Source organism: Polypterus senegalus, chromosome 5 (assembly GCF_016835505.1).
Source record: "Polypterus senegalus isolate Bchr_013 chromosome 5, ASM1683550v1, whole genome shotgun sequence".
Taxonomy (NCBI): domain Eukaryota; kingdom Metazoa; phylum Chordata; class Cladistia; order Polypteriformes; family Polypteridae; genus Polypterus; species Polypterus senegalus.
Window position 1 is genome coordinate 38,837,121 of NC_053158.1, and position 144,179 is coordinate 38,981,299.

Here is a 144,179-nt window from a genome sequence, read left to right on the forward strand (position 1 = left end):
TGTTAAGGTGGGTTTCGGCTGAACGCACGCTAATGGAGATGCCATTGGATAATATGCAGTCTTTCTGCTGCTGCTGCTGGCGAGCTGCGTGTTCTTTTTGTCGCGCAGCACTTTGATCATTCAAAAGCCTGTACTGCAGCTGTCCTTTTGCCACTTCATGTCTCTGCCACTTGCGTTGTGAAGGGGAGGGGGGGTTAGGGCGCTGAACACACGCTAAGAAAAAACAGTAGGATCATCTGCTGGCTTCCTGCTGCTGCTGCTGGCAAGCTGCATGTTCTGCTTGTCACTTGTCATTGTTTTAAGAGCTGGGAGCACATGATGTCTGTCTGTCAAAGGCATTCCAACAACTGCTTGATTAGATGTTCTTGAACTTGTTTTAAATGTGGTCTCACTGCCTTGTGTCACGTGACGTTAAAGTGTCTCTAGCGGGACGTCATATTGTCTTTGCGTGACGTTAAAGTGTCTCTCGCGCGGACGTCAAATTGTCTTCTGAAAAGATCACGTCTCGTCTCCCTAGTCTCCCTCCCAGGATTTTTTTTTTATAATATAGAGATAAGACTCATAATATCTGATTTGTGTAAATATTGGGATTATTATAAGATCATTTAGATAAGAGGCATCTTTTACATGAATAAAATTAAATAGTCTCGTTGCATCCATAATGGCTAACACGGTACAACACGCTACTACTATAAAGCTCATAAGGAAAAGCCATCGATATTTTTGATTGTGTGTGTTTATTTAAGCAGGAGTTTAACAGGCAAGTCCCTGTTTGGAAAGAAGGTTTGGAGAAACAAGCACATGAAGATGACTCATAGGATGATGATGTGTTTTTTTTTTCAAAAGACAGGATATTAGGATGCATGCAAATAAATTGAAGAATATAGGGAGATATCAAATGTAAAAGCAAATTGTAAGATAGTGTAATAATTAGAAGATAAATTGAGTTCAGATAAACCAACCATTGTGTATATGCCTGTATAAAGGTATGAAATTGGTGTTTGGGACCTTATCGTCAACATTTTATTAAGTAGCTTCGCTGAGAAGTAACAAGACTATTGGAAATTATAAGTTGTTTCAGCTGAGGCAACTAGTCTTAAATCTTGCATAATCAGCCACCAAAGCATTCTGTAAAGGACAGCATTTTGAAACAGGGAAACATCAGAAACACCAACATCTTTGACAGGCTAAGCACCTGCAAATGCATGCCAACCAGCCTAACAGGAAAATAACAAGGAAATGTCTTGCACTTTAATAGAACATGTTATCTGGATTAAGAAGATAAAGGCTGCAACAAGCTTGTTATATGGACTTTGATTTGAATTGCTGTGCTGTTTTCTGTCATAACTTCTAGTGTTCGATGTGCCTGGTTTTTCTACAAAATAAACATAAGTTAGGTCACTAATCCTGCCTTGTTGTTTACTGACACTAGTAATCACCAGGGGGTCAGAGGTTGTATAGGATGAGGTTTTAAGATACTTATCCAGGTTCCGTAGGATCCTAACCCAGGTCATACTGTAAATGTTAACAGATTCAGTAATATAACAAGCTGTGTTCATTCAGGTTAAATCCTTTCAGATGTAGTAAGCTGGTAGCAGAGAGTGTTCAACAGTCCTGGCAGGAGCAAATTCTGGACTTTGTCAGGCTATTTAGTGTTAAGGTAGCCCCTATTAGGAACGATTCAGCCCTTGCAGTGGGGAAACAGTAAGTTTGGTTCGAGCCATTGCTAAGGTATTCAGAGATTTAGCACTGGCAATGGAGGAAAACTGGGAACACCTGAGAACAGAACTCAGCAGTGCATGGCCTGCCATGGTTAAGGTACTCAGAGGTTCAGTGTTAAATCCTTCTTGGTTTGAAAACTAAGAACAGATCTCAGCAGCATGCAGCATGGTTATCCAACAAAAAAAATCAATACTCATAAATAACTTCAAAAAGCACAAATGATCCCTATTCCTGAGCTGTCTCCTTCAGTATAAATAGTATGAAATAGGGTTGAGGAGTGGTGATGTCAGGGTGGTTCCACCTCTGGGAGCTCCTTCCATAAAGACCAGAAGAACATGTAAAGAGACAGAACATAATTACAGTGGAACCTTGGGTCACAAACGTCTCTGAACACGTACAAATCAGGTTACGACCAAAAAGTTCTCCAAACTTTTGCACCTGTTCACGACCGCACACTCTGGTGACGAACAAACCAGTTCCCCTTCTGGTTCATATGCGTGAAGATTTCCGCACGTGTTCAGTCTCTCCTTGTACTGTACATTGTTCTTGGTGCATCACGCAGAGGGACTGTCCCTCAAAACTGTAACCTCCTCTCAACCCAGCTTCTTCCTGTAGTATAGCGGGTCCACAGCTCCCGTCAAAAAGGCCAGTTTTAATAAACAATCACCATACTCACGGCTTAGTGACGGGGTGTGGGGGTGTGTGACCGAAGCGGTTCCTGAGGAGTTCATAATGTGGCCGTTTCTCACCTAAGTGCACAGGTGAGAAGCAGTCCGCATCTGTAATTGTTCCCAGGAGCTGCTGAGTGCCACCACTACCACGTCCTCTTCATAAATAGAAGCACGAGTCGGCTAAAGTTAAAAAGAAGAGAACAGGAAAGAATGGGAGGTTGCAGGAGAAGGCAGGAAGCAGGAGGAGAAAGCCGGTGCAGGAGAAAGAGAGAGAGAGAGAGAGAGCGAGCAAGCGAGCGCGAGAGAGAGAGAGAGAGAGCGCAGTGAGCCTCGGTGTTTGTCTCAGTGTTATTCAATGTTTTTACATTTAGTTTACTATTACACTGTGCATTATATGGTATAATTAACTATCTTTAATCTTTAAAGAAAATATATTTACATACAGTTGGTCTGGAATGGATTAATTGTATTTACATCTATACTAATAAAAGGCAAAGCCCTCACTGACTGACTGACTCACTGACTCATCACTAATTCTCCAACTTCCTGTGTAGGTAGAAGGCTGAAATTTGGCAGGCTGATTCCTTACAGCTTACTTACAAAAGTTGGGCAGGTTTCATTTTGAAATTCTACGCATAATGGTCATAACTGGAAGCTATTTTTCTCCATATACTGTAATGGAGTTGAGCTGGATGGCCGTGGGGGGCGGAGTTTCGTGTGACATCATCACGCCTCCCACGTAATCACGTGAACTGACTATCAACGCAGTACATAGAAAACCAGGAAGAGCTCAAAAAAGCTCTGAAGAAAACATGCATTATATAATTGAGAAGGCAGCGAAACAATAAGAAGCGAGTGAATGACATATACAACCATATTCATGAGTGCTGCTACTTCGGAAACAAAGCACGGTGTAAACCTAAAGTTTAAATTAAGTTCATAGACAGGCTGCCGCTGGCGTTTGTAATTTAGTGCCTGCCCATATAAGGCCGTCCGTCAGCGGCAATCCAATAGAAACACTGCTGCTAAATATTCACGGGTGAAGGACTGTGCTTATGCAGAGGAAGATAAGATGGTCAGGGTGGTGTTTGGCACAAACTCAGCGAAACTGCGAGAGAAACTTTTAAGTCCCGGGTCTTAGCTAACATTAAATACAGCCGTGGACATCACACGAGATGGCACCAGCACAGCTGGGAACCTTCGATGCATGTACACCGAGCGGCTCACGTGAACTGACGCAGTGCACAGACAAAAAGTAACAGTTCCAAAGAGTGCTGAACAAAAACCGATTTACACAATTGAGAAGGGAGCAAAAAAATATGAAGTGTCTGATACATACAAGCATATTCATAAGTGCAGCTACTGCGGAAACAAAGCACACGGTGGAAAAAGTCAATGTCCCGCTAAAGGAAGACAGTGTAAAAAAAAAAACCCGTGCATGCAGTGTGTCATATCTCAGATAAAGAAGAAGACGAGCTGTTTATTGATGCAGTAAGAAATGTATCGATGAATGAAACCTCTTATTTTTACAACGATTGACAAACACGGAATGTAACTTGAACACAACAAATCGTACAAATACGACCCTGATTGAAAGAAATAATGATAATCAAATCCTTGATGACAGCACCACTCAATAACACTCAGAAAACAATTACTGTATATTGACAATCATGTTACATTTTTTTTTAAATGTTCCCTTTTCTTTTTCATAACTTCTTTAACACACTACTTCTCCGCTGCGAATATATATATATATATATATATATATATATATACCCGATGTACATACTCTTAAATAGACAAGCCACACGCTGGCTAATTGTAGAGCTTCGCCTCTAGCGGCGACATCCGAGGTTTGATTCCTGAGAACGGATGCACTGAGTATGCACACGCGCTTCCCGATTCATTTTACCCTCGCATCTCCTTGGTTTGGGACGTATGAAAAAATATGCGGTTAACGCAGAATCATGTTACGTTATTTTTAAAATGTTTCCTTTTCTTAGCACAAGCACAGCTGAGAAGCTTCGATGCATATACTCCATAATACATTAAAAAAAATAACGCATTTAATCACACTTTCAATTCCAAGCAAAGGGAAACTTTTGTCAATGCATGATTTCCTGGTACATCGATTACACTGATGCACACATCACAGCTACAAAAGAGTCGGAATAAAGCGCGTTCCTACGACTGATCAGAGGAAAATTTCATTTCAAAAGACTACCCGACGGAAGCCTTGATAAAAGCGTGGTTTTGTTAACACTGAAAAGCAAGCAAAATTAGACGCATTACAGAAAGCGGACTTTGTGGCTCTTACTGGGGATCATTGGACTTCTGTGACCGTTAGTAATTCTAATTACATCTAATTACAAAATGTTCAATGATCACACTGTTTTAGCCTAATGTACAAAATAATTTTGGCTAAGGTTACTCAGAGTTTAAAGATGAAGCTGATCAAATTACCTTTTATGTTTCTGCCTTATTTTATTAAGAAGAAAAACTGCACTTTATGTTGAAATTTTGGTTATTATTATTTAAAAACAATACCATTCTGAAAATGTACTTAAACTACTTAAACTACCACTTTATTTTTAAGTCTGCCCAATTTTAGCCAGGGATGATATTTTTGTTTCTGTTTTGAATTCAAATGCAGTTTAAAAGCATTTTTTTTTCAGAAATTAAAAGAGCTTGAGTTTACAATATTCATGTCCATGTCTATTATTTGATTCTGTCGCCCACTAAAACCCTTTTAAATAAAAAAAAAACCATTTGCGATTTGGGGCAAATTTTCATGTGTGATTACATACGATTAATCAAGATTAATTATTACACAGCCTCTAATTAATTGGATTAATTTTTTTAATCGAGTCCCACCCCTAATATATATATGTAGATATATATATGTAGAGGGCGGCACGGTGGCGCAGTGGTAGCGCTGCTGCCTCGCAGTTAGGAGACCCAGGTTCGCTTCCCGGGTCCTCCCTGCGTGGAGTTTGCATGTTCTCCCCGTGTCTGCATGGGTTTCCTCCGGTGCTCGGTTTCCTCCCACAATCCAAAGACATGCAGGTTAGGTGGATTGGCGATTCTAAATTGGCCCTAGTGTGTGCTTGGTGTGTGGGTGTGTTTGTGTGTGTCCTGCGGTGGGTTGGCACCCTGCCCAGGATTGGTTCCTGCCTTGTGCCCTGTGTTGGCTGGGATTGGCTCCAGCAGACCCCCGTGACCCTGTATTCGGATTCAGCGGGTTAGAAAATGGATGGATGGATGGATATATATTTATATGTATATGTATATATATATATGTATGTGTATATATATATGTGTATATATATATATATATATATATATATATATATATATAGTACAGGCCAAAAGTTTGGACACACCTCCTCATTCAATGTGTTTTCTATATTTTCATGACTGAAGGCATCAAAACTATGAATGAACACATGTGGAGTACTTTTGTACTTAACAAAAAAAGGTGAAATAACTGAAAACATGTTTTATATTCTAGTTTCTTCAAAATAGCCACCCTTTGCTCTGATTTCTGCTTTGCACACTCTTGGCATTCTCTCGATGAGCTTCAACAGGTAGTCACCTGAAATGGTTTTCACTTCACAGGTGTGCCTTATCAGGGTTATTTAGTGAAATTTCTTGCTTTATCAATGGGGTTGGGACCAGCAGTTGTGTTGTGCAGAAGTCAGGTTAGTTGGACAATCATTTATTTTTCAACAGGACAATGACCCCAAACACACCTCCAGGCTGTGTAAGGGCTATTTGACCAAGAAGGAGAGTGATGGAGTGCTGTAAATGGTCATGAAAATAAAGAAAACACATTGAATGAGGAGGTGTGTCCAAACTTTTGGCCTGTACTATATATGTATATATATATATATATATATAACTGTGTATATTTATGTGTATATATATATATATATATATATATATATATATATATATATATATATATATATATATATATATATGATGTATATATATGTGTGTGTGTGTATATATATATATATATATGTCAGCAACACTCATGACAATGACAAAACAATTACATTGTCAATCATGTTACGTTATTATTAAAATGTTTCCTTTTCTTTTTACTTCTCCGCTGCCAAGTGCGGGTATTTTGATATATATATATATATACTGTATATATATATATATATATATATATATATATATATATAGATAGATAGATAGATATGACAACAACACTCATATCAATCACAAAACAATTACATTAACAATCATCTTACGTTATTTTTAAAATGTTTCCTTTTCTTTTTCATTACTTCTTTAACACACTACTTCTCCGCTGCAAAGCGCGGGTATTCTGCTAGTACAATCCTATGGGGGAAATTACTTCCACTGTATAACATCACAAAAAACAACATATTAACTCAAAATTAACAAAAAAAGCAACACAAATATGCAATACACATAATTTCAACCCTACACAATCCACTCTTTAACTACACTTAACCATTCACTTCTGGCACCACATGCATCTACTGTGGAGAATGAAATGGTGGTCAGAGGAGAGTCATCACCTGAAACATTCATTGGCATGTCAACTGGGTGTTGTGGGAATTCTAAGTTAATTGCTGATAAAATTATTTTTTTGCTAGTTAAACGAGTCTTTCTTGCATGCATGGAAAGTCAGATCCAAGCACATCAAGATAATCAGGTACCCCAAAGGCATGTATCAATATCTTATACTGCAGATAAAGATTGTCATAATTCAACATTTATTTAGGGAAAATAAGCTGCTTGATTAAACAGTTTAGAGGCCGTGCTATTTCACCTAAAGCAAGAAAGCATAAGTTACAGTATCAGCATCTGCAGCTTGGTCGGGACAAGGGCAATTAATCTGAGGCAACATTTATTGATTTAGGTGCAGTAAAGAACTGTATTGATTCGGTTTGTGCTGAAAAAACTGGTTTGAGAGTTGGTTTGCTTCAAAACACTACACAAGTATATTTACTTGATGGTAGACAGAGCAGACTCTAAAATGACTAAACCGGTGTGTGTTAAAGCACAGAGAAGACATATGGGTGTAGTTGTTGGATGAGTTCACTCAAATACCCATTTGAGATTCACGAGTTAAAAATACACAGCCCCAAGTCCCCCTAATTCAGGGCAGGGAGATATTTCACATTGGAAAGGAAAATGGATGAAAACTGCCTTTGTAAGCATTCATTGATTTGTAGCTGCTCGGTCTATCTCTGAACAAACTCCCTGATTGCTACAGTTGTCAGATTTTCAGAATCTATTCATTAAGCCGACAACTTTACCACCACATTGACCTTTTCACGGTCTCATTGATCTCTTACACCATTGTCTCAGGGTCATCTTTATGCGTTGTCAGACTTTGCAAACAAACCGGTGGAGAATTGCATTCAGAAGATTTGGAGTAATGGCTTTATTTTACTGTGCATTTTATTTGTGGGCATTATGTTTTCCTAAATTTATACATTTATTATAGAGTGCTAAACAAAATTTGTGTCAAAACATCCATTCTTAATTCACCAGTACTTACAATTTAATCTATAAAGGGGTAGGAGTAAACTGAAAATTACTAAAACATAAAAACAGTATGAGTACGGATTAATGTTTTATGGATTAGGTTAACCACCTACAGTGCTAGGCACTCACAAATTCTTGGTTTTATAGTGAACATTTATTTAGGGTCTATTCTCTATTACATTTTTGAATGCTTTTGCAGTATTATTACCATTCTTCATTATTTGTATCATTATGATGGTGCTGCCATTTTGAAATAATCTCGGGTGCAGGTACCATCACTTCCAATCCATCTTTGCATATGCATGTTGTTTATAGCTGCTGTGTCTGTTGTTGATCACATCCCATGCTGTGAATATGAAGCACTGCAGCTAATTATGAGTATAACAAGTCACTCTGACTGAATTTGTAGTGAAGCTTGGTGTTTTACTTCACAAAACAATTTACAAAATAAATACTGTAGCACTTTGTTTCCAGTGAAATCTGTGCCATTCACAAAAGACGAAAGGCCTTTAGTTTAATTCCACATGCGTCTGCTTGTCATGTAGTATTTAAATAAAGATCTCTACTAAAAATAATCAGAAAATAACTGTAAATGTTCCTTTCCTCAACTAGGATAAAGTGGTTACTAGACAGTAGCATGAAAAGGGAATTTTTGTACCAGATATTTTCTCTGTGGGGGAAAACACAGTACTTTTTACTGTTTACTGTGTCTTTGTATGATAAATATGCAAAAAAAACGCGTGCCACTCGCCATCAGTGATGTCAATGAGAGGCATACATAGAATTGATTTTACTAGTGTGGTACGGATTACATTTGATATTCAGCTGCAGAAAAGAACACAGGTCAACATGGAGGTGTGAAGGAAGCTTCATGGAGCAGTAGTTCTTATTTTCAAAAAAACTTTTAATAAGTTCCGTGTTTTGCAATTGTGAAACCACCTGCAAAACAATATTTAGTTTCAGTTTTGCAAAATTGTATATGAATCAAAACTTGCCTGTCTTGGTCATCACTTGTTGCAGTTTACAGCAGCATGTAGTTGAGTTTGAATTGTTTTCAGAACAAATCAACAAGAATTAGTGGTAGTTAGGACTGAGAGTCTACAGTTAGTCTGAAGTTCACTCATTTATTTTAACTATGACTTTTGATTGATGATTCTCCATCTCCTATTTTTTTAGGCAGCACAGTGGCACTGTGGTAGTAGTTCTGCTTTGCAGTAAGGAGGCCATGGTCCATGTCCTGGGTCCTCCCTCCATAAAGTTTGGATGTTCTCCCCTTGCGGGTATGGGTTTTCTCCAAATATCTAAAGACTCTAAATTAGCCTTAGTGTGTGTGTGTGTGTGTGTGTGTGTGTGTGTGTGTGTATGTTTATCCTGCCTTGTCCTAGCTGGGATGGGCTCCACAACTCTAAAACCCTGGTCTGGGTTAAGTGGGTTACAAAATGACATGACTACACTCCAATTGCTTTTAACATATTCTGTGATATATGTGTGAGTTTGGTAATACGTATAACTAAACAATGTATATGCAATATGAGTAGTTGTGTTGAATTTTATTGAAGTGTTTGAGTTCAGAATTAACACTGCCTTCATTGGCGTTTTTCACCCAATTGTAAAATAAGCAAAATAAATGATGACTGGCTAGAGGGAACTTCACATCACTTTAAGATTTTTCAGGCCACAAAATAGTTTATTTCTTAACTTCTAAGAGGCATTATTTAGTCCTAGCCGCTCTGTGATTTTCGCATGCAATTTTACTTGGATATAACATTGAAGAGCATTCCCCACTGAAGTTTTACGATCATCTATCCAATATATAAAATCCAATTTCCATCAGTTGTAAATGTATGCCAGATCAAGGAATGTGGTGGTGATGGTGGGGGTGTTTCTTGGGATTTGTTCACATATGGTAAATAAACCATTCACCGTTGGATCCGCTACATAAATCCCGGTCAGCGTGAAAAGTAACGCTTGTAAACGCGCGTGCTGTCTCGCCCCAACTCCTCCTAGAATTACACCTCTTTGAATATGCAAATCAATATAAACAGCCCTTAAGTTCAGCGTTCTGTGAAAAGGCAATGACAAAAGCAAGAGGGAAAATGGAAGAATTTTAGCGAATACCAAGTGGAGGGAAGGAAAAACGTACTATTTGTTGGTTTAAACAGTGGTATAAACAAGAAAAGGAAGTTGATCGACTGACATAGCGTGTCAGAGAAACTCAAAAGCTCAAGTTTACAAAGTCGCACAGTGGCGAGTCATAGCCCACCATCTGAGTTTCATATGAAAGCTTATTAGGGCACAGAGGAAAAAAAAAGGCACACAGTGGGGAAAAGCACGAAATGTCAACCTCAATCTCGAAATGTCCACTTTAATCACGTAGTTTGTTTTGTCATTAAAGTAGAACATCATAAACTTTATCTTAAAATCATTTAATTAACTAGTTTCTCAAATCCCATCGTAACTAAAGTAGCATGTTAAATGCTTTGTTTTGTATGTGTTCTTCTACTGTATGTGCTCTGTGTGTGTGAATCACTATGTGCTTCCGTTCTTTCTCTTTCTCCGACAGGACACAGAATCCATTACATTTGTGATATTACATCTCTCTGAATAATTAAAATACTGAGATGTATATGTGATATCATTTTCATGATGACTGGAATGAAAGCATGATATTAAACATGGGAACACGATGGTGCAGTGATTGTTTATGTCTCACACAAGATGCTGCTGCGTCGTGCGCGACCTTCAATGAAATAATTTATTGTAGCAGTACTGTCTCTTTCAAACATACTAACTACCAATTCCTGTCCTTACTTTTCTTTCCCCAAATACCCAATCACCACACAATCAGCTCTGTAATAGACGCTAAGCCATCTGTAAGCTTGTTCAAAACCTGAATTAAGAATGCAAGGTAAACTCAAATTCAGTTCCTGGATTAGGTGTTGGAATTACACCTAAATCTAATGAAATATAATTGGAATTGAGTTGGAATGACAAAAAGCAGAATTGAACTCCACTAAATCCTACCAGTTCCCACTTGGGGCAGATGTTAAAGAATAAACTTTATTATCACAAATCATATAAATTAGAATCGAACAGATTAAACACACTCAATTATAATGCATGTATTATGGTTACATGTCTAGCAGGATCAGTTCTCAACTCATTTTCATTTGTTTATACAGAAAATATGAATGTGATGTTTTCTAATTTCATTCTGTACATTTATTTTGCAAATTAATTTGTTGCTTGGAAATTTGAGTAAAACGACACTATCCAGAATTATACACAGTCATGTTGAATTGAGTCAAGGTTCATGGATTATTTTTTTTTAGAAAAAGAAGAACAGCTTGTACCTGTGTTGAAGGCATGAGGCTGATGATTTAAGTTTTTAGTAATCTGCCTTGAACAGAATTGACTGACGGTTGGATCATGGCTTTCCTTGGCCGAACTTGCATTCTAATACAGCCATTCCTGCCTCCTCTGCCCCGGTGACATGCCTTTTCAGTGCCGCTGCCACGATTTTTGGGCTTAAGAGATGTAACCTTATTGATTAATGTGATGCCCTTGTTAAGGGTAAATTTCACACAAAGTGTAGGAAAATGTTCTTTACACAGAGCAACATAGACATATGGAATATGTTACCAAGTGGTGTGGTAGACAGTAGGTCTTTAGGGACTCTCAGACTCAACTTGATAGGTTTGGTGAACTTGGCTGGACTGAATGGTTTGTTCTCATCAAAAGTTTTTCCAGTGTTCTAATTAGTATATTAAAATGATAGAAAATAATTGTAAATGAAAATAATTTTAACTTGTAATAAGTTGAATGAAAGTAAACTGTAAATGCTGTACTTTAAAGACAACAATTTATCAATACACAAAAATGGACATTAGGGAATTTATCGACTTCCCATCAGCAGCTGTTCTGTAGCAGCTTTTTGCTGTTTTTCAAATGCGTTTCTTAACACGCTGGCTCATCTATCAAACGTTCATCACATCTATTTTGTATTATGTCTCTGATTAACAAGTGAACGTATGAAGAAAAAGGTTTTTAGTGGAGTATAACGTAGTCAATTCACTGTCATAAAATATTTAAATAGGAGACTTCATGAAGTCAGCAAAGATTGTCAAGATGGATGAAATGATGGCTACAAGTGCTTCACGCAGCAGTTCATTTCATGGCCCTTGTCACTTAACATTAACCAATTTCTGAGTCCAATAGACTGCTTCCATCATTCTGTATCAGGTGAAACATTCTAAAGAGTGTGAGGCCCTAAAGAAGTAATTAGCCAATCAATGAGAAGAGTGCCATTTAATTTAAAATGAGGCCCCAACAGGGTACTAAGCTTTCCAGGCTGATGATATATGTGTTTGCTTAACTGTTTTTATTATCGCTCATAACCTTCCTCCCTCATACTAAAAGATTTCCTATAGAGCGAGTCTGTACCCAACTAATCACATCATTCATTACTGTCATATAGAAAATACTTAAAGTCACACATTTAATTAAATATTGACATCACAAAAAGTAATTAATTGGAAACATGTTCTGGACATTAGCAAATATATTAAGGGTTCTTATGAACTCCTGGTTATACAAAAGGAATTGCACCTAGTGTTACAATGGTCTATACTGGACTGAAGATTGTAATCAATTTATTTTAGCAAACTAAATTCTTAGGATTTTGCTAATAAAACTGCGCTCTTCAGGAGACACTTAATGTCACTCTGTGTGTAAACAGTAGTTCTAACGCAATTCAGGAGTGGCCTATAAACAGGTTAAGGGTGTATTATAACAGTCAAATTGAATTAAAATGGCACAAATTAATGGTTATATTTGTAGCTTTTTAAAATGGATGTTACAGTTTCCCTTGTAAGTTTCATATAATACCACAATGGCGGTAAGCTTCATTTAATACAATAACAGTTTAGCAAGGTCTGGGTTGGTGGAGGGTATAGTTGGGCAGAGGCTGTAGATTATATAATACAAATAAATTGGAAAATTATGTACTTAACCACATATATTTATAATCAATACTTCATTTCAGATAAATATTAACTTGCTGCAGCTCTCTGGCTGAAATTACATGTCACTAAGTTTATTGCATAAACATTTTTAGTCTGAAATGAAAAAAAAACTCTTGCAAAACCAATTTCAGGTGTGCAGCTGAAATCAGACAGATCAATCTCTGAATGTACTGAGGTTAGAACTGGTTATCTGCTCCCATATTACTTTATAAATTGTGTCAGAGAGATGGCCCAAAGAGAGGTGGAAATCGGCCAGAAAGGTAGATGCTGCATACGAAAGTCATAAAATGCACAGTTTACAGCGTCAAAGCATCTTTATTAAGGGTCTAAATTAATCTGACCTCCCACAGACACACAGTGCATATAAAAAAGCATCAATCCACCTTGTGAAAAATGCACACCTACGTTACAAACACAACACTTAGTAATATTTTCTTTTGATTTTATTTTATTATTATTACCATGCTTCTTTTAACGTCACCTGTTTGTTGTCTGGTACAAATCTTGTCATCGATATTTAACCCACTTCCTTTTGTCCAAATGACTTGAAATTTTGCACACTTACTCACTTCCGTTGGCAATACATGAATCAATGATCAGTTTCACTAATTGATCAATTAATCCATGTTAATTAAGAAATGACATTTTCATATCAAGAATTGTTAAAGATTTCACCAATAGATGACGTAATAACGGATAGAAATATTAAAGGAAATGTTAAAATATCGATTACAAAATTATACTAAAACAAACCCAAGACTAAAAAGTTGAAAATAATATATATATATATATATATATATATAAATACTTTTTAAAAACCATGCTTATATTAAGTTAAAAAGTGTACTCATAAAATAAAAGCGTGGGCGTGACAGTGTGGAGGATAGCCTGATCCAAGCCCACAGAAGAACTAATGTAGCAAAAATGACTGAAAGACATAAAGCTGGCCATGAGAGAATAGTCTGAACATACAGCTTGCTGTGACTAGGACTGCATAGCTACAGACTGGTCAAACTGCCCATGCTGACCCCTGTCCACTACCGAGAGCACCCACAATGGGCAAAAGTGTCAGAACTAGACCACGAGCAATGTAGGAAGGTGGCCTGGTCTGGTGATCATGTTGTAGATGGATAGCACAGTGTGTGTGTGAATCATTTACCTGGGGAAGAGATGGCAGCAAGATGCACTATGGGAAGAAGGCAAGTTGGTTAAGGCAATGCTTTGCTGGGATACCCTGAACCCTTTAATTCATTTGGAGGTTACTTTGACATGTACCATCTACCTAAAGATCGTTGCAGACCACATACAGCCCTTTATGGCAATGGGTATTCTCTGATGGCAGTGGCCTCTTTCAGTAGGATAATGTCTTCTGCCACACTACACAAATTGCTCACGAATGGTTTGAAGAAATGACAAAGCTCAAGGAGTTGACTTGGCCTCCAGATTATCCAGATCTGAAGCATTCATGCGATATGCTGGAACAACAAGCCCATTGAGGCCCCACCACTCAACTTACTTGATCTGCTGCAAATGACTTGGTGCCCAGATACCACAGGACACCACAGGTTTGGTGGAGTAAATGCCTCAACGGGTCACAGCTGTTTTGGCAACATAATGAGGACCTACACAACACTGGGCAGGTAGTTTTAATATTGAGGCTGATCGGTGTATAGAGTGGCGTGAAAAAGTAGTCAGTCCCCATGAAAGTCATCATCATTTTCTGCATGGCAAAATTATTTGTACACTTTTTTACCCATTTAGTATTTTTAATGTGAACTCTTATGCTGTAACAATACATTTCCAAAGTCAAAATAAAACATTTTCTACAGAACTAGAGTGTTGTACCATGTTAGCCATTATGGATGTAGTGAGGAGTCCAGCAAAATGACACCTTTTATTGGCTAACTAAAAAGATTACAATGTGCAAGCTTTCGAGGCAACTCAGGCCCGTTCTTCAGGCAAGATGTAATCAAGAAGAAGGGACCTGAGTTGCCTCGAAAGCTTGCACATTGTAATCTTTTTAGTTAGCCAATAAAAGGTGTCATTTTGCTGGACTTCTCACCATTTTCTACAGAAATTTAACCAAAAGAAAAACTTATTGTTGATGATTTTCAAGGGGACTGAAAACTTCTGCATGCCACAGTATGGTGATTTTACAAGGACCTTACTTATTCTTGCTGATGTTTTTGGCACCAAAAATGTGCTCTCAGGATGCCGCTGCCAAGAAACCGGATAGTTTTGCAGTAAGGAAAGACATGACTGTTGTGGACTATGGCTGGCAGTTTATCCCAGCCAAGACACCCAAGCCGCCAGATGGAGCCCTCCCTGCAACATGGAGATGCCCCGAATTCCAGCAGGGCATCATGGACTATGGAGTTTTAATACACAGCCCTGCTGGATAACATCAGGGCTGCCAGGGGACGCTGCAGGGAGGTGCAGAGACGTTTGTTTTCCATACATCCCGGAAGTACTTCCATGTCACGAGGATGGAAGAAATAAAGTGCTTCCGGGCTGACAAAAGAAAAGGAGTTTTCATCCGACCCAGAAGTGTTACAAGCTCACAAGGACTGAGGGACAGAAACACTTCTGGGTCAAAGAATATAAAAGACTCTGGGAAATTACAGACAGACGAGCTGAGTCGGGTGGCAGGGTGACAACACGTCTGGGAGAGTGGAGAATTGATTATTGATTTATTATTGATTGTGTTAATGAGTATAGTGGAGTGGAGGGTGCTTTGTGCACTGTATAGTCTAAATAAAAATAATTATTGGACTTTTACCTGGTGTCTGGCGTTTGATCTGAGGGTTCAAGGGGACGACAGCGCCCCCTATTTGTCACACTGTCTTCTTCTACAGATACAGCCAGTAGTCACATGGCTGCAGGTTTTCATCCCAGACAGCTTCATGAATATTGCAGTGTTCTTTGTTTACCAACCTGGACTACAAATATTTCTAAGAAACTCAGATATTTGCATCATTTGCCATAGCCTTAAATGCCTTTATTTCTTTTGTCATTTTCTTTTTATTTCACCTTTAATCAATTAAAACCCTAAAACCTCCTTTTCTTGTACCTAAATGCTGATGATCAACAGTGCAGACATTGTTGAAAACAACACTGCATGGTAAAGGCAAGCAATTCCTATTCTGCAATTTTCACTTGTCTGTTCATTAAAGAAACACTAGCATTAATGGCACATCCTGCTTTTCAAGGAATGAAGGCTGTAATCCTGGACAGGTGCACAACATTAACAGACGAGAAAACGGACAAATATCTTGTATGCTTAAATGCATGTATACATACTTGAATGCTTTTGATGAAACCTTTGCAAATAGATGGGGAAGAAGTTAAGGTAGTATCAGAGTTTACCTTCCTGGGATCAAACATTTCTGCAGATGGTGACTGCAAACAAGAAATTAAAAGATGTTTGCTTCTTGAAAGGAAAGCAATGACAAATTTTCAGAAGCTAACAAGGAGTAGAGACATCACTTTACAAACAAAGATTAGGATAGTTAAGGCTTTGGTCTTTCCCCATAGTAATATACTGCTGCGATATCTGGACCATAAACAAGGCTATGCGCAGAAAAGTCGATGCCTTTGAATTGTGGTGTTGGAGTACATTGTTGAGAGTTTCCTGGACTGCAAAAACGTCTAATCAGTCAATACCTAACTAAATACACCAGATTGTTCCTTGGAAGGACTCATCCTGAAACTAAAGCTTCAATATTTTGGCCACATAATGAGAAAAGAAGTCTCACTGGAAAATACCTTGATGCTGGGTAAAAGGAGAAAGAGGCAGCAGAGTTTAAGACAGTTGAACAGCATTCATGAGGCCACAAATATGAACATACAACAACTTAAAAAAGTAGTAGCTGACAGAGATGCATGACCTGCTAAAGTCCATAAGATCACAAAGAGTCAGACTCGCCTAAACTATTGAAGAAGATGCTTGTGCAACTCCTTATTGAATTAAATAATCTAAGCAAAAATAATTACTTGTACAAATATTTAAATACTTTTGAGTCAACACTTTTAAAAATTAATAATTTCCTTACTTTCTGTATCAAAAACTTAAATTTTTGCTCTTCAGGCTGCTCTAGACCAAGTAGCATATGTTTGTGTGTGAATTTGGCTTGAATAAAAACCTGCAGCCACAGGACTGAACTTGGAAACCACTGGTTCAAACATTTAATAAATTCTTATACTATTCAAATTTTAGAAAGTATGCTGAATAAAAGCAAGTGAACTGTGATGGAGGCAACTAACAGTCCGTCATTAGCTAATAAGCTCAGCTCTAACAATGTCAGAGCATAGTTCTAGATACTTACTAATTTCTTTATATAAATTCTGAATTATTTTTCAACTTTTCTACAAGAGTAACAACATGTTCTTCTAGAAGGAGTTGTCTGTGCCTAATAAAATGTAATTTCTTTTAATGAAAAACAAAAAAGACTGTACCATTAATTCATAAATATTTTTAATATTCTGGGAATAAATAGTGCAATGACACAAACATTTCACTTCAACACGCACATGGCTTAGGTAATAAACTGTTAGATTTCAACACTGTGACTGGACTAGTTCTTAATAAGCTCTGATTTGGTGAAACAATCATTTAATGCCTAGCGAACAACAGATAAAGCTGTCACTGATCAACATGAGGTCCAAATAACATGCACATCATTTCAGGAAAAAAGCAATGGGAATAAATCATCCTGTTATATAATATTTAGACATTGTTAATTTATTTCAAAGGCAATTACATTTTTAACAAGAAACAGGGATGAAGTTAACTTCTGGCAGCAACGGCTGGAGGTTGTTCTGACTGTAGCTGCTTTCCAAGATATTCCCTGCAAAGATAAAGAAACAAAAAATTATCAGGAGCCATATATATAACAGCAGAATATGCTTGTATGTAGTATATACTTGTTTCAGTGCTAGTAAAAACTATTTCATCACAACATTTCTGAATTTAAGCTCTTTATATAACCATACTTTTCTGTTTCCAGACATTAGCTATATAGGCTTCTTGAATTACATGTAGATTAGGGTACCAAGATGAAACTTGAATATAAGATCAAAATAATCTACTGAAATTTTCCGTGATTATATTCAAAAACTAGAATATTCATAGCATGCGCATCTGGCGTAATTAAGTTTGAAAACATACAAATTTAGTTATTATAGAAAAATAAAGTTTTACAGGTCATGATAATCAATGACCTAGTGAGTACAATATATAATATGAGGAAGAAAAAAATATCATACTTTATTTGGCATATATCTAACTTATAGTAGTAACTACTATATGGATTTCTGTTGTCACTATCTAGATATTAGTTTGTACTTTTGACATTACAGTATTTGTATAAATAAACGGTTTCAAAAATAAACATTTATTTTATATAGAGCTTCCCTGCCTCTGTCCTTTGTCTCATGTCTCCTGGCTCTTCTAGCCTCTCTGCTCTGCTAGTAAAGCAACACAAGAAGGTTAACATCAAAAACATTCTAAAAAGTGAAAGCAATTGTACCCTGTGTAAGTCTAAACATGTTGTCAGAGAGTATGAATTTATTTACAGCCTCAAAGCACTGTTGTACACTCTACACGGCTTAAAATACAGATATATAATAAAAACCTTAAACAAGGATGCTCAATATTAACACACTGAAATATGGTTTGCGTATAAGGGTGTACATAAACCATATTTCAGTGTGGAAATATTGAGCAGAATAATTACATTTTTTATTATTTTGATCTTCCTTATTACATAGCTGAATCATTAAACCACAGGAGTCGAGGTCCAAATATGTAAACAGAAAATGCAAGTTAATGGAACAGCACTTCAAAATGCATCCTGAATGTGAAACTACGTATTTCTGTAACCTGGTAACCTCCATAAACTTTGATCCAGTATCTGCTAATAAGTACATCTACTGTAATAACAGCTCAGATGAGTTCACAGTTTGCATACTGAATTAATGCAGCACGACTGTCCCAGTGAGAGGGGGTTTAGCCTGAGACCCCCTGTCTGAATTTTCTCAACCTTAAAATAAATCCTTATGCTCAAGTGACAGATCTAACTTGTCTTCTTTATGTACAAAGACTGTTTTGACATGTTAGAGGATATTCTCCTTGGAGTTCAAGTGTAGATATAGATACAATTTGCTTGGATTACCAGGAGCCACATTTCAATTTGCACAAGTGCTGCAAGAATTACTATGGTGGAGTAATTATTCATTTATGTCTAGTCATGGTAACAAATCAACTTGAATAATAATATTTAAAACACTTTGTCATGGCTAAAATCCAACATTACAAAAGAAAAAATTGATTAACTGCTTATACTGGTGATTTTGCAAATAATGTATGCTCTATAAAAATAAAGAACCACATCTTGTTCAGAAAATCTGCATTATTACTTGAAAAAGGCATTTTACAGACTGAACAGAATGCATGTTAACTTAAAAAAAAGTACAATGATTGAAAAATTATGGCACCGACATAATCAGTATATTTTAAATGCAAAACAAAAGCAAACAAAAATAATGCAGATTAAACTTATTTAAGTATAAATAGAATTTTTATAATAAATGCCAAATGATGTAGGCAGCTGGGGATTTTTAATGCATAAATATACTATTATCTTAACTAACAAACCACTTGATTTATATACACCAATAGAACTAGAAAGCTACATAAACAGAAAGTCAAAGCTAAATGAGGTTTTAATGTTACTTTTATAACTGTACAAAGTTAAAATGGGTGGTTGAAAACATCATACATAATCTTAAAAAACACTAAATATTGAAGCACTTTATGTTTCAACAGTGCATTAGTAGAGTCACAGTGTTCCATTTCACTGCAATTAACAAAGAAAAAGAACAGTCTGAGGGCTTAATAATAATAATAAAGGATGAAATATAATGAGCTACTGCTTTATAAATTAATATCTGAAAAATAGCAGACTTCAGATTTCTAATAAAGTAATCAATATCCAGTGTATTTTCCTTTGTGTGCAGGATTTAGACAGGTTGAAAGTAAACATGTTAATATTTTAAGAAGGCACACAAGGAGGCTGTAATATCTATAGTAATCTATAAGCTCTGTACCTAGTACAATGAAATTCTTATTTGCATGTCTCCTCAGAACAGTTGAGAAAAACTCAATAAACATAATATAATAAATACATATATAAAATCAAATAAAAAGTATACATAGAATGTATAATATATAGTATATATGAAATTATGCACAGTATGTATTTGCATGTATTAGAGATGTACAGTGCTTTGTAGAGAATCCTTCACTTTTTGTTATTATGCATTCTTATAGTAAAATCATTTAACTTATTTTTTCCCTTCATCAAACATCACTCTGTGACAAACTGTCCATGAATGTACTAATGTGAAGGAGGAGTGAAAAAAATGATTGTGTGGGATGGCAGAGGTCTTTAATTGTACTGTGGGTCTTTCTAAGGGAATAAGTGCCAAAACTCTGAAGCCATGGCCTGTGAAGCCACATGCATACAGCTGCATAAAAACCCCTTCTACTGACACACATCTGAAAAATTGTCAAGTTGATAAAATGTTACAATTTCCATTTTAAATTACGGAAAAAAGGGGTAGCACAGTGGTGCAGTATTAGCACTGATATTTTATAGTAAGGAGTCCAGGGATGGTGTGCCTGCATGTTGAGTCTGCTTGTTCTTCCAACGTTTTTTGTTGGTCAACAGACATACCTGGTAGCTGAATTGCCACTGCTAAAATGGACCTAGTGTGTGTTTACGTGTGTTTGTCCATGAACTGGCACCCTGTGCTGGATAAGTGGGTATGTAAAATAGATTAGAGGAAGGAAAACTTTTAACAGAGTAAAAAACACAAAGAAAATGACTTGTGTGCATAATAACCAATCACACAGAAAACTAACATCTTATCATTTATTTGCTCATTTGCCAAATCCACATCTAAATCAAACATTGAAATGAACATCATTTCACTGCGGGCTATACTCAAGCATATACTCACTCGTGCTAGGTCTAAAATCATAGTATTAGTACAACTTACTGTCTCTCTTACAAATGTTATTCAACTTCAGCAAAAACAAAAAAAATAGTTAAACAGAAAATAAATGACACTGGTACACTAGTATTCCTAATCAATGTATAATTACCATATTTTTTGTTTATCTATTTCACCTTAATTTCACTTGCTTCCATAGTAATTCAAGATGCCTGACTGATTTTTGTGGTTACTCCATCCATCCTGCAGTGGATTTCTCTCTCTCTCTCTACACTTTCATAATTCATTTAGGAGCCTGAAACACAAATATTGCCTTATTTGTCAGCTTCATACACTTTTACTGTACAATCATGAAAAGATAGGTTTATCTAATTGTGAAGATAATAAGCTGCTGAATTAACTTGAGAGTGGTGTAATGATTAAATGTTTATTCAAGTTTAAAGAAACTCAGTTTTGTTTTTTTAGAGGCTAGTTATTCCGTGTTTCTTAACAGCTTGGACTGTACCTCATAGAACACCAGAGTATTTCTGAGAGGAGCGAACATCTAGCTTGTTAACACAGATAGGACTGCCTTCCCAAAGTGAGACTATATCTTGCTCAGCACATATTTAGAAGGAGGCAGAAAAAGTTACACTATTACTGCCTTATGCCAGCGTGTTATTTTAAAGTTAACTGTGTATTGCAAAGCTTTTCTGGTATGAGTGTTCTTCTGCCTTCCTTTGCAGACACAGCCTTTCTAGTTCAGAGAACATTTTATGTACTTACAAGTCCATGTTTAAACTATAGTGTATATAGTTTTCTATAGTGTATCTCAAGGTTCCCTAGTGTCTCTAAGATCAAACATTTTCCAAATCAGTATGGTTAGCCCAGCCAATATAGTATACCAGTACCCTTTTACATCTAAGAAGTATTTACTTTTTTAGAAGAAGTGTACAATGGAAAAGTAGGAGGAAAAGAATGGCGAAAGATAAAAATGCATTATGACTTTAGCAAGAAATTTAGGATTTTCCCTGCACACATTTTTAAAAAGTTGAGAAAAAGGTGTGTCATTCACTAGTGTTTGTAATTCAGATATTTCTCTTGCTGATGACACAGAAATTGAGAACTGTAGGGACACTTTTACCATTGGTTAAAGTAGATTATTTGAAATTCTTTCTATTACCAATGAATGCAACCAGTGTTGCATTAAAAAAAGGGTTGGAGAGGCCTTTATTAAATCTTTCTCTAACTGGAAAAGGACCTATATTGACTCATAATCCTTGATCAAACAGGATTCTGCTCCTTTTTAATTTTATACTGTAGTTTCTTGGAGCGCAAGGTTTTCCAAAGGATGAGATAATATAAAGGACCTGACTTGTGAAATCCTTATTAATATCTGTACCTGGTCGAGCTATCATTGTTCTCTATACAAATGTACACATGTCAAAATAATAAATCAGTTTCAGAAAACACTGCTATTTGTAAAAGTTGTGGGTTCTAGAATGATTTTGACAGGTCTGGTGTCTGGTGACAAGTTAACAGTTTTCAGGAAGGGGGGGGGTGGTGTTTTTGTGTGATGAATAGAGTTTTTTCCCATTTTATGGGGAAGACTAGCACTCGGTATGGTTGTGTACATGTTGATATTGAAGAGAAGAAAGGTGCTTTTAGAGTTCCCCAATTTACAAACAGATATGACAAGTCATCCCATTCCTGGGACACTGAAAACCATTTTTCTCCATCACATAACATTTTTTCATAAAACACTTCTGCTCATTTACAGACATTTTAAGAAAGGGTGCCCAAATGTTTGCATGCCGCTGTATATCTATATATAAACTTAATCTTGGGCTTTTTCTGGTTTAAGCATTACACTACTGTGGTGATGCTCTTCTTCTCTTTCTCTTACTCCCGTTTGCAAATTAATGTTGCATTTTGTCTATAACAGTAGCTCCAAGCACTTTATGTGTACTTCTTTCAACACCTGATACTGTATTTCACATCGCTTTTTTGCAGTTACACTGGGATTTGTGTACCCCAGCCTTGAACACACGCACCTCTTGTAATTGCCATGGTTTGTTTCTTACAATCAAGTCTTTCCTTTGAGCTAAATGTTATTCATTTGACCACTACCTTGCATCTGATGTTGTGCTGTGGCCTTGTAGTGGAAGATTTGCTTTATTTTAACAAGAGTGTGATAATCGCCAGTTTGCATAGTGTGAGGAAATATTCAGTATTTAAAACAAAGAGTAAGTTAGTCCCAAATGGCTGATGTAGGGTCTGGCATAACTCCATCAAGCCTAGGATCCTTTCCTTTACTCATAGAGGCCCATGCTTCCTTCAGCACTTACATACTAATATGGGCATCCAAGCACAAAAGTATACAATATTAAGAATTGACCAGAAAGAACAGATTTGTTACAAGGATAAATAATTATTACCACGATAAATAATTATTACCACAGGAAGGTACCAAAATTCTCTGATACATTTGCCATTATAGTCATACAACACTCCAAAAAGAAATAAATAAAAAAATCAAATAAAAAAAGAGCACTAACAAATACACATTCTTTTTAAATTTTAAAAGATAATTTGATTCAGTCACAACTGGCACAGAACAAACCAAACTCTAAGGATTAGAACTCTTACTTTCTTAAGGTGTTCTTTAAAATGATGGAAACTGTATTATATTCCTATGGTATTCTTTACATTAATGAAAACTGCATTATCAGTGAGAACATATACTGTACCACATATTGTAGAACATTATTTATTATGACTGTAGAAGACTGCACATGGGACAGAAACTATGACAAACTAAATTATCAAACTGCAATGGAACACTTTAGGTAAAAAGAAGTTGAAGTTGTTCTAAATCAAAGAGTATGGTGAGCTTCTTTAGATGATCTAATGTCTTGATTAGACTCTCTCTCTACTTAATTATTATCTGCATTGTAAGAAAACTTCCAAATGCTTCAAGATTGTACTTTATGATTTCACATACTACTCTTAGTGTGCTGGTAAAGCATTATTTAATGCAGGGGTGCCCAACTCCAGTCCTGGAGGGCCACAGTGGCTGCAAGTTTTCATTCTAACCCTTTTCTTAATTAGTGACCTGTTTTTGCTGCTATGTAACTTCTTTTGAATTCATTTTATTTGACTTGCTCTTGAAGACTCCGACCCCTCGATTGTTTTTCTTAATTAGCAGCCAAACAATAATGACATACAAAATTAGCCAAAACAGGACCAGCAAACTGTAACCATCATACAATATCTGAAAATAAAGAAAGGAGAAGGTCTCAGGAATGCTCATCTGCTCTTAGAAAAGAGAAAATCCACAATTTCGGAAATGTCTGCTATTGTACAATGAGAGCAGCAACAAGCCATGGAATTAAAGAATGGGTTTAATTAACAACAAGAACCAGCACCTCATTAAGCAACTGGTTGGAGTGAAATTGGTTGGAGTTTGAGGCCCTGACTTAGTTGGTCTTCTGTTGGCTCACTCACTTCACATTTCACTTCTGTTTGGGTGCCATTTAAGGAAAGAAATGAATCAATTCAGAGGAACGATGAAGAAATTCAGGGAAACATTTCTTAAAAACCAAGTCAATTCAAATTAATTTAAAAGAAGTTAATTTGCAGCAAAAACAGATCACTAATTAAGAAAAGGGCTGGAATGAAAACCTGCAGCCACTGTAGCCCTCCAGGACTGGAGTTGGGCACCCCGATCTAATGACCCTGTCAAAATTCTAGCTCCCCATCGACACAGTAATAAATTAAAAACTTGACCAGAGAAGATAAATTGATATTGGCAAATTCACTCTGATTCACTCATTCAGACTGATGCTTTTAGAGCAATGATCACTCATGGTGGAGAGGAAAAGTTTAAGAAATTGAGAATTGTATTAAAGACTTTCTGATATCTCAGCTTTACTGATACTTTAAATATAGCCCAAACATTTTCCAAGCTCATATACAACTTTAATCAACTCAACCAGCTCCTGCCCCCTTCCCATTCAGCAAGTATTAATTCAGTACTATTTTCTTTTGACTTTTTCTCCATGTTTTCCTTGATTCACTAGTTACAGGATTTCAAAATAACTTCCACTATTATAAATTGTGGCTCTAATCATCAAATATATGTAGGTAACATTGTCATTCCTTTATATAATGCCTCTTATGACAACTCTTAAATTTTAAATATTCAAAGACTATAAAATTACTAAAAAGAACTAAAACTGCATTAACTTTCAAATATTTGTACAAAAACGTAATTCTGTGTTCCATTTCTACAGTAATCTGTGTAAACACATTGTTAAAACAGAAACCTTTTCATATTTTAGTAATAAATGTTACAAAATGTAGGCATAGACTATAAAATGTGTGCAGCCTGAAGACCAAAGATCAAATGAACACTTTCACAAAAGGTTCAAGAATGATACAACAGCTTCCGTGGCGTACCAGTAAGATTTGCTGACTCAGAGCACAGTAGGATTGCCGTGCCTTAGAGACCCGAGTTCGATTCCCTGCTGAGGAGAAAATGTTATTTTTTTTCTTTTTAACATTCGCCGCTCTGCCTTCCTGAACTCCCTGTCTATCTACTGTATATAGTAATATCAGTATTTTTATTATTATATACAGTAGCAGCTTCCCTGTCTGCCTATCATATAGTGCCTTTCCTTCCTATCTATATACAGTGATCCCTCGCTCTATCACGCTTCGACTTTCGCGGCTTCACTCCATTGCGGATTTTATATGTAAGCATATCTAAATATACTGTATATCACGGATTTTTCGCTGGTTTGCGGATTTATGCGGACAATGGGTCTTTTAATTTCTGGTACATGCTTCCTCAGATGGTTTGCCCAGTTGATTTCATACAAGGGACGCTACTGGCAGATGGCCGAGAAGCTACCCAATCAGAGCATGTATTACGTATTAAATAAAACTCCTCAATGATATACTTCCCGTGCGGTGCTTTGCATACTTAAAAGCTCTAACAGCACATATTGATTTTTAATTGTTTGCTTTCCTCTGTCTCACTCACTCACTCTCTCTGACATTCTCTGCTCCTGACGGAGGGGGTGTAAGCAGAGGGGCTGTTCGCACACTGGCCTAGAGGATACGGACGGATGCTCCTCTTAAAAATGCTGAAAGACTGCCTTTACATTGCTCCCTTCCTTGCAGCTGCTTTGCCAGGCCGGTGCTTCGCATACTTAAAAGCACCTATTGATTTTTGATTGTTTGCTTTTCTCTCTCTGTCTCTCTCTCTGACATTCTCTGCTTCTGACGTGCACTCCTTCGAAAAGGAACATATGTTTGCATTCTTTTAATTGTGAGACGGAGCTGTCATCTCTGTCTTGCCATGGAGCACAGTTTAAACTTTTGAAAAAGAGATATATGTTTGTTTGCAGTGTTTTAAAGTCCCTATCTCTACAACCTCCTGTGTTTCTGTGCAAATCTGTGACCCAAGCGTGACAATATAAAAATAACAATATAAACGTACGGTTTTTACTTCACGGATTTTCACCTTTTGCGGGGGGTTCTGGAACACAACCCCCGCAATCGAGGAGGGATTACTGTATCTATCCCCTTAGCTGTTTTTTTTATATATCTATTATACAGTGGCTATGGAGTGCCAAACAGGCAATTACAATGGTTTTTGGAATATATAAAGTTATTCCTTAATATATAAAGTCAAAACTTGAATATATAAAGTAATTCCTGAATATATAAAGTCAGCGTCAGCATATATAAAGTCAGCGTCAGAATATATAAACTCATTTTTGAATATATAAAGTCAGTCCCAAAAATATAAAATTTCCGTGCTTGTCATTTCACTCGTGCTAGTAAAAGGTAAACTTCGACAGAAGCCACTCAGAGTCGATCGGGCTTGTAAGGTTCGTCCAGAAATGCACCCATACAAAAAGAATAAATAAGTATAGTGTTCAAAATGCTGGGCACATATATCATTTTGAATGAATTAACTGAACAGAGGGTTTTTTTTTTTTTTTAAATATTTTCCTGAAGATGTTTTTGTTAACTTAGTTCATTACTTTGTATTAGGAACTCATTGAGATTACTAAAAATTTGCCTGAGTAGTTTCAATCAATATCAATATAGTCTGACTTTAAATTTATATATTCAGGAATGAGGTTATATATTCCGACGCTGATTTTATATATTCGGTAATCTATACTAATCCCTTTGGGATTGATAAAGTATCTACCTACCTACCTACTAATAAAGGGCAAAGCCCTCACTGACTGACTCATCACTAATTCTCCAACTTCCGTGTAGGTAGAAGGCTGAAATTTGGCAGGCTTATTCCTTGCAGCTTACTTATAAAAGTTAAGCAATTCTACACGTAACAGTCATAACGGTCGACAACGTCCGCCATGTTAAACTTTATTTATGGCCCCATCTTCACGAAATTTGGTAGGCGGCTTCCCTGCGCTAACCAAAACTGATGTACGTACTTCGGTGGTATGATGCCACTGTTGGCCGCCATATTGAACTTTCCAACGGTCTTTGTTACTTATGGGCCCATCTTCAAGAAATTTGGTATGTGGGCTCCCAGCGCTAACTGAATCCTACTTACGTACATATATACGTCCATAGCTTGCAGCTTGGTCACCGTGTGAGGCGGCGTTGGGTCTCCCATCCCAACGCCTACCACGTTGTTGGCTGCCTGCCTATATAAGGCCGTCCGTCGCTACGGTCTCTACATTCCCTTCCTTGCTTCGCCATGGGATTCACGTCTCCCTGCTGATAACTACAGCCTTTTTATTTAATCCACGGCTTCTCCGCTGTTTTATTTTTCGTTTATTACGATTATAGTTATTGTGTAGGTATTTTAGACTTCCTTTACATTGTTCAGGTACCCATTTCCTTTATCATTCCAACCATACCCCTATTAACATGTCTATCGAGGTGATCACCATCGATCAAAGAACTGTCACTTACCGAGTGGTTTCCATGCCCAGAGATGGCACCTGCCTTTTCCATTCTCTTTGTTACATATTGCACAGCCATATCAGGCTCACTCTTGATATCCGGAGGAACATTGTGTCTTATGTATTGAATGACTGGGACAGGTTCAAGGTGTGGACTGATGACGGTACAGGAGATAATTATACTATACAGGAGCACTATAAGAGTGAAATGCTTAAGCCCTTCACCTATGGTTCTGCATGTGAGTTGATGGCTGGTGCTGAATTATTCGGTTGTTGCTTTCAAGTGTACTGAAATAGCCAAATATTTTACACCTTTGGACAACCGCCAATGCTTCTTAAACATCTTAGATTCACAGGTGACGATTTGAATAGTGGACACTTTGATGTTTATGAATGTTTAAACTCTGAAAAGCTGGATGTGAAGTTATCGATGAAACCGGTTGTATGCTTACAACGCTTGACAGGTGCCGAATGTCTCTTCAACACAAGTCCTGCAAATACTGTCATAATTGAAACAAACCATGAAACTCAAACCAATTATGACAGCAGCAATCCAAGCTGTGAGATTTGACACAAGATTACTTTTCACATGGCCGACTGTACGCTGCATGCTCAAGAGTAAGCTCAGCGCACAGCTTGGTCATATTACAACCGGAGGGCCGAACTGACAATGTGGTATACAAAGAGATCCTGTCCTTGAGAACAGTTTTAAGGTGAGCCAGATCTACAAGTTTTTTCGTAGGCTCTGGTAATTCTAGCGTTAAAGTACAGCGACAGCAAAAGTGCGACATTCATTCTTTCTCCGATGTAGAACCCTCATCATCTTCTGAGTTCACCTCTGTTATAGCGCGTCTTTATGTGAAAAAAGCAGTGTCAGATCGGGTGGAGCATGAACATGACTGGGAGAATAAAAAAAAAAAAACGCTAACCTTTACAAGTACCATAAATTTACATCAGCTGTTACTGACTCAAATCAAATGTATATTTTTTATTCTAAAATTATAAGAATAAGAGCAGTTCACTTCTCAACACTGAGTCATTTGGAGTCGAACTAATGACCCTTTTGATTACCAGTCAGCAGTTCTTACCATTACATCGCCAAAGCAGGTGTATTGAGAACGTTTCAATGTCGCACCCTAACACGAGTTCTTTTTCTGCAGTTATATTTCTGAATAAAAACGCACTTGTTTTGTTATACTTGTACCTTTTATGAGAAGTGTTTATTTGATATTTGGACTTCAGGCTTCACATATTATACACTTCAAGTCTACATTTTGTCAATTATTACTAAAACATGAAAAACATTTCTGTTTTAACGATGTGTTTACATAGATTGTTGTAGACACGGAATACACATGAAAAGCATGTGTTCCAAATAATATTATAGTATTTACTCTATACAACTCTAAGCAACTGACGTGCAGGTAGACAGACTTGAGCTGAGAAAAGTTTGTGCTGCGGTGGGGGATGTGACAGCAGGCTGCTTGCTTCTTATCCACACATTTACAAGACAAAAGACAATGACAGAGAGGTGCGAAGGGATTTAAGGTGGGACGGATCTACAAGTTTTTTCGTAGGCGTTGGTAATTCTAGTGTTAATTGACTATCTGGGGCTGGGGATACTTTGCTTTCTTGATAAAGGATATGTGTAATTGATTGAAGTCGGGAAGGAATATAAGGAAGGGATAAAAGCATTTCCTTGCAAATAACAAAAATTGGATTATAAAAATGATCTACTTTAATAAAAAGTACCATTTACTATAAATAAACACATGCAAATATGAATTTGACCCTATTTATTCAGTATTGATGTAGGCACCATTTATTAATGTACTTTCTAACAAGACATGAAATTTTTGAACACCATCTGGCTAAAAAGAATTTTGAGTACTTGCCAATATAAAAAGCTCCAACTAATTCATATAACATTCTATTTAGTTATAAAAAAGCATAATTGTGACTATAACAATCAGTATACCAAGATTAAGCTTTATTTCCTCAGTAAAACTTAACCTAACGAGAAAGAACAAATTAATCGAAAACAAAGAATCTATTTGCAATCATAACCCATAAAACTAGTTAGATTAGATAAACTTTATTAATACCAAGGGGAAATTCACATGTATAACTGATAGATCAAATTAAACATTGTTATTGATTACTCACCAGTTATGAACCATCAACTTCTGAACAGCCAGAAGTGCATTATAACGAACTTGTTGATCTTCATGGTGCATATGGTTCATCACAAGCTGCTTTCCTCCAAGTTGTTCAATTACACTACAAGTAAAAAATGAAGAGGTATTAGATCTTATACATAAAAATGCACACACACACATACACACACTACAGATTAAAGTTAGATTTACATTTACTTCATTTACAAAGTCACTGCTTATTTGAACTGAATATTACCTCAACATGAATAGAAGAAACATATTGTAATCATATCCCATCAGTGAAAACTATCCTATATCACAAAATAAAAGATTTAAACAACATAAGTGATGGAGATGAGCAAGCAAAACTTGAGAACATGTTTTACTAGCAACTACTGTTTCTAATTTGATAATGTCTTGAAATACCAGGAAACTCCAACTGATTATTCAGCATAACTTGAATATTGAAGCTGTACAAATAAACAAAGTCATTCAAGTCCCAAAAAAAGGGCAGTCGCTCTTGTAAGATGTGTGCATGAGAGACCAGGATGATACTGAGACTCTCAGTAGGGCATCGTTACAACACTGCTGCTGGAATTGCGTGCCATTTCAGTGCTGAACAGGGTAAGAATTTGTCTCAACATACAGAGTCTCGTCATCTGAGAGAATTGTGACTGAAGGTCCACTATGCAGTGATCAGGCCTCTTATCAGCAGGAAGAATGAACTAGACTAGCCTTTGCTAAGGAGCATGCTCTGTGGACTGAAGATAACTGGCCCAAAGTTCATTTCAGTAATGAAATCAAGGGAAAAAGTTGATAAAGCTTGGAGAATGAAGTGTCATAGTATGGGGATGTTCTCTGCAGCAATGGTTGCGCCTTTCGTATGGCTACATGGCAAGGTAAATGCTAACGTGTACCAGAACCTCCTTCAGCAACATGCACTTCCAACTCTGCAAGGATCACCCAATCAGCCAGCCATCTTTATGCATGGCAATTCCCGTTGCAACACAGCAAAACAGGTGAAGTAGTTCTTAGAAGTGGAGAATATCAAAGTGATGAAATGGCTATCCCAAGGTCCTGATTTTAAGCTGGTTGAGAATCTCTGGAAGGTAATTTGTGGCAGGTAAGGTAAGTTATGACAAAGAAACCCGCTACAGTTACTGGAAGACTAAAATCACTGTAATTTTCAAAATTAAATATTTTTTGTTGGATTACTTTTTTGCCTTGGCTATTTTTTTTTTTTTAATTCTAGTAGAACAGTAAGCATACCTATAGCTACTATGACTTTAAATTGTAAGCAGCACCAGTCACCAATATTGAAACAATTTTTCATAAATTGTTCTCTAATTTTTATTACTAGTGTACATACACTACTAGCCAAAAGTTTTAGAGCACCTCAGTTTTTTTTTCAGTTTTAATTGAAAAGTCACACAGTTTAATGCCTTAATGTTTCATGAAATTAAGGCACAGAAGAAATAAACAATGGCAAATAAAAAACATAAGTCAAGGATCATTAAGTTTACAAAGTTGTATTCAAATTTTTGATTCATCAAAGTAGCCACCTTTTGCTGATATAACAGACAAACTGTGGTAATTATTTTCATTCAGAATATCAGTCACTCTGTGCAAGTAAAGTCCAGTAAAAGAAAGCCAGGCCATCATCCTTCCTCTTCAATGTTTGACAGTTGGCGTCACACACTGAGGAACTATCCTTTCACCAACTTGATGGCATACAAACTCTCTGCGTGATTAACCGAAGATTACAAATTTTGATTCATTGGTCCATTAGACTTTCTTCCATTCTGCAGTAGTCCACAACCAGTATTTCAAAGCCCTATTTTCTCCTTTAAGGAATGACTTTGTTACTGCTGCTCACCCTTTCAAGCCTGTCACATAAAGTCTTCTCTTCACAGTAGAAACTGAGAGTTGCTTTTATCATCCACTGTTAAGCTGTGCTTGAAGCTCTTGTGCTTTGAGGCGCCTGTAATCACGTAAGCTGGTGACCCTCAGAAACGTGTATTCTGAGTGGGTTGTGACCTTGGGTATTCCAGATCTCTTCATATCAGATTTTCTTCCAGTTTCCAACTGCCTTTGAATTGTATAGGACACCATACTCACTGAATCTTTGAATTATTGTTTCAATTTCTGTAAATTAAATATCTACACTTCTAAGGGTATTAATGGTCTGTCTCATTTCATTTGTTAATTGCTGTTTTCTTTGCATTATTAATGGAATTTACAACTTTGTGTAATATTGTCCAAGTACCTAATGGCAGCCAAGGTGCCTTTGTCAAGCCTGTAGCGGTCTGTGTGACCCTCCATGGAAATGCCTCCACAGACAATCATTAACCCACCACCAAACTGCTCATGCTGAATGATGTTACAGGCAGCATAATGTTCTCCATGGCTTCTCCAGACCCTTTCACTTCTGTCACGTGCTCAGGGTGAACCTGCTCTCATCTGTAAAAAGCACAGGGCACCAGTGGTGCATCTGCCAATTCTGGTATTCTATGGCGAATGCCAATCGAGCTGCATGCTGCTGGGCAGTGAGCTCAGGGCCCATTAGAGGACATGGGGCCCTTGGGTCACCCTCGTGAAGTCTTTCTGGTTGTTTGGTCAGAGACATTCACACCAGTGGCCTGCTGGAGGCCATTTTGTAGGGCTCTGGCAGTGCTCATCCTGTTCCTCCTTGCCCAAAGGAGCAGATACTGGTCCTGCTGATGGGTTATGGACCTTCTATGTCCCTCTCCAGCTCTCCTAGAGTAACTGCTTGTCTCCTAGAATCTCCTCCATGCCCTTGAGACTGTGCAGGGAGACACAGCAAACCTTCTGGCAATGACATGTATTGATGTGCCATCCTGGAGAAGTTGGACTACCTGTGCAACCTCTGTAGGGTCCGGGTATCGCCTCATGCTACCAGTAGTGACACTGACTGTAGCCAAATGCAAAACTAGTGAAGAAACAGTCAGAAAACATGAGGAGGGAAAAATGTCAGTGCCTCCACCTGTTAAACCATTCCTGTTTTGGGGGTCATCTCATTCACAAATATGCAATATTCCATCATTTGCCTTAATAAATAAATGACAAAGTATAATATTTTTGTCTAATTTGTTTAACTGGTTTCTCTTTATCTACTTTTAGGACTTCAGTGAAAATCTGATGATGTTTTAGGTCATATTTATGCAGAAATATAGAAAATTCTAAAGGGTTCACAAGGTTTCAAGCACAATTGTAGAACAAGGCACATGGGGGTGATACTGGGGGACTCAGTCACTACATTACAGACTATATTAACTTTTGTGTCAACACTGTGGCATCCTCAAAGACAGTGTGTTGTTTTCCAAACAACGAGCCCTGGGATAAGAAGCTAAAAGGTCTCCTAAATGAGAAAAAAAGATCATTCAACTCTGGTGACAAAGAGGTTCAGAATAACATACAGTAAGTAAAAAAGATAAAGCTGAGTGAAGGAAAGGAAGCTTACAAAGCTAAAATAGAAAACAAACTCATTTAAAGTAACATGAAAGATGTCTAGAAAGAATCTGGCATAATTACTGGACTCAAGCAACCCAGGGCTCAGGTGTTAGAAGAGGATATGGACAAAGCTAAAACCCTGAACCAAATTTGTAACAGATTTTCCTATCTGCTGTCACCTTCTTTCAATGACCAATCTCCCCACACTGTCCCTGCTACATCAACAATTCCAACCAGGTGAACTGAAATGGACAGTGATGAGTCACCTCTGACTATCGGTATGGGCTATCTATAACTGTAAAGTAAAGGAGATAGTACTTTCGGTGTTTAACTTCTGCAGTTAAGGGACCAGATGGATTCAATCCTTGAGTTCTTAAGGCCTGTAGTGACCAACTTTGTGGTATTGTCTGTCACCTGCTCAGACTGTCACTAAGGCTGCAGAAATGGCAGCTGCTTTGGAACACATTTTGCATTGTTCCTATCCCAAAGAAGGCAGACATCTCCTCACCTAATGACTACAGAACAGTGGCACCTATGTCTCACATCATGAATACTTTTTTGAGGCTGGTCCTGGACTATAGAAATCTTCTCGTAGTAGATCACCTGAACCCACTGCAATGTGCCAATTGAACACAGACTGGAGTGGAGTATACGATTCTTTACCTGCTATTCAATGCGTATTCTTCACAGGACAAAGCTGGCAGTACTGCAAGGATTATGTTTTTTTTATTTCCCCATTGCCCTAAATACCATCCAGTCATCCCTTTTAAGGGGTAAACTCAGAGGGGAGTAGGTGGATGGGCCTATGGTGACCTGGATAATGGGCTATCTATTGGGCAGACCACAGTTTGTGAGACTCAAGGACTGTATTTCTGACACAGATGTAAGGGACATTGGAGCATGACAAGGAACAGTCCTCTCTCCTTTTCTCTTCACTCTAAGGGAGGTGAGACAGAGTACAGTAGTCAGTTGGGGAACTTTGTTTCTTGTGGCCTGGAACAAATCTTCTAATATACTGGGAGCCATGAAATCATAAGATGGAAAGATTCTTCCATCAGACTGAAGGGTCCAGCACAGACTCTACTATAGTATGCCCAGTAGGGGGTGGGCGACTAGTTGTCCGATGTCTCCAGGACTATGACAGTGTATGACATTGTCTTCGACTTCCTCACTTACAATTGATCGTGGACTCCCAGATGTTATTTCTCTAGGCATGCTGCTCACTATAATTTTTGTTCCCCTTTCCTCTGTTGTCAAATGGCCATAGTTCAATAATTAATTAATGGATGGATACTGTTGGTTTCCATTTATTTTAATCAGTTTCAAACTACTATGTTTTTCTGTGTAGTTAAATAAAAGTGTCTGTATGTGTACTTATTCTGTTATTAGCAATTTATAAAGTTTATTCTTGCAGTTTACCTGAAAAAATGGTCAAAAGGCAATGTGCCAGTGCTCAGTAAAGAGCACTATACAAAAATTAATTGAACGGAATGTAATTCATCCTACTCCTCAACTAACCACTCCCATCTGCAGAGCTATAATTACGTATTACAATGCTGCGTATCTCTACTTCAGACCAAATGCACACACAACCAACTAAATTTCTAGTCAGTTCAGTGCTTTGCAAACCCTGACAGAGCTAACATGCTACCAAAAAAGTGAAAGACTAATACATTGTATAACCTTCACTTTACGTAGCTAGCAAAAGAGCAATGGTTCTGATATGTGCAAATGAAAACTGGACAGGTGTAGCCACAGAAATATTTAGGCAGCAGTGGAGCAAATCAGGACTGTCCATTAACAAAAGTATTCAACGGATGAACTTAATATGATTAACTCGCCCAAGTTAATTTGAGGGCTATAATATTTCAAATATATGTAGATTACACTTTTTATTACATTGCACATGAAAATAATGAAAGCATCACCTACACCTATTATATTTTTTGCACTGATTTTCCTTTATCTACTACTGCCATTCATTAAAAAATTAGATCCAATTCACAATTAGAAATATGCAATAAAGTACTGCTTGCCTGCCTTAGGATCAATTTAAAATATTCAAGTATTTTTTTTTCTTTCAGAATTCAAAAGCAATATGTAGTTTTCTTCTGTTAAAAGATATGCTTCACAGTTGCAATCTGCCACTCCTTGTATTTTGTATTTTCAGGTAATGAAACTACAACACTGAACAAACTGCTTAACTATCAAATATATGTAACCAAGCAATCAAAGCTTTTTCACAGTAAGTTCAGAGCTGCTGGGTTTCAATCAGCTTACTACACTGCTTGACTGGTCTACTTATATTTCTGACAGTGTTAAAATATAGCATTTCCATTACAAATATTAAATTCTGTATCATTCTTCAAAAATGTTCAGATACTGTAAGAAATCATAGGTTTGATCTTGTAATGCAGAGAGGTTTGCAATAATTTTCAGTGTCGAATAAATGTTAACCGTGGATGCAACAAGAAATGTTGTGGTGTTATAGTTCACTCATTTTACCATAGTATTCTGCAAAGTGAATGTGATTATATTGACCTGTGCAGGAAACATTATTAGGTCATATTTGCTGTAGCACTGATGCACTTTAGGATATCTTGCTAATGTTTTAAAAAACATGTGAACAAAAATTAATCTTTGCTTTGATCACACATTTGGAACTGCAGAGAAAAAATGTGCTTACGTGTATTATTATAATTGCATGTTTGGAGAATTCTATAATGTATCTTAGATGAATCCTGGACGCATTTGTGTTCTTTGTAAGAGAGTTATGACATTTGGCTCTTCTCAAATGTTACATTAATGGGACTGGTTTCAGGGTTTTCAGTGACCGATACCCTCTCATTCTACATTACCTCTTATAAAAAAAAAAATGAAATAAATAATGATAGCAAAATTAACACAGGTGTCAATAAGTGGGGAAAGGTTCATTTTTGTGTTATAGTAAATGATTTTTAGTTTACACAGCTATTTCCATAGCAGCAAAAGTTATGTGCCAATAGTTTGAATATTGTGAGACTAACTGAATTTTTTTTTTTGCCTTAGTGCCTTAGTATATATTCAGATTGACTTTATTTTATATTGTGATTTACTTGTTATAATGGATATACTTTTTAATTGAGTGGAATCCACAACAGCCAAACTAGATATAATTATAGAGGATAAGTTTTTATTTAAGTATCTATTTTGGACATTTTATTTTTTGCAGATTTTATTTTTTTCTCCAGCCGTCTGGAGTTTTTTTTTGTTTTTTCTGTCCTCCCAGGCCATTGGACATTACTTTGTTTTTCTATGTTAATTAATGTTCCCTTATTATAATTTTTATTTATTTTGTCTTTTTTCATCATGTAAAGCACCAAATTATAAATCGGCAGTTCTAACCACAGCACCACAGAAGCTGTCGTATTGTACTTGCACCTTTTGATAAAGTGTTTATTTGATATTCGGTCATCAGCCTTCACACATTATACAGTTCATGTCTACATTTTGTCATTTATTACTAAAACATAAAAAACGTTTCCATTTTAACAATGTGTTTACATACAGTAGATTGTTGTAGACACAAAACACACACCAAATTATTTCCCCTTACAATTCTGGGTAGCTCACTCCTAGATAATCAATCAAGGCAGGAACTGGGAGAACTTCTTACCCGTTCTGAGGGTTCTGAGGCGGTAGGGGGATGGTATAGCAGGCTGCTTGGGCTTATCGACACATTTAGAAGACAATAGACGCTGACGGAGAGGTGTAAAGGGATTTAAGGTGGGCCGGATTTACGAATTTTTTTGTTGGCTCTGGTAATTCTAGTGTTAAAAACAAATTGGCAAAGATACAAGCAGAGCTGGATTAAATGACTATCTTTTTAACTGCTGGCATTATGAACGACATAGGCCTAACTCCTCATGAGATATTAATATGGGGTCCATAAGTAACTTTCAAAAATTACAGATGATGCATTGTAAAACTAATATTGAGCAAAACCCTTTAGTTTTAAAAGTCTTTATACATGCAGGCAGAAGCTGCTCTTACTAGACAAAGGGCAGAAAGAATCGTAGTGTTGAGTGTGAAGTTTATTAACTCTTTTAGAACCCCCCACAGCAAGGCAACACACCAAAGCGTGACTGCTGCGTCTGTACAGGACTGCTTGTCTGTCGCCAAGTCAACCGCAGGTTTGCAGTGCAGCAGCATAGCGCCACAGAAACAACTACGAGCCAATCGAGATATGTGCCTGTTGCCGATGGGTGATGCAAGGAACATTAGAAATTTAGGGAAAAGTATAACTTGGCTACTACCCTGGCCCCAACTATACCCGTTTGCTGTGTCTATGTATAGGAGAGTGGTAGCTCCTGCTGCAATAAATAACCCTGAAGGTAATTCAAGGGTTAACTGAACATATCTTAAAGCTTAAGCACATGAGATCTGCCTCATCTTAGTTCACCCTCATTCAAATCTTGGAAAATAAAGTTGATGGTTTCTCTAATGGGAAAACCCAAACACCCTCCTATGAAGCGGTGATAAGTGGAATAGTAAAGCATAAAAGATGATGAATTGTTTAATTGATGGCTCACTCCATGGACTAAGACATTTGTGCAAATCTCTGTGCAAATAATGAAATGTTCTACATTCTCATTTGGACTCCATGACTGCCATTTTTGAAGATGGAGGAAAGTTTTTTTGTCCCACAATACTTTCAGCTCCCAAAGAGAATGGCTTAGATGAATGCGGCTATTTTTGAAGAATGGTGTAACATTAGTTAATGTGATCAGGGTCACTTCCAGTAAAAGAGTCAGTGCCTGCTTACAGATGCTTTAACTTGTCAATCACATCAAGCCAGTGTTCAGTACGTGGCTATAAGCCTAAAATGACCATCTGTTTGAGTGTTTGTCTGAAGGGGTCTCTCTTTATTTAAACTTTCCTATCAGATGTAAAGAGTTGACCAAAGTGTTGGATTGAGCTACAGTTCAGTCATTTACTTTAACTATCAATTAGCAATGCTGGTGGGGTCCAGCTGAATTTCTGCTTTCCCGTTAAATCTGCTGTCTTAACAGACCTTGTGTACCACTAAAAGCCTAGCAAAATAGACAATGCTCACTTTTTCTTACACAAGCAATGTGAAATTTTGACATGTTGAAATCAGCAGCATATGAATTCATAAGAAAACCAATCCATTCATTCTGCTTATACATTTTCAGAGAATCCAGTTTGTCAGACTTTACAAAAAGAATTACCAAAACTTGAGTCTGTGATAACAAATTGTTTGCAATGTCATTGTATTACAAAATATAATATACATATCTCGGCTGCATACTCCCCCATAGTCCAACATAAGGAAGACATCTCCTGTCTAGACCATGAAACCAAACAGATAATGTGCAACATGAAATCAATATAGCACAAAAAAAATAAAAATGGTCATGAACCCATTAAAATGTCAGACCAGTTCGTTGCCAGAACACAGCCCAAATAACTTGGACCTGGCCAAGTGCAGTGTAAAAGCATAAATGAGGCATAAATTGCTCTCATACACTCAACTGGCATGCTTCTGACCCTGAAAGATACAATTTTCTCCTTTTTGATATTTTTAAATAACAAAATGTAGCTTTACAAGTTTCCATGGAAACAGACAGTCAAAACACTTCTTGCTAAACATGTAATCAGTCTGCAACTAAAAGAAGCTTTTTCTACTGTTGATAGTTTAAAATCTATATAACAACACATTAGTGATTCTATGTTTGTTTTATTTTAAATAATTCACCAGTGATAAAGAAAAAATAAAACCTTATGTGCAATAAAGGAATATTGTTCTTGTGTTGCCATTCATAATAACTGGTATTTTATTAAATATTTCACGTACAACATCTGTTTGTATTATAAGTAACATAGAAAAAACAAAGAGTTTAACATTCACAACATACTTTTACACTATGCCGTAGAGGCAAATGGAGCATTTAAGCGGTATTGGGTGGCATAGATGTGTCAGAAGGGTATTTTGGCCATGCTTTAGTTTACACATCAATTATAAAGCAGTAAAAGCATAGTTAATCAAATGTTCATAGTCTGTTGTGAGCTGATTAACAGTTTATGGTGAATCAACTATGCTACGGACAGTAATAAATTACCTTTAAAAAAAAATAATTCTGGAAATTTGTTACTGTCAGTTTATACTACCATTTACAGTATGGAGACTGTTGATGGAAATCTAAACTAAAGTGGTACTAGTAGTTTTGGGAGCCTGCTACTGTGTTATAAAATTCAAAAAGTGACAAAAATAACATGATTAACATTTCTTATCTTAATTACACCATGAAACTAATGCAAATTATGTTTCTGTAACATTATATATATATATATATATATATATATATATATATATATATATATATTTATTATATATAATCTTCATTTGGATCTTGATCTTTGTTTGTCCGCGAATGAATTAGCAGAAGAAGCACTAGATGGCAGTAGAGAGACAGCTAAAACATAGGCATTGCATTAAGAATCTAATCTCCTCCAGACTTATACTACTGAAGACTATAGTACGCCAGTCACACCTCAAAACACAATCAAACTAAACAAATTTAAATTAAATTGCTTTAAATTAACTAAAGAGATCTTTATTTAGATCTTGATCTTTGTTTGTCCGCGAATTCCAAATATGTGTAGACCACCTTCCAGTTTAGTACGTTGTTGTTACACACGGATGTCAACAATGTGCCGGAATAACGAAAGGGGTGGTGGAGAGTGTTACGCTGGTTAGCTCCTGAGGCCTGGTTAGAGAATGAGATTGCCGAAGATAAAAGGTACGTGCCTACATAACATATGAATGAAAGAAAGACAGTGGGTAAAATGAATGACAACGTAACAGCACGTTCTGGAAATTATTATTGTTACGTTGTAGCCAGAGAGTGCTGTGCATCTCACAGTTGTACCGTGGCTTGCTCACATGTCAGTGAAGTGATCCCTATTTATGCTTTAAACAGCCTGGATACCTATGTGTCCCCATTTTATAACAATTTCTCCGTGTATATTGCCTTACTCTTTGGATTGCCACAAAGCAACCTGCGAGATTGGAGAAAGGTTGAGAAGACATCGTGAGAGGAAATGATAGCGTCGTGAAAACGAGACAGACTGTAAACGGACAGAAGCAGAAATGCTCCTCCACCACCACATAATTACTATTCAGACAGTGATTCCGAGTAGGCCATTCCTATCGAATCAATATCCAGGGGTTTTCTTTTATAATTTTGTTTACCTTATAAAAAATCATAATGCTGTGCGACGAAGGGCCCAGTTCACGACTGGCAGCCATGTTTAAACAGGGAGCCTTTCACAGACAACTTTAACACGCGCAATGTAGTTGGGCACACATGGCTAGTATGTGTGTGTATATATATATATATATATATATATATATATATATATATATATACATACACACACACACACACAATAGGAGGCTTTGCCCCCCGCTCGCTGGTTAATCGGATATACAATAAAAAAAAATTTTCTCTTTGGAATTGTTTCAATTTCATTATTTGCACTTTTACTTTAAAGCTTCATTAAAAACAATATTTTTTGGAGACAACGCAATGTATAACTGCCTGTGAGTGAATATTGTTTCTGTTTCCCTAATAAATAATCTGACTTTTTCTAATGTTTGTCCCTGTGATTTATTGATTCTCATAGCAAAAGCTATTCTCACAGTAAACTGTAAACATTTTAATACGAATGGCATATCACGGTCTCCTTTGGTGTGTAATGTTATTCCCAGAATATATACATTACCTTTCTTTTTGACTGTTAAAATTTGCATCGCTTCTCCGTGATCATAAATATACACCTGAACGAATTGTGTATTCTTTGAAATTCAACTTGTCTTTGCTTTAACTGTTACGGGACCACATATTCTCATAGCGTATTATTGTGTAAATCCACGTTTTGTGCATAATAATGATGCGAATGCGAAAAGACTTTGTTGTGTACTCTTTGCCTTTTATTTCTGATCTCAATTTGTCCTGCTCATTTTTCAATTACACCTGGTTCTCATGATTAATCACCTTTTGTTTTGCGGTAATGCAATCTTTTCTATCTTTTCTTTGATACTGTAGCGACTGACATGATAAAGTGTCACAAAAGTTTTACTTGAACAATCGCTGACTTCGTAACCCCAAACACAACTTTCTAGCACCCTCTCCAATCCCTCATCCCCCACGTCTTGCCCCCCCTTACCGCATCAATCAATACTCCGCTATCAGTCTTCTGTGCTGTACTCTGCCCTCCTTCAATTGGACCGAACAGCCACAAAACCAAAAAGGCCGCAACCTGGCTGGGACACTGCAATACTTTCGAATTGTACTGGTTTCATAATCTCTTATCTGCCTTGTTTTTTTCTCCATCGCCTTGGGTGTCTATTCTACGTATTGTCCTTACACTCTTTATATGTGTTGAGAGAACATGATCTGTATGCACTACGTGCTTTTACACGGCTGACTGATTTTTGATGCATGTGCTTTTATATGATATCTGTTGTAAGTAGGGCGTGTCTTGCAAGAATCTCATGTTCCACGCCCCCGCGAAACGCTCCGTGACAAGTCTGTTTTGTCTCGCGGGTCTTTTAAATGTGTTTCAAGAAGATCACGTATCGTTGCCTTGCTTTCCAGGATTTCTTTTCATTATATTATATTATATTAATAGCAAAATACCCACGCTTCGCAGCGGAGAGGTAGTGTGTTAAAGAAGTAATGAATAAGAAAAGGAAACATTTTAATAATAACGTAACACGATTGACAATGTAATTGTGTTGTCAATGTCAATGCCTAGGTTCACGACCAAAAAGCTTGCCAAACTTTTGCCTCGGTTCACAACCACACACTCGGTATACGAACAAGCCAGTTTCCCTTGCCTGCCTGAGCTGAGCTGAGAGAGAGAGAGAAAGAAAGAAAGAGAGAGAGAGAGAGAGGAAGAGCGAGCACGTGCCTGCTGGGGAGGGGGAGGAGGAGATTGCTGCACTGTTTGCCTGCCTATCTGCAGCCATATATATATATATATATATATATTATATATATATATATACACATACATACATATACATATATATATATATATATATATATATATATATATATATACACACATACATACATATACATACATATATATATACATACATATACATACATATACATATATATATATATATATATACATACATATACATATTTCAATGAAATTCTCAATGAAATGCAAATCAATTTCTATCTTTTATTTAAAGTTATTTTTTCGATTTTCCTTTTGATGTGCAATCTGCCACTGTTGAAATAAACCTACCATTGAAATGATACTGTTCTGAGACTTTTCATTTCTTTGTCATTGGACAAACTTACAAAATCAGTGAGGGGTCAAATAATTATTTCCTCCACTGTATATACATACATATATATATACATATATACATATATATACATATATATACATATACATATACATACATATATACATATACATATATATATATACTGCTCAAAAGAATTAAAGGAACACTTTTTAATCAGAGTGTAGCATAAAGTCAATGAAACTTATGGGATATTAATCTGGCCAGTTAAGTAGCAGAGGGGGTTGTTAATCAGTTTCAGCTGCTGTGGTGTTAATGAAATTAACAACAGATGCACTAGATGGGGCAACAATGAGATGACCCCCAAAACAGGAATGGTTTAACAGGTGGAGGCCACTGACATTTTTCCCTCCTCATCTTTTCTGACTGTTTCTTCACTAGTTTTGCATTTGGCTACAGTCAGTGTCACTACTGGTAGCATGAGGCGATACCTGGACCCAACAGAGGTTGCACAGGTAGTCCAACTTCTCCAGGATGGCACATCAATACGTGTCATTGCCAGAAGGTTTGCTGTGTCTCCCTGCACAGTCTCAAGGGCATGGAGGAGATTCTAGGAGACAAGCAGTTACTCTAGGAGAGCTGGAGAGGGCCATAGAAGGTCCATAACCCATCAGCAGGACCAGTATCTGCTCCTTTGGGCAAGGAGGAACAGGATGAGCACTGCCAGAGCCCTACAAAATGACCTCCAGCAGGCCACTGGTGTGAATGTCTCTGACCAAACAACCAGAAAGACTTCACGAGGGTGACCCAAGGGCCCCATGTCCTCTAATGGGCCCTGAGCTCACTGCCCAGCAGAATGCAGCTCGATAGAATAGAATACCAGAATTGGCAGATGCACCACTGGTGCCCTGTGCTTTTTACAGATGAGAGCAGGTTCACCCTGAGCACGTGACAGAAGTGAAATAGTCTGGAGAAGCCATGGAGAACATTATGCTGCCTGTAACATCATTCAGCATGAGCAGTTTGGTGGTGGGTTAATGATTGTCTGTGGAGGCATATCCATGGAGGGTCACACAGACCGCTACAGGCTTGACAAAGGCACCTTAGCTGCCATTAGGTATCAGGATGAAATCCTTGGACCCATTGTCAGACCCTATGCTGGTACATTGGCTCCTGGTGCACGACAATTCCTGGCCTCATGTGGTGAGAGTATGCAGGCAGTTCTTGGAGGATGAAGGAATTGATACCATTGACTGGCCACCACACTTTCCTGACCTAAATCCAATAGAACACCTCTGGGACATTATGTTTTGATCCATCCAATGCCACCAGGTTGCACCTCAGACTGTCCAGGAGCTCAGTGATGCCCTGGTCCAGATCTGGGAGGAGATCCCCCACAACACCATCTGTCATCTCATTAGAAGCATGCACCGATGTTGTCAGGCATGTATACAAAAACACAGGGGCCATACAAAGTGCTGCGTACAATTTTGAGTTGCTGCAATTAAATTTTGGACAAATGGACTAGCCTGCCACATAATTTCCATCAAACGATGTGGCATCCTTTCGTTCCTAACACATTACCCAGTCTATATCAGTATAGATATCCAGGAGGATTTCTTTTTCCCATTGAGATCTGATGTGTTTTCAAAGTGTTCCTTTAATTTTTTTGAGCAGTTTATATATAAACTGTTTATAAACTGTTTATATATATATATAGCAAAATACCCGCGCCTCGCAACAGAGAAGTAGTGTGTTAAAGAAGTAATGAAAAAGAAAAGGAAACATTTTAATAATAATGTAACATGACTGACATTGTCATGAGTGTTGCTGTCATATATATGCCTACCTAAATAAGTCACCCTCGCTTTGTTCTTACTTTTTTACCATTCATTTAATCATGGCTAGTGGGGAAAAATTATAAAATGGAAGGAGGATTACACGGAGTATGGCTTTACCAAAACAATTATTGATGGCGAATTGATTATTCATAAAGCTTGAATTGGTGATCTGTTTTTCTGTGTTAACCTCATATTTTTTCATACTTCTTCTCAAACCAAGGTGGTGCGAGGGTAAAATGAATAGGGATGCGCTGATCAAAGTAATCGGTGTACCAGGTGATTTATGCATTGACAAAAGTTCCCCTTTGCTTGTAATGCAAAGTGTGATTAAATGCATTATTTTTTAACGCGTTATGGAGCACATGCATCGAAGCTTCTCAGCTGTGCTTGTGCCAAGAAGAGGAAAGATTTTAAAAATAACGTAACACGATTGTCAATGTAACCTTTTATAAGTAGTGCCTGGAGGATTCAGTGTGGAGAAACTCTAGAGACAGCGTGTGTATTAACTTGTGGATTTTTCTGTGAGTATTTGGTGGCAGTGCGACGAAGTTGCTTCGAAAGACAGCGTTAGCCGTGGAGCTCAGCTCAGAGCGAAATTAGGTAAATGGGAGGGGAGATGATGACGTGACTCCCCCACCCGCCTTAACTGTCAATCCGCCACAAACACAGTCTCTCGGAATTTGCATAAGCACACCCCTTCACCTGCAATTTTAACTTAGTTACAAAGTGATCAAAACTCTCATTTATATCCTGCATCCTCTCATTAAACTTGTATCCCGCATTACCCGTGGGCATGAGAAACGCCAGCGGCAGCCTGTCTATGAACTTAATTTAAAGTTTAGGTTTACACCTTGCTTTCTTTCCGAAGTAGCAGCACTCATGAATATGGTAGTACATGTCACTCGCTCGCTTCTTATTGTTTCGCTGCCTTCTCAATTATATAATGCATGTTTTCTTCAGCGCTTTTTGGAGGTCTTCCTGGTTTTCTACGCATTGCGTTGACAGTCAGTTCACGTGATTACGTGGGAGACGTGATGAGTGAGTCAGTCAGTCAGTGAGAGCTTTGCCTTTTATTAGTATAGATATACATACATTTATATATACACACACACACACACACACACACACACACACACACACATATATATATATATATATATATATAATAAATATATACATACATATATATTTATATATATATATAAATATATACATACATATATACACACATATATATATATATATATAAATATACTAGCAAAATACCCGCGCTTCGCAGCGGAGAAGTAGTGTGTTAAAGAAGCAATGAAAAGAAAAGGAAACAGAAAAGGATGAGTGTTGTTGTCATATATATATATATATATATATATATTTACACACACACACACATAAACATATATATATACATATCTATACATATACACATATATACATACATATATATCTACATATATACACACACAAATACATATATATATATACATACATACACACACACATATATAAACATATATATACATATACATACATATCTACATATATACACACACAGCTATTTCAGTATCAGTGCAATACGCTGTTTGTTAAAACGGTTGACTCCCGCTCTTACGTGCAATAACAAATCAAATCATTCAGTTGTCTTTGCTCATATGTCATTTTAGAGCTGGACGCCTGGCATCTTTTTTTGGCCACAAGTTCATTTCTGCTTGGTGTGAGGTTCTGTGTTGTGGAGAATTTCAGGATGGATTGCAGGTGCTCATCGGTGAGGCGACTCCTGTGTGCTGTTTTGTTAGTCTTTATCACTGAGAAGAGCTTCTCACACAGATATGTGCTACCAAACATGCACAAGGTTCGAGCCGCATGTAGACGGACTTTTTTTGTTCTTCAAAGTCACCAAAGCGCCGTGCAAACTCAGTGCGCAATAACTGTAGTAAGCGGTAAGTGTTGGCAAGGCAGCTGAAGCGCTGCATTATGGGATCTGTAGTTTATTGTGTTACCAGCGCTTCATATACCCGGGCTTTAATAACAATAATACAGTATATAAAATGATCTCGCAGGTCGGATATAATTACACGCCGGGCCGGATGTGGCCCGCGGCCCTTGAGTTTGACACATATGGACTAAATAGAACTTGAAAAGATATATTTTTTCAAATGTGATCGCGCAATTCAGATAGAGTTGACGCACTACAGCCTGCATGCCTCAATGAGTCATCCTCCCCTCGCTCTTACTTTTTACCGTTCATCTAATGAATACACTGAGTATGGCTTTACCAAAACAATCATTGATGGCGAATAAAGTATCCATTATTCGAGTATGTAGAGCGGGATATATATATATATATATATATACATATATATATACCACGCGTATCGCAGCGAAGAAGTAGTGTGTTAAAAAGGTAGAAAAAGAAAAGGGAACATTTTAAAAATAACGTAACATGACTGTCAATATACAGTATTTGTTTTGTGAGTGTTACTGAGTGTTGCTGTCATCAAGGATTTGATTATCATTATTTCTTTCAATCAGGTTCGTATTTGTAGGATGTGTTGTGTTCAAGTTACATTCCGTGTTTGTCAATCGTTGTAAAGATGACAGGTTTCATTCATCGATTCGTTTCTTACTGCATCAATAAACAGCTCGTCTCTTCTTTATCTGAGACCTGACACACTGCATGCACGGGTTTTTTACACTGTCTTCCTTTAGCGGGACATTGACTTTTTCCACCGTGTGCTTTGTTTCCGCAGTAGCTGGATTTATGAATATGCTTGTATGTATCAGGCGCTTCATATTTTTGCTGCCTTTTCAATTGTGTAATTCGGTTTTGTTCAGCTCTTTGGAACTGTTGCTTTTTGCTGTGCACTGCGTCAGTTCATGTGAGCCGCTCGGTGTACATGCATCGAAGGTTCCCAGCTGTGCTGGTGCCATCTCGTGCTATGTCCATGGCTGTATTTAATGTTACCTTAGTCCTGGCACTTAAAACTTTCTCTCGCAGTTTCGCTGAGTTTGTGCCAAACACCACCCTGACCATCTCATCTTCCTCTGCATAAGCACAGTCGTTCACCCGTGAATATTTAGTGGGAGTTTGCTATTGGATTGCCGCTGACGGATGGCCTTTTATGGGCAGGCACTAAATTAGAAATGCCAGTGGCAGCCTGTCTATGAACTTAATTTAAAGTGTAGGTTTACATCGTGCTTTGTTTCCGAAGTAGCAGAACTCATGAATATGGTTGTATATGTCACTCGCTCGCTTCTTATTGTTTCGCTGCCTTCTCAATTATATAATGCATGTTTTCTTCAGCGCTTTTTGGAGGTCTTCCTGGTTTTCTATGTACTGCGTGATTACGTGGGAGGCGTGATGATGTCACGAAACTCTGCCCCACGGCGTTCAAGCTCATCTCCATTACAGTAAATGGAGAAAACAGCTTCCAGTTATGACCATTACGCGCAGAATTTCGAAATGAAACCTGCCCAACTTTTGTAAGGAAGCTGTAAGGAATGAACCTGCCAAATTTCAGCCTTCCACCCACACGGGAAGTTGGAGAATTAGTGATGAGTCAGTGAGTGAGTGAGTGAGGGCTTTGCCTTTTATTAGTATAGATACATACATACATACACATATATATAAATATATACATACATATATACACACATATATATATACATACATATGAATCCCGTGGCGAAGCAAGGAAGGGAATGTAGAGACTGGAGCGACGGACAGCCTTATATAGGCAGTGAGCCAACAACGGCGCCTCACATGGTGACCGAGCTGCAAACTATGGACGTATATATGTATAAAGTTAGCGTTGGGAGCCCGCGTGCCAAATTTCTTGAAGATGGGCCCATACGTAACAAAGACCGTTGAAAAGTTCAATATGGCGGCCGACAGTGGCATCATACCACTGAAATAAGTAACAAATTTCAGCCTTCTACCTAAATGGGAAGTTGGAGGTTTAGTGACATTGGAAAGTTCAATATGGCGGCTGACAGTGGCGTCATACCGAAATACCGAGATGAATACCGAAATAAGTACGTACATTGTTTTTGGTTAGCGCAGGGAATCTGCCTACCAAATTTCGTGAAGATGGGGCCATGAATAAGAAAGTTCAACATGGCGGACGTTTCCGCGTAGAATTTCTAAATGAAACCTGCTTACCTTTTGTAAGTAAGCTGTAAGGAATGAGCCTGCCAAATTTCAGCCTTCTACCTACACGGGAAGTTGGAGAATTAGTGACGTTGGAAAGTTCAATATGGCGACCGACAGTGGCATCATACCACCGAAATAAGTAAGTACATTGGTTTTGGTTAGCACAGGGATGCCACCTACCAAATTTCGTGAAGATGGGGTCAGCCTTCTACCTACACGGGAAGCTGGAAAATTAGTGATGTTGGAAAGTTCAATATGGCGGCCGACAGTGGCGTCATACCATCGAAATAAGTATGTACATCGGTTTCGGTTAGCGCAGGGAATCCGCCTACCAAATTTCGTGAAGATGGGACCATGAATAAAAAAGTTCAACAAGGCGGACATTATATATATATATATATATATATAAACTGCTCAAAAAAATTAAAGGAACACTTTGAAAACACATCAAAGTGCAAGTGGTGCATCTGGTGTATTCTATGGCGAATGCCAATCGAGCTGCATGCTGCTGGGCAGTGAGCTCAGGGCCCATTAGAGGACATGGGGCCCTTGGGTCACCCTCATGAAGTCTTTCTTTCTTTACACCAGTGGCCTGCTGGAGGTCATTTCGTAGGGCTCTGGCAGTGCTCATCCTGTTCCTCCTTGCCCAAAGGAGCAGATACTGGTCCTGCTGATGGGTTATGGACCTTCTATGGCCCTCTCCAGCTCTCCTAGAGTAACTGCTTGTCTCCTAGAATCTCCTCCATGCCCTTGAGACTGTGCAGGGAGACACAGCAAACCTTCTGGCAATGACACGTATTGATGTGCCATCCTGGAGAAGTTGGACTACCTGCGCAACCTCTGTAGGGTCCAGGTATCGCCTCATGCTACCAGTAGTGACACTGACTGCAGCCAAATGCAAAACTAGTGAAGAAACTGTCAGAAAAGATGAGGAGGGAAAAATGTCAGTGGCCTCCACCTGTTAAACCATTCCTGTTTTGGGGGTCATCTCATTGTTGCCCCTCTAGTGCATCTGTTGTTAATTTCATTAACACCACAGCAGCTGAAACTGATTAACAACCCCCTCTGCTACTTAACTGACCAGATTAATATCCCATAAGTTTCATTAACTTTATGCTATACTCTGATTAAAGAGTTTCTTTAAATCTTTTGAGCAGTATATATATATATATATATATATATATATATACACACACACACACACACACACACACACACACACACACACACACAGTGGGTACGGAAAGTATTCAGACTCCCTTCCATTTTTCACTCTTTGTTATATTGCAGCCATTTGCTAAAATCATTTAAATTCATTTTTTCCTCATTAATGTACAAACAGCACCCCATATTGACAGACAAAAAAATTTTTTTTGAAATTTTGGCAGATTTATTAAAAAAGAAAAACTGAAATATCACATGATCATAAGTATTCAGACACTTTGCTCAGTACTTAGTAGAAGCACCCTTTTGAGCTAATACAGCCATGAGTCTTCTTGGGAAAGATGCAACAAGTTTTTCACACCTGGATTTGGGGATTCTCTGCCATTCCTCCTTGCAGATCCTCTCCAGTTCTGTCAGGTTGGATGGTAAACGTTGGTGGACAGCCATTTTTAGGTCTCTCCAGAGATGCTCAATTGGGTTTAAGTCAGGGCTCTGGCTGGGCCATTCAAGAACAGTCACAGAGTTGTTGTGAAGCCACTCCTTTGTTATTTTAGCTGTGTGCTTAGGGTCATTGTCTTGTTGGAAGGTAAACCTTCGGCCCAGTCTGAGGTCCTTAGCACTCTGGAGAATGTTTTTGTCCAGGATATCCCTGTACTTGGCCACATTCATCTTTCCCTCGATTGCAACCAGTCGTTCTGTCCCTGCAACTGAAAAAAACCCCCACAGCATGATGCTGCCAACGCCATGCTTCACTGTGGGGACTGTATTGGACAAGTGATGAGCAGTGCCTGGTTGTCTCCACACACTGAGGAGAGGCAAGACACATGACAGCCCGCATGGAGTTTGCTAAAAGACACCTGAGGGACTCTCAGATAGTGAGAAATAAGATTCTCTTGTCTGATGAGACCAAGATAGAACTTTTTGGCGTTAATTCTAAGTGGTATTTGTGGAGACAACCAGGCACTGCTCATCACTTGTCCAATACAGGTGGTGTGAGGGAATTTAAGTATGGTACACATCTACAAATTTTATATATATATATTTATATATACTCCTCATCGGTGTCTTTGTTTTGCAAATGTGTCAGCTCCCTGCTATCTCATCCCAAAATTGTTCTAATTCAGTTTTATTCAAGAATCCAAGAATAAAATTGAATAAAAAAAATTGTTCAAATGACATGTTGATATTAATGTCCATGTGCAAGGAAAAGTAACATCTTTTACAAATACCATAAATTTACACAGGATGTTACATACTCACATCAAATGAATGCTTATAATATGTGATAATAATAACTCTTCTACGCGGTGGTGTGCTGGGGTGGCAGCATAAAGATGAAAGACGCCTCATGCCTGGACAAACTTGTTAAGAAGGCAGGCTCTATTGTAGGATTAAAGTTGGACAGTTTAACATCTGTGGCAGAGAGACGGGCACTAAGCAAACTCCTGTCAATCATGAAGAATCCACTGCATCCACTTAACAGTGTCATCTCCAGGCAGAGGAGCAGCTTCAGTGACAGACTAAAGAGATCGTTCCTCCCACACACTATGCGACTCTTCAATTCCACCCGGGGGAGTAAATGCTATCATTAATTTTATTTTAATTTTTTTCATTTTTATTACTATTTAATTTAATATTGTTTCTTTGTATCAGTATACTGCTGCTGGATTATGTGAATTTACCCTTGGGATTAATAAAGTATCTATCTATCTATCTATCTAATAAAAGCAGCTTGCTACTAAAGCACTAAATGCAGAAACAACACAGGATTCAAACCTATTTACCTCACCCTTGCTAGCATCAATGATGGCATGAAGTCTTTTGTGAGAGTTGTGGATGAGGCCCTTGATTTTCTCAGGTGGTACAGCTGCCCATTCTTCTTCGCAAAAAGCCTCCAGGTCCCATAAATTGTTGGGTTGTCTTGCTTGAACTGCACGTTTAAGATCTCCCCAAAGTGGCTCAATGAAATTGATATCAGGAAACTGTGATAGCCACTCCAGCACCTTCACTCTTTTCTGCTGTAGCCACTGAAGTGTCAAGTTGGCCTTGTGTTTTGGATCAATGTAATGTTGGAAGATCTAAGTGTGTCACATTCGCAGCTTCTGGCCTGATGAATGCAAGTTGTCCTCCAATATTTTCTGGTAATATGCTGCATTCATCTTGTCATCATTTACACTAAGTTACCTATGATAATTTTTATATCCTTTCACTGATATATACAAATCAAAAACCTTTTTCACATGTGCTTTGAGAGTTCTTTTGCTTTCCCCATGGCTTGGGATCCAGCAAAATCAGTGCAGCGCTGCATGAATTTAAATTGACTATTTATGACCAAACACTGAATACAATCAAATAGGTTACAGGTGTGGACACTCTCCCTTAATTCGAACCTGTGTGTGTCAACTTGAGTGTATATTATCAGATCCAACATTCAAGGGTATGTAAACTTTTGATCAGGTCAATTTGGGTGATTTCGGTTGTCATTATGATTTAAAAAGGGCACATATAATTATGTGATCATAAATTGCCTCACCTGAGCACACTTCCTAATTGAAAGGAAAGCTTTCAGCATGATTACTTATACTTTTCAAACAATGGCCAATACTTCACAAATTCTGCTAGGGTATATATATTTATGAGCACAATTTTATAGTCACAGGCACATGGGAGGCAGCTAAAGGGCTCGAAAGATGGTGATCCCATTCTGGACCACCGGATGAAAACTCCACCTGGGCCTGTCAACATCACTTCCGATTCTGGACCCCATGTTTTGGACTCAAGACTCAAGAACTATTGATGATTTTTTGCTCTTTTTCCAGCCAAATCTTCAAGTATATGGGGTGGCTACCGTAAACTTTTTTCTGTGTTCTTCTCTTTTATTCACAGTGGCATAGTCGGCAGGATTTTGCTCAATATGAGCCAGGAGCAAGACCTACGAGTCAGTCTGACATCAATGGCAATGGAGCTCCAGTCCATAAGTGTCCAGGTGGGACAGTTCATCGAATAAGGCACGTGAGGCACATGTCGCTGTTCAAAAGGACAAGGAATGAACTCCATCCTAGGTACTGTCATCTGTACAAGAGGGTGATGATTTTGAATGTTATTTCTTGAATTTTGAACAAACAGCCACTAGGCAGCATTGGCGTGAGGAATGGACTAACAGAATAGCTCCGTTCTTGAAAGTTGAAGTGCAGAGGGCTTACTATGGTCTCTCGGAGGAGAATGCCACCAACAATGACCTCTTCAAGGCAGAGATCCTTGATAGATATGGGGAATCCCCGGACCAGCAGGCGAGTGTGTGTCATGAGTGGAAGTTTGATCCAGAGTAGCTAACTCACTTCCAGGCATTCACCTTATGGGGCAGGGCCAGGTCAGATATAAGGAACACCTAACTGATAGTCAAACAAGTTGCCTGTGATTTTCTACTGAATGCCCTTCCCAAATATCTTGCTCAACCAATTCGGAGGCAACCTTTCAAAAATATGGAAGCTCTCATCGAGATCATAGAGAGACTTAGGGCAGCTTCACAATCCAAAAGAACAGAACAGGCCACTCATCAACCCCCGAAGGGGTGTGTCATTACTCAAGAGCCCAACTGCTGCAACACAAAGCAAGCGCCAAAGCCAAAGGACAAGCAATGATATTCCCTGCCTGGCGAAGACATTGGATGCAGGGGAACATGGGGAGAGAGGTACTGTGCACTTGCCAACCCTATTTCTTTCCTTTGTACAGGAGTGGCACTTGTTAATGGGCATTGAGTGACAGCTTTAATAGATTCCGGTAGCAACAATTCCATTGTTGCTCACTGACTTGTGCTGCAGCGATATTGGTTAAAAGGTACAACCAGTCTGACCTGCATTCACAGAGAAACCTGCTAGTACAGGTCTGCATCATGTTTCATCAATTACGATGGGTCACTGAAGAAGCTAATGTTAGCGGTCTTCCGAAATCTCCTGTTTCCGGAAATATTGGGGTGAGACTGGTGTAACACGTGTGGAGGACTGCCGGCTTCGTGTTCCGTTCCTCACCCCCAGGCCGCCAGGAGGAGCTCTCCCGACAGCATGATCGTGCCCCGAGGTCCAGCAGGGCCTCATGGACTATGTAGTGCTTATACACAGCCCTGCTGGATACCTTGGGGGCCACAGGGAGTCGCTGTAGGGGGGCTTGTGGGCTCTTATGTGCCCTATGATCCGGGAGTGCGTCACGTGACAGGAAGAAACAACGTGCTCCCGGGTTAAAGAAAAGGACTGTTTACCCTGACCCGGAAGGAATAAGGGACTGTGGACTGATTGGGCAGGAACGCCTCCGGGTCAGGGGCTATAAAAGGACTATGGGCCAGTCCAGAGACTGAGCTGAGCTGGGAGGTAGAGGGGCGAAATGTCTGGGTGAGGAGGAGAGATTATTTTGGTATTTATTGAGTGTGTGAGTAGTGTGGAGGGTGCTTTGTGCACATTGTTGCTAATTAATAAAGAGTCTGGGACTTTTACCTGGTGTCTAGCGTGGTACCTGAGGGTTCAAGGGAGCACTAGCGCCCCCTACTGCCACACACTAAAAGCGGTATAACACCACCCACTCCTAAAAAGCTTTTTGGGAATAGTAATGAATGGAGAAAGCTGCTTCCATTACGTGTGTACAGCCAGGTGAAAGAGGAAACACGGCCACTCAGAGTGACATGGTGATTCCTGGGATGCTGTGAGACAAAAGCGCCATCAACAGGTGCTGCAGGATGAAACCACGCCCATTGAGGTTGACACAGACCCTCTCTCACTATTACATTTTTAGTTCAAACAAATGCCAGCCTCCTTTAAATGGAAGCAGTAGAATGACAATGCAGTGGTTCTGGTTAATAACCCATAAGGTGAATGCCTGGGAGTGGGTTGGCTACTCTGGGTCAAACTTCCACTCATGACACACCCTCGCCTGCTGGTCCGGGGATTCCCCATGTCTATCAAGGATCTCTGCCTTGAAGAGGTCATAGTTGGTGGCAACACACTCAACTTCCTATTTCACAAGGCCCTCACTTTGTCTTGAATAATGTCAGCACCGGTATTGAAAACTTCAGACTTTTCTTTGCCTTTCATTCTCTATACATACGCTTTGGACACAGGTCTTGGTGCTGTGCGAAGCCAGAGCGCACCCTGACATATTCCTGAGCTAGAAACTGTTGGAATGGGAAACCAGGAATGTGGCAGTGCAGCAGGAAACCTTGGCAATCAATTGGGTGATTACGCAGCTTGAATATTATCACTTGGGCCATGAGTTCACCTTGCTTACAGATCATGCACCTTTACAGTGGATGGCCTTATACAAAGAAACAAACCCACGTGTCAGAAGGTGATTTTTGAACCTTCAGCTTACAAGTTTTAGCTTGTTCATTGTTGAGGGTCTCTTCACACCAAAACTGATTCTCTTTCTCGGGTTCATGACCTCTCAGTTAGGACCACCTAACTTGATGCTCTGGACTGAGGGGAGGAAGACCATGTCACAACACGTGTGCATGGGATACAGCTAATGGGCTCAAAAGATGGTAATCCCATGCAAGACCAAGGGTTGGCAGTGTGAACTAACTCTTTCTCTTTTTCTCCTGCAGACCACCTGAGGGAAATGTCACATGGGTCTGTTAACATCACTTCTGGTTCCAGGCCCAAGGACATCACTTTCTCCACCTGACTTTAACACACACACACACACACACACGGTTCATGGAAAAGTTTGGGCACCCTTGGCCAAACTAAAACAATCACATTTTAAAGAATATGTTAACACAGAATTATGATGTATTTAATGGGCTAAATAAATGTAAAACTGTAAATGTGCACTTACACTTGCAAAAGTCTGTCTGCATTTTCAGTTCTAAGGTCTCAGAACTTGTTAGATTGTTAATCTGGCCTGTTTTAGCGATTTAGGGTCAAAAACTATACTTAGAAAGTATTGGCTGATGACAGCCTCAGAGCCTGATAAATAATATTATTTTTCAAAAATTGTGCAACACTCAACAACCATGGGCTCTTCTGAGCAACTGACTGAGGATTTGAAAATTAAACTAACTGATACCTACAAAGCAGAGGAAGACTATAAAAGAACTTCCAGCTAGAAGTTTCCACATTCTAAGAAGCCATTAAAAAAACAGCAGATAAGCGAAACCATGGAGGCCACGACACAATCTGGAAGGCCAAGAAAACTGACAGAACAGTTTGTAACAAAACTCCCATACGACTGAAAGGGATTTGAAGGCAGTTTTAGCTAAGAAAGGAGTGTTGGTGCATGACACAGTCATGGCCTTTATAAAAGAGTCATCAGAAGTAAACCCTACCTGTGAGTTCATCACAAAAACAATATGTTAAGTATACAAAACTGTATCTGCATAAGACAGAAGCATTTTGGAACCAAGTACTGTAGACAGATGAAATTAAAATAGAATTCTTTGACCACAACCACAAAAGGTTTACCGAGGAAAAAAGGAAGCAGCATTTGAAGAAAAGTACACCTTGCCGGCTGTTAAGTACAGGAGTGGATTTATTATGCTTCAGAGTTGTGTGGCAACTAGTGTCACAGGAAACATTGTACAAGTACAGAAAAGAATGTATTACACTAAATATCAGCAAATCCTCAGCGAGAATGTCAGGTAATCACTCAGAAACTGAAAAAGGGATGGCTTCTACAGCAAGACAAAAATTCAAAACACACTTGAAATTTTGCATGAAAATACCTCAAAAAACATAAGGTGAAGGATTTGGAATGGCACTTGCAGTCCTCAGATTGAACATCTTTGAAAACCTGTGTGTAGACCTTAAACGTGCTATGCATACAAGTATACAGTAATTCACAACTAGAAGCAATTTGCAAGGCAGAATGAGGAATATTTTCCAAAACAAGAGTCCACAGACCCATAGCTACAATAAACTTTTGCGAGGTGTGTATTTTTGCCAATGGGAGTGTTACTGAGGACTGACTTAGTACAGTGCCAGAATTTCTGCAAATGCCACATTTACTCCACTGTTTAAACATTTTTTTTTTTTACTTATCTTTTAATTTATCAATTTAATTGTAACAGCAAACTAACAACTGATCAGAGGTGCCAAAACCTTTGCATGAAACTGATACATATTTCTAAAAGTATATTTATTTGGACAATATTCTAACTACTAAAGTGAGATGAAGAAACTACAATCTACTTTTATACCTTTTCAGACTGCAAAATCTGAATGTAAAGTTTTTTATTTGTTTTTGTAACTCCGAGATGTCTGAAATTTTCTAAGACAATCAAAAGAATGTAATCCAGTTTAAACGACCATGCAAGACTATACACTAGGAAAAGGATGCTGTTTTCCAATTTAATTATGAAATCGGATATACTGCAGAATTCTTCCAATAGATTCAGTACATAGGACAGTGACACATACAGACCGGTAATACAGAGCAGTAATTAGTCCAATTAAATTGAATAATGTTAAATAGAAGAATGATAGAGAAGTATAGAAATGTGTATTTATATAAAGGGAGAGTAAAATAAGCAGATACTAGTATAATCTATATATATATAATTCACTAAGGCAAGATTCACTGAGCCGCCGACAAACAAGACACCTAAGGAGCACGCAGGAAGGAGCCACGCCCACCAACTCCTGGCACCTCCGAGCCACGTTGACTGTTCATAAAGGCATGTTTCTCGTGGAGGTGAATCGCCATATGCAGCATGTAAAACGGTTTGCGAGGGGTATCCAATGAGATCCTTAAAACAATCCTTTCCAACTGAGGTTAAAACACAATGAAGTAAGCAGTCTTTAAAAACCGAGTTTTCGGTTACGACGCACAACCGCGTGCACCATAGCAAACTGTTTTACATGCTACATACAGCAATTCGCATCCGTGACAAACATGAGTCTTCTTCACTCACAGACAATTATATGTTGCTCTCTCCAGAGTTCCATCTTTTCATTCACTTTCTGTTGTATCCTTAAACCCTCCCTTTTTAGACAACTGTGTCTTTCCAAAATGTGTTCAACCATCAATAAATAATTATGCGGCGTTTGTTATGCCGCGGCTTCACTATTGTGTTGTATTTTGCTCTCTCCAGAGTTCCATCTTTTCATTCACTTACTGTTGTATTCTCACACCAACCCGTTTTAGACAACCGTGTCTTTCCAGAAGTGTTTAACATTCAATTAATAATTATGCATGAGATTGAGCGTGTGTCTACCCGGCGCAGAGGCGCTTGGGTAAGCCATTGAACCCCATTCGGGCTGCAAACCGTGGAATTCCCACTAAGTGTGACTCATATGCTCCCTCTGGTTGCGTCCCTACCCTTTGTGCACACCCCCCTCCCACCTCGCTACTACCGTGGTCGGGTGTCTTGGTGGATTATATATAGAAAACCAGCCAAAACCGCACAGAGCAATGAAACGTCTACGTGAATCACATGTGCATCTGGACTGTGTAAAGACGACAATGACTCAAGTGACGAGTTGGAGGTGGGCACATCAGCAGGCAGTGCATACTGAACGACATATCAGCAGACTAGCATGACGGAGGGAGCCGAGTGGACGTCCATCTCCTCTCCTGTCGTTCCACACGCGCATAAGCGCAGTGCACTCGCATCCCTCCATCTGGCAGGACAAGGCATGATGGCGGTCTGCCAGTTTTCAGTCACGGACGATCGTGTGTTGGTTCGTTCCGTGCATTGTTACAATGTTGCTTTTCTTGCTGATTTATTACATTCCAGATTTTTCAAATGTTAATTTTCTCCCTATGCTTAAAATTCATTAAAAAAATCAGCCTGATTATGCGGCGTATGGTATGCCGCGGGTTGGCTAGTGACGTAATAATGGTAGAAGTACAGTAATCCCTCGCTATATCGCGCTTCGACTTTCGCGGCTTCACTCTAGCGCGGATTTTAAATGTAAGCATATCTAAATATATATCACAGATTTTTCGCTGGTTCATGATTTCTGCGGACAATGGGTCTTTTAATTTATGGTACATGCTTCCTCAGTTTGTTTGCCCAGTTGATTTCATACAAGGGACGCTATTGGCGGATGGCTTAGAAGCTACCCAATCAAAGCAAGTTTTACATATTAACTAAAACTCCTCATTGATATAAGATATGCTTCCCGCGCGGTGCTTGATTGTTTGATTTTCTCTCTCTCTCACCCTCTCTGCGCCTGACGGAGGGGGTGTGAGCAGAGGGGCTGTTTACACAGAGGCTGTTTGCCAAGAGGATACGGACGCTCCTCTACAAAATGCTGCTTTATCGTGGTGCTTCGGCATACTTAAAAGCACGTATTGATTTTTTGATTGTTTGCTTTTATCTTGCTCTCTCGCTCTCTCTCTCTGACATTCTTTGCTCCTGACGGCGCTCCTTTGAAGAGAAGATATGTGTGCATTCTTTTAATTGTGAGAAAGAACTGTCATCTCTGTCTTGTCATGGAGCACAGTTTAAACGTTTGACTAAAGGGTGTTATTTCATGTCTAGAGGGCTCTAATAATGTTAACAGTGTGGGAGAGTTTATAAGGGCTTAAAATATATAAAAATAACCATACAAACATATGGTTTCTACTTTGCGGATTTTCATCTATTGCGGGGGGGTTCTGGAACGTAACCCCCGCGATCGAGGAGGGATTACTGTAATTACTTTTATGTGGCACTAGAGACAACAGCTGTGAATATATTGCTTGCATGAGTACTGAATGCTTTAGAAAAATCCAAAAGTTAGTTAAACAGTATCTGAAAGTAGTTAACTAGAGTCGTTACATTCTCATCTGTATAGCAGTGGCACAACAGTATTTGAGCAATGGTGAGGATCAATGTGTCATGGTATTTGTTTAATTCTTTAACTAAATTATTAGTTGAATAGTAGTACACTCTTAACTTGAGAGAGGCACACAAAATGGAGCAGCTGAAGATACACATATTCCTCAAGATTCAGCTTTCTTGTAAAAATTTAACTCGATAGAAAAACAATAAACCATTTAACATCTGGAATTAGAGACCAGTTTAAACCAACATCAAATCACATATCTGTGCCCGTTATGGTCCGAGGTAAAAGAAAAAATCTTACGGCCACAGCAAAACAAGCAGAGCTTTGGTAGGAAGTACATCAAATATTACATTTCAGAAATGAAGCAGCTAACAAAGATCCTTGCTCTATCCTAATCAATAAATTTGGCAATTATTGTTTTTTGTAATGACAGAAGTCTCACATTTATCCAAGCCTAGGGGAGTTTTAGGTCATTTAAACACAGTGCTGTTTACTCTTATTTCAATATGTGATTTCCTTTTTTTTAAATAAGTGATTATTTCATTAACATCTATATTAATTGGGATTTATAAATGTACATACATATTAAGACAATCAGTTTTCTGAGAAAAAAGTATTTGTTGAAATCATTCCTAAGACTATAAATCAAAGCTTCTGTTATCTATGCTGTACCAGATGATGTCAAAATTGATAAATTCTGGCAGCAATACAATGCAAAAAAAAGTATTTAAAGGTGTAGGGAAATCAGGAGCTTGTCTAGACCCAGAACACAATAACAATCATGGAGTAAGATACTATGGATTTAAAAAAAGGCAAGAAACAAATTGATAATCATTTATTCAATCAATCCTAAGATCCGAACAGAATGTAATCTTTGCTTAAAGAATTATAGACTGTTAATAAACAGCAACAAGGTACCAATCATTTAAAGATAAATGATCATAAAAATGTTCTAACAAATCAGTGATAGGTTAAACAGTTGAACAATATGGTCCCCACTCATTTACACATTATTTTAGGTTTTAAGAAGTCAACACATGGTCTACTTTGTAAGTCAATAATAGTATTTATAATGTGACTTCTGCCTTGATGACAGTACTGCCAAGATAAAAAAAAGTGAAACACTACTATCATACAAAAAGAAATGCTTAAATTTCTTCTCACCGTTTGCCCCTGGGATAGTGCCTCACATATTCACCAACATCGTGTGCTGCTACTGCTAGTACCTGAGGGTCATCAGAAACTTCCAGAAGCCGTGTTAGAATTCTACACATTAAAAAAAGAATACATAAAAAAAGCTATTAAGATAGAGAAAATCACATCGATTTGCAAATGTATCTGTTTCATATGATTCCATAGACAGATAATTACTTATAGGATATATTTTTTTTAAGCTGGCATAAATTGGAAGGAGCATTTTTGCTCAGTGGTTCTCTTATTAATATTATAATATTACACATTATTAACCCTATACAACTCCAGACACCTAACAGGCAGATAAGGAGCCTTGGCTTGAGCTGGAAGAACTTTTTGCCCGAGTTGAACTCTGTCAAGGGTTTTGGAATGGGACAGCAGGCTGCTTGTGCTGATCGACATATTTACAAAATAAAAGATGCTGATGTATAGGTGGCCTCGGATTACGGGTTTTTTGTAGGGTTCAGGGATTCTAGTGTTAAGGACATTCTCCCATGTAGAACCCAATTATTCTACCAAAGTGACACAGATTAAGGCCACTGTCTCCGGTATTAGTGAGCGTGGAATTGTACATTAGCTTTCCCTGCATTTAGCCTTTCCTCTCAATCAATGGATAGTTTAGGTGAGCTTAATATATTCTGACCACTGATTTGCTGATATTTTTTAAATCTACACGACAGTTATGTATGTTTTCCAAATTTTTATTTAATACATTACATAAGAAAAAATTTTAAAAAATTCTATTTAAACAACAAAAAATTACAACTCATAGTACCTGTAATTTATATATACACTAGCAAAATACCTGCGCTTTGCAGCGGAGAAGTAGTGTGTTAAAGAAGTTATGAAAAAGAAAAGGAAACATTTTAAAAATAACGTAACATGATTGTCAATTTAATTGTTTTGTCACTGTTATGAGTGTTGCTGTCAACAAGGATTTGCTTATCATTATTTCTTTCAATCAGGTTCGTATTTGGAGGATGTGTTGTGTTCAAGTTACATTCCGTGTTTGTCAACCTTTGTAAAGATAACAGGTTTCATTCATCAAAGTGTTCACTACCCAAAGCGGTACTCGTGAATCTAAGATGTTTAACAGGCATTCCCGGTATTAAGTTGTGGATTTGCCTGCGAATATTTAGTGGCAGCGTGTCTATGAACTTAATTTAAACTTAAGCTTTACACCTTGCTTTCCTACTGATATGTCTACAAAGGCTTGTTCAGATTCAGAGGATTGTTCCTTTCTTACTGCATCAATAAACAGCTCGTCTTCCTCTTTATCTGAGACATCACACACTGCATGCATGGGTTTACCTTTCCCAGTCCTGCAAACTTTAGCGAAGTGGTTCAATTTACCACATTTTTTACACTGTCTTCCTTTAGCTGGACATTGACTTTTTCCATCGTGTGCTTTGTTTCCGCAGTAGCTGCACTTATGAATATGCTTGTATGCGTCACTCGCTTCATATTCTTTTGCTGCCTTCTCAATTGTATAATGCATTTTTGTTCAGCACTCTGGAGCTTTTGCTTGTTGTCTGCGTACTGCGTTCACAGTCAGTTCAACTGAGCCGCTCAGAATACATGCATCGAAGGTTTGCTATCTCATGCGATGTCCACGGCTTTATCTAATGTTAGCTCAGACCCGGCACTTAAAAGTTTCTCTCGCACTTTTGCGGAGTTTGTGCCAAACAATATTTTATCCCTGACCATCTCATCTTCGTTTGCATAAGCACAGTCCTTCACCAGCAATTTTAACTCCGTTACAAAGTGATCAAAAGTTTCGTTTATACCTTGCGTCTTCTCACTAAACTTGTATCTCGCGAAAATCGTATTCGTCTTAGCCATGGCAAACGCCTCGTAGCGGCAGCGTGTCTATTGGATTGCTGCTGACAGGCGGCCTTATATGGGCAGGCAATCAGTTACGTGGGAGGCATGGATATGGGGGATGCAATATAGGCAGGCAGCCAACTACGTGGGAGGCGTGGTGATGGGTGACGCAACTCCGCCTCACACGGTGACCGAGCTGCACGCTATGGCTGTATATATGTACCTGAGTAGGATTCAGTTATGACCGTTATGCGTAGAATTTCGAAATGAATTCTGCTTAACTTTTGTAAGTAACCTGTAAGGAATGAGCCTACCAAATTTCAGCCTTCTACCTACAGGTGGAGGTGGAGAATTAGTGATGAGTGAGTCAGTCGTTTTTATTAGTATAGATTACATTATATTACATAATCACAAAAAAAGACTTAATTTTCTGAAAAAAAATTGCATTATAATACATTCAGCTCTTGTGACAACTTACAGACTGTTGATTACAACTCATGCAACAAAGCAACACAGTCAAAAATTCCTGTGAAAGCTTTACATAATCAATGGGAAGATGACCTTCTAAAAGAAAATGTTAAAGCTTTAAGGAAATGTTGACCTTAAAAATCAAACTGCTAAGGCTGCTTGTTAGAGAAAGATCAAAAGAAACACAGAATTAAAACTCACCTATTTTCAGCCATAATTACCATAATTAGTGTATGCAAATTAATATACGCAATCGTAAGAAAAACAAGAATATAAATACTATAAAGCAGGGCTATTCAATTACAAATTCAGTTGGGCCAGATTTTCAAACCAAGAAATTAAGCTGGGTCAGACATTTTCAGCGGCTGATAAGCAGCAGGTAATGACAAATTTTAATCACTTCATCCTGGGTGTGACGTTAATCTGTGTCCAGCCCTGCAAGCAGGTCCTTCAATTTACAGTGAAAACTTGGGGGTTGGTGGCAGGATTGGAACATAAAAAAAACCTCACACTGTTCCAGCGTGGTGCTGAGGTGTCACCTGCCATACTCAAGTCCTAATCCAGGTGGACACACCTAACCTCTCGCTGACAAGGCACATTAATAATGTACAGTGGTACCTTGGTATACGTCCTTAATCCGTTCCAGATCTTTGGAGTTATACCAAACAGGACTTATACCAAACAAATTTTTCCCATAAGAAATAATGGGAAAATTATTAATTCGTTCCCATGAAAAAAAAAATCCTATTGTTATTGGTATATTATACATTGATGGGGTTGTATAAAATAATTTAAACACTGCTTAATACTAAAATACATAAATACAAAAGCAATTAGGTGAAATAAATGAAAATGACTTGTCCGATAACAATGAGTTTAATTTTAGTGCACAACAAAGGAAAGCGTTACAGCTCTTCCAAAGGAGCCTCTTCAGGCAAATGTGAAGCACTGCCATTGTTCTTCTTCTGGCAGTCTTCAATCCAAATCCCTAAAGCAGATTCCATCCAGACTACTGCCTTATTACATACACTTACAACTCGTTTTGCACCCTGGTTAAAAGGACACTGCGTCGTAGATCTTATATTCCTTTCCTACTTTTTAAATAAAAGAATCGTAGCCTTCAACAAATCCAAAACGCTTACCTTTTCGCAATCATTAACATCTTCCGTTTGCACTTGGGCACGGCCCCTGAAGCAGTAGCAGATCGTTTTGGAGCCATAATGAAGGGCTTGACTATGCACAAAGATAAACACAAAACAGCACAAAAGTTAACTCTTTACACAGCGAAATATGTTGATGCTGAATGAGCGAGACGAGACTTCCTGGTTAACACTGCATTCAGCACGCAGGAACTTAACTGCGTGCTCTGATTGGTTAGCTTCTCAGTCATCCGCCAATAGTGTCCCTTGTATGAAATCAACTGGGCAAACCAACTGAGGAAGCATGTACAGGAAGTAAAAAGACACATTGTCCACAGAACCCGCGAAGCAGCGAAAAATCGGCGTTATATATTTAGTTATGCTTTCATATAAAATCCACGATAGAGTGAAACTGCAAAAGTCGAAGCGCGATATAGTGAGGGATTACTGTACAGGTTAAAACTTTTTTTTTTTTTTTTGAAGGCGCGCGCCTGGTATACCACATGTGTTGTTCTAGCACACGAGTCGTATTCCAAACAAAGGTCGTATACCAAGCAAAATATTTCGCCTCTAAACAGGACGTATACCAAGTTGGACTTATTCCAAAGCAGACGTATACCGAGGTACCACTGTATTTCTCATCGTAACACTAAGTAAATGGGAAGCTTTTACTGTTCCTGTACATAAGATGTTTCAGAAAAGAGAGTTTCCAATAAATCAGATCTATTTTCAGGTTTTAAAATAGAGGAAATTCATTTATTAGTTGTCTAGTTTTTAAGTTACACCTATCAAGATTATCCATGAAAATCTATGAGTTGTTATTATAGTATTTATGTAAATAAATTGTTTTCTGTATTTTGATATGCATTTGTGTTTTTTAAAGTTCATATCAGTTTTCATTTTAATCATTTACCTTTGCTATTACTTATAATGTCCCACAATTTGTACTGGCAAATTAGTTTTCCCAGGCCGTCCAACAATCAGTTAGACATTCTACTAACTGCCAATGACAGTTTTAATAGCAATGATTAAAAAAAGCAAATAATACATTAGATTTGAAAAACAGTTATTTTTTTATTACTAGAGAATGTTATTGATAAATGCCAAAGACCATTTTAATTACTTAAAATAATCTCTAGGAGCAAAAATGGAAAGTTTTATGAGCCTAAACATGTTCATGAAAAGAGACCTCAACCATCTGTTGTGATAATCTTCATATGAACTTATGAGGACTTACAGTGCATCCGGAAAGTATTCACAGTGCATCACTTTTTCCACATTTTGTTAAGTTACAGCCTTATTCCAAAATGGATTAAATTAATTTTTTTCCTCAGAATTCTACACACAACACCCCATAATGACAATGTGAAAAAAGTTTACTTGAGGTTTTTGCAAATTTATTTAGTGCCACTATCACTAATCTGTGGGAGGCATTCAAGTAAGAATTCTGTGGTAATGTATGTAAACATGACAGCACATCAGTATTTAGATTTAAACTATTATCTGGAAAGCTAGGAGGGAAATGTAATGAAAAGATAAAGCAGATCTCATTGTTGTGCCTGTGTAAATAAATAATGTTAGTTATCCAACAAGCATTCAAAAACTCATAAGAAAAGCTTACTTGAGCAATTCATAATTCTTTTCATTCAGTCTTGCAGCATTTTCTCTCCAGAACTTTTCTGATTTATGTACAGGACTCCACTCTAATCGACCAGACTTAAGTTCAGAACTGTATTCATCAAATGAGCTATGAACAAAAATGAATGTGAAGAATGTTCTTAAATTATCATTTCTTTAGATTATATAAGTAACAAGCAACTTTAGTCTTTTTAATCCACTTATTTTTACTGTTTAAAGTTCAGGTAAATGCAATGGATAATCTTTTGAGAATTATATACAATGGAAGTTTGCCTTTTCTGACATATCCTTAAATAAACTCTTGAAATGCCCCTAAATAACAGCAGGTATGGTTTACGCAACACCGTTAATAAGTACAGTAGGTACACTTCTCAAAATAATAAAGTGAACACTTAATCATTACAGTCTAACACCAAGTCAATTAAGCTTCTGGGATTTCAATCTGTACAGTTAGGAAGCATAAGTGATTGTCAGTCAGTCAATCATTCACCAACCCGCAATATCCTAATACAGGGCCACGGGGTCTGCTGGAGCCAATCCTTGCCAACACAGGGCACAAGGCAGGAACAAATCCCCGGGCAGGGTGCCAGCCCACCGCAGGACACACACACACACACACACTCACCCACACACTAGGGACAATTTAGGATCGCCAATGCACCTAACCTGCATGTCTTTGGACTTTGGGAGGAAACCAGATTGTGAATCAGCTTTCTCTGCTTTGACGCAAATGAAAGTGATAACTGGTGCACTGGAGAAGCAACAGCAAGGCAACCCCCAAAAAGGTAATGGTTTTGCAGGTGGTCGACACAGATACTCGCTCTCTCTTTATCCTTCCTGACTTATTCTTCTCTAGTTTTACGTTTTCCTAGTGCCCTTTTCACTACTGGGAGTACAAGGCGGTACCTGCAGCCAATTCATGTTGCACAGGCAGCTCAGCAGGATGGCACATCCATACATGCCTTCTGAAGGTCGCTTGTTGAGCATTGTTTCACTAAATGATGACATCTGAACATGAGAAGATACATGTGACAAGTAAGAGAGAGAAATTATGTTTCCCATTGTGTGAGACTGCTGAGAATATAAGAATAATGCGCCTCTCTCTTCTTCGTGCCACCTTCAGCAACAGAGAGAAAGAAAGTGACAGTACAACAGGATAAGAGGGACAGAGTGAGCTAAAAGTGCAATAGTATGAGAGGCATTCATGCTGCACTGACTGAGACAGAGCAACAGCACAATGAGAAAAAAGGGCATCACTCACAACATGCCAATTTAAATTTTTACACTTTTTCTTCTTTTTAATGTTGTCCTCCATCAATGTTTTGTGTAAACCAGAATTAATAAGATAATGTTCTACTGTACTGTCTGCCATTCCCTCAGAAACATCTTCTCAAAAAAATGGTAAAGCAGAAATTGGTCAACAGACTGACTTTTAGTACTCTAGAAACCTTAATGAGTTAAAAATACCTAATTCATCTAAACCTATAACACACACATTAATATTTGTCTAATACAGTAACTACCTAAAATGTATGAAGACGACATTTCAGGTACACACCACAAGAAATCATTATTTATACTAAGATTAGCAGAAATAAACCTACCCCTTTATAATCAAATGTCATAGAAACCAAAATGTTAACAGAGATACAGTGGGTACAGGATGGAATCACCCTGTAGAAAATAGTAATATGCTCCACTATGCAATGTTTACAATGTGCCTCTTTCGCTGGGTGCCCATGGTTACCCACATAAACACTTTTTTTGGTTTAAAATAAACAAACACAGAGCTATACAAGTTAATAACAGGGATTTGAACCTGAAACTGCTATCTACAGGTGAAAATAAAAAAAAAAACATAATAATGGTTAAATTTATAAAATAACAGCTCTATAGAAGACTTAGGCTGCTCTTCCTTAAAGGATTCCCATTAAATGAGATGTTCAGCTAATTAATTGTACATAATATTGTCCTCATTTTCAGTTTAAACACAGGAAAAGCTATGTTATAGTTTGATGCAAATTAAAACAGTTTTGAATATTATGTTACAAGCTTGCATACTAGAACACTAGAAGAGATGAAAACTGTATTCTAAAGATGTTGGAAACAAGATGTAACACTGCAAGATATCTCCGATTATAGTTAGACAGTATGGATTTGTGATAGAATACCTAAGGTCTTGCACGCTTTCTCCCAGCTTCTCCAAAAGAAACTTAATATCATCAGAAATATCTTCATCATCATACTTCTGCTGGTCCAAATTTTCCAGCTGCTTTAGCACTTTGCACTGGATCATTGCAAGGGCATATTCTTGTCGTGTTTCTCTTTCAGAAGACTTTTCTAGGAGATTCTAAAAATAAATTTAAAAAAACAACTTTAATGCATGAAAGCAGGCTTTCATATCACACTTCTTGGTGTGTACTAAACCCCAGCACAAGAAAATAAAATCAAATATAGCTGGGAACAACTAATCCTTAGTTTGAAGATGAGTAATAGCCATATTTTTAATTTCAATAGTCTCTTTGGCAGAATTCTTGATTTTAAAATATGAGAATGACTTCAGGATTCAACATTATAAAAATCACTACAGTTTATAATTAAACTATATTTTCCTGTGTAAATCAAAATTTGTTAATACAATGAACTTATATTAATTAAAAATGAGCTGTGACTTCATATTGACATTTCTCTGTGAGGTGGTGTTCATTTATTTCTAAACTCCAATAGGCTACACATACACTCTCTTCCGGAATCCACGTCAACCAACAGCTGCACTTCCACTACTGATATCTAAATGGACTAGCTATGGCATTTTACACTTGATCGCTTCAAGACATGCCCAGACTTAACAGAAAATGACGCAAGTCACACTATTCAAACATTGTGCCAAATGTCACAAACTAAAAGCTACATCCACAATTACGAAGGCAAGATCCGGACGTAGTCATTAAACTTTATTCTGGGACAGGTGATTATGTAAGTAAGCTTAATACATAACAACATGAGTCTGCTGGACATCTTACCTTGTAAAAATGCACATGTTTTTGGCATTCACAGTTTTGCTGGCTCAGACAAACTGCTGCTTCATTGTAAGGGTCTCAATTTGTTCCCTCAGATGGAGGATCTCCTCTCTGAGAAACATATTTTAAATCAAGCACTAGGTCGACAACTGCTGGATCCAGATCCGGAGCCGAAGCGTAGTCATGGTCTTAGAGGATTTTACCATCCTTCTGCACGCCTGGTGTGTCATCCTCCGCTGTTTTCTTTCTCTTCTCCCAAACCCCTGGTCTTGAAAGTGGAATGGACAAATTGTTCCACTCAACGCAAGAACCGCTCCTTTTTTCAACAGTCACTGCTCTGTCTCAGAACCTGGTTTGCGAAAATCCTTTTTTAAAATACCGGCCACAAACTCGGGAATGGGGACTAACTGCAAAGTTCTCTTCCAGATAGCGACGATCCATTTAGATCAGGTTTAGAGGGAAATCTATGAAAACCAAGTACCTTGTTGTATACTTATTGGAAGGTTTACATAAAGGTACACAACAATGTTCAGTTGTTGAGTTATCTGTACCATGAAACTTAAAACTTCTTTTTCTGAGCTGGCTGAGATTTTAACAGAAGTACATCAGCACTAACGTGTGCATATAGTCTATTACATGCTACATTGAAACATTTTTTTTTAAAACTGTTAAAAACTTAACTTCACTGTATTCTTCATAGATATTTATAAAAAATGCAGAAATGCTACTTGCTCCCGAAGTACACACACTCTGTATCGGCTACAATCACATACTTCCCCAAGTATGACATAGGTGTTCGACGCAGAAGTATAAGTGGAACAAAAATTTAAAACAGTCTGGATGCAAAACACAAAGAAAAGCACTACCAAGAGGTATTTATATGAAATTAGCATGTAGGTACAAATGTAAAATGAAAGAAGAGTACTGATTGGTTGATCAAGTATCACAAAGATGTTTTTTCACTATCTAAAGAGAGGACAGGACATCATCTTGTGTCCTAGTCTGGAATAGCCATGATAAACATTCCTGTTACACATATAGGGTGAATGCATATCAGTTTAATTTCTCCCTTATAATTTTAATTCAGCGTCATGTTTGCATGGGTTTGCCAATGGGTATCCAATTTCTGGTATCAGGGAAATCATGTGAAGATTTGAATTTATAATTTGTTTCAATCTGTCTATACTTTGAATATTTATAATTACCGGTAAGCTGAATGCTTTATATCTCTTCCTATTACTCATACGCAACTATATAACTCTGACTATAAGATCAGTTCATAGAGCAGGGGGCAAACACATGTTCCTATAGGTACAAATAAGACTGTGACCTGTCTTCATGTAGAGCTAACAAAGAGAAAAGTGTTTAAAGTTTGTGTGTTGTCAGTTGGAACAAGCATGTGAACGTTAGTCTTCCACCAGTTTCAAATCATGGTGCATAACCTTGTAATGCCCACAGAAAATCCTTTATGTGTGGATGTTCATGACCAGGTTGAGTATGACAAAATGAATCCTTGGTGAGACCAAAACACATTGAATAACTGTTTCATCAAAACCATAACCAGAGCAAGAATCACACTTGTTGTACTGCCTAGCACTTTTTAGGTTTTAAAAATAGACATAAAAAATGCAATGAAGATGCAAAGCCTGAAACATTGCTATTTTTAATGTGTTTCCTAAAGAAGAAAATTTCTTTCAGCTTTACTTTATTCCAAAGTCATCCTTTGATGACAATTCTTTTCTTCTACAGAGAACCCCTAATGGAACTAAACTTTGTGGAAAAAAACATATTTAACTGGTCACACCAAAGCTAAGCTTTTGGACCATGTATTGAAAAAATGGCAAATTTCTAGCTTTAGGGTGTCAAGTCTATTCACTTTTGAGATCAGGGATCTAAATACATATATAATTGTAAATGAGGTTTTATGGGCATATAAATAAACTACAAATACAAATATGCCAAGTGACAAACTGAAACTGACTGACAAAATGTAAACTTTTTTTTTTTTAGGATGAAAATTTTACAATTACAGGCAACATATTTCACAGCAAAAACATGTTATGCAATTTTATCAGGAATGTCAAATGAATGTACTCAAATGATTAATCAAACTATTTTCCAACTATAACAATTTAATTTACAATTACATTTTTGAACATTAGTGTCTTACCCGAAATGCTGCTAGAATTATTCTAGTTACTTTTTCTTTTGCAGACTCTTGAAGAATATCTGATAAAGCAGGAACAACATTGAACCGACGAAGGTTTTCACACATCTGAGGGCTAAATGCCAGCAACCAGATGCAAAATATCATCTGATATTGTAGCTGGAATCCACATTTGTTGTTAAGCACACTCATTATACTGAAAGAAACAGAAAAGTACAAAAATACAGTTTATAAGTGCTTTGTGATTATTTCAGCACTTTCTTTAAATAAGAAAAACATCGACAGTCATTTTATTTACAATTTTAAATCAATGATAAATATCTCTAATAAAAAGAAACGGCAACCTTATTTTTCCTACCAAACAAAAAAAAAACATTTTAGAATGCAGCTGGTAAATGCAAATGAACACAATTACTGTAGTAAGAAAGGTAACAGCTCATACAATATTGAACTTGACAATGGTCAAAAAAACTATTTAAACAAGTTACATTTAAATTACATTTCTGCCAAATAAGTGCTTCAAATGCCAATGCAAGTCACAGTCAAAGCTGACGATATTACATTACTATTATTGCACCATATTGTCTTTTGTTAATAATGTGCTGGTTTTCCCTTGGTGCTCTGTAATGCCAAACCATTCTGACTGAATGGTTTACACATAATTAGTACTGTATAAACCCTATGCAAAATTTTTGTAATATGAAAAAAATTGTTCATTGTTAAATCACTGGGAAGAATGATTCTAAAATGGATATATTTGGAATAGAACAATCTTGTGACAGTTAAAGATGAATTGTGGTTATCTTCTAACTTGAAGTAAATTTAAATTAAGTTTCAATAATTTTTCTGAGCGGAAACAAAAAAAAAAGAAATAATATTATAACAAATATATACTCATTAGGTTGTAAAAATTTCCGCTAAGTTCAGGTTTCATAACTCCATGTTAAGAAACAGACTGAGGTAAAGGATTTATGGGAAAATAACAAGGCAGAAACCTCTGCTATCGAAAAATAACAGCAGTGCTCATCTCACATTAAGCAAAGAAACACTTGTATGATACCTAAGCTTTCTGAAGTAAAGTTCTGTGAACAAGTCAAAAGTAGAACTCTTTGGATGACCCTGGTCACGAAATGTCTAGTGTAAAAGTAATGCAGTATTCAATAATAAGATCATCATATTTACAGTGAAACATGGGGTTTGATAGGATGGAAATGCTTTGCTGCCTCATGTGCTAGCAGGCTTGTCTTTTTTAAAGGAATCATGAATTCTGCACATTACCAGAATATTCTTAAATATTCTTAAAGGGAATCTCCAGACTTGTGTACATGACCTAAAGCATAAAGATATTTGGGTTATGCATTAGGACAATGACCCAATACAAAAGCTTTGGAAGGTCATGAAACAAGCAGATCATGCTAACAAATCTTAACAATATGTCTGAATTATAGCAGTACTCAGCAAAGAAGAGTGGACGAAAATACCCCAACAGTAATAAACACTTTAAAACTATGGGGGCAATTGCTTTTTCACATGAGTGACAGCAGGTTGTTGGATACCTTTGTTCACTGAATACAAACATAATGATTTAAAAAACTTCAATGTATGTTCACTTGGGTTCCCTTTCTCTAATACTGTATTTTATCTAAAGCTCTGAGGCCAATGACTGTGTAAATAATGAAAAAAAAAGAAAAGGGAAATTAGGGAGCATACACATTATTTTTCAGAGCACTATATGACTCCACAATAGTGTATAACAGGTCATATTTTCTTATTTGTGATTTTCATGAAGACTAGGGGGCTCTGCCCCCTCCTCACTTCGTTTGCCAACCCCTATGTTTGGTTAATCGAATATACAATTTTAAAAGCTTTTTTTTCTCTTTGGAATTGTTTCAATTTTATTATTTGCACTTTTACTTTAAAGCTTCATTAAAAACAATATTTGGAATTACCTTTTCTTCCAGATCACATTGAATTTTGATTCAGTTTTTGGAGACGCAGTGTGACAACGCAACATATAACTACCCGTGAGTGAATATTGTTTGTTTCTCTAATAAATAATCCGACTTTTTCTAATGTTTGTCCCTGTGATTTGTTAATTGTCATAGCAACAGCTATTCTCACAGGAAACTAAACATTTTAATATGAATGGCATATCAAGATCTCCTTTGGTGTCTAATGTAATTCGCGGAATATATACATTACCTTTCTTGTTGCCTGTTAAAATTTGCATCGCTTCTTCATGATCATAAATATACACCTGACCGAATTGTGTTTTCTTTGAAATTAAACTTGTCGTTGCTTTAACTGTTGTGGGACCACAGAATATAATGCGAAGGCGAAAAGACTTTAATTTTCTGCTCTTTGCCTTTTATTTCTGACCTCACTTTGTCCTGCTATTTTGTCAATTACACCTGTTCCTGATGATTAATTTCCTTTTGTTTGCGCTAATGCGATCTTTACTACATTTGTTTGAATACTGTAGCGACTGACGTAATAAAGCGTCACAAAACTTTTACTTGAACAATTGCCGACTTCGTAACCCCAAACACAACTTTCTAGCACCCTCTCCAACCCCTCATCCCCTGGGTCTCACCCCCCCCTTACCACATCAATCAATACCCTGCTATCAATCTTCCGTGCTGTACTCCGCCCTCCCTCAATCGGACCTAACAGTCACTTAAAACAAAAAAGGCTTCAACCTGGCTGGGACGCTACAATACTTTCGAATTTTACTGCTTTCACATTCTTTAGCTTTCTCTGCATGTGTATTGCGCGATCAATTTGTTTGATGCTTTCGAATTTCACTGCTTTCATAATCTCTTATCTGCCTTTTTTTCTCTCCAACGCTTTTGGGTCTCTTTTCTCCATGCTGCTCTTTCTTCTTTGCTTAGTTGTTGACGTTTCATCTAGAACGGATTGTCCTTATATGCTTTATATGTCCGGAGAGCACAGGATATGTGTGTGCTACGTGCCTTTACATGACTGAGTGTTTTGCTGGCCGTGCTCTTATTTGATATTGTTTGCGTCTCACGGGTCTTTTAAATGTCTTTCTTCTTCCGAACTTCCGAGATGATCACGTCTCGTCGCCCTGCTTATCCTTCCCAAGTTTTTTTTTTTTATAATAGAGAGATGTCGCTTGGATAGGAAAGGAAGCAGTCTGGGGACCTGAAGCTTAAACCTCTGCTTTTAATGGGTTATAGTATCTAATTGGTCTCAACAGATTTATCGCCTGCATGCAATTGGGTGATACAGAAGCAAATGTGAGAGTCAGAATGAGAATTAGCACCTCCAGCTCTGAGGTCTTGGTTCTCTCCTCAAACAGAGTTTTATGCCCAATACAGATTAGTTGAGAGTTGATATCCCAAAGAAGCAAATAAAGAATTGATGTGATCCTGAGGTCGGCAAGCATACTAACACATTAGTGTCAGTTTGTATGAAGAAAAGAAAGATGTGCAGACAAATAATGAGATGACACAGAAATAGCAATCTACCAGGTTTCTGAAATTGTCACTAGAATGTGACAATGCTTTAAGAGACAGCTTTCAACTATCTTCGGTAAACTGATTTTCATAGAGTGGACCAATCCAGATGAATGTATATACAGTATGTGCATGGAAAGTTTGACAGAAAGTGGTTGTTACGTTTTAATTGCTTATTTCATTGAGGCTAAAAAAAAGGAAAAGCTCATCTCATGCTGAAATTGACATACTGTACAACTGGTAAAATTGGTTTAACATTCCTAATTCCTAGAGCAAATATAAGCTTCTCTCATTTGTAAGTGTCAAAAGTTAGTAGGAAGCAAGCAAATATTTTTTTACACAACCATGCTTGCAACTGTAAGAAAAAAGCAACCTTACACCAAAAGAAATATCCTTATTTATTTAAAAGCTTTGTGCTTAAATAACTGTTTGACATCCAGTCTAATGCAATGTGATGTACCGAAGAACTAATAACAAGGCAGAGGTGTAAGACATACAGCAGGTACAGTTAATTAAAAATGATATCACAAACAAATAAAATGAATTGATGTAAACAAAACATTTTTAAATGTTTTGGAAAGCATGCAAAAACAAAGAGGAATTTTAATTTGAAATGTAGTATAGTAGTGGAAGAGCCATGCTTATAAAAGTACAGGCAACACTCTCTTTACTTTTTCATTGCAAAAGGTTAAAAATAGCATTGGCTAAGTTCTCACAGTTACTTCCAACATTATATACTGAATCAACTCTTTATCAACCTTAATAAAAGGGTAAGTGTCTATTCATTTACTATGTCTCTGTCATTGTAAAATGATGGGACATGACAGACATTTATAGAAGTGCATTTCATTACAAAATGCATTATAAAATACATTCCAATAGACAATGTACTGTAAACATTAACATAGAGGTCTATATTAAATTTGGGTAGCACAGCTGGACAATCATAAAATTAAATTAGCAACCTGCTCAGATGTAAACTTTATTTGTTTGCAAAGTGAAATTGGCTCTTAAATCACACAGTATAATTAACACATTAGAGCTGAAGTAAATTCACATTTCTGGAATCCAGAAAGTGCAAATCAAATGTTAGGTCTACTAATACATCAAGCTTAAATGACAGAAAATAAATATTATATGCACTGGATATATAAAACAAAAATCAGATCCTAAACATATTAATTAACAGACTACAGCACAAATTAACAAATACTAACAAAAGTATAATGATGTTCCAAAAGATAGTACTAAATAAATAAATAACCTTTTCAAAGTCTTACTTAGTTTGAATACCCACAAAATACATCTGGCTATATATTTATATATGTAATTCTGTGTCAAAAAACTGAAAGTATCAAGTCTTCTGGCTTACCAGTTGACTCCATCAGCCTCGACCCAAGCAAAACGGTATTCATTAACTCTTAGCATTAACTGCAAACAGCCTGCAACACACTGCACATATTGAGAACTCTGAAAATTAAGAAAAATAAATAAAAAATAAAACATTGCAGATTTGCATATACAAAACCATTATAGCTGTGGAAAAAATGTTTTAGAAATTAGTTTGGTTAATTGTTCTTTTAAAACTCACTACACAAGCAAGGATTTGGCAGAATGCAAATCAATCCTAAATTGATGCTGTTCTTTATGTAAATAAAAATATAAATGCACTAGTTATAATGAATTAATAATCTTTTACTTAAAAGTATTTTTCAGTGCAATTTACTGCAACATTTCAAAGATAATATAAAGTGATGTTCAATCTAATTTACCCACCTTTAAAGAAACATACACATTAAAATAAACAGTTATACATATGCACTGTACACATATTGGTCCTATGCTACTAGAAAACAAAAAAAAACATTTTTTACTGTCACAAGGGTAAAGAAACACATTGCTTCGGGAAACAAACCATAGTGTGATTATTTTGGAGGCATGATGTAAACATAAAGCTGTTAATTAGTGCACAGTTAATTGTAACTACCATTTAAAAATTGCACAAACATACCGTGCTTCATACTGCAATGCTGATAAGGTCTCATTTTCAAGATTACAACAGGGATGCACATTATTGAAGGCTCAACCTACACTAGCTTTAAAATTCCAACTTTGCCAGGATTTGAAATTTACAAAACTAGTTTCAGGTCCTACAGTTTTTTAAAACATCAAGCCTGAGAACAGTTAATTTGTAATCATAAGATAGCTGCTCGAGGAAACAACGATGTGCTCTGTCTAAACAAGTATATGTAAAGAACATATAGTCAATCAAAAATGGGGCCAAACCCCTGTATACCAGAGAGCAAAATCAAACCAGCATTGCTTTTGGAAGATTCTGCATCTTTTGGTTCAAACTGTGTTGGCCAAAAATGTGACCTATAGCCAGCGTTCCTTTGACAATTTAAATAGTCAAAATGGAGTGAATTTTTGGACCCTATTAACAAATTTTAAAAATACAAGAAAATGTTTAATATTATTACATTTATTAAAGCTGAGCCATCACAATAGCAGGGTTACAACCAGCTAGGGAATAAATAATAGAAAAAATGCTGTCAGTGTTTGAAACACATGTTCTTAAAATGCTAATACAGAACTGTAAAAATACCCAGATAAATTAATTGTAATGTGTGCCAGTTTTAAGCTATTTATCATGGATGATTCACTGAATTACTGGTCTCTCTATTGCAATTAAGACCATACTGTACAGGCTAAACAAATGAAATAATAACTACATCATAGCAGAGACTACCTGTGGTCAGAAATCTCATAGAAAAGGTAAATGTGTAAGGCTATATTAGTTGACTAAGGCTATAGTATTGACTATATTAGTTATTTAATCATAACTTATCCCATAATCTTGCATCATTCATCTCAGTTGTTTGACTATCTGGTATAACCTCTCATTACACACTACAACTCCATTGTTTGTCTCCCTATAAACAAAAAACAAAAACACTTCACTAATAAGTACACTACTGTCATGCTGACACCATTAATTATATATTGGCAAATCTGTATAGCTGTGCACTGCTGTTACTGATTCAATATTCCTGTTTGTTTGTCTCTCTTACTCTGTTTAGTTTTTACATTAAAACTACAAGTCAGTGTTCCCCTTTTTCGAAGTATGTAACCTCATTAGAAAATATCCCCTCTAGTTAAACTATTCTTTCCAGCTACATGGCTGATGATCTCAGCTTCTTGGCATGTGGACTTGTCCTGCTGTAATTTATCCATAAAACTAACTGGAAGTGGGGCACCTTACATAAAGCGAGTCTGTTCAAATTAAAGTATTACAATTATCATTATTATTTTTATTGCTTTTTAAAACCTGATTCTTCCAGATTATAAATACTGCAAAATGGGTTCTTTAGAATGCAGGATGTTGAAAAGTTATATTATTCATCTCAAGTAAAACTGAATATTTAATTTTTACCGTCTCTCCAAACAAACTACTATTTTTAATTTTAAAAAGGAAGCAAGGATCATAACTTGAACTAAATGGTATAACTAAATAATCCAGGTTCTTAAATTATTTCAATGGGTTCCAGAAAGGAGCTGATTTTAAATCCTACTTCTTTCAATTTGTGCAATCAACTTACCTTTCAGACCTATCACTGTGTGCATTTTGAGATCTTAACATCGATGCCTCCTTAAAATTTCAAGGATAAATAAAACGGATGTACGAGGAAGATCCGTTACATTAAGTGAGTCAAACTCTGATCTTGGACTGCCAGAGTAGGTGCAGGATTTTATAATAGCCAATTTCCTAATTAGGAAATAATTACTAATGCTAAATTAACATTCTTCCTTTGCCTTAATTTTAACTGACTTGTAAGGAAGAACAAATGTGTTGTTTTGAAGCTTTGTATTCAAATTTGGGGAAAAAAGGAGAAAAGCAACAAAAAGAATTGTTCTGATCTCATCAGAATTATCATAATGTTCTAAAGTCACAATGAAGAAATAGTTGCTAACACTATTATGATATTTAACATTAATGAAACACAAACCCTGTTCCCAAGAGTGAGGTCCACGGCTGATTTGTGTCTTTTACATAACCGCCAGATATTAGGTGTAGGGTGTGGTAGCGGGGCGAGAGTAGTTCCTGTGTGCAATGCAGGAGCGGATGGCCTTGCACCTCGTGTACAGGTGCAGGATTACCAGCGACCCTAAATGACGTCTGTGCTGTTGATTCCCACAGCTGTGCCACGTCCCCATTATAAAAATGGAAGTGTGAATGTGAGAGAGGAGAAAGGAAAAAAAACAAGAAGAGAAGAGAATGGAGGTTAAAGGGAAAGCAGAAGGCAGAGGTGGAAGGAGCCAGTGTGAGTAAGCTGAACAGAGCAGGCTCGGGAGAGAGAAGGTAGGCAAACTGGGATGAGAGCCACTGGACAGGAGTGTGGCTGACACTTGTGTGGGTGGGTGGAATTGGGTCACTCCAGCTGAACAAGTCTGAGAAGCAGGAGTGACCAGGAGCGTGACCTGGGGAAGGTCAGCTGCATCTGTTATTAGGGTGACTCCTCTGAAAGGCCAGTATGGGATAAGCGGAGGAACCACAATTGAGGACACTTTTCTGCCAGTTGGTTTTAAATTTGTTTTAATGTTTTTATTTATTCTGATTTTAACCACCACCTCACCTTTGTTTTTAACTAGATTATTTATTTACTGAACTTTCCTTAAGTACTGCACTTTTTCGAAACTTTGTTTTGTTAAGTTTTCTTTTTAATAAAAGTTTTGACAACACTGCACCTTGACCTTCCTTTGTGTGGTATCCTCATTTTTTGGGCTCATCCCTTGAAAACGTTACTAGCGGTGGCGGTTCAAGAGGCTTCTGGTGGCCCTGGTAGCGTGGAGCCCACCCGCACAGTCACACAAAGTTGTTAAACTTATACTAAAGTAACAGTAGAAACCCACCATCCTTAATGACATGTCACCTCAATCTTTTTCTCTGAAAAGACTCCTTCAGTCTTCCCTCCATTTGGGGCACAGAATGGGAAGTTAATTAAAGGAAGGAGAATTACCTAACAGTCAATGGTAGATATGCAATTTCACAAAAATACTGTACCCATTCAGAAAATATTAACTGAAAATTCTAAGGGGCTCTATCATCTCAAGAACTAGAAAATCAATGAGCAACACTTGCTTCCTTATTTTTCCCACAGCTAGATGGTGGTGTATGTATATACAGTGGCTGTTCTGGATACGAAGAATTTAGTGACAAATGTGATAAATTTTGTCTCTTGTATGGTTTGTGCTGTGTATATTATGTGAAAAACCTACTGTTGCTATTCATGGCTTATACATCAGTGATCACTGTTCAGCGTATAACATTACTCAAGCCAGAAGGGACCTGTTGACCAGCCTTGAAATTCTGTGAAGATCTGGCTACAAGAACATTGTTATTGAAAGAAAGATCAAACACTGCCATAAATGATGTGAACACAAACAGAAGTGAAATAAGTAAGAAAATAAGCTGGTGTCCACATCTGGATAGAAAAGAATCCTATCTATCCTTCTTTCAAATATTCACTCACTGAACAACAAGCTGGATGACCTTAGACTTCAATGGATAACCCAGTGAGAGATGGACTGTTCCACTTTTATCTTTCCTGAAACATGGTTGCATAATAACATCTCTGACATGGCCTTTCAGTTGGATTGGCTGACCCATATCAGTGAGCACTTGTGCACATTTTTAATGAAAAACTGAATAATGTAAAGAAAAACCACAAAAGATTTCTTCTGCTTCACTGACCAAATGGATTTCATAAATACTACACTAAAAACAAAATAACCTGCAGTCAATTTTAAAGATACCAATACCACAACCTTTTTATGCATTTAAAACCTTGGTGGCCTAGAATCCTGAGTGGCTACCACAAGTCAAGTCAAGTTGGGGAGCATGCACTGGTACAGTGCGTTGCCGCACCCACAACACGATGAAACAACTCGGGATCCCGGCTGGCAAACCCCCAGGCGCACACACACGCAGTCCAGTCCCACCTTCCAGAAATGACCCTCTATCTGCCGCAGCCAAGTGTTACGTGGGTGACCCCTTGGCCTGGTCCAGCCACTCGGGTCCCCAACAATGAGGATCTTACGAGCCGGATCACCCTTGGGGAAACGCGCCACAATGCCGCAGTGCCATAACTGATGCTCCTTCACAATGTAGGTAATGTGCCTCATTCAGGACTCCATGACCAGCTGCTCATTCGACACAAAGTCAAACCAACGGTACCTAAGGATTTTCTGGAGAGATACAGTACCAAAGGAGTCTTCCATTTCAGGTCACTGGATAGTGTCCATGTCTCACAACCATATAGCAAATCAGGAAGAACCCGGACTCTAAAGACTTGGACCTTCATCCTTTTGCATATATATCAGGACTGCCACACACTCCTTTCCATCGACCTAATGACCCCCCCATGCTCTCCCAATCCATCTACTCACTTCATAGAAAGAGTCACCAGAGACATGAAGGTCAATGCCAAGGTAAGTAAACCTCTCAACAAGGTCGACACTCTCTCCGCAGACAGACACACTGCTGATGGCTGTGCCCAAGAGGTCATTAAAGGCCTGGATCTTGGTTTTTATCCAGGACACTCGCAAGGCCAGACACTCAGACTCCTCACTCAGTCTCTTGAGCCCCCTGATCAGAGCCTCCATTGACTCCGCAAAGATCACAGCATCGTCAGAAAAGTCAAGATCCATGAATCTTTCTTCATCAACAGATGCCCCATAGCCAATGCATTTCAATGCAAGCATTGAACAGAGTAGAAGCAAGAACACACAGCTGATGAACCCCAGAATAAACTAGGAAAAACGCAGAGGATCTGCCTCCACTCTGCACAGCACTCACAGTACCAGTGTACAGGCCGGCCATGATATCCAGCAACCTCGAGGGGATCCCGCGAACCCTCAGGATGTCCCACAGGGCAGTTTGATCAACTGAGTCAAACGCTTTATGAAAATTGACAAAGGCTGCAAAGAAACTCTGCCGATATTCGCATTTGCACTCCATGAGAACCCTCAGTGCAAGGATATGGTCTATGGTAGACATCTTAGCGTAACACCAGACTGTTCCGGTCACTGTTAGGTGAGCAAGTGATCACAGATCCTATTGAGGACGACCTTAGCAAGGATCTTACCCAGCACTGAAAACAGTGTTATCCGCCTGTAGTTGCTGCAATGCAGGCGATCACCCTTCCCTTTCCAGATAGGGACATGCCACAAAGTAAAAAAAAATAAATAAATAAAAAATATTACAGTAAAAACAGAAGCTTCACTGCTATATACTTACATCACCAGAAGAAACTGTTCCAGTCTCAGCACTTGTTGCACGCAGTTTCTACATATTAAAAAAGTTAAAATAACAGGAAACACAGTTAAGGGAAAAATACACAACAGACTTCAAATGAGCAAGTATTCTTATCACAAGACTAAATTGGCTTTTGTAATACAAAAATAATTTTAAGAAATAAAAATATTTACTACTTTAGCTTCTGGAAATTTTTAACACAATAAATAAATAAATAAATAAATAAATAAATAAAAACAGTAAACAAAAGTGTCCCCAGTTAATAATAGTATTTGATTCAGTGTCAAAAACACTTAAAGTTTGTTTTTAAAAAAAATCTTTTGCTAATTCTATAACTTACTTAAATACTTTTAAAGGGAAACCTTGATCACAATTAAACACAATTTCCAATTTACCTACTATTCCAAAAAATACAGAATCTAAATCTAAGTCATCTGATTGCTATTCTGAATAACAACCTTTTCTAACAACATTTGTAAACCCATTTAATACAGCTCAGGTTCACAAGGGAAGAGAATCTATGTTAAGAGCATTGGACATGAACTGTCTTCATTACAACTTAAATGATCACCACTGCAAAATTCTGGGGTGGTATATAAAGCACCATTTTCTACAATCACCAGAACATCAAGTGATGACAATTGGAAGGACAATATTTAATTCCATTCAATACAGAACTAAAAATCTGCTCTGACAGCAAATGGTTGTCCAATTCAATGTTAAAATAAATGAAGACACACACATTTTATTGTCAGTTACCTGTTTTTTTTTACATTTTAACTGTTTCACATTTAATTATACTGCTGTTGTACATGCTTGAAGAAACAATTACACTAACATAATTTCTTCAAGATTACAAAAGAAAAATTCCATATAGACATTGACTCATTCTGGGGCATGAGAAAAACTATGTGAGAAAAAAAAAACATTTGCCATTATATTTATTTTGTTTCCTCTTCTGTCCATGCAAAAGAGTTTCTCAGTTATTGTTTGGAAAGCTAAAATGACGCACCATTATGTTCACATCTATTTTTCATTTGAATAGGATTAAATGGGTTTGACAGTGTTATGCTATATACTATTTTTCAACTTTCAGATTGTCTGTAACAATTCCTTATTAATTTAACTACAGTAATTCAGACAGCATCCCTTCTTGATTATCTTTTAAATCTGAACATTGTTTAAAATACACAGGACTAAATGCACTGGAGACGTTAAACATTTTATACTTGATTCTTCATTATTTATAGAAGAGGAAAATACCTGTGAGCTCAGCTGTGTTTTGATCCAGTTAAAGTAATAATTCAAATCACTACCCTCCATCATCTCTCTTCCCCAAGCAGCCAGTTTTGCTATAATTCTTGCAGCCTATGATTCAGTGGGCAATAAACACATACATAAAAATAACTAAGTAAAACAGCTGTCCTAATATCTCAAAAACCATTTTAAATAATTATATATTCTGTAATTTTAACAGTAATTTAGAAACTGAATTTAGTATTCTTTCATTGTAAAGATGAGCTTATAGATGTGAAAAACCTGTGAACGTCAAAAAAGAATAAAAGTGTCAAAACATTCAGTTTAAATGATAAATTCATTAATCAATATTTACTACAGGATCTTTCAGAAAAATCTTAAATTACAGGGGTTTTCAAAAGGACTAAAGAACACAAACCATTCCAAAATTGTACTCAATAAATTCTGAATACCAGCTGTGATCTAGTTTAGCTGTGGCATACATGTGCTATATTTAATGTAAAACATTTATAATTCTAAGAGTTTGGTCACCCAAGTGCCCCTAAGTTGGTTAATGAGATTTACTGTAAATAAAGGTGTACATAGCACACCAGCTAAGAGAAAATGTCCCTATCTGATCAACGAACCAACATTAGATATTTCCAACTTCTTGGTAAAATGGGAAATGAAACATAGCAGATATACAGCAGGTTTGCTTAGCTGTAGTGTTGGTTACACCTAGACCTGTACCATGAGAGAGAAGCAGTCAACACAAGGTTTCTATACGAACACTATGCCCCAATCAAAGGAAATTTCAGAAGACAAACGGGAAAAACATACAATACTATTAGCCATTTCTAATAGCTGCAATGGTTACATTAAAAAAAAAAAGTTCCTTTAAAAACTCATCTTATTAACAATCCTATGAAAGGTTCGCCCCTCTGAGAACAAATTGTGTAGGGGCCAGCCTTTGTAACATGAAGTGCCAAAATGACTTTGCCAGAAGAAAAAAAAAACAAGAGGCTACTTCCTCAACAATATTAGCCACCTTTATTTTGAATTGGCAACATCTGTTGCCACAAAACCTTCATGTTTTAATTGATCCTTAGCAAAAAAGATTGATCAAAAAGCATGTCTTCACTGCCCTGCTTCTTTGATATGATGGCTTTGCTCACTATGATGGCTAACAAATACATCCTTACTGCAACCCTCTGTATCCTCCTAAAGGGGGTGAAGTCTTTACGTTCTAATCTCTAAAGGAAAAACCTCCTTCAGATATAAAACTGAGCTCTTGGTTGCAGTCAATCTCAGATTGTTTTGACTTTCAAATTCTGTCCAGATAATGCAAATCTTCAGGACCCAGTATTTTTTCCATTGCTATGTAAAAGTAAATCTTCAATCATACCTTTAATTAGTGGCCATGATATCATAAGTAGTACTTTTGGAATTTTATTTAATTAAATGGTAAAGATCTAATCTATTCTGAAAATATTTTGAGGTCACTTTTGCCAGACAAGTACTGTAGGTTCATATACCCAATAAGGATGCTCATTGAACAGCTATTTATGGACTTGTACCATACAAGGCCTAAAGACAGACGAGGGACCAGGACACAATGAAACTAGAACCCATGGCCTAAAAAGTGAAGTACAGTTTAAAGTGCTCATTTGTCATGCTATCATGACCCTGATCTTGAATTAATTTAAAAATTACTTCACTTTGAAGCTGTAACTACATTATTAAATTATCAAACAATTCCCTAGTTACAATAGAAACACTTTAAATTCCACACGTTGCAATGGGTAGCTCTTTTACTTATAAAAACTATTAGAATAAAGACAAACATACATTTTGGCATACATATTAACAAAGATGATCAGTTTTGAGAACTGTATGATGTATTTTTCACAAAAGTGTATCTATCAAATTTTATTAAAGTGAAGGGAGTTATGAAAAAAATTACAAAAAAATCTACATCTGAAAAATGTGAAAATTTGCTACTGTTCACATAACTGATGTATTTTCTTTGAGAATTAATACATTACAATCAAGGTTCTTTGCAAACTAAAAGTAATGTAATTCACATTATGTGATATTTTTTCCATTGAGAAAATGGGCAAATATCAATGCTACATATTTTATTAAATCTTCCTAATAAAATTAAATACATTCTTTAAAAAACTGAGCTCATGAATTTATTAATTGAGTCTACCAAACTGGCTAATAAGGACAAATTTGACAAAAAATGTTGATATAGGTAGAGTTTGTTCTCTGAGTTTTCAGCAACAATATCAACATTAAAGTAGGCTATATAATGGGTGACAGTGAAAGAAAAATAAAACACAACAAAACTAATAATAATACACAAATAACAGAAATTACAAAGCTAAACTACTGAGGCAAAATAAAAAAGGAATGTATATGTTAATGATAAGTTAAATTTATGAAATAACTGACTAATCAACTGGTAAGTCAAATTCAATAGTTGATAAATTTTCTTTTCATGTTAAATGAATATTTAAACTTTGTTGAAATCAGGAAACAACCATGTTTGAATCTTGCCTTAAAGTGTGTGAGGACATTTAAGGGACTCACCGAGCATCATATTTCTAAAGCAATTCAATGTATCATGAAGGTGGAGCACAAAAGGAGAGGTGGTTTTGAACTGCAAAGGACAGTGGTTTTCTCTTGTTAACCTGGTCTGACTAAGAGAAAACTGCTGATCACAATGAACAGTTGCAAAATCTCTTAAAAAAAACGCAATACATTTATATGTTTAATACATGTGCACAGAGCACATGGCAGATGTTAAAAATGAACATTACCTGTTGAAAGTGAAAAGGCTTACAAGGTCATTCGAATATTTCAATGGACAGTGCAAGTGCTCTGTGTGCGTTCTGTTATTCACCGTTACGATCATAGTGTAGGAGTCTATCTGAGTTTAAAAGAATTGCCAGGTATGCTTGCAAAAATATGAACTGCAAAATATGCAGAATATGCAAAATATGTCACACCCTGTCAAAAGGACTGCCGTTAAGTTTACTGATGATAAAAGCCACAGGAGATGCAGATTTCAATATTCACTGGAATCAACAAATCAGAAAAAACAACACCAGTAAAGCACTGACATGGCTGCAGAGCAGCCACCATCTGACTGCACAACTAAATGAGTAACTAAAGGAACTTAACATTACTGTCTAATTAGAAATGGAAAAAATGTCATTCAAGACTATAGCCTCAGCATTTTAACATGTAGTATATATCTAGACCACAATGCTTATGTAAACTGCATTTGCTATTGTTATGCCATGTAGTGATGCAATAGTCAAAATGACAGAGACAACATAGAAAACAGAAGCTCCTCTTGCAGTGTTCTATGTATGCATGTGTGTCTGTCTACTCTGTCATTACAACATGCAAATTAATCATTAAGTTTCAGTTACCTTGTGCTACTAAGCTCCTGAATGCATGACAGTAGTTTTAGCTTTGTACTTCCTTTTAGCATCAACTTTTATTTAGTTTCTTTTGCTCTCTCCCTGAACCTCAACAGTTTACTTTAGTGCTCGGACTGAAGGAATTAGGGGCAAGAGTTTTTAGGAAGAAACCCCGTGGCTGTAGCCTTTATAATGGCGGATTTTGCCATTAATCACTACAAATTATTTAACAAGATGCCCCTGGATGTGTATTCATGTTTGAGAATCATGTCTGGGGCACAATACAAAGGAATACTCCACCTAAAAATGATATTTTTTTGTTTTTTACTTACCCAATTAATGTTTTTAGCAATGGCAGAAAAAAAATCTAATTTTTATGCAGAACGGAGAGAAAAATATCTGATTTAATACAAGCCAATAGTGATCAATACTTTTACTTGGCAAACGATGTTAAAAACATAAAAAAGTACAAGGTGGGGGATTTATCTCCTATTAATCGTGTCTGAAAATGTACAGAAAATATTAATTTTGGAGTATTCCATTAAGCTATTAACACTTTAGATTAACTAAATAAATTTGACCGTGGAGTCAATAAAAAAAATTAATGGTTTTTATAGGTACATTATATATTGGGATCCACTTCAAAATGAAATAAAAATAGTAAAGCTTTGTAAATCTGTTCCACAAGGTTTTTTTGTTTGGTTTTTTTTTTTTTTTTTTAATTTTGAGGTATCTACACCACTTTAATGAGCAATGGAAAAAAATGCCCCTGTAGTACATGGAAAAAAAAAAACAAAATTACAAATTAAACATGCAAGACCTTTCAATCAGTAGAGGAAGCTGGTTCATTAGCTACATTCAGCTCGTGGTGGCACTTTGGAAAATGCTTCATTCTCTAAGACTCAAATCAAGTTTTAATGTATCTCTTGAAACTATTACTACTAGACTTTCTTATAAACTCCAAGACTTCTTGCTTTAATTGCATCCTCATCTTATTTAGTTCAAGAAATGAACAGGTAGATTAAAATGGTCTTTGTCATTGCCAAGTGATTTTCTTGTAGCTTTTAACTAGAAAAAGCAAGTGAAATAAATTGTTTTGTGTGATTTTAATATCAGTTGTGAATGTTCAGACAGGAAAATGGAAAGTTGAAAACAAGCAGCTCCTTATCATAATCAAACCCGTTTCCTACAATTATAGAAGAAAAATGGCAATGATAATCTGGAAGGTACAACTATCCTCTAATATCTAGAACTCAATCCCAGAAAAAATAGCAATAGCAAATTACAGGCAATAAAAAACTTTAAAGTAGAATTACACACAGCCTAATTAGTTTAAATTAAATCATAAAAATGCCAAAAGGATTCATGTAAGACATTATTAATTACAAATTTCTAAAGTATCTCTCTATCTCAATTTACATTATTTCAAGTTAACTTAAGAGCTTGTTAATTCCTGAAGGTAAATTTTATACAAGATATATATACAAAATATTTCACATACCATATGAACAGTGAACAAATCTTGTCGATTTAACATAGGCAGAAAGTATGACCAGGCAGTGTTTTTGGTCCTTTTTGCATAATCAAAAAATATGTTAACACGCTGATGATTTTCCTAAGGATAAAAAAGAAACATTATAATGATATGTCTTCTTCTGTACTGTATTGTACAATACAATAGTTTGTATTTGTTCCAAACTGAAAGAAGTCTAGTAACCCAATAAAAAAATATTCTAAAATTTACTGTAATACTAATGCAAATACATTTGTTCCAGAATGTTTCATTTATAGGCTTAAACAGATCAAAGATCTACTGTATTAATACATACTGTTTCTAACACCTCCAAGGACAGGTTACATTATCAGTAACTTTGGCAAACAAAGCTAATACACTTAATTTTGTTCACTTAAAGGAGGTACCCAGAATTAACTAGTTGACTGATACATTTAAGAGGCAAAAAATAAAATTAAGGTGGTGATTTTTCCAGTAAAAAGTAATATCATTAAGCAAGTCATGGTTATGAACCACTCTGCAGCATTAACTGTTCATAAGGAAAACTTGCTTCAACAAAGAAAAAAGTTAATAATAACAAACAACACTATTGATTTCAGTAAGTTAATCACACACAATTGTCAAAATAACTCCAATTTAGGTATTTAGATGCACACTTGTGCAACACCAGGTATTTTACGGGGCTTTTCCTAAATCATAAATATGCTGAATTTCTTTTTACTTCACTGAAACCCAAACATTACAGGCTTTCTCCTGTTTTTTTAAATATTAGATAGGTATTGCTCCAGATGTTCTGTTTATCAACACACTCAAATAGAATTCTGTTTTAGGATTTGATCAATTTTTCATAAACACCCTTTGATGGGCCTTGAAGGCGATTTACTATATCATTTATGTCCTTTGGATATTTAATCCCCCTGAAGTTAAAAATGTCAATCTTTATACCCATCCTTCTTGACTGCTATCAGGCAGTTTAATTCTTCCACCCAATGTGCTTGTTAAGTTTATTTATTTATTTATTTATAAATTAATTAATTTAATGAATTATCTATCCTGTGAGTTTGTGTTCTTGCTTTTTATGTTTCTGTATACATTTGAATTTCCTCATGGTAATAATAAAGTTTACTTAATCTAACCTAATAATAAATACAAGGCTGCTCATAATTGTACCTACTACTTAAATACTTTGTACAAAAGGTTCATGAATGACTTTGTAGTCTTGCACTCTGACTTTAAACAGTATGTTATAGGGTCTGGTACAGAGAGAGGCTGATAAGCACACGGCATGTGGGATGGTTGAGATGGATGTACTATTAACAGTTTGATAAATTAAAATTGACATTGAGATGCTTCAGTTTGGAATGGGTTCAACTCTTATTGGTGAGCTTCTTTCACACCTCAGGGGAAAGTAAAGGATGCAGACTCCAAATGTACCTTGCCCAAACCCTTACTATGAGATGTACGAACAAAGAACTTAACACTAGAATTACCAGAGCCTACGAAAAAACTCGTAATTCCGTCCCACCTTAAACTGCTTCTTAAATCCCTTCACACCTCTCCGCCAGTGCCCTTTGTCTTCTAAATGTGCTGATAAAGAGAAGCCGGCTATTCCATCCCCCCACCAATTTAGAACGTGCACGAACTTCTCTCAGCTCATGCCTTGATTGAGTATCTGGGAGTGAAGTGGAGTTTTAGAGTGGAAATAATAGATCGTTGTTTGGAACACACGCATTTCATGTCTGTTCCGTTTCTACAGTAATCTGTGTCAACACATTGTTAAAACAGAAACTTTTTTATATTCTAGTAGTAGATGACAAAATGTAGGCATAAACTATATAATGTATGAAGCCTGAAGTCCAAATAGCAAAGAAACATTTTCACAAGAATAACACAATTGCACTTTTATTCAAACATATAACTGCAGAAACAAAAAGCCGCCTTAACATGCGACATTGACACTAGTTTATTGTAACTGACTCCGTGGCTCAATAGACTCAGCTCCCGCTTGGGAATCAAGGGGTCGCGGGTTCGTTCCTGCGCCCCTCCGTTTTGAGAAGTAAACTGCTCTTAGTCTTACTGTTTTAGAATAAAAGCATACATTTGATTTCAGTCTGTAACAGCCGGTGCAGCTTATGATCCTTGTAAAGGTTAGCTTTTTTTTTTTTTTATTCTCTTTTCACTCTCTCAGTCGCGTTCAGAATCAATCCATATAACCCTATCTGACACGGCTGTTTTCACTAAAGACGCGCTATAACTCTGCAGTGTACCACGATGCATACTAACGCCCCCCCCACCCGGTTCTGACACACAAACGCTGGCGAAGGTGCCTTCTTCGTATCTCACCGTCACTTGCTTTTCGTTTTATTGAGTGTTCCTGCCAGTCCCCGCATGTTGCTGTATGCTTTTTCTTTTGTACTACAGGACATGCAGAGGAAAGAATGGTAAAGACCAGTAACTTCGGCGCTATATGCAATCATCAGACACTCCCCATCTGCCCGTGTCGTTCAAACACAGGAACATATATTGGTGTAAAAGTATAACAAAAGTGCACTTTTTCCATCGCCTTTTCCTGTAAGAAGCAGTGTACACACTTCTCTCTATCCAGCATACAGCAACATGCGGGACTGGCAGGAACACTCAATAAAACTGAATAAAAAGAAAATCAAGTGACGGTGAGATACAAGAAGGCAGCTTCGCCAGCGTCTGTGTGTCAGAACCGGTGGGGGCGTTAGTATGCATCGTGGTACAGCACAGAGCTATAGCGTCTGTATTCTGTTTCTTTTGTACTCCAGGGCACGCAGAGGAGAGAATAGTAAAGAGCAGTAAGTTCGGCGCTATATGCAATCATCAGACACTCCCCATCTGCCCGTTGTTTTGTTATACTTTTCAATACTTTTATACTGCTCAAACTGGCATGCTCAAAAAATACACGTGTAATGCCACGAAAAGTGCACGCAGACACTTCATTTCGCAAACAAAACAAGTGCACTTTTATTCAAAACTACCTGTATAACCGAAGAAAAAGAAAGCAAGTTACAGTAGGCGATTGATACGACATCTTGCATGGTGCAATGCTAAGAAGTGCAGATTTTCATTCCGTGCTATATAAAATCATCACATTCAAATATTAACAGTTCCCACACACCCAAGGACCGTCCTTCCTACATTTACGACACGTGTACTTGTTGCCGTGTACACACCTCTCTGTGCTATGGTTTCTATTACACTGAATGAGCACCTGACACTGTACTTTCTTCCCTGGGGGAAGGTCCCGCATCAGAGAATTTCCAGTTCCTGCATAAATTCACACCCGATCTGACGCTGTTCGTTTTCAAATAATATTGCATTAGTGCGATTATATTTTCACATATATTGTCTCTTTCTTTCAGGTGTGTAATAGAAACCACAGCATAGAGAGAAGTGTGTACACTGCTTCTTACAGGAAAAGGCGATGGAAAAAGTGCACTTGAATAAAAGTGCACTTTTGTTATACTTTTACACCAATATATGTTCCTGTGTTTGAGCGACACGGGCAGATGGGGAGTGTCTGATGATTGCATATAGCGCCGAAGTTACTGGTCTTTACCATTCTTTCCTCTGCATGTCCTGGAGTACAAAAGAAAAGCATACAGCAACATGCGGGACTGGCAGGAACACTCAATAAAACTGAATAAAAGAAAAGCAAGTGACGGTGAGATAAGAAGAAGGCAGCTTCGCCAGCGTTTGTGTGTCAGAACCGGGTGGGGGGGGGCGTTAGTATGCATCGTGGTACACTGCAGAGCTATAGCGCGTCTTTAGTGAAAACAGCCGTGTCAGATGGGGTTGTATGGATTGATTCTGAACGCGACTGAGAGAGTGAAAAGTGAATAAAAAAAAAAGCTAACCTTTACAAGGATCATAAATTGCACCGGCTGTTACAGACTGAAATCAAATGTATGCTTTTATTCTAAAACAGTAAGACTAAGAGCAGTTTACTTCTCAAAACGGAGGGGCAGGATCGAACCCGCGACCCTTGATTCCCAAGCGGGAGCGGAGTCTATTGAGCCACGGAGTCAGTTACAATAAACTGGTGTCAATGTCGCATGTTAAGGCGGCTTTTTGTTTCTGCAGTTATATGTTTGAATAAAAGTGCAATTGTGTTATTCTTGTGAAAATGTTTCTTTGCTATTTGGACTTCAGGCTTCATACATTATATAGTTTATGCCTACATTTTGTCATCTACTACTAGAATATAAAAAACGTTTCTTTTTTAACATAGTGTTGACACAGATTACTGTAGAAACGGAACAGACATGAAATGTGTGTGTTCCAAACAACGATCTATTATTTCCACTCTAAAACTCCACTTCACTCCCAGATACTCAATCAAGGCATGAGCTGAGAGAAGTTCGTGCACGTTCTAAATTGGTGGGGGGATGGAATAGCCGGCTGCTCCAAGCTTCTCTTTATCAGCACATTTAGAGAACAAAGTGCGCTGGCGGAGAGGTGTGAAGGGATTTAAGAAGCAGTTTAAGGTGGGACGGAATTACGAGTTTTTTCGTAGGCTCTGGTAATTCTAGTGTTAAGACAACTGATTAGCCAGTGCTCTTCACAGGAGCAACACTTGAACACAGCAGTGGGGAAATTTTGATCTATACTGAGATGTAGTGGAAGGAACAGGTTGAGAGTAATCACACCAGTAAATACGTCTTAATTGGTGGATGTAGCATTGGAAGTATTGTGTGATTAGGTCCTTTTCTGCAAAAGAGGTATCTAGGTTAAGGCACTTTGTGATTACTGTTGGGCAAATTACAACAAAATGCAGTGGTGTTTGCTGGGTATAGAGGGATCACACTCCTTAACCTATCTGGAAACTCTGTAATGGGATACTAAAATGGAGAATCAGCCAAATTGATTCTGTCCTTATTAAAGAAACAACTATAGCATATGCTCTAAAAGTCCTAGTAAATTAAATAACTGCAAATCCCAAGAAGATATAATCTCAGAAAAATTACCTGTAGCGTATCATCGATCATTGTTAAAATGTATTGGACAGTTTGCTCCTTGGAGATGTGAGCCATAAGGTTAAGGAATGTTTTAGCACACTGCACGAAACAAAAAAGGGAAAACAAAATTAAAATCACTATGTAAACAAAAAAATTATTAAAGGAAAAATATATCCATGTGAATAATTTTAAAAAGGTAAACGTATTTACCTGCTGTCCTTCATTAGTAAGCATTACTTGCTTTTCTTCTGATCGAGTCATTTCAAACCTCTTAATAAATTCACAGTCCTCTGCTGATATCATTTGTCCCCTTAAAACGAGTACAAACACAGCCAAGTTATTCTTTTACAAAACATAAATCTTTCAAATAAAAATTTTATTAGGAACACTTTTATTAGAAACGTAAAAAATTCAAACGCCTTTGAAATGTTAAAAAAGATGTTGTTTCAGGTTTACTCAATATAAAAATTGAGCAACAATGCTAACATTAATAAAAGGAAAATCAACTACTCCCCCATCCATTTATTTTCTTAACATGAGGCTTCAGCTTCCATGTGGGTTTCTGCTCTGAATAAGTGGATTTGAAAGATGGATGGATGGATTTTCCATTATGGGATAGTTAAAGGCCACAGACTATCCATGTAGCACTGAACACATGAGGTACTTTCAAGAACTATTCACACACAGTCTCTTTTAATATTCCAGTTTAGAGGACATATTTAACCAAATGCAAATGTCCTTTGGAATTGGGAAAAATCATGCAAGACAGAGTAACGTGCACAGAAAAGCAGATTTTCGTATTTACTCAAGTAGCACTGAACCATACCTTTATGTAAAGGGCAAATTCAAATGGTGATGTCAGTAGAAGAAAATCTTGGGGCAAAGTTAAATTCTCTGTTACCTATGGAATCTGTTTAGCAAAAATATCTCTACCACTATAACCCCATGTTGAAAACAGCAACAAAAAATAAAAATCAACCAGAACTATAGCAAATTTAAAAAGCTCTTGAAAACCGGTTTAACTAAGTGTAAACACAGCACAGATTTGGCTAAAAGTAAAAAAAAAAAACCATGTTTGCATTTTAATTCAAACGATTTTGTTTAGAAACTTGGAATAAAATATATTTTGCCAAACAGAACTTAGGGTTCACTTTTTTCTCTATATATCTTATTTTATAATTTTATTAAGAATATGGAATTATGTGCATACTGCAAATTGGTGTTTTCATTGTTTAGTGCATCATTTGTAATTCAACATCTTTACAGGAAGTGACAATAATAAACATAAATCCATCAATAGTGAATACTACTTCTGAATAATAATAATAATAATACATTTTATTTATTTGTAGGTGCCTTTCTAAACATTCAAGGACACCGAACAATGGAAAAAACACAGATTATTAACAAAAGTAAAATACAGAAGTTAAAATCAGACAGAGCAATTGTAATCAAAGAGAAAAAGCAGTCATAAACAAATGAGCTTTAAGTTTAGATTTGAAAAGTGAAAATGATTCAATATTTCTAAACTCAGGTGGTAGTGAGTTCCAAAGCTGGGAAGCAAAGCATAGTGGTTAGACGGACGAAGGGGACAGTCAAGTGGATGGAGGAAGAGGATCCAAGGGTGCGGGAGGGAATGGCAACATGGAGGAGGTCAGACAGGGAGGGGCAAGGTTGTGGATAGCGTTAAAAGTTAGGAGAATTTTGAATTGAATTTGGAACTGAACTGGAAGCCAATGAAGCTGCTGCAAAACAGTAGTGATATGGTGAATAGACGGGGTTCTACTAATGATGCGGGCAGCTGAATTCTGGACCAGTTGAAGCTTATAAAGAAATTTGCAAGAAAGACCAAAGAAAAGGGAATTGCAATAATCCAGACGAGAAGTGACAAGGCTATGAACAAGGATAGCAGTGGTGTGCGGAGTGAGGGAGGGGCGAATATGATTAATGTTACGCAGGTGGAAATATGCAGACCGGGAGATATTATTGATGTGGGACTGAAAGGATAAAGTACTGTCAAGGATGACACCCAGACTCTTTAACCTGTGGGGAAGGGGCGACAGAGGAATTATCAATAACAAATGAAAAATTATCAGTTTTGGATAATGTTGATTTTGTACCAATGAGGAGAACCTCAGTTTTGTCACTATTTAATTTAAGAAAGTCTGAAGAAAACCAGGATCTGATTGCTGCTATGCAATAAGTAAGGGAGGAGGGTGGAAAGGAAGCAGTAGGTTTGCTAGTGAGATAGAGCTGGGTGTCATCAGCATGACAGTGGAAGCTAATGTTATATTTACGAAAGATATTGCCAAGGGGAAGGAGGTAAATAATGAAAAAGAGGGGCCCTGAAGTAACAGCAGTGAGTTGGGATGTGAACAAACTGAGTGCGGCCTGAGAGGTAGGATCTGAACCAATCTAGTGGTGTGTGGGTACTGCCAATCGAAGATAATCTATTGAGAAGTGTAGTGTGACAAATAGTGTCAAAGGCTGCACTCGGATCAAGAAGGATGAGAACAGTAATTAAACCAGAATCAGCTGCCATAAGGTGGTCGTTTGTAATTTCTATAAGTGCCGTTTCTGTACTGTGGAGGGGACGAAAACCAAACTGGAAATGTTCATATAGATTATTTTGTGATAAATAAGAATGAAGTTGAATAGCCACTGTTTTTTCAAGAATTTTGGAAATGAAGGGTAGATTAGAAATAGGACGAAAATGACTTAAATTAGTCGGATCGGCAGCAGGTTTTTTTCAGTATTGGGGTTATTGCAGCAGTTTTAAAAGATGAAGGAACAGTACCAGTAGTGAGAGAAGAGTGGATTATAGCAGAAATAACAGGGACCAGAGAGGGGAGGCAGGCTTTGACCAGAACTGTAGGGAGGGGGTCCAGTTGACAGGTGGATGGCTTAGACTTACAGACAAGATCTGAGATTTCTGAGAAGGTAGGAAGCTGAAAAGAGGAAAATGAGTGAGGTGGTGGGTGAAACTCAAATGCAGTACTGGGGTAATCTGTACAGAGAGACTGGTGAATCTTCAGGATTTTTTCATTAAAAAGAACATAAGGGAATTGCAAAATTCAGTTGAGTATAGGTGAGAAGGTAAAGAATCCGGGGGTTGTGTGATATTGTTAAGTAATGAAAACAATGACTTGGTGTTTCCTTCTTTGGAAGAAATAATGAGAGTATAATAGATAGATTGAATGAATGAACTGTCAAAAATATTGCCTATGTTTTTCTGAAATGGTTCCCCTCTTAATGGGCATAGACAAAATAAATGGATGGTCAGAAACACTGTAAAAAAATGACATTAACTGTGAAATAACTCAAATTAAAAAATGCAGATGCAAATGTTAGATATATTAGGTTGATTGCCAGTTGTTTATCAGCTATCAAAGAGATTTGACAATTACAGCTTCAATACACAAAATTTCAAAGCAAAGTGAGATAACTCAATGAAGTTCCAAACAGGTCAAATAGTTGATTCTTCAATTACGAAAACTACATAAATTATTTGATGTGTGAAGGAGAACCATCTCAAACATAATGAGAGCCAAACATGGATAATCTGCATCATTGGATACAACCATAAACCTTGCTGGCAGGGATAGCTGGTCATTTCACACGACAGTTGATAAATGCTACAAAAGTCAAGGCACAGAAATTACCTGCTCCGTGACCAAACCTCAACAAAAACCTGTACATCAGGAGCTTCACTGTATCCAAGGCCAGTACATAAAGAAGTACAGTTTGGTACAAGGAGAACAAAATCTGGATCCCATTTGAACCAAAACCTTCTATTTTGATTTCATCATCTGTCCATTAAAATATTACTCCAATAGCTTTCAGGCTTGTCCACTTGCTCATCAACGAACTGTATGCGGAAAGTATTTTCTTTCTTTTTTTTTTTTTTTTTGAGAAACAGTGGCTTTTTCCTTGCAACCCAGCCATGCACACCACTGTTGTTCAGTGTTCTCCTGATGGTGGACTCATGAACATTAACATAAAACAAATGTGAGAGATGTTTTAGTTGCTTAGAAGTTATGGTTGCTTCTTTTCTGACCTATGTGAACAATCACATGCCTTGTTCTTGAAGTGATCTTTGCTGGTCGACCACTCCTGTGGAGTGTAACAACAATAGTAAACCTCCTCCAGTTGTACATAATCTGTGTGACTGTGGATTGGTACAGTCCAAACTCTTTTAACAGATGGTTTTGTAGCTTTTCACACCAGAATGAATCAGAATCCTTTACTGTTCCCGAAGGAAATTACTTTTGTTACAACTGTTCAGATAGATAAAGGCATATAAAAAATAAGCTAATAAAGTAAAACAGAATATAAAATATTAAAATAAAATACAATAAATCCTTATTTACCATGCCCTACAAGTACACGTTAAATTAAATATAATACATACTATATATTAGTCTCTTATCAAATCCCTAGTATACTAAACAGAATAGCACACTGAGCAGGAAGTGCTTCACACAGTAATACTGCACATATACGGTGGGTGAAATATTGCACATTTTCAGAAAAAAAAACAAGTTAAATGTTATTTACATGAGAAGCAACAGACAAGTTGTTGCAAATCTAAGTAGCTGAAAAAATGTTCGAGGAGAGCCATTAAATGTACTTTGTCTATGGCATGATACACTGATACTGCACAAAGGTTTTTGAAAATGAAGCCTATATAACCCTGTTCTTCTAATATAAACAGGGTGCCCATTCACATTTCATTGCCATTGAAATTGATTGACAACCATGACAATGATTGACAACACGTGACTCTAATCTCACCTTCAAATTACCTGTTAGGTTTACATACTTTTGCCACTCATAGATATGTAATACTGGGTGATTTACCTCAATAAATAAATGACAAAGTATGATATGTGTGTCTCATTTGTTTAGTTGGCTTCTCAATATCTGATGATGTTTTAAGTCATATTTATGCAGGAATATGGTCAATTCTGAAGGGTTCACTACCTTTCAAGCACCACTGTATGTGCTTATGATTTTGATTTTTGTGTTACACCTGATTCTGTTGTGTTAGGCTCTGGTAGATTAAGCAGATTCAAAAATGAACTAATAGATTGAAAATGTTATTTGTTAAATATTTCTGACCAGGAGTCATTTTTGCAATTCCAGAATGCAATGTTTCAGGCAACTTAACATTTAGTCTCTAATGCCAATAAACAGATGTTTTTTTTGTTTTTTTTTTAGTAATTCAGTTATATGTAATGCACTATTTAAAAAATGGTACAAATTTAAATCACTCAATAGATTTTTAAACTTCTCATCATGAGCAACTTACATCTGTCCACATTCATGAATGAATGAATTATTTAATTAATTAATTGTACCAGAATGGTTTAAAATCAACATGCAGCAATTCATAAATATTATTACATATGAATAGATAGCTATATTTAATTTGGGCAGTGACATCCTTCACATCTTCTACAACTCTGTGATGGTCAGTGCAATATTCTACGCTGTGGTATGCTGGGGTGGTAACATTATTTCAGGAGAGGCCAACTGAATCAACAAGTTAATTAAAAGAGCAGGTTCAGTTATGGGACTCCCTGGAGATGGTAGCAAAGGAGAGAATTAAAACAAAACTGAGTGCCATTATGAACAGTGCTGCAGATCTGCTCTCTGACACATTGAGTACTTTCAGCCAGCAAATGTTTCAGCAGAAGTGTGTCAAGCAACACCAGTGGGAATTCTTCAAACCAACAGCAATATACCTGCATAATGCCTCACTGCGACTTTTTTTTTTTATTTAATTTTCTTACTTTTTAGTTAGTTATATGGTGAGTGTTCAGACCATGGTGTATGTGTATAAATATTTACTTATCTATTTATGTACTATGGGGCTTTGCTCAGCAAAACACGTCCTGGGCTACGTGCCAGCCACTTTGTGCCTCTGCCGCTTGTGTAAGTGGATTTCACTTTCATAAAACAACAAATTTTTTATTTCTCGTAGATACACCTCTTCATTGGGAAGGAACACTACTTTTCCCTGATGGCAACATGAATTAGACAATCTACAAGTCTCAAACTTAAAGTTTAAATCCGAACAATATATTTGACCTCTTTTCGCTGTTCCATTATTTCACCGAGTAATAATTTCCATTTGTTTGCATTAATGCAAATTTTAGTACTTTCATTAACTCTAACCTGCTCTGCATTTGTATCCGTGCCAACATTTTTTAATTCTTTTTATGACATTCTACTTTGTCATTTACTCTTTTTCTTTTATTTCCAGCACCGGGCGTGGTTAAATCTCTTGGGACAAAGTCTCATCTCCCGGGACGTGAAAGTATCTCTCTGGAAAAGTCATGTCAAGTCCCAAGCTAAAAAGACTCGTCCCAGGATTTTCTTTATTATAAAAGAGAGATATATTTATTTAATGAGCTTCTGTAAAAAGCCAAATGCCCCCCTAGGAAAGTTCTATCTAATCTAATTAAGGAGTGTTGATAGGGCAATACAACTAAAAATCTTTGCTCACAAAGAGTAAATGTGCTCAAGCCAACTGTGGACAAGCAAGAAATTTAAGATGAACTTGTGTGTCACTTTTTCCTTCAGTGTTGCCATACTAAAGATTTTGTTAATCCTATCTTGATTGGCCAAAGGTAAATTTCCATATGAATTTAACCGGAGCTGTAACAATTCTCCTTTATTAAAAAGTATAATGCTGCAAAACTAAATAGAAAGTGTCAAACTATGTATTTTTTCCCATGATTAATTAACACTTAAAGAATGAGGTCTGTCCGGAAAATATCCAGTAACGGCGTAGTGCACGATACACTTGACTTGAGCATTCCTACTTTTCATCCTCTTTCTCTGTTCGTTTAGCAGTCATTTGCTCAGAGGCTGATGCGCTTAACTGCTTCCTGAGCACCTCTTCTTTTCTCCACCCTAGTGGCCTGCTGCTTCTTTTCTTTCATCTGCATCTTTTCGTGTTAAAACTGATTAAGTTAGTTTTTGTGTTGCAATTACTTAGTACCTTTGCTTTCATTTTTCACTTAAGTTGGCACTTAAGTCTTCAATCTGCCTCAATAATGATTAGTGAAGGTGGTAGGGAATGAGAATGTCGCCTACACGCATGCGTTGCACGGCCTCCCTGCTGCGCGCTGCCGACAGTTGATTCTACAATAAAATAAAATAAAATAAGAATAAAAAAAGAGTAATAAAAATCATCACACCGAAAGCGGATAGTAGACATCACGTAGTATGTGTGTACCAAATTTCAAGTCAATAGGTGAAACAGTTTGCGAGCGATAGGTGATTTAAAATCCTGGACAGACAAGCGAACAGCCACGGTAGTGTATTATATAAGAAGAAGATAGATATATTTTCTTCAGTGAATGTAAGACACAAAAAAAAAAATGTACATAGGACAAAGATGCCTCAGTCCCCTCCAAAATCCACACCTTGGGAACTCACACATTTCTCCCAGCGTCTCTTACAGTGGTCAAAACACTCTGCAAAATCCTTTGTTGGGATTGTCATCAGCTGCCTTGTAATATTGTCCTGAATCTCATTAACAGTCTAAAATCTCTTCCCTTTCAAAGGCGATTTTAGTTTTGGGAAAAGCCAGAGGTCACAAGGTGCGAATAGTTTCCATGGATGAATGTTCAAGCTTAATGCAAAATCTGACGCAGATTCGTTGCTCTGCTCACTCAGTCATTTTGAATGTGACGGCCACACAGTACACGTGCTCACTCAGTGGTGTCTAGCACCCCTACTGTCTAGTCCAGTGAAGTCGTCAATGTTCATGCATGTGCATTCCAGTCCACTCTCAATGGCTGCCACTTCACATCGATGCCTTGTAAACCATTCGTGTTATATTAACAATGGCTGGACTTTTTTGGACAGACCTCACGTGATAATGTTTTCTGAGCTTTTTATTCCACATATTTTTAACTAGGTCAAAACAGTTAATACATTCTTATGTTATGGTTTTGTATGTAAATTATGTTATATAATAGTTGAAACTTAAAAGACTTTGATGATGCCATTTTTGAAAAGAGGCTTTAAATTGAAAAAAACATTTAGTGACTAATGTGACTGACAGTACAGGAACTGAATAGTCACTAGTGACCAATGAATTCCGAGGAACTGGAAAAAGACTTGTGTATATGCTGCCTTTCCATTCTTCAAAGGCTGAGGGCCTGTGGCATACAAAGCAAAAGTCTTCTTTTTCAGCCGAAAAGGTTGCACGATATACTGTACTTTGTACAATTTTATAATTAAGACATTCAAATTTCCACCTGTTCATTGCCACAACAAATAAAAATGAAACATCCTTTCTATTTTGCTTCAGATGAATTTCATTTCAGATTTATTCGTTTAATAAGATATTTCTACACAAACATTCACAACTTTTTCTACTTTGACAAATATTAAATCTACAGCTATGTCTGCAAAAGATAATTTCATTTAGTTTTGTTAAATGGAACAATGCATAAACCTATGAAAATATATACATAAGAAAAACAGAAAAACTGAAGTGAACTTGTAAGTTCCTAATGGTTCAAAGAGTTCAAAAATATGTCAAGTTCAATTTTTAAGTAACTTCATCCCTCTACACAAAAATAAAAAATCCACTTTTTAACATCTCTATAACATATACTCAATCACCCTTTCCCTTGGCCTTTATGCTTCTGCTGAACAGATCATTTTAAAATAACAGTTGACAATAAATGCACTTATTTAATTTCTGATTGCAAATTCTTTAATTACACTTCTTAATAGCTGGTGTGAGAATGAAAAGATAACAACTTATTTCTTTTCCTTGCAGCCCAGGAAAAATTACTACAATCATATAGTAGACTTTACCAGCATGTAATATTCTGGGTGTTGAATCCAAAATTCATTACGTATACAGTTTAAGCACAACATCCCTTGATGTGCACTGCCCAAAACACAGTAAAAAGACAACCCTATTAGCTTTTCTTTTTAATACCTTGTGGTTGCAAGCAGTCTACTTCCTACAACTTCCAATTTAAAAAAACATATTTTTGTTTACAAAATGTAAATACATTTACAATACAATATACAGAACTTTATTTTCTACATATCTGGCTAAATATGAATTTTGTCCATTACCGTCCGTCATGTGCCTGCTGAATCAAATGAATTTAATAACACTTCAGGCAATATGCTTTGCAAATTTAAGCAACATTTCATAATTTACTTTCTAAATCAATTACATAAATTAAAAAGTTTTTTTTTTTTTTTTTTACACATAATAAAATATAATTTACCAACTGTATAAAATATAAACAACTAGAGGCTCTTCATGCCGATTATAAATTTATGGAACCAAGGAAGAAGGGACATTGTTGCACTTAGCTCTGTTTAATTTTCTATACAGGACAATTTCATTCCATCATCATGCACAAAGAGGCCCTTCTAGGGCTCTTTTCTAAGCCCTGAACTATCAAACTCACAACACCTCCTGTGATCATGCACACGTTTACACTAGCAAGTAATAAAACATTCAGTGACATACAGGCAATATTTAATTAGGGTCACCATATATTAAATATACACTTTTGTTTGATCAACATCATCTCATAAATATCTCAGAATATTTGCAAATCTTTCCTATGTCACTGAAAACAGCTTCTCTTACTTTTGCCACAACTCTTCTGAAGCTCACTTAACATCCGCATCACTGCCACTATACATTGTTTCAGATAGGGAAACAAGCAGATGGACAAGGTCTAAAGCAGTGGTTCCCAAACCGTGGTACGCGGAGCCTTTTCAGGTGGTACGCATCGCGGTCCCTGAAATTTTATTTATCTGTGCAAAACCCTTTATGACAAGCCTGTTGTGAGCAAAAACCAATGAAACTGTTTAAATACAATAATATGTGGATTCCCAAATTTAGTGTGGTGTGAAATTTCGTCATCTGAATAAATAAAACCTATTACTCGAATCAGTATTTAGTTCATTTAACGCTACCATAATTCCGTTTCGCGGAAGTCAACTTCTACTTCTTCACTGTTTGAGCTTTTGGTCACTAGATGAAAGCACAACGCCGACACTATTTAGTCTTCGGTAACTCTGCCTCACAGAAACCGCTTGCGTTTGTTGTTATACGTGCACTGCTGCTGTATTGCATCATAGTCACTAGATCCAAGCACAAAGCCGATATCATTTCATCTTTGGTAACTGCGTCACATACAGGCCGAAGGCAGGATTTAGCTTCAGGGCGGAATTTATCAATTCATGTACATGAACAAATTTTTTCATTAACTTTATTCATAAATTTCTTCCAATTCTTTAACTTTTATTCAGATTTTGGGCGCCTCAACCAGCCCACATACCACCCCCACCTTACAACTCTCCCTCCCTTTCAAGAAGGTGCGGGTGGTACGCAACGTAACTCACTTAACCTCAGGTGGTACTTGACGTCCAAAGGTTTGGGAACCCCTGGTCTAAAGATTATGGTGAATATACTGTAGAATCTCTGCATCTGCAGGTTAACATGGCAGCCTTTTGTAACTCATGCACTGTGAGGCCAACACTTAAGGGGAAATCATTAAAAGATTTGTTTGATTCACTTAGACTGTTATAAACAAAGCAAATCACTGTATTATTGAAAGGTTATGTGAGCTTCCCCGAGTAATCAATATGGACCAAGGTCACATTAGATACAGTTTTTTAACACATTTTTGTTTGTATACTATTTTCACCTGTCATTTTATTTTCACTTAGTTTTAGGAACTTTGACCAGTTATATTTTAGGTTTTTTTTTTATATTTCTTGCCTTATATCAATTCATGTTTATTTTGAGCGGAACCCTTTGCATTATATTTTTATATTAGCTTTAAAATTACTTTTCAATGAAGATTACAAAATGTACACTGTGCCTACATAGCAAAAGGATTTGTACAAAAAGGCAGGTTCACCCATATAAAAGTGAGGTTTTTTTTCGCCAGCCATCTACCTTCTAAATGTTATAAACTTGGTGTCATTCATATTGTAATAGTGTTCATCTATTCAAGAGGCAGACTGTTTATCTATGAAGCACGCAGCATTCAGCATTTTGAAATTCGGACCAAATACTTGATGATATTCTCAGAACTTGTTAGACTATACTGATTAATATAGATTCTCTCTTTTTGCATTTAACTGCTTGGACCAGAGAGCGGCATTCTGCATAGTTAAAGGTAAAAACTTCTTTCATTTGTTCCCCAGTATATCATGGTCATCAACCTGTTTAAAGACTTCTTTATTAAATTACTTTAAGAATATCCTTACATTTTTCATGTTTTTTGGTTTTAATACCATTACACAAACCAGAGAGTTGCATAATTATTGAATTATACTGTATGCTCTTGTCAGTGTCAAGTGTCATACTCAAAGTACTGACAGACAGGCCCTTTATATTTACAATCAATTCTTTTCTATTTGTCCATGTTCAAAAACATGCTGTCTCAATGCAGCTGATGACTACCATGCTCAACATGCTACATATCCAATGCACAGAATAAAAGGAATAACACCTAATACACCCCTTGTGTTGTATTGGTCTACTTCTCGCTTTTAAACAGCAAAGGATCTTTTCCATTACCAGCACAGCTTCTAAGCTGGCCCTAGACTCTCAATGGAAAGAGCAGACTCGCCTTCTAACAATTTCTGGAAGTCTTCTGTCAATAACTGTGCAACTCTCAAGCTAAGTGTTGTAGATTAACAAATTGCACTAAAGAATAACAGGTACATAAAATCAGAATAACTAATAAAGTGTCATTTCAGTATCTGTGCTATTGTAGTTAACTGTAAATGCTTTCATATAATAATATAATAATAATAATAATAATAATAATAATAATGGAAGGGGAAAAAAGTCAAAAATTCAAAAACTGAAAGTAGGAAAAAATAAAATGGGTTCATCTTCTTCCCTCCAAAGAACATTTCCTACTGCGTTGGGAGTGGCCTGCCACAAAGACTTATGTGCCTGTATACCTAGAAAATACCCTAGCACTGGAACCCAGGTAGTGAAAAAACGGAGATAGAAATGGGTGCCACATCAAGTTCAGCCTCATTAAAGGACAGCAAGGCATATAAATAAAGGAAACCATATATAAAAGTAACAAGAACTAACTGATAATTAACTTTCAAGAGATACACTTTATGCTAGCAAGACAGAAGAAAAAGCAAGACAGCTTAAACTTCTGTTTTCTTTTGGTGGATATAATGCACCTTCACAGACATTTATATCCATCATCTATAATTCTTCTGTTATGAGTAAACTGCATTTTTTTTATTAAAGCAAGCATGTCTGGGCTATTTCTTGATACATAGTCGACTGATTGGCAAGTTTATAAGAGAGAAACATGTTTATGTAATTATTTGCCAAACTGGGCAAAGTGTGCCTTACTGGTGTATATATTGATGAGGGAATGATGCGCCCCTAACATTTGATAGGGGATCCCAATAGCATTAAGTTGATGCCAAAAGTCTCATACTGAAATGCTGTGATTTATACTGCCTTGCTGTATTAATTTCTAAACAGTTATGTACTTCAAAATCACAAAAAAAAATTACTGACAACTTTTCTTCCACTACTAAATTAAGATGGTACTGATACTAAACTCAGATGCTATCCATCCCATAACATTTGCTCTGTTTTGAAGCTAGGTATGGTATACGTGCATACATATTATTTCAGATATATGTCAATTTTGTTAGCTAAAAATGAACATTACCAAGGGATGGACACTAAAATATATATATATATATATATATATATATATATATATATATATATATATATATATATATATATATATATATATATATATATATATATATATATATATATACATATACATACACACATATATTAGGAAAAACAAATAAATGAGTGACTCAGTGTGACACTGTGCCGTGAGGTTTTCCAGTGCTTTATTTATTCTTATTTAGGTAGTAACCCGTGCCATCTGCGCAAGCAGCAGAGAAAGGAAAATGTGAACCGGTTTTCCACATGACACACTGGACCAACAATGAGCAGTACATCCACCAATCTATCAAACACATAAAAAAGAAACATGTACAACTGATGAGATGTATATAGCTGAATGTTACCCTTTGTGAAACTGTATGTCTGCCCTCGTCTTCATGCTGGCCAGTGCACTAGAAGAACACCAGCAACTTCTATATACCACTCCTCTTTCAAATTAATAAAGAGTCCAGCAAAATTGATTTCTTCTCCGTAAAGAGTTAAAATACTGAGTTTCACACTGGCTTATTAGGCTACAAAATTATATGAAATGGTGACCCTGAAATTCATGCTTTCACTTCTGTAATACAGAGAGATAGATATACAGTACTTTATTTCTCCACATGGGGAAATTAAAGTATAAATTGCTTACATTATACATGAGAGGTAGACAGCCCTTTATCTGTCACCACGGAACCATAATGAGTACCTTTTTAACTATACCAGCTCTTCAGAAAAGTCAACAATACCAATGTGACATATGCCTTGCAAACTTGGGTCAACAAATGTGCCTATGCATTCTATGGACTGCTTTGCTCATACATAAAGTGAGGCAAGACATGACATAAATACTAGAGATGCGCCGATCCGATATTCTGTATCGGTCCGATCCTGACCTAAATTACTGGATCGGAAATCGGGAAGCAATAAAAAATTTAATTTGATCCTTTAAAAATTACGGAAAATAATTACCGCATGCATAACGTGATTTGGGACATGCATCACGTGATAAGAGTTTCTGTTGCGTGTGAGACTTGCCGACATGTCAGCAGTTTGGAGTTACTTCCGACTCAAAGAAGAAAAAGCCAAGACTGCCGAATGTAATTTATGCAATACAAGTGTTTCGCGGGGTCGGTAGCAGAGTTGGAAACTTTAACACAACGAATCTGATTAAACACCTGCAGAAATATCATGGAAAGGAGTACACGGAATTTATTAATTCCACGAGCTTCAAGAAGAAAATGGTGTCGCATCAACAAACACTGTTTGAAACAATTCAGAAACGCGAGAAACTCCCTCCAGAAAGCAACAAAGCAAAGCTGATAACAGAGAAAATCGTCGAGTTTGTTGTGCTTGATGACCAGCCCCTTTCTGTTGTTGAGAATGTGGGGTTTCGGCGCTTAATGGAGCATTTGGAGCCTCGTTACGCTACCAAACCGACATTTTATCTCCGAGACAGCCGTTCCAGATAAGTACAAACAAGTGTGCAAGTTCATTTTTGAATGCTTGGATAGCGTTCCCGCTTTAAGCTTGACCTCAGATATTTGGAGCTCAGACGTGTGTCCATTGTCCTTGCTAGGTCTAACAGCACAGTGGATAGACTCAAGTTTTAAGTTGCAAAAAGCAGTTTTGCACGCTAAGCAGCTTCGTGGCTCACACTCAGGAGAGTGCATCGCTACAGCTATAGAGGAAATGTTAAATGAATGGAAAATTTCAAAAATCAAAGTTCATGTTGTTTTACGAGACAATGGCAGCAACGTAATAAAGGCAATGGATAGACTAGGAGTTCCAAGTTTAGGATGCTTCGCGCACACTTTGCAACTCGTGGTGAATGAGGGACTGTTATCGCAACGTAGTATTAGTGATGCAGTGGCTGTCGGAAGAAAAATAGTGGGTCACTTTAAGCACTCTGCACTTGCTTATTCACGTTTGGAGAACATTCAAATTGAGCTCAATATGCCACGGCGTCTGGTACAAGATGTGCGAACACGGTGGAATAGCACATATTATATGATGGAGAGCCTCATCGCTCAAAAACGAGCCTTGTGTGCATATTCCCGGAGCATGACCTGCCAGCCACACTGTGTGCACGCCAGTGGGGCTACTTGAAAACATCGTAGCAGCTCTGGCCCCCTTTGAGGAGTTGACAAGGGAGGTAAGCTCCTCATGGTCATCAGCATCTGATGTTATCCCCATCGTCTCGCCCTTAAGCGCGCTCTGTCTCGACGAAATGAAAGTGACGAGGGAATAAGGACGATGAAGATCACCCTTCTCGAGGCTGTTAACAGACGCTTCAAAGATGTAGAATCTGAGCCACTATATGCAGTTGCAACACTGCTGGATCCAAGATATAAAGACAGGTATGGAATTTTTTTTAATGTGTGCGTTTGTGAGAGAGAGGGGGGGAAGAGGCAGATTGTGTGGTGAGAGAGAGAAAGAATGGGATAGAAAGAGAGAGAGAGAGTGTGTGTGTGTGTGTGTGTGTGTGTCAGTCAGTAAGAGAGAGCTAAAGACATTTACTCACAAATCCCACACTTGACTGTGAGGAAGTTAAGTTAAATTGTAATATTTCATCAGCCAACAGTATAATAATCTCTTAATATTGTGGTTTGGCTATTATCGTTCCAGATACTTCACAAGTGTAGAAATCTCAAACCAGGCAAAAGCAGCTTTAATCGTAGAGATGAGAAAGATGGAGGAAGTGTTTAAAAGAAGCACATCAGATTCCTCAGAGCCAGCAGAGGGGACATCTTGTGAATCAGCTGCTGTGGAACCAGCAAGCAAGACTCCACGGATGGAAACTGCAAGCCACAGCAGACTTGAAAGTATTTTTGATGAAATGCTAAAGGAAAGCTCTGTAGAGCCTGCTCCTCAGTTAACCACCTCAAGTGCATGTATTGAAGTGCAAACCTACCTCAGTGAGCCAACTATTCAGCTCAGACAATCCACTGTTGTACTGGCAAGTCAACCAGCCTAGATTACCCACTCTGGTTTGTACAGCAGCTAAATTTCTTTGTGCACCTTCAACAAGTGTGGAGAGCGAGAGGCTCTTCAGTACAGCCTCCATCATTATTGATGAAAGGAGAAGCAGGCTGACAGCTGAGAAGGCTGAAATGCTGATCTTACTAAAGAAAAACCTACCCCTTATGTTAAAGTGAAGCAAGAAAAGAGTTCCACAAGTTCAGTAAGACATCCCACTGTAGGTGTATATTTATGTTAACCATTAAGTAAGGGTCAATTCTAGATTTTTTTTTAAAGTATATATTTTATGTTGCATTATTTTAAATTGCAGTTCCTGTGTTGGTTTGGCATTAAAAAGCACTTTGAATTTCATTATTAATGTTTCTTTAGATACTAAGCTTTTATGTCATCTTATGTTTTATTTTCGTATACAGTTGCTCTTGTCTTTTTGGATTTTTTGGATGGTACTGGTCCGTCAAATGCTGCTAAAACTGAGGACATTTAAATAAAAAGAAGCGGTTACTAAACCATGTTCTCTTTGCAATGTTTCTTCCTTATTATATCACAGTTATGATTTCTGTATTTGTGTTGAGGTATATAAAATGTATCTGGACATTTTTTTGAAAGCATTAATTTTTGTTTTCTGTTTAAAAAAAGACTCAATGACTGTATCGGATTTGTGACGTATCGGCAGATATCCAAATTCACAATATCGGTATCGGACATAAAAAAGTGGTATCGTGCCATGTCTAATAAATACATGAAAAAATAACAACAACGTATTTTATGTATAGCCCAAATTCACACAAGGAGTGCTGTAATAGGCTTCAGCAGGCCCTGTTTTCTGACAGCCCCCTAGCCTTGACTACCTTGGGGGTAATCAGAATTTTTTTTTTAGGAAAGGTAACTCAGGTAATCCAGGTAGGCTGGGTGAGCAAAGTGCGTCAAAAAAATTAATTAATTAATTAATTTACACGCATAATATTACACTCAATATATGCTCAAAACATGTATTAAACACTAGCATTGCCAGAGCCTACGAAAAAACTCGTAAATCCATCCCACCTTAAATCGCTTCTTAAAATCGTTCACAGCTCTCCACCAGCGTCTTTTGTCATCTAAATGTGCTGATAAAAGCAGGCTTCAAGCAGCCGGCTATTTCATCCCCCCACCGACTTAGAACGTGCACAAACTTCTCCCAGCTCATGCCTTGATTGATTTTCTGGGAGTGAAGTGGAGTTTTAAAGTGGAAATAATAGATTGTTGTTTAGCACACACGCATTTCATGTCTGTTCCGTTTCTACAGTAATCTGTGTAAACACATTGTTAAAACAGATGCAGGGGTGGGGTGTGCTTGGGCTCATGAACACAGCCGAGATAATAAAACTGACTGGGAAAAAAAAAAAAAACCAAAGCTAACCTTTACAAGTATCATAAATTACACCGGCTGTTACAGACTGAAATCAAATGTATGTTTTTATTCTAAAATAGTAAGACTAAGAGCAGTTTACTTCTCAAAATGGAGTGGTGCAGGATTGAACTCGCAACCTTTTGATTCCCAGTCGGCAGCTGATTCTATTGCGCCACCGAGGCAGTCATAATAAACAGATGTCAATGTCGCATGTTAAGGCGGCTTTTTGTTTCTGCAGTTATATTTTTGAATAAAAGCGCAATTGTTGTGTTAGATTTGTACCTTCTGTGAAAGTATTTCTTTGATATTTGGACTTCAGGCTTCATACATTATATAGTTTATGCCAACATTTTGTCATCTACTACTAGAATATAAAAAACGTTTCTGTTTTAACAATGCGTTTACACAGATTACTGTAGAAACAGAACAGACATGAAATGCGTGTGTTCCAAACAACGATCTATTATTTCCACTCTACAACTCCACTTCACTCCCAGAAAATCAATCAAGGCATGAGCTGAGAGAAGTTTGTACATGTTCTAAGTCGGTGGGGGGATGGAATAGCCGGCTACTTGCAGCTTTTCTTTTATTAGCACATTTGGATTAACAAAAGACGCTGGCAGAGAGGTGAGAACGGTTTTAAGAAGCGATTTAAGGTGGGACGGATTTACGAGTTTTTTCGTAGGCTCTGGTAATTCTAGTGTTAAATGCATTTCTGTACTTGTACTGAGATAAAATTAGTCTTTCAATTTTTGCTTAGAAAGAGTAGTGTGGTTTTACCTTTATTAAACTGGTTCCTATTACTTTTTTGAATAAAACACTTGACTTTAAATTTCATGTTGAAATTCAAACTCTTCTTAAATTCAGTCCAAAAAATTCAGCATAAAGCACACACATAAAGCAGTGAGTAAATAACATAGAATTAATTTATTGATGAAAGAACTTCAATGGCAGATTTTAAATTTAAACCAAAACAATCCAAATGCAAATCAAATTATAAAATATTATACTCCTGGGTATGACGTTAATCTGCATCCAGCCCTACATGAACTCCCTTCAACCCGCAGAGAAAAACCTGAGGGTTGGTGGCAGAATTGGCACTCTAGCCACCGTAAAAAAAAAACCAATTCACACTGTTCAATCCCTTTTGAACTAGTGTAGTGCTGAGGAATCACCCATTGCATGGCTGGCATTTATGTCTTAATCTAGGATCCTGACGTAGTTTGTCATGTGGTGGGTGCGGCAACGCGCTGTATCAGCTCATGTTCCTACAACACAGCATGGGTACGTTGAAATAGTTCTTATGCTGTCATCAGTTAGGAAAACTGTACATTAAAGGGTATAGCAATTTAAGTGAAACAATCGACTCCAGAGTAAATAAAATAACGGGTGGCAGTCGGGGATGAGGGCACAGAGATGAGAGACACAGAACAATAACTCTCTGATATTTGATGAAGTGACCTGTGAAGAAACCTTTTCTGGGAAAATACAACGTGACAGACTTAAGATAACTATTGGTTAAACAGGTCAAATGGGAAGTCCTGAGAAAGTTAGGATATCTGAAATGCACTCCATGTCTTGAATATCTTTAAGAAGACACTGATGCACAAGCAAGACTTATGAAATATGGTTATTCTGGCACTTGGCATAATTTTGTTTCCTTTTTATAGCATCTACTTTTGAAAATTCAAAAAGGTACACTCAAATAAGCAGTACAGGTAATAAGAATAAACAGAAACTAGGTGAGTAAATCTCATAGTTAATACAAAACAAACACATTAATGATTCTAAAAGATCTTACCATTATGCTTCAAAATCTTACTCTTAACTCTTAAAAGAGATCCCACAGGGTAAGTTTTACATCTCTTTGTGGCATAATCCAGATAAAACTGGTATAAAACATTGTAAAAATGTTCTTAATACTCTCCAAATACACTCTTTTAAATGATTTATTCATTATCAACTAGTTAAATGCCAGGCAATAAAAATTTTAAATTGCTTAGGCTTGTTGTGCACAGTAGATAATAATAAGGAACATTATCTTTCCTATACAGAAAGATATTAAAAGGGTTGCACCAATAACAGGGTTATCAGGTCAAACATTTAAATGTACAATTGATCATACAGACAAAAACTTACATTAAATGGAAACATTGTAACATTTTCATTTAGCAAACAGTAATTCTTCCTGTTAAACTAAAGACAAACGATAAGAAAGATTTCAGAACTCTCTTTACTAAAGACAATAATCAGTCCTGGATAATCAGTCTTTCACATGGAGTTTTCACACACAGACACACGCAATTTGCTCACAACAAATTAACCTAAAATGTCATTGGCATGCAGGAAGAAAACCAGAGTAACAAGAGAAAAACCTACACAGATACAGGAAAAATATACAGTTTAACACAGGAGGTAAGATTGTGCTGTGAGGCTGCAGTGGTAACCACTGCCCTGCCCTACAATGCCCTTCTCTATGTTATTTTACAGTAAATAAATTCAGCTTCCAATATCTGTACAAATGATTCCTGCTGCCTTATTTCACAACTCACTCTACAAAAAATTCTAAATAGTGTTAAACCTCCTTAATGTTACATTTCTTTTCTCAAAAAACATGCAAAAAGCTTACAATTTTTTGGACTGAAATATTACATTTTAATCAATTTCATCTTTCTATTGTAAAATGTGCAAAACACTAAAAGTACAATGTCAGAAATGTATAAAGTATAATAACAATACAAATAATAACAATAACTAGGCTGACCCGCCTTTTAAGGCAACCGACATATAAGTTGACCACTTCTTAAGGCAATTCAATATGTAGATCAATTTGATATTTTATGCAAACTCATTAATTTGGTTATATTGCATTTTAGCGGTATTACTTTAATACTCGTAGTTTCTGTTATTTTTGTGATGAAATTTAAACTTTTTTTCTATATTGAGGTTGCCCTTTTGAACCCCCCGATATTTACTATGTGGTGAGGCATTTGTACTCCATCAACATTAATTATTTCCAGAGACATAATTTTGTCTATTTTTCCAGCGCATCGTGCACAAAAGCAAGGGAACGATGGGAGCACCAGAACTCTGCTCACATCATATCGCTTCGTACGGCAAGCTGCAAGTAGTAAGTCTGTGATAAGCAAAATACCGCTACGCTTTCCACTCACGGGACGGAAGGACAATCCCAACCGCTTTTATATAGTAAGAAAGAAGAAGAAGAAGAAGATTTGATATCGCACAGTCTGGAGTAGAAAATCATCTTGTACCTGGAAAAATGAAACTACAAATCCCATTGTGCATTGCAAAATGGACGGGGCGTGTGTGAAACTCCGCGCCTGCGTAGCACTCACGGGATGGAAGGACAATCCCGACCGCTTTTATATAGAAGGATAGACGATGTATCTACATCATTGCCCAGGTAACGCTTGGGCCTGATACTTATGCAAGACATGCCTACTGTATATCGTTACCTGAGAAACACTCTGCACTAACACTGTTGGCACTTCAACAACCAGAGTAATCCTCGGGTCTCAAGCGAGATGCATCTATTCCGTTGCCCAAGTGATACTCAGGACTGACGATTAACACTTTTTAGAACCCTTTCAGGTCTAACATTAAAGAGGTTAAGCAAATTGACTAATGTTAGCTGTTCTATCTCGCTTACCACTAATCAATAAACAGTAACTATGCCAAAGAATTTAACAGAGAGAAAAAAATTCCTAGTATTGAATTACTTTACTGATTTCAAGGCTAATTATTTATCCGCACCTGAAAGTATCATGAATTTACAAAGTCTGTTAGCCATATGCAATCTGCAACGTATGGAATGAATTCCATAATCAAGTTTCAATAAAGGCACCATTTAATGACATTAAAGGACTTTTAGAGCATCGAGTCTTCATGCTATTGACTACAATCACAAGATATTAAAGAAAAACAGGAAGTATAAACCCATGTTTCACTACATGCTTTCTCTCTAGATCTTTAGCATTCATTCATCTACCCATATTTAGCATAGCAATGAGAAGCAAGGGGATTGCCAACAGTAAAAATGAACCATAAAAGCCTATATTTATATGTTTACATTTTTAACAATCCCTAGCAATCAAGTGCAGGAGAAGCAAGTTCCAAAAATGCATTGATTTTAACCAATTAACTAATTCACAGGTCTGCATTTAATAATTTAATGTCATTTTTATATATTTTGGGTGCTAAATTCAAAAATGAAAACCATTCTCCTCATCATGTAACATTTTTTTCACAAAATACTTTTTTTTAAGCTGTCACTTCTATTTTTTTTAATTTTTTTCACAGTGTACTTAAATATCTGTATGTTATTTTATTGTAATTTGTTTGAATTTAATATTTTGTAAAATTAAAACCTATGTTAATGCTTTGAACATTGTCATGAGAAAATGTACTACAATGAAAGATCTTTGTTTACTGGGTTGGCAGTCATAGTATGCAATATTCCCATGTTTTCTCTGTGAGTGGGACAGCAGAGACAAGAATTTACACAGGGTTCAGTAGGAATGGCTAGCTACAGGGGAAAAAAAAAAAAAGCTACAGCTTGGTGCCAAAAACATCATCAGACCTAGCTTGGTGGATCCAGATAAAGTGCTACTACTGCCACTTCATATTAAGCTTGGTTGAATGAAGTATTTTGCAAAAGAACATATCTAAAGATGAAATCTATTTTATGTAATTATTCCAAACTTGTCTGCATCTGTCTGAGGCTGAATTAAAAGAAAAACATTTTTGGCAGACATAATACTAAAAAATTGCTATCTGACGCAGATCTGAATGTGTGATGAACAACCTGGAACAAGAGGCTTGGGTATTATTCAAATAAGTAATTTCTAACTTTTTGGGTAACTATAAAGATAAAAATTTAAACTATAAAAATTGTATTGGTTAAGTTTAAAGAATTGGGTTGCAATAAGAGTCTTAAAATTCATTTTTGGATATGCATTTGAAATTTTTCCATGACAATCTCTGAGCAGTGAGTGAACAGAACAAGGACATGGAAAAAGGGTACACGATACATTGGGATTTCGTACGATGGGATCGTCAGTACGATGGTAGACTACTGCTGGATGACTCAAGGGGACAGACCAGAAAAAGTTTACACATGACTGGCCAATAAAGAATGGTTTGGATTAAACACACAAAAAAAAAGAGGTGTCAAAAACAAAGTTATATGCATGTCAATGAATATTTGCTTTTTACTTATACATTTAGGAATATAAGGATAACTAAATATCTTTCTTAAATTCACATAGAACAATACTGTACACATGAATAATTGTATAATTTATTCAATTTTGATAACATTTCTTTCACATTTTGTACTTAAATGTGACATTATGTAAACAATTTAATGACATTTGTATTGTGCTCATGAATGCAAATAAAAATAGCTGTACACAATTAAAACTTTTTTTTTTAGTTTAATTTAGCAAACCTGTATTATTAAACAATTAGTAACACATGTCCTTCTACTTACTGAAGATACGACTGCCAGTTTACTTTATTTGCCCGGACTTCTGCTGCCTTTGCAGCAATAATATTAGTCGGTACAGCTGCGTCAACAGCTCCATGGATGTCCATGTTGAAAGCCAATTTCTTGTGTTTATCCTCTTTCGTTTAGATTCTAAATAAAAGAAAAAATATATATACACATAAATACTAGGAGGCAATACAAATTCGTAAAGGTCTGAAGAGAAAGAGACAGAGAGGTAGGGAGCATGCACTGATACAGCGCGTTGCCGCACACAGCACACGACGAAGCACCTCAGGATCCCAAATTAGGACCCGAGTAAGCCGTGCAATGGGTTACACCTTAGCAGCACATTAGTTCGAATGTAACGGAACAGTTTGAGGCAGGTTGACTCACCATCATTTTTAACAGTTTATTACACTTAAATGCTTACAATTTAAAACGTACCGTATCAGTGTTTAATGTTCCTTAAAACAAATTTTATATTAAAGGCATTGAAAATGTATGTAAAAACACAAAGCCCGACATTTCAAGAAAAGCATTATACAAAGTAACTTAATAAAATCTGTAAATCTATATCGCTCACAGGTAACATGCACAGATTACAAATTCCAAAACTGATAACATTTGATCAGCTACAATTTGGCACAAAATCATATTTAAGCAATGACTTACTCCTCTTGAATAATGACAGTCCGTACAAGGAAGAAGGCCGTGATGACTAACTGTACTGGCAAATAAAGTGACCTTCACATTTTTTTTTCGGTTCTACACCGTAGACGTTAAACAAGCAGTGTTGAGTAAACAAGGTATTGTGATCACTCCAAGCCAGGGCCGGCCGGGAACCAGAAGTGGTCGGACCGGCTCCTCCTCACACAAGGTAGCGCTGGTTGGTACCAGCAAGAAAGAAGTTACACACACCGAACACTGGAATGCTTGAATATGACCTGCTTTTTATTAAAAACAGGGTGCCATTACAAGAATTGCAACAATAAAAAGGGAAGAGAGTCATTTATTATCTGCAGTGTTGTGAAAGACTGGAAGGGAAGCTTCACTATAGAATGATATTTCCTAATATTCAGACAGCACCTTTTAATGCCCCACGTCTTCGTCAAGCTCAGCATATTGCTTACTACAGTAAGTAAAAATCATAGGATTTGTCACTCATTTTCTGTTCTGCCGTTTATCTTGACTATAAGCAAAGCCCGGCCTTGAAATACTGGGAACGCATATTAATCAGATGTCTGCGCACAACGTTTAACACTGCGACTGGCGTTGAACACGTCTCTTAAAAATCATGCACTACTATTTCAAAACTGATTCAAATAAAATACCAGCGGTTACTTTACCTGAGATGTAACCCGTTACGTCGGCTTCTGGCATAAAATCTCACAAACACTGACAGCATGTGACCTTGTCACGTGATCCCGGAAACCCTGGTGTTTGATCATGTGATACCAGGAGTCGTCACTGACTTCACTTTTTAACGCTTTGTTTTCGGTCTCTGTGCAGATGAGTTGTTAGGGGTTCTTATGCATGGACTGTGTAGATTTCTGCTTTCTTAACCTACGTTTGATGTTTGTGTTTAATTTAGACTAGACATGTGCATTTTTGTATCGGATAGATCACACTACCTCTATTATTGACAGCTGCTGGTAGCCGGTACAATCAGGATGATAAACAGTGTCCGTGTTAAGTTTCAGAAATTCTGACCGTAGTGTTTCACCCATATTCCAAAGACGTGTGTGTTCGGTCTAGCTCTAAATCTAAGACTGAGGGTGGGTGTTTCCAGTGATGCAGTGCCAGTCCAAGCCCATGTGGAGCCCCAGAAAAGGTTCAGTGGTGGCATCCCCCCTAAAAAAGCCGAAATAAATGCACAAGCAGGATGTAAAAATGATGCATTCGTTTAATAGAGTACAACAATACAGACCAAAGTAGTGGCAAACTTTCCAGGTAGCAAAACAGTGGGCACCAAATGTATCCTATATGGCACAAAACATGGGTCCCATATGGGTGGTTCATATGAGACCCATTAAATTGTGCATCCAAGGATCATATGGAACTAAAATGGCTTAGTACACTGATTGCCTGGTACAGGTGAGCTGTAGTGTGAAAAAGCTTGGACAGTTTGGAGGCCCCAGAAGACTAGGTTGGGATCCCATGATCTTGATAATGTACCTAAGCTTGAGGCAATCTTTTAAAATACTGAAAGATCTGTTAACTTAAATGGCTGATACTTTTATCCGAGGCTACAGCATTCGATATACAATTTGTTATGCCTGTATTTTTTTTTTCTGATTGTAGCACAGGCAGATGAAGTCACTTGCTCAAGGTCACACATTGTCAGTAGCAGGATTTGAACCCCACAGCCTCAATGTTTGACATCCAAAGACTTAACCACTATGCACCCAACTACTCTGTGCACCCAAGAAACCAACAAAAAAGTGTCAGCTCCTTACTTTATAACCTATTGCCAGCACTAGATCTATGCTGTCTCTGTATTCTGTCCCTGCTCTCAACCTGACTGAAACTCTGCTCCCTATGCAGGATACCTTTTGCCTAGGGTGTGGAGGCTAGAATGATCCTTTTACCATGAAAGACAACCTGGCGCTGGACTGGAAGAGTTGAATAAGGATGCCACAAGTCTAAACCTTGCTAAAGTAAAGCAAGTTGCAAAAGTAAGGGGGAGACTGTACAAAAATCACACATTTCTCTTGCTAAAGACCTGAGTTGACTGATCACCAACTACCCAGCAAACATAAATTGTAAGCAAGCAAAAAAAAAAAGACCATGAGTGTGACACCTTAGATAAAACCACAGTACCACCCATAACCAGAGGGTGTGACTAATGTGAAAAGAGAGAAGGAGAAGAGCTCCTGAACAAAGAAAGAAAAACTGCTCTGAACATTCTTTTATGTGTGCTATAGAAACCCGACCTAGAAGGATTAGAAAAAAGCATTGCCTACACCTGGAGCCAAAAAGAACCAAGCCTTAAGTACTAAGTACACCTACAGGGGTCAACCTACTATTGACTGCAACTCATTAGTTAGAATAAGAGCAGTTAATGTATGCTTGTTATTGCTATTACTGTAACTGAAAAGTAATAACCTTTGTGAAAGATAGGTTTTAAGCTGTTATAAGTTTATCTTCCTAAATTCAGTATGAAAATTAAGTGCAGCTTTATACACACGCACAAACACACTAGTGCAAGTTTTTTTTTTTTGGTAACCAGAGCAGATTCATTGTAAGCAAATCAATGCCTCCATCACAATGCATAATCTAGAAACTTAATAAATATGTAAAGAATCTATCCATCTTGACCACATTATTTGAATGATTAGAATTCATAAGTTATTTGCCTTTTTATTTAGGAGAGAAAAGGTAAAAACTAAGCAGAGAAATATAATTCATAAATTATGTGTCTTCTTGTGTAGGAGAAAAAATCCAAATAAGCTAGCGTAAATTTATATTTTGTGCTGTTTGTTGTTGTCCTTTGTTTAAATATCGATATACATCTATGTACACAGTACTACATATATCCATTTTCTATTATCCTTATTGTAAGAATAAATTGTACTAGCCGAAGCCGGCCGTAGCATATGGCGGTGAAAGAATAGGAACAGAAAACGGTAAGAAAAGAATTCAGTATAACAAAGGCTTAGGAAGCTACCGTCGCAGTATAATGAAAATAGCAAGGAGCGAAACCAATGCCAATGGTCGAGAGAGTACCTTCTTGTAGCAGGCTACGGAAAACATAGACATAGTATATAGATAGACGCCGCATTCACTGTGCTGCCCAGTCGACACGATAAGTCAGCGCGTCCGCCCTATTGCGAGTGGTAAAAGTGCCATTTAAACTAATACAGGTAGACGTGGAACCTAGGTTTTCTGATGAAAAAACAATAACATTTTAAACAGTATCGTTTACATACAACAGATTTTGGCAAATCGTTTACATGCAATTATTTATATCCATTTATACACTAATAATGGCAATTATTCAATAATAATTATTATTATTATTAAATAATTCCTCCCGTATAAGTAACATTTCTCAGACTGCTTTCTTCCATCTCCGAAACATTTCTAGACTTTGTCCTGTTTTTACGCAACACAGTACTAAAGTATTGGTAAATGCCCAAGTCACCTCACGTATAGATTACTGTAATGGTATTCTATCTGTCATCCCACAAAAACATATCCATTGCTTACAATTTATTCAAAATTCTGCTGCCAGGATAATAACCTGCTGTTCTAAATCCACTGAACATACTACACCTATTCTTTTTTAGCTTCACTGGCTCCCTGTTAACTACAGAATACAATACTAAATACTGCTCTTAACATTTAAAGCTCTCCACAACCTAAATGATCTCCTACAGACTGACATTCGTCTCGCTCACTCAGATTCTCATCTGCAGCTGTTCTTTCTGTACCACACATCAAACTCTGTGCTATGGGAACTCGAGCATTTCTCATAGTGCTCCTCAACTTGGGAATTCTCTTCTCTCTCATATACATCAGCTCGATTCAATAACACATTTTAAAACTACCCTGAAAACTTATCTTTTCAAACTGGCATACCAATTGTGAATTTTGTATTGTTACTGCCAGTTATCTTTGTTTGTTTGCTAATTATTGCTGTTTGATCGAGAGCGACTGTGGACGTGGAAGTAGGATTAGAGATGGCGGGTGGGGCTCTGTCTAGCGTATCCCATGGTCTTAGAGTTGGCGGGCGGGGCTCTGTCTTGCTTGCGCTCACTGTCTTGCGTGCCCTCAGTGTCTTGATTGCGTTCAGTGTCTTGCGTGCCCTTAGTGAATTATATACTGCTCAAAAGAATTAAAGGAACACTTTTTAATCAGAGTATAGCATAAAGTCAATGAAACTTATGGGATATTAATCTGGTCAGTTAAGTAGCAGAGGGGGTTGTTAATCAGTTTCAGCTGCTGTGGTGTTAATGAAATTAACAACAGATGCACTAGAGGGGCAACAATGAGATGACCCCCAAAACAGGAATGGTTTAACAGGTGGAGGCCACTGACATTTTTCCCTCCTCATCTTTTCTGACTGTTTCTTCACTAGTTTTGCATTTGGCTGCAGTCAGTGTCACTACTGGTAGCATGAGGCGATACCTGGACCCTACAGAGGTTGCACAGGTAGTCCAACTTCTCCAGGATGGCACATCAATACGTGTCATTGCCAGAAGGTTTGCTGTGTCTCCCTGCACAGTCTCAAGGGCATGGAGGAGATTCTAGGAGACAAGCAGTTACTCTAGGAGAGCTGGAGAGGGCCATAGAAGGTCCATAACCCATCAGCAGGACCAGTATCTGCTCCTTTGGGCAAGGAGGAACAGGATGAGCACTGCCAGAGCCCTACAAAATGACCTCCAGCAGGCCACTGGTGTGAATGTCTCTGACCAAACAACCAGAAAGACTTCATGAGGGTGACCCAAGGGCCCCATGTCCTCTAATGGGCCCTGAGCTCACTGCCCAGCAGCATGCAGCTCGATTGGCATTCGCCAAAGAATACCAGAATTGGCAGATGCACCACTGGTGCCCTGTGCTTTTTACAGATGAGAGCAGGTTCACCCTGAGCACGTGACAGAAGTGAAAGGGTCTGGAGAAGCCATGGAGAACATTATGCTGCCTGTAACATCATTCAGCATGAGCAGTTTGGTGGTGGGTTAATGATTGTCTGGGGAGGCATATCCATGGAGGGTCACACAGACCGCTACAGGCTTGACAAAGGCACCTTGGCTGCCATTAGGTATCAGGATGAAATCCTTGGACCCATTGTCAGACCCTATGCTGGTACAGTGGCTCCTGGTGCACGACAATTCCTGGCCTCATGTGGTGAGAGTATGCAGGCAGTTCCTGGAGGATGAAGGAATTGATACCATTGACTGGCCACCACACTTTCCTGACCTAAATCCAATAGAACACCTCTGGGACATTATGTTTTGGTCCATCCAATGCCACCAGGTTGCACCTCAGACTGTCCAGGAGCTCAGTGATGCCCTGGTCCAGATCTGGGAGGAGATCCCCACAACACCATCTGTCATCTCATTAGAAGCATGCACCGATGTTGTCAGGCATGTATACAAGAACACAGGGGCCATACAAAGTGCTGCGTACAATTTTGAGTTGCTGCAATTAAATTTTGGCAAAATGGACTAGCCTGCCACATAATTGTTTCACTCTGATTTTTGGGGCGTCTTTGAATTCAGGGCTCTGTAGGTTGATCATTTTCATTTCCATCAAACGATGTGGCATCCTTTCGTTCCTAACACATTACCCAGTCTATATCAGTATAGATATCCAGGAGGATTTCTTTTTCCCATTGAGATCTGATGTGTTTTCAAAGTGTTCCTTTAATTTTTTTGAGCAGTTTATATATATATATAGATTATTTGGTTTATTGCAGCAAGTGTGTTTGGGTTATTGGTTGAAAAATAGTCTTATCGGCACTTCCGAAACAAACAGAGAAAGTGGAAATTTTTAATGTAGACATTAATTTTTTTATGAACTTTGTGCAGATTTCTTTATAGCAGGATTTCTTAATCTATGGGTTGGCACCATTGGGTCGCATGTACTGTTGTACTTAATTGGTAATGAGTTACAGATAATTTACAAAGAGGATCATGGCATTGCTCTGACAATCATCCTCGATTAAACCCCACCACCCCCCTGCCCTGACGATTGTCAAAGATTTTCCAAGAGGACCCCTTCTCCTGCACTGATGAACATCCAGGCCATCAACAAGGAATGGGGCTCAAAAGACACTAAAAATTACAAGGTTGGGTCATGACAAATAGGTCTGGTGTGTCAGCTGGAAGGTGAACAGAAATCCCTCACACATCCTACACCCCACTGTACTTCTTGTTCACCTGTGCCAATGTGGCCAGACACAGCTCTATAGCAATTACTAAATTTGCTGGTGATAAAACAACAGTACGCTTGATTACCAAAACTATACATAAGTAGTGATAGATCAACAATTGCTGTATTAATGTCAGCAAAACCACTGAGCTGGTCATAAACCTCAGAAAGCAGATCATATTGCCATTTTTATTACTGAGCTGCTGCTTTAAAAGTTCTTCAAGTCACCATCACTTATGATGATGCAGTATTGGCACAACACATCTCAATTATCATCAAGGAAGCTGAGCAGTGCCTTTACTTTCTCAGATAACTACAAAATGCCGTCACAACCTGAATTATGTTTACTGTCTTCTACTGGTACACAGTGGAATCCAGACTCAGTGGTCAGCACATATCCTAATACAGCACTTGCAGCGTAGGACCTCAAAACAGTATTGGACCTGAGGTCAGCTTAAAATATATAACATTGTAAGGCAATGTTCATTATATATGTATCATATTGCCTTAGAAAGGGACTTGTATGATTAAAGACCTCATTCTCCTGCTAGGCTCCTTTAAATGCATGACATCTTTGATTTCCTTATAGAAAACCATTCAGATATTTAAGATAGATGATATTGAGCACAATTTACAAAAAATATTTTGAATTTTCTAGAACAACTCCTCCTGCATCAATGTTTTAATGTGATGTCTTCAGTACTTAACCATCTTAAAGTAAGTAAGAAATACTTTTGTGAAATGCCTTGTGTGAACTGCATGTTTCTTTCTGAAGTTTGTATTGGTTTATAGATTTTCTTCATAAGTGAGTTTGTCACTTGTGGCTTTCTTTATCTATGAATCTATATTCAAAACAATGTTTTTAAGTTAGGTGGGGTTTACTGATAACTATAAACACAGGCAGTGAAGCTGTGCCACTAGGTCAAGATTTTGGAATCATGTTTTTTTAGGCTTTGTTTAGCAGTTTACTTATTTTCACGTTTAACTTAGCCTCTCCTTTTTTAATGATTTATTTTGCAGATCTTGTGATGTAGCACTTCTGGAAAATCATCTGCCTTGACTGCAACAGAAGCCTTAATATTCAAAAACTGATATTTTAATGCATGCTGTGTATGCATTTTGCAGTATTACTGTATATGAATTTTTAAAATTGGATTGGGTTGCCCAAAAATAAATGCAACAGATTCATAATGTACCAGGGTATTATATGAATGGCTGGATTGATTAAAAACTAAAGTAGTAATATAATGAATAATATACAGTAATATGCTCAAACCAATGCAAATGAGTATTTGATGCCTGAAGTAACCTCTCCGCTGGCAACAGTACTTTATTTATATTGTTTATTGTATTTTTTGGCATTCTGCATTTTAATAATTCTAGTTAGGTTTCAAATACAATGAAAGAATGATGCCTTAATTTTCTTAAATGTAGAAAAAAATCTAATTTACCTCATAAGTTCTTTGAGAATGTGGCAAGCATTTATTAATGTTAACCTCAGTGAATGAGCATGCTGTACTTAGCAGGCTAACATTTTCTACACTTGAGACTTTCTTCTTTTTCCTCTCTTTTCTCTGTATGGGTAGGCAAGGGAATCTGTGATCTGTTTTAAATAAGATGAAATACTGAATACAGTACCTTATTTACATGTACTTACTGTTATGCAATTATTAAAATCAATAAATGTATTATAAAAAAGTAAGAAAGATGTATGAATGCATGAATTCATAGAGGTAATGCCTATGCATACGAACATTTTCTCTTTCTTACCTGTTTAGAGTAACTAATGTAGCATTATGATAGAGAAAACACTAAAACATGCTCACCATAGGCCCCCACAACTTCAAGCTTAAATTGGGCCAGCTTAGTAATGGTAATCAGCCTGTAATGCCTCACTCAGGAATACCATGTCAGAAGGATAAAACATGCAAAATGAAGTTAATTGTGGTTGTGTATTATCATCCACTTCTGCATATAGACAGTAGCCATTTTAAAAGCTTCTGAAGATACATGTCATGGATTAAATCAAATCCTGTGCTGACAGAAATATTAAAAATTTCAAAAGAGTTTATAATGTAATTCTCCCTTTTGTTTTTTTCTTTGGTTCATTCCAATACTGCTTTAACAAAATGTAATTTGCTTGGCGATTGCACTCAGAAATGCATTTTTTTTAAACAGAAGTATGCTTTAGCAATAGAATAGATGGTGTGATGTGTTGGGTGGTGGGCAAGGAGCAGACAAAGACAGAGGGGTTTCACATGACAGGTACAGGTCCTAGCAGTATTGCAGTAGTCAAAAATATAAAGTGGCATTACTGGCACAACCCAGCATGCCAGCAATGGTGAAAGAATAGTATTACAAGGGGGTGTGTGTACATTCTGGATGCCTCCGAAGGGCAATAGGAAGGAGATGGAAATACAGTCTTCGGAGTAATTTAGTTTAAATAAAATCAGAGGAGATTTGATGGAAGTGTTTAAAGTTATGAAAGGAATTAATACAGTAGATCCCAGTAGTTGCTTTAAAATAAATTCTGCAGCAAGAATACTGTGATATGACTGAAAACTTGTTAAGGGCAGATTCTGCACACATTACAAAGTTTTTGTTCATGTAAAGAAACATAGAAGCATAGAATAAGCTACCAAGTGGTGTGGTAGAGAGTCGGACTTTAGGCATCTTCGAATTTATGATTTTAATTCATAAATCATATTGATGTTATTTTAGACAATCTAGGTGAACAGGATGGATGAGCTTGTTGGGCTGAATGGCCACTTCTTGTCACAGTTTTTCTAATGTTCTAATGCATATTGCTTTTAGGGAAGGGAAAATTATACAATGTTACAACAGTATTTTTGCTGGTGATATTTTACTGACATTCTTACAACAAATAACATTTTAAGATTATACATTTTTAAAATTCATTTTGTTACAATAAAATTCACATTACACTGAATGATTTGGGGTTTTTTTTTGAGAGAATGAAAACAACCTTTAAATAACCTATTTTTTTTTAAGGAAGCAAGATGGTAAGTGCCACTGTCTTTTGTATCCAGTGCTGTTGGTTCAAATCATGCAACCCAGTCAGTCTCTGTATGCTATTTGCATTGCTATGCTGTGTCTTTCTGGGTTATTCTGCTTTACTCTAGTTTTCCTTCTACACCCCAAAAGTATGTAGATTAATTGTCTATTCTAAATTGTAAGTGAGTGTTGGTTTATGTATGAGAGGACCCCATGATGAGCTGACACTGGGACTAATGCCAATGTGTGCTGCTGCCTTGTGTTTGATGCTGCCGCAGTTGACTCTGTAGCCACCCCAATAATCTTGAGTTGGATTATTGATTAAAATTAGTTGCTTTAATGATTAATAATAATGTTATATTATCCACTATTTATATTTTGAAGACCGTGAGTTTTAGGAGGTTTTTGACAAAATGCAATTCATAAGATACTTTTTTATCGAGGGAAGTGTTTTGGGGACACTATTCCTGAAAAAATCTAATTCCTTTGTATCAGATCCACAGATCACTTTTCTAAAGACTCCATATATGTATTTCATTTATTTGCACAATAAATATGGAGGGAAAAAAAAATCTTAATTCAAATAGAACCCCAAATAAAGTATTGACAAAATTGCTTGGGCTTTTTAAAAGTTGTAAGAAATAATTGGATTTCAAGAATGTAATGCTGCTGTAGTTGATATTCCAAATCACCTGAGACAAATTATATATTCAGCAAGTTTAAATAGAGAAATAGTGACTTTACTTGTATTTTGTGCTCCTGTGTGCACCACACTCAGCATGGAAGAAAGACATAAAAGTAAAGAATTGTCTGTAGAGGTAAGAAAAGTATTGTCATAATAAGGAGTCATAGACATCATAAAGGTTTGGGGCAGCCACCCATATATTGTTTCCTGGCTGCAAAATTTGATTTGAAATAAGCACGATGTGCATAGAACAGAGTCCAAAACAGAACTGACTTGCATTGAGACAAGTTGGCGGTTTTAACAAATAGAATGGGAAATTACGTCACCGGAACCAGAAGTGACGTCTTCATGACCGGAAGTGACATCATTGTCGGAACCGAAAGTGACATCATTTGTTTAAGGGTAGAAAATGGGTAGTTTGAATGAAAGGTGAAAACACAGACAAATGTATGCATTTTGTGTGGACAAGTCCTGTGTCTCTCTGTCTAGCCAGCTTATCATCTGACTTTTTGTTGTTCTATTATCACTGAGGCTCTTAAAACCTGCCTTTCATCCCTCAGGCGTTCTTCCTGAAAGAGTAAAGGGTATTCATACTTCCAAACTCATCCTGCCCAAACCCCCACAGAGGCTCATAAATTCAAAAGTTTTTCTGTCTCAGATGCCTGACCATTACACCAGTAGGGACTTTAACACATTGCATTCAATTACATACATTTAATATGGTTGCCCTCCCCTTTTCAACTATAACAGGTTCCACTCTTCTTGGAAGGAGTGTTCTTCTTGGAGTGTTTCTGTGGGAATTTGTGCTCATTCATTCTATAGCATTGTCCAAAATGTCTTGATATGCTGAAGCATTAAGATTGCCCTTCACTGGAAGTAAGGGGCCTAACCCAAACCCTGAAAAGCAGCCCAACACCATTATGCCTCCTCCACCAAATTTCACAGTTCGGTAAGTAACGTTCTTCCGGCATCCTCCAAACCTAGACTTGCCCATCTGACGGCCAAACAGAGAATCGCGATTCTTTACTCTATAGAACTTGTTTCCACTGCTCTACAGTCCAGTGGTGGTGTGCTTTACACCACTCCATCTGATGCTTGGCATTGGACTTGTTGACAAGAGGCTTGAATGCAGCTGCTCGGCCTTGGAAATCCATTCCATGAAGCTACCATTCATGCTAGTGGAAGTTTGTAACTCTTCAGCGATTGAATCAACAGAGCCTTGGAGACTTTTACGTACCAAGCACCTTGGAAGTCGTTGACCCCTTTGACTTTATGTGGTCTTCCAATTTGCTGTTGTTCCTGAACACTTCCACTTTCCCATAATACCACTTGCAGTTGACTGTGGAATATCTAGCCAGAATGAAATTTTAAGAATTGTTTTATTGTTAAGGTGGCATCATACAGTATCACAGTACCATGCTTGAAATCACTGAGCTCTTCAGGACTACACATTTTGCTTTACAAATGTTTGTAAATGGAGACTGCATGGCTAGGTGCTTGATTTTATACACCTGTGACAATAGGTCTGAGTAAAACACATGGACTCAATACTTCAGAAGTGTGTCCATATAGTGGGTGGGTATCTAAAACCATGTTTCTGAAGTCACGCGTGGAATAGTGAAGTAGACTCGTGTTCAAATACAGCACTTCTATAAATCCTATCAAAAATGGCAGGTTAGTTCAAAGATGGAGCTTTCAATATTATTTTAGAACCAGCAGCTTCATCCCCAGAGGTGTTGTTTCACTATCTCAGAAGTGACAGCTTCATTCCCCCAAGACCCCCAAAATAAAAATTTCACATCCTGAGTGAACACTTAATAGAAACTTTTAAAGACACTGGGAGGATTCGGGATTTGGGAGGTTAGACAAAGATCAAAGAACAGCTATTCATACCAGTGAAGAAAACCTGCCTTCCTTTTAAAGTTTTTCACTTCAAATATATGGTTAATTGTCATAAAAATATCCAATTCAAACTTAGCTTATTCTTAAAAGATATGGTATACAATTATAGCAATGCTAGATATTATAAATACACAATAGCAAAAGAATATTACCAAGAAAGTGTTTTAGAAAACAAGTACAGTTTGTGCAGGTCTTAACTCAGGTAATCTCTCCTTTGCATAATTAATTTCTTAGCATTTTTAATCACCATTACAGACACAATAAAAATAAATGTAATAATATAAAGAGGAAGAAACTGTAACCGGAATTCAAAAGACAAGAGGAGACCCAAATAAGAAGAAATATTCCTTCAAAAACATGCAGCAAAGAAAGCCACAAAGATGGCATCAAACAATTCCTGCAAATCATCAGGAAAAAACTGACAACTCACCTACTGATACCTGCCTCTTTCAACTGCTGCTTATGTCGGCTGCCAGCAATAAGAACAAGTACAGCAGATTAGCTTTACTTTGAAGATGACAGCACATGCACATCTCACAGCTTGCATAATTACAAACACTGCAGTGAGGCAAGCAAACATAGAAAGTAATAAGCAAATGAGGAGTGCAGCAGAGAACAATGAAAAACTATATATATAAATAAATAACTCAATAACAGTAAAAGAAAAGCTCAGTTAATGCCTATAATATTGAAATCTCACATTGCGATGTTGGATATATCAAAGGCACTGTCAGACTGAAAGTCTAATTGGGAGTTTCAGTAGTAAAAGAGAAGTAACATTTACAACAATCTGAAATCAAAAGTGTTCCTTTTAACTTGCTGGACACTAGAACATGTCATTGTTTGATATGATTTCAGTACAGCATAAGAATCTCAATTAACAATATTGCTTTGTCAGTGGTTCTAAAAAAGCATGTATGTAGACCAAACTATTTATATCTTTGCTGTTTATTTTGATCCTTTATTATTCTTCTTACTAGGGGGCTTCACCCCCTGCTCGCTTCATTCGCCAACCCCCTGGCATGCGCTACGCGCCAGCCACTTCACGTTTCTGCCACTCGCGAATGTGGATTTCACGTTTACCAAACAACAAATCTTTTAAATCTCACGGATATGCTTCTTCATTGTGAAGAAACACTACTTTTCACTGACGACAATGCGAACTAGACGATCTACAAGTCTCCGACTTAAAGTTTAAACCCGAACAATATATTCAATCTCTTTTCACTGTTCCGTTATTTCAGCGAGTAATAATTTCCATTTGTTTGCACTATAGCGATCTTTACTATCATTTTTTTGAGACTTTCGAATTTTAGTACTTTCATTATCTCTAGCCTGCTCTGTATATGTATTGCGCCAATGTTTTGGAACCTCTTTACGACATTCTACTTTGTCATCTACTCTTTGTTTTTTATTTCCGTCCCCAGGCGTGGTTAAATCTCTTGGCATGCAGGACTTGAAAGTATCTCTCTGAAAAAGTCACGTCTGGTCCCAGGATAAAAAGTCTCGTCTCGTCCTAGGATTTTTTTTATAAAATAGAGAGATGTGACCCATAGGGTGGTCAACAACCAATGCAAAGAGTGGATGTTTGTAAAATCATTTCACCGTAAGGCTTGTTTTTGTCCATTAAGGATGGCTTGCTTACCTGTGAAAATCTGGTCGCTCCATTCTGAACATTTTATTTCTATTGTTATTACATATCCAATCTTGTGTGGGGTTCTTAATTGGCTAAGTGATTAGTAAACATTAAAAAAATAATAAAATAGAGAACATTCTAGCAGTTAATAGAAGTTTCCGGAACATTGTAGTGTTAAGTAGGAGTTTCAAAAATTTTCTAGAAATTTCTATTTTAACACTTTTTGATAACACTCAACAGAAACAAAGGAAAAGGTGGGGCAAAGCCTATAGCATCCACGGTTACTACACATTCCCCAACGTCTTAAGCTGACAAATTAATCTGAACAGCTGAAGTTGGAGGATCTGGTAACAGAAAGAACAACATCCTTCTTTGATGTCGTCATGGAAAAAATGCAAAAAAACATCACAGTCTTTTCTCAAGAAACCAGCAGAACAGTGGAGAGACAATCCAATCTTGTTTGTTTGGATACAGATTAATAATTATAGTATTTTGGGTAGACACACTCAAGTTATTGTTACACAATACACAGATTATCTCATTCCTGTGCACTGACTCATTATTGTAGTTTATCAGCCCAATTAATACAGCCTTATAACCATAATGGGTCATGTGGTTCTTGAAGTCACTGACGAAGAGCGTTCCATATAAAATGATCATCTTCTTTAAGGGACTTATTGCCCACTAGCAAACCTAGAGCTACACACAACTATATTTTTAAGTTTCAATAACATTAATAGGCAGAAGTGTAACAATGGGGTTTCTAACGAATTTAATCTTTTGTCTTCTTTGAAAACTGTTATTTTTTTTGAATGTCTGAATGTTTTTGACAAAGGTTTCCCATTTATTTTGTTGCTGTCTTTTGATTTCTGACTTATTTTTATATGTTCAATATTATTTGTTTGCTCAAATCCTTTCTGCATTTTGCTGGTACTACAATTTTGGGCATTTTGCCCTTTTAATAGTAATGGCCCATAGCTAAGCATGCATCAACAGGAAGCTGAGGTTTGTGATGCTACTGCATTATTACAAGGTTGTGGATATCTTGTAAACCTTTGGGGTGGTAGTTGCTGCCTTTCCTTTGAATCTTGCATGTATTTGGACATATTGGGCTTTGTTGACTCACTTTATCTTGATTCTTTGATTTTTGACATCTCAGTGTTATTGACTTTAACATTTTTTCATTTATTAGTCCACTTTAGTTTTTGTTCTTGACTGAATAAAAGTATCATGTGTTAAAATAGTATTTAATTGATTGAGTTCTACTACATAGTCACAATACAAGGACTGGGTGTATGACCAGCATGATACTGCACTTCCAAATTCAGTACTTTTAATGAAATATTCCACCCCAAAATTATATCTTGATATGTTACTTAACCCAAGTGTTTTGTAGTGGCAACAGAAAAAGAAAATAATTTAAAGTTTTAATGGATAAAAAAAAGTTAATGACAGAATGACAGTCTATGGTGACCAATGTTGGGCCGCAGCAAACAATATAAAAAATTCACGTTAGTTATTCAGTCATATGGTCACAACCCATGAATGAGGGAAAGTGGTGGACATTAATTTTAAAATTCTCAGCCCCATGAAATTACATTTTCTGTTTTTGTGTAGTGCATATTTTTTGTAACATTTATTTAGCAATATTTTGGCAAGACATGCATACACTTTGCAGGTTGTGACAACATAGGAACATACATTAGAACCTAAGAAAATTAACAAACAACTATTCTGTCCATCAAGTTCATTTGTTTACCTAATAGCAAAGCTGCCCCAATATCTCATTCAGATTCTTCTTAAAGGGTGTCAAGGTTTCTACTTCAGTTCCATGTTTCAGTTGTTTGTTCCAGATTCCCACAACTATTCATGTTGAGACTTCAGGCTTCAGTCTTAAATGTGCTTACCTTTAATTTCTACTGATGTCCTCAATATGTGATTCACTATTAAGTTAAAAGAATTCTGCTGGATCTACTTTATTAATGCATTTGAGGATTTTGAAGATCCGGATTAGATAGATAGATAGATAGATAGATAGATAGATAGATAGATAGATAGATAGATAGATAGATAGATAGATAGATAGATAGATAGATAGATACTTTATTAATCCCAAGGGGAAATTCACATAATCCAGCAGCAGTATGTATATTAGGTCCCCAAAGTCTCCTCTGGTGAAGACTAAACAGATTTAATTTTCTGAGTCTGTCAGAGTTCAATGTGTCCTTAAGTCCTGGGGTGCACTGAGTTGATCCCCTGTGCACAGATTTAAGTGTTGCTATGTGTTTCTTGTAGAATAATGTCCAGAACTGCACACAATACTCCAAGTGCAGTCCCACTATTGCATTATTTAGTCTAAGCATAATGTCTCTCAACTTATATTCAAGAGTTTTTACGATATAACCAGAAAAGTTTTTATGATATAATGATTGGATAACTGACATGTGGATTATAAGACAGAAGCAATGTGAGATTTCATTGATATTTTTGATATTGTTTGCTGTTGTTCAGCATTACTCATCATTGACTGCCTTCTTATCATAAAAATGTTTGATCTACTTCTCCATGAAAATATGAGAATAAAAGTTTTTCTCAGTCATCACTATAAAATGTGTGAGCTAAAATAGCCAAAAAAAAAAAAGTTTGGGTTGGAGTGCTCCTTAAATCAAGGATTTCTCACAAAAGGAAAAACATTCACACTCAGTTTTTGGGTTTGTTTTAACAAAATGAGAACAAAATTTGAAAATGTTGAACACCAATATGGTATGCCACAGGTATGATTTCCATTTCACTTTTCAATTTTTCTACAGTAAAGCTCACTGTCATAGACAGTGTTAATAATAATAATAATAATAATAATAATAATAATAATAATACATTTATTTATATAGCACCTTTCCCATGCTCAAGATGCTTCACAGAGTCTCATAAAGAAGCGGAAGGTATGTGTAATATTGAATACAGATGTTTCCTGAATAGAACATTAAAACAGATAGATACAGGGGATACAAAGCATTAAACAGAATAAAAGATAATAAACCAGAGTAAAATACTAGATTCACTACTAAAAGAAAAGCCTGAACAATGTGAGATATGGCCGGTCATTCATCCCGACCAATACCCCCAGGCTGCTAGATGGAGCCCTCCTTGAAGCATGGAGATGCCCCGAATGCCAGTAGGGAATTATGGACAACAAAGTTTTTATGCACAGCCCTGCTGGCTACCATGGGGACCGCCAGGAGTTGCTGCAGGGAGGCACAAGGACATCTATTTTCCCTACACACCAGAAGTACGTCCCAGTCACATGGACAGAAGGAATGACGTGCTTCCGGGATGAAAAAGAAGAGTTTTGATCTGACCTGGAGGTGCTAAGAAGTCACATGGACTGAGGGTTCAGCAGCACTTCCGGGTCACAGACTATAAAAGACTCTGGGAAATCCCAGACAAACGAGCTGAGCTGGGTGGCAGGGTGGCAATGCGTCTGGGAGAGGAGGATTGATTATTGTGTATTGGAGAATTGATTTATTTATGAGTATTGTGGAGAGGAGGGTGTTTTGTGCACATTATTATTCTAATAAATAATAATTCTGGACTTTTACCTAGTGTCTGACGAGTGGTCTGAGGGTCAAGAAAGCCCTAATTTGTCACAACAAATAACATCATTTGTGATATAATACACACACAAATTATACTGAGAATTTGGACAGAGAGGTAAACTGAAAGAAGGAGCAGAATGTCAGTTTAAGATAAAAACCTTCCTGAACAGATGAGTTTTAAGTTGTATTTTAAAAGAATGAAAGGAGTTAGCTGATCAAATTACTTTCGGAAGGTCATTCCAAAGTCTGGGCACTATACAGCTGAAGGGCCCTTCATTCACAGAGTGCAGGTTACTGTGGGACACAACAAGATTGCCAGAATCAAAAGACCTTAGTGGGCGAACAGGAGCATAGTGATGGAGAAGATCACTGATGTAGTCTGGTGAGAAGCCATTTAAAGCTTTGTAGGTTAATAATTTAAATTTATATTCAATCCTGTAAGACACAGGGAGCCAGAGGAGGCAAAGCAGGATGGGTGTTATGTGCTCGCTGTTGCTGGTTCATGTTAGGACTCTTACAGCAGAGTTTTGAATTAACTGGAGATGTGACATAAGATTAGAAGTGGCACCCACCAGTTGGGAGTTACAATAATTGATGTGGGATGTGATAAAAGCATGTTTCTTAGAATTAGAAAAGGAGAGGAATGAGCGAACACAGGATATGTTATAGAGGTGAAAAGTTTCTTAATTTGGTTTATGTGGATGGAATAAGAAAGGGAGGAATCAAAAATGACACAAAGATTCTTGGTATCAGTAGAAGGTCTGATGAGGTCACCATCAAGAGTAACTAAGAAGGAGCTCATTTTCTTAAGTTGTGCTTTAGTCCCAATTTGCAGGAGTTCAGTTTTGTTGCAATTTAATTTTAAAGAATTCTGTTCCATCCAGGTTTTAATTTCACTGAGGCATGTTGTAAGCTGATAAACCTCTGATGAAGTTTCATTTTTAACACTGAAACAGAGTTAAGTATCATCTGCCAAAAAATGATAACCCAGTCCATAGCTATGAATGATATGGCCAATGGAAAGCATATAGATACAGAAGAGCAGAGGGTTGAGGACAGAGCCCTGAGGAACTCCTTGGGACTAACCAACTCTTGCCCGACAATCAGATAGGATTTAAACCACTGGAGGGCAGTGCCAGAGATACCCAGCATGTTCTCCATTCTGGACAGTAGAATGTCATGTCTGACATTGTCACATGCTACCCTAAGATCTAACAGAATGGTTTGTCCAGAGTCTGCTGCCATAAGCAAATCATTAGTTACCCAAAGCAGAGCAGTTTCACAGCTGTGCTGTGCCCTGAAACCAGCCTGAAAGGGCTCCATCAAATTATTAGAAGTTAAGTAATTGGTGAGCTGGGATGCTGCAACACTCTCAAGAACTTTTGATAAAAAAGGTATGTGAGAAATAGGCTGAAAATTGTTAAGACTGTCAGAATCAAGGCCAGACTTCTTTAACATAGGGGTTACAGAAGCAATTTTAAAAGTGACTGGCACAAAGCCAGTGTCAAGGGATGTATTTATTAGTGTTGTAGCAGTCAGGATTATGGCATGAAGGCAGGATTTAAAAAGTGTGGCAGGGATGGGGTCCAGCACACAGGTAGTAGGCCTAATCTTACAAAGCAGGTTATTAACAAATGCATATGTGACTGGTGAGAATTAAGAAAAAGAGCTGGAAGGACTGGGAAGACCGGGAAAGATATAAATGAATTATGCATTTATATTAGTTGAATTATTAGGTCTTTAATTTTATTGCAGAAAAAGTGGAGGATTTTCCTTAGACTTCAATAGAGGAGTTGACTGGGCCATATGCAGGTTGAAGTAGTTTATTAACTAAAGAGAACAAAACCCTTGGGTTATCATGGCCACTTTCTATTATTTTGCCATTATGTGTGTTCTTGGCTGCAGTTAGTGCATCCCTGTAAGCCCTTTGATGGTCAGAGGAAGACTGCATATACTCAGTGAGGCCAGTCTTACATGAGATTCTTTCAAGGTGTTGGCCAGCTGCTTTCATAGACGGTAACTCTGAATTGGAACTGAGTGCTTAAATGAAACCTCGTTATGCTTTAAAGGAGCTGCTTTATCTAATACTGACAGATGGGCTGTGTTATAGTGGTCAACAAGATTATCTAGTGTTGATGGAATAGGTGGAGACAGAAAAAGACCAGAAATGGAGCTAGCAAGGACAGAAGGGCAGCTATTTTTAAGGTTTCTGAAAGATAATTAGTTAGTGTTCCTAAAAGTAGTTTATTTGTAAAGAAGTCTTCTCATTGTGTTCAGGGTCCAGATAATATTCACTTTTTATTTTCATTTGTTGTAAGGACAACATGGTGGTGAAGAAGTGACTGCCATTACCTCATACCTTAAGGTGTCTGGGTTTGAATTTTCAGAGCAGCGCAACAAAGTGCATCCTGGGATTTAAGGACATGTTATATTCTGACAGACTCAGAGAATAAACCTGTTTAGTCTCGTGCAGAGGATACTGTGTGGGGACCTAATTCAGGTCTGCTTAGTATGAACAGCAAAAAACTATATTACAGTTTATTTGGTTTTAACATTTGAAGTCAGTCTTATCTCTATATTATATAAAAAAATCCTGAGACGAGACAAGACTTTTTTCAAGAGATTTTTTCAATTCCTGCGAGATGAGACTTTGGCTATATAATTTTTTCAAGTCACGCCCTCCCCTCAACCATATTCAACCACGCACACGGTCCTCTCACTTTTAATTCGTGTGAATGCTTTTGACAGACACAGTCCCTGCTCTCTCAGCTCTTATAAATTATAACATTTTCCTCAGTTTAAGATCCCAATTAAAGAAGACGTATTATGTCCAAATCTTATTGAAGAATTTCATCATGAAGGGTTATCAACAGACACAATCCTAGCACAGAGAAACGATGAAGTCAAAAGAATTAATGGCAACATTGTCTATCGATTACATGGCAAATTGGTTAAATGCGTATCAATAGACTATGCTGAAACAGTTGGTGTTGATCATGCGTAAGATGAAAACATCAACTTACAATATCCCGAAGAATATTTACAATCGTTAACGTCGTCCAGTCTTCCACCACATGAATTACTGTAGAAAGAAGGATGTATCCAAGAAAGGTAATGTAGTACATCTTCCGCGGAACACATTAAACAACAAAGGAGATCTTGATATCCCATTCATATTAAAACATTAACAGTTTCCCGTTAGAATAGCTTTTCCAAAGACAATTAACAAATCTCAGAGACAAACATTCTAAAAAGTCATTTTATTTATTAGAGAGAAAGAAACAAAATTTTCTCACGGGCAATGAAAGTCCAAACACAGAATCAAAATACAATGTGATTTTGATGAAAATGTAATTAAAAAATTGTTTTTATTGAAGTGTTACAGTAAAAGTGCATGACACTCCTAGCTTCTGCCTCTACATGTGTGTGCAGCAACTGATGCACTCAGCTAATAAATAAATGTTGTTAAACAAAATGCCGACAGCTGTTGATATTCTTTTTCTTTTTTGCTGTATATATTACCAGCATTACCAGAATTTTACCCCAGTGGTTCTCAACCTGTGGGGTGGGCTCCCCTAGGGGGGCGCAAAGTAACAAAAGGGGGGCGCGAAAATGTGCAAAAAAAGAAAACAAGAATCAAAAATATGAAAAAAAATCTGTTGAAACCAAAACAAATTAACTAAAACTACATTCTGATACTAGAACAATAAATATAGAGTTAGATAAATGTCGATAAAAGTTAAGTGGGTATAATAAAATATGCATATACATTTCAAAAAAATGTTAAGGGGGGGCGTGATTAAAACTGTTATGAAAATTCGGGTTGCTAATACTTAAAGGTTGAGAAACGCTGTTTTACAACACACCTTGCATTGCTGTCAAGATGATCTCAATACTCAGTGATCTTGTATTGCATTTTGAGACTTTAACAATGTTATATTGTGTTATCTTTTGACCCTGAAATATGATCCTACTGTGTTGAAATAAAGCAACTGACCCATCCATTCCTCAGGTTGTTTAAATGAAATCTCATTTTTCATTGTAGCATCATAGTGAACTGTAGCTTATATTTAGTTGCAGGGACAGAGTTGGAATGGGTTGCCACTAGAGCAAAGGGTCCACTTAGTCATACAGGGCCATTTTAAAGTCAGAAATCAAATTAGTATACAGTGAGGCAAGTGTCATTGGGATATGGGTGGAAACCGGAGTAAACCCAAGCAAACATACACAGAAAACAACTCCATACAAGCAGTGACCTGGCCATGTCCTGAGTCCCTTGAAATGTTACATGCTCACAGTTCCATCCCTCACAAACTGTCAGAGAAAAGCATTGCTATAGATTATGTTAGGTCAATTGTAAGCAATTCAAAAGCATTGCACTATTTGGGAGTGAGCTTTCCTACTGTTCCAGGATCTTAGTATCATATTAATATTTAAAAGAAAAAAAAATTCTTTATATGCATTCAGTGGAAGTGACACAAGTGGCTGTAGGTTGGGGGTAAGAAATATTTTAAAGGGCATAAAAAGAAACACGAAGAGCAAAGAACAAATTTCAGGCAAAATTTTCAACTGAAATTTAAATGTATTTATATTTAAACTAAATAAAACCATTTTAGGCATGGAGGGTCTTTTCTTTTATGACATTCCTAGGAGTGGCTTAAGCCCCCACAAGCTCCCAGGTGGCACCGTGCTGTATGCCTTTTTTCCTTTTATCTTCAAGGGTCACATTTTATTCACAAGTTCACTGTGCAAGCCAATAATACTTAAACATTTATAGTGGTACATTATGCTACATTACACTTCTAAACAGGCTGACATTTATTTTATTAAGAATGGATGCCTTTTCTTTTAATTAACAAAATTTTATAGCATCTGCTTTATGATGGAAATTAATTATATAATGAATCTGATTTGGTTTTCAACATTTCTCTTGGTTGTATGGTGGTTAATAATTATAATGTTCTCATTTTTCTCCATGATAAGTCAGAGATTTTCTGTTTCATTAAAATGCACTTCGTTTAGCACATTCTTTAAATCAGGAACTGCCTACGGCATTAAAGTGCCTCTTTGTGATAAATTTCTTAATATACAGTAAAAAGAAGTTCTTTTTAAATATGGCTCATTAAAACTGCCACAAGTCCATTGCTTCATTCATCAAGAGACTTTAGGTGACCTGTGATGAAGTGAAAATAAAGCCTGCTTTTTCAGATAAAAAAATATTTATGATGGACCTAATTGTCCTTTGTTCAATATCCTAGCTTTTTCATGGTTGAAGTAGTAAAATATTTTTCAGTATCTACTTCACTGGGTTCAGTCTTATAATAGTTTTACTAGCAATCTGAGCAAATCCTTAATGGTTGTCTTTTATAAATAAATACCAGATAGTCTGCGTGCTTCTGTGCTGAATGAAGACAACAATTTTCCATTTATAACATAACTTTTTATTTGAACATATTTCAGACTGATCATTTCATTTCAGTGATTTTTTTGTTTGAATGGCATACGAGATAGTCAACAGATGGCTAATAAATATAGCATTTAGACATCTTGTGTCAGGTTTCTAAAAGTACTTAGCAGCTATGATAAGAGGAAGAAGTGAAAAAAGTTAATGATATATATTCAAAAGAACAAAAAAGGAGCAAACAGTGGCAAGCCAGCTTGAAAATAATCCATATATCATAACTCTGTTAGTTGTACCATTGTATAACAGTTGAAGATGAGCCAAAGATCTATTATTTGGCACAGAGATAAATTGTTTGGTAAAACTACATTGAAAAGGAAATTAGATATTACAAAAATGTCATTTTTATGGATCATTTAAGATCCCATTGTCAGAATCCTATTAACTGTTACAAGACTCAGAGGTGATGGAACTGTGGTGGATTTCTGAATATTGCTTCTAAAAGGATATTCGTGAATTGTTCAAAAACAATAATTCTTCCTGGAAAAGAAGGTATGTTGATAAAAAAGGAGAAGAGCTGGAGATGCAAAATCTTTCATTTGTTCATTTAAAGGACAGTAAAATTAGGTCAAATGAAGTGGCATATAGCTCAGTTGTGCCCTTTCCTTACAGTAAATACAGTTATAGCTATATCATGGATTGGCATATAAATAGGGATGTGGCACTACTTAAGTTTTAAAAATTCCATCAGTTAATTAGGTAAACTTAAATTTAACATATTATACCCGAAACGGCTGTCTTGGAGTTACTCAACATGTAGAAATGCTCAGGAGCACAAAGATATGGAACTTAAGGGGTACTCAAGAGGAGAATTTCAAGCCAAGGTAAGTTAATGGGGCCAAAATATATGAAAGAAAATTATGTTTATTATAACAATAAAATAAAGAAATGTGCAAGCAATAGACAATACAAAAACCAGTCCTTGCTCACAGGATGGCTAGTCCACTTTCCTTGCTCATTCCTTCTGTCCTCTTTCTGCTCTCTGGTCTCTCTTGCTTCTTCCCTTCATTATCCCCAGCCTCCCTACTCCAAACTCAAAGGTCTGGTAAACGAAAGGGGTTTTTAACCCCAGGTAGGAATCAAGTCCAGGGATAGAAATATCTCTGGGAACTCCTGGTGCCATCCTGCTAAAGTTCCCCATAGTGACATTACATGGGCCAGCAACTCTGGTTCTTAACTGTTCACGTCAAAAAGAGAAAGTGGTAATTTAAAGGTATAAAGGGTCAGAAGATGAAACATAGACAGGAAAGCAAGTCAACATTTATTATTGGTAAATCTATAAACCTACTCGTTGATATCAAAAACACTAAACAAAATCGTAATTAGAATTGTAAAATCAAAAATCAAAAGCAAGCAATGCTAAATCTCTTTAAAAGCACATTAAGATTTCAGTCAAATCTGTAATCCTGGGCTACCAGGAATTGCATGATGCTGACCTTCATACTGTCATTGTGGTGATGTTACATGCTGTGCAGTTCTGGTGAGCTATACTTGGCAACTTGACAACTACTGCCAACAAACCATTCACTACATGGTGACACGCATAAGAACACAGTGGTATTGTGGTGAAACATTAAATATTTTTAACCCTAAGTAAAAGAAACTGAAACTAATTTTAAATCATAGAAACAGGATTTCCATCACACAAACCCCCAGAATGAATATACATTAGTCTAAGAGGCCAAAGGAAAACTTTGAAACAAAATAGACCTTAACATCAGCTCCCTTTAAAAAGAATAGACAACTTACCTCAGGGTAATTGTCCACAGGGTAGCAGGAGGCAAAGTACAACCTAATGGGCTTCTCTGTCTTGCCTATCTGCTTGCTTAGCATTCCTAACCCCCCCCCCATTGTTTCCTGCATCCACAGTCAAACCCATTGGTATGTCACAACTACTTTGCTACATGACCAGCAAGGCTATCTGAAAAGTACCCAGGAGAAAATAAGTACAGAGTTATAAAACCAAAAGCTTTACCACACCACAAGCAAAGGCAAAACGAGAAAAAAATAATCAAAGTTGAAATGCAGAAGTGAATCTAAAACCAGAAAAAGCTTTTTGAAAACACAGTTTCTTAACATTATACACAAAATGAGCATACATCCACCTTAGTAATTCTGAAAAACACTGATAAGTAGATTATACTGGTCGATTAAGAATAAATAATGCCACACCATTGTTAGTCGCTTTAGAAACGGCAATTAGAATAAAAGTTAATCAAACCACATAATTTTACTTACACTTTCAAAAAACCTTTAATACAGTTTCACAGCAATGATTAATTTTGAAAATAGAATCTATTAGAGATAACTCGCAAAACTCAATTTCAAGATGATTAATTGACAAAAGACAAAGAGTACAGTAAAAAGAAGAATTGTCATGGATGGGGATATCAGTATAGTCCATCAGGAGTCTCTCTGTAGATTATTTTTTATTCTAATTTATATTACTGATGCAGATTCTGGCTATAGTTACTAAACTTAATGAAATTAAGAGGTAATACAAATATTTAAGGTGGTAAATAGTGAAGAGGCTGTAAAAAAATTGAAAAAAGACCTAGAAAATCTTCTGAACTGTGGAAACACATGTAAAATGCATCATAATATATACCATTATTAACAAACAATGAAAACAAATATGTCATATTGATAAAGATATTGCTAGGTATCCCAATGGGGACAAATAAAGTGCTATTTATCAATCTATCAAAATGCAGACCAAGCGTACTCAACATCGGTCCTGGAGGGCCTCAATGGCTGAAGGTTTTTGTTCCAACCCAGTTGCTTAATTAGAAAACAATCCTTGCCAATAACAGGTCAAATTTAATACCATGACTTATTAGTGTTTTAACTCTGCAATGTCAGGTCACTCTTAAATTGTAGATTTTTTCCTTTCTAAGGATATCATCCAAATGATCTGTAGCCTAAAATGGATGAATAACTTTCAGTTCTTCACTTTCTCTTCAGTTTCCTTCTGAGTATTTTATTAAACCAAATAGTGCATGAAGAATACACATAGATGTAAATGGAAACAAGCTAGATAGAGAACTGCTGGTTCCTTTGTCATTTGCATCTCATTGTTAACAAGGATCCATTAAAAACAGCAAATGCTGCTTTTTAAGATTAAAATAAGAAATTAAGGTTCAAAATTTTCACAATTGAGACACCTAAAATTAAGCAGAAAAATGGCATTTGAGCAATAAGTACTTCATCTGCAATAAATTACCTCACAATTGGGTTGGAACCAAAACCTGCAGCCCTCCAGGGTTGCTGTTGCTCACCCCTGATTAAAAAAGAGCCTGTCTTAAATAGCAAATCAATTAATTTGAAGTTAATTAGCAGCAAAAACTGGTCACTAATTTAAAAAATGGTTAGAGTGAAAACCTTTAGCCACTGTGGCCCTCCAGGATCAGAGCTTGGCACCCTGATTAAAAAGAATGGAAAGAGCTACACTCAGGCAAAAGGAACTTTAACAACATCAGATAATGCGATAAACAGTGAGCAGCATAGTGACCTAGGTGTTATAGGTGCTGTATTTTTTATGGGTTCAATTCCTGGACTCCCTATGTGGAGTTGGCACAATGTCTGCATTCTTGCATTGTTTTCTGGATACTCTTTTTTTCATCCACATCTCAAAGATGTCAATGATAGATGATAGGGATGAATTTCCTTTTTGAGCCCAATGCTGCTCTGATAGACTCTGGTTTCCTGTAAATCTCTAATGAAAAAAAAAAACTTAATTATGAAAAAAGGAAAAATAAAGATTTTAATTGAATTAATTTAGTTTGTGCTTTTTGTTCTTTTTGTTAGCGAATCATCAGCCCTTGAAAGAAAACCACTTTCCTCCCAGTGTGATATATATGCAAATCTTTTTGGGAAATGTGAACAAAATATTCAATCAAGCTGATGGCTTGTGAATTTTATTTAATTCTTTATTCATCAATTATTTCTGTAGGCTTCAAGATATTAAATTTGAATCCTTATACTCTGTGCAGTGACATCAAAATTGTGGTTAACTGTTCAAAAGCAGCTCAAATATTAGTTAAACAACAGACACTTCAGTGCAACAACCAACTTTTATTCAAAGTTTTTAAGCATCCAAGCTGGTAGGTGAGTGTGTAGGCTATGTAAATCATGAAGAGGCTGCTAGGCTCAGCAATTAAAATCAAGTTGCCATCGTTCATCTCAGAAAAAGAATCAGATTAGCCGGTTGTGGAAAATACAGTTGTCAGCTGTCCTGCTGTGAGCACAGTGTGCACACCAGCAACTTGTCAACGAAAGCAATCAGCTAAGAGCAGACAAAGCTGAATATTCCATTGCAGATATTTGCATGTTCTTTACTTTACACTGCCACTGTACTATAAGGTAATAGTGAACAGATGTTCCAGCTTTTCACTTTGAATTTACAGATCCCTTGCTTTTTGGATGTTTCTTTTTCTTCATTTATATTGTATTAATAGGACTTACATTAAATAGGTAATAAGTCAACTCTCACCTGTCACATTGCCATATTTACTGGATATCCTTCATCATTTGATCTAAAACTATAATATCTCTCCTTTCATTTTTCAACTAACTTTCAGTATCTAGTTCAGGATCAGGGCAGTGGGAACTTCTCATGGAAACTTTGGACACAAGGTGGGAGTCTGTTGGGAGTCTCTGCTTTCTCTAAATACATAAGTCTTGTCCATAGTTTTGCCATTGAAATATTTGTTTTGTTACTTATACTAATTATCCTATGCTTTAACTCTTTGAGGGCTGAATATTTTTTCCAAAAATCAAGTTTCTGAAAAGCAATGGTTTCACGCAAAAATCAACATAAAATTTCTGTTGCTGCGTACTGTGGCTGCCAGTTTGCCAAGAATGTGCAGCAGGTTTGCAGCCAGGCTGTCTTCATGTGGCTGGGGCAGCAGCAGCGATCACGGTCGCAGTGCATTGCAATGTGGTTTCTACCTCTTATCATTGTTAAGTGGCAGTTCTACCTGGTGAACATTGTCAGTACCACAATTAGCTGGGGACCAATCAGCTGAAGCTGGAACCTCACATTTGTTTTTGATCACTTGTATCAAAATCACAGTCCAACAAGTCATAGTCCAGTTCAGAGATAACAGGCAAAATGTCATCTGCGGAGTATTTTGCTTTACATATTCGCTTTGATCTCTTGCCAGATGTCAGTCCCATTTTTGCCATTGTTTG

At 37.1% G+C, this 144,179-nt stretch overlaps 1 protein-coding gene across 2 annotated transcripts; it reads right to left on the reverse strand.

Annotated features, from left to right (window-relative positions):
- Window positions 1-17,412: 17,412 nt before the first annotated feature.
- Window positions 17,413-117,268, reverse strand: atp6v1h (ATPase H+ transporting V1 subunit H). 2 transcript variants are annotated; one of them, XM_039754507.1, is made up of 14 exons: window positions 117,162-117,268; window positions 115,819-115,965; window positions 93,406-93,505; window positions 93,205-93,294; window positions 88,199-88,312; window positions 83,291-83,395; window positions 82,010-82,057; window positions 76,085-76,182; window positions 71,237-71,429; window positions 68,218-68,396; window positions 66,030-66,155; window positions 60,948-61,049; window positions 30,073-30,186; window positions 17,413-17,802 (listed from the first exon to the last, which is right to left on the reverse strand). In XM_039754507.1, exons 2-14 carry the CDS (start codon window positions 115,920-115,922, stop codon window positions 17,742-17,744), a joined length of 1,434 nt encoding a protein of 477 aa, XP_039610441.1. In that variant the 5' UTR covers window positions 115,923-115,965; window positions 117,162-117,268; the 3' UTR covers window positions 17,413-17,741. The 2 variants fall into 2 exon arrangements, with proteins under 2 accessions (XP_039610441.1, XP_039610442.1); XM_039754508.1 differs by lacking the exon at window positions 117,162-117,268 and adding an exon at window positions 116,488-116,587.
- Between the last annotated feature and the right edge of the window lie 26,911 nt (window positions 117,269-144,179).

What these genes read in the sequence shown, in the direction of transcription:
- atp6v1h (XM_039754507.1), bottom strand. Translation starts at nt 115,922, where the DNA reads ATGGACATCCATGGAGCTGTTGACGCAGCTGTACCGACTAATATTATT. An exon ending in ATTTGTTCACTGTTCATATG is followed by an intron (nt 83,396 to 88,198) that starts GTATGTGAAATA and finishes ACTGAATCATAG; the next exon opens with GCTGCAAGAATTATAGCAAA. An exon ending in GAACAGTTTCTTCTGGTGAT is followed by an intron (nt 76,183 to 82,009) that starts GTAAGTATATAG and finishes CTTAATTTTCAG; the next exon opens with AGTTCTCAATATGTGCAGTG.